Here is a 144,179-nt window from a genome sequence, read left to right on the forward strand (position 1 = left end):
TATTACTTGTTAATTATTTATATATAAGCTAAAAACGAATTTAGCTAATTTAGCTAAAAACAATCTCTGCCACTCATTTATTTCTTTGTGTAGGATTTTTCAGTCAGACCTTCATTTTGTTGTATTTATGGTTAAAGTTAATGGCGTGAGTTCACCAAACAGGCTGCATAATGAAGAATAATGAAGCTCTAATTTGTCCCACACCTAGCAGGCATAACAAAGCTAACAGCGAGGAAGCCGATTAGCCGCAGTCTGTTCACTCCCACAGAAAAAAAAGGTCTAATCAGGCATTGTAAGTGGAAACACCTGTGTGGGTGGCCGGTAGGTTTGAGGCACTTTAAGCTGAACACATTTATCAGCAGAGCAACCTGCACAAAACTGACATCATGAGATTAGTTTGTGTTGCTCTGTTGATGTTTAGTCAGAAAGCAGCAGACAGAGGAAAGGGTTTTTTCTCAGCGGGGTTCCTTTGAAAATATGAAACGTTTGGCTGATGCTGCTCTCCTCATTAGCGTTTTTCCCAAATAAAAAGTAAAAGGCTCAGCAACTTGAACGTGAAACTCAGTGAACCCTGCTCTGCTTAAAAGATTCTCTTAATTAACCAAGGATACATGAAAATCTACCAAATTCAAACAGGAGAACTCTGACGTCTCTGTTTGTTTTGAGATCAAAGTTAAATACAGTGAATCTCTGTCAGAACAAATGCAGACCGTTCCTCTCAGGTTAAAAATCCTCAGAATTCAAAGGATTGCCTCTAACGGGATCATTTTCTGTTTCTGTGATAAATCAGTGTGAGTTAGGAGCTCCTTTATGAAGCCTCTGTAGTGTTCTCTAAAATCTTCGGCTGGTTGATGGCTCAGGATCTGGACTATCACTGGGGCTCTCCAGCCTCCATCCCCAGGACTCTCTGGGTTTGACCGAGGGCTGTCCACATCACCTCTTAGTGGATTTTAGTGGCAGGGGCATAGTTCTGGATTTAATCCTAGTCCAACACAAGTGTACCATCACTCTATTTAACCATCTGTTTATCCATCCATCCATCCATCCATCCATCCATCCATCCATCCATCCATCCATCCATCCATCCATCCAACCTTACATCCAACAATCCACCCTAGCATTTCTCTATTTATCCATCCATCTATCCATAAATCCATCCATCCATCCATCCATCCTAACATTAATGGATCTATTTATCCATCCATCCATCCAATCTTACATTCAACATTCCACCCTAACGTTCCATCCATCCATCCATCCATCCATCCATCCATCCATCCATCCATCCATCCATCCATCCATCCATCCATCCATCCATCCATCTATCGATCCATCCATCAATCCATCAATCAAACCATCCATCCATCCATCCATCCATCCATCCATCTATCCATCCATCCATCAATCCATCAATCAAACCATCCATCCATCCAACCATTCATCCATCGAACCATCCATCCATCCATCAATCATCCATCCATCCATCCATCCATCCATCCATCCATCCATCCATCCATCGAACCATCCATCCATCCATCTATCTATCTATCTGTCTATCTATCTATCTATCTATCTATCTATCTATCTATCTATCTATCTATCTATCTATCTATCTATCTATCCATCCATACATCAACCATTCACCCATCGAACCATCCATCCACCCATCCATCCATCAATGAATCCATCCATCCTTTCATCCATCTTCCTATCAAAACTTTCATCCATCAATCCATCCTAACATTCCCTTTTTATTCCATCCATCCATCCATCCAGCCATCCATCCATCCATCCATCCATCCATCCATCCATCCATCCATCCATCCATCCATCCATCCATCCATCCAGCCATCCATCCATCCATCCATCAGTCTTTCATCAACCCATTTAATCACCCATCTATATATTTTTCAATCGATCTATCATTTCATCTGTCCATATATTCACCCAACTATTTTTCTTTGGTACCTCTGGTCAACCTTTTATCCATCCATCCATCAATTCACCCATCCTCTTATACATTTAATTATCCTTATTTTCATTCATCTTCAACCACATTTTTAACCATTCATATATCTATACATCCTTTTGTCGTCCCACTTTTTATCCATAGATCTGTCTATCCATGAATTCATCCATTTTCTCTCTAACCATTGATTTACCTATCCATCCATCCATCCATCCATCCAGCAGCCAATGATCTAACAGGATCTAACCACCACCATTTTCTGTTTTCTGTAAGTTGATTCTGTGTCTTCTTAAAAGACTCGTCTCATTTTGTTTGGTTCAGACTTTAGAGAGAAATATTTTCCTCCAGCTCAGTCTGCAGCATTCTGTATGCTCTTTGTTTCTCCACACACTGACACTCTCAGTTTGCAGCTCTGGTTTGAGTTTACGTTGGATTTATGATGTCCGAGGATAAATTACCACAACGTATCAACAGTAATGGACCAGATCTGAAAGAAGATTTAGACGCACTAACGTTTGTCCTCATACACAAGACGCCAGAGCCATGAGTGTTCAGTTAAACATCCCTGATCCCCACAGGTTTGTCCAGCTCATCTCCTGCTTGAAAAGAAACACACACGTCCCTCGGAGGTTTCCTCTCCTCTCCCTCGCTCTGTCGATATCAGGCGGGTTTCACTCTGCAGAGAACAAAGTGTGTGTTTTATTTTAGATCAAAGCTCCTGTGTGGGCATGGGGTCAGAGTGGGGTGCTCTGCAGAGGGAGGTATGAGGCGTGCGTTGAGCCGTGGTCATGGGAGTCTTGGTAAACATCGCGGCTGTAGGTGGAGGCTTCATGTCCGCGGTTGATTCATCCTCTGGAGCCCCTGCAGGCCGCTGAAGATGACAGCTGTGGGTTTTTCACATGCGAATCCTTTTTTTTTTTTCTGTGTGTTTTTAAGTCGGTGAATGTGGGATGCAACTTCACCATCAAAGTGTGCAAACTTCTGTCTCTTCAGTTTCAAACTTTGCTTTCATTCGGAAAGACTGGTGTGCAGTAGGAGCCCGGTAGGAGAGGATGTGTGTGCAGAGATATCACTGTGGGGGTGTGTGTGATCAACAATCAGCACAGGCATCTGGCACACAACACACACCGCCCTGATAGCACATGATTTCTTAATGTGTTTCCTCTCATTTCTGATCTTTTCACTGCAACTCATCATCCATAATCATCATTTTTCCTAATTTCCGTCTGTTTTTAACCCCTTTTAGCTTCCAAGGCTTTGATGCGAGGTTGCTCGCAGCATTTCTGTAATTTTTGAGCACATGAAGATAGCAGATGGTTGGCGGCCCAAAGAGCTCCCTGGTGCTTCAAACCTCTTAGTTATTATGCTGTTTGCTTTGCTGCTTGCCTCTTGCTGTTTGATCTCTCTGAAAGGAATATTTGGACATTGAGCAGACACACTGGGAAACTTACCAATGGTAATGGCAGAAGAGTCCAGGAAATCAGCGCCCCCCAAAAAGCAAAAGTCCTGATAAGGATATCACCCACACAGCTTCCTCCAGTCTTGAGGCTGGCTCATTAGTCAAGAAGACAGCTATTAACAACCATGTTAAAATGCTAATTGGACCAGCAGCAATAGACTTACAGTCTAGTTCCCGCAAATACGAAATAAATAAGTAAAAAAATAAATAAATACTTTGTTTATTATCATTATTATTATTATTATTATTATTATTATTATTATTATTATTATTATTATTATTATTATTATTAATAAATAATAATAATAATTGTAAACTGCAGTTCCTGGTGTGTCCACTTGAGGCTGGCTCTAGAAGTACCAGAACCCGCATACACACCCATTGAAAAAGTCGGTCTTTGCAGTGAAAATAAAAGTGTTTGCTGCCAGGTTCAAAGATTGATTTCTTTTCTGATTAGCTTATTTTTATAACACCACATGTTCTGAAAAGATAAAAAAAAGATCAGAAAAACAAAAACCAATGTTAACTTTGAAGATATTCAAATTACAAATCTTATGAAAGTAGATTTACAACCGACCTTACTGGCAGGCAAGCACAATGTAGAAGCTAGCAAGGATGCTAGTAGCTCGCTTCAACTCTACCTTTTTCTCTAAAAGTTAGGTCAAAGAAAAGTTTCCTGTGTCAGGTTTTCTGACATTGTGTCCTCTGACAAAAGGCTTCAAAGCTGTGCTTCAGAAACCAGCAGGTGGCGTCACTGAGGCTATGTCAATGTTTGTGTTACATGGAAAAAACAAGCATCAACCCTATTGCATAAAAAGAAAAATGCAGTTCCTTTACTGTCCACTAGAGGCTGGTTGCAAAATTTAGGGGACTGCCGTTATCATCCATGTTAATATGTTAATTGTTACAGCACATATAAACACTTGAATGTATGTTTACTGCCTAGGTCATGTGGGTGCCCCAAAAACAAACAAAGAAAAACAAAAAGTTTTTCAAGTGTTATTAGGAGCATGGCTAGTATAAACATATTACTGGTCATGTTAAAACTCTAATAGGTAAATATAGACTTTTACAGCCTGGTTAATGAAACTGCAGTTCCTGGGGTGTCCACTTGAGGCTGGCTCCAGAAGCATCAGAAACCACAAACACCCATTCAAAACAGGTGTTTTTCGCAGTGAAAATAAACAAGTTATCAGCCTGGTTCAAGAATGTATTTTTGTCTGAGTACCTTATTTTTAGTTAGTTTTTTGAAGTTTTGAAGTTCGACAAATCATGGCACCATTTGCTGCAAAGATCTGCATATATACAAATAGGTGGCAACACTGAGGCTATACAGTTCATTGTTAACACTTAGAAACAAACTCTAGTGTTAAAAAAATTAAGCCAGTTTAGAAGTTTCAAAGCAGTTCCTTAAGTGTCCACTAGAGGCCGGTTCCAAAAGCAGTGGAGAGCCCATTAGAGCCCATATCAAACATGTCAACAGCTTGGTAAGAAAATATCTTTGGTATCTTCAACTTTTTTCTCATAAAAAAAAATCTGAGGGTTGATTTCTAACTCACTAGTTTCTTTATGTGTAGACCAAAAGTATCCATAACCATGTGTTATGAGGGGCGTGGCTAGTCGGAACGACAGGTGTCATGTGTAGGTATTTACCTAACAGCACAGTCATGTTAACATTTTAATTACTACAGTAGATATAAAGACTTTGACAGCCTGGTTAATGAAACTGCAGTTCCTGGAGTATCCACTTGAGGCTGGGTCCAGAAGTCACCATAAACCACAAACACACAAATTCAAACAAGCCGAACTTTTGTATCCTTTGTTTTGCTAGTAGGTAAGGTAGGCTCCATTTATCTCTAAAGTTGGATGTTGGATCTGAGTTATAAACTAAAACAACTCTAGAAATTGTTTAGCTAGAAGCTAATGTTGTGGTTAGCATTGTTGTCCAGTTACAGTCGTTGACAACTCACTATTTAAAAGCTTGTGTGCGAAAACAATGGATAGAATTGTTATAAGACAGAGTTAAAAAAAAAACGTTACTCAAAGTGCTTTTTGTGCTATTGATGCAGGAAGAAGCCATCTTTGATTTTGTTTTAAGCCTTCATTCTGTGTATACAAATGGCTCTTCCATCTGTACACACAGGCAGCTTTGAGGGAAAGCGTGTGATGTTGGTTTAATAAGAAGCTCCTGAACCGCATGTCACTATTTGTCAGATTGTGATTCAACACCCGTCTACGGGAAGCCGCGTGTTCCTATAGCAGAAGTGTTTGTTTATTCATGTTAATGCAGAAACCATTTATCTCTTCTTTTCCCCTAAGCATGCCTTCATTTCCCAACACACACACATACACAAACACACACACACACTTACGCTGGAGGGAAGGGGATGGAGGCTAATTAAGTTGCTCACAGAAATGAGACCTAACCTCCGCCCCCCTTCGCTGGCTCAAGCAAACAGAAACAGCAACAAAATCCCGGCTGATGGATGTCAAGCCGTCTCTCCCTCAGGCTAATGCTTCATTACCGTCCGAGCCGTCTGTTGTGGGTGACGAGAGCTGTCAGAAGCCAGATCAACACACAGACTTCAGCTTTTTCCTCTCATGTTGAACCATTCTTTCATCTGACCGGCGCAGCTGTGAGGCTGAAATTAAAATCCTGATGAAAGAAGTGACCAATGATTTAGTTGTTAGCTTGAAGGGGTTGTTTTACGAACATTTATTCAGCATCTTAACAATATTGAGGCTTTCCATCACTCTGTGCCCTCTGATGGAACCTTTAGACGCCAGTGTTTGGGGGAAAAACAACAGATTTGCCCTTTGGATGATTGGACAAAACATGACAACACGTTGTCAGAGTCCAAAGTGGAAGACGATGTGACATGCCCTTCAGTACACTCATGAAAAGTGGACGACAGAGAAAAAAAATGCATGCCTGTAAATGAAGCCATTACTTTTAGAGCTCCCCCTGGTGGCTGGAAGAAGTCCACGCCGAAAAGCATCCTCCATTGAAACAGATGGAACATGCTTTGTACTACAAAATTAAAACAATAATCAAAATGCTTTTTTTTTTAAATTGCAGTTTTACGGTATCACACTGTTTTATGCAGAAGAGTTCGTTATCCGTAAAATTTTAGTTTACGTTAACTTTTAGATATTTTAACGATTTGTGATTGAAAGCCCTGTTTATGATTGTGGATTCCTACACAAGTACAAAGTTGGCAAAGAAATAGCTTATGTCGCTTTGTTCAAAGGGGGCACAAAAGCGACAAAAGTAGAATATTCCTCACAGTAGCTCCCCCTGGTGGCTGTAAGTACTATACGCCTGAAAGCCACTATTGAAACAGATGGAACATGCTTCATACTAGAAAATTAAAACAAAAAAAATAATTTTTAAGACAAAAACCTTTGCAGTTTTCTATTATTGGGTTAATTCATGCAGAAGAGTTTGTTATCCATAAAATTTAAGTTTACGTTTATTATTTGATGTTTTAACAAAGTTTGATTGACAGCCCTGTTTACAAATGTCTGTTCCTACATGAGTATGAATTTAGGAAAGAAAACTTGTGTTACTTTGTCCATAGAGGGCGCCAAAACAACATAAGTAGAACAGTCCTCACAGAAGCTCCCCCTGGTGGCTTGAAGTAGAACACGTCTCAAAGCATACTCCATTAAAACAAATAGGACAAACATGCTCATATTAAAATATATATATATATATGTATATATAAAAAAAATCAATTTTCTAAGACAAAAATCTTTAAAAAGCATCCTCCATTGAAACTTCTACAAAGTTGGCAAAGAAATAACTTGTGTCACTTTGTCCATAGAGGGCGCCAAAGTGACACAAGTAGAATGTTCCTCACAGTGGCTCCCCCTGGTGGCTGGAAGTTGTACACACCTGAAAGCATCCTCCATTGAAACAGATGGGACATGCGTCATACTAGAATATAAAAACAAAAATCAATTTGAAGGACAAAAAACATTTCAGTATTCATAATTGCGTTAATTCATGCATAAGGAGTTAATTTTTGGTAAAAATTTTTAGTTTATGTTGACTATTTAATGTTTTCACAGTGCTTGATTGATGGCCCTGTATACAAATGTGGGTTCCTGCACAAGTACTAAGTTGGCAAAGAAATAACCTGTGTCACTTTGTCCATAGGGGGCACCAAAATGACACAAATAGAACATTCCTTACAGAAGCTCCCCCTGGTGGCTGGAAGTAGAACACGCCTACAAGCATCCTCCATTGAAACAGATGGAACATGCTTTATATTAGAAAACAAAAATTAATAGTTAGGACAAAAAAACTTTGCAGTTTTCTGTTATTGCTTTATTTCTTGCAGAAGAGTTTTTTATCCTTAAAAATTAAGTTTAAGTTAATTATTTTATGTTTTAACGATTTTACTTTGTCCATAGGGGGCGCCAAAATGACTCTAGTAGAAAGTTCCTCACAGTGACAGAGCAGTGTGACCTGTTGAAACCTGAATAGCCCTAACAATTAGCGCTTACAAGCTAATTAAAAGTTTAACTCCCTGTTCTTGCATTTTCTTCGAACTTCTCTACCTCTCAGCCTGAAAAACCTGTGATCCCCGCACAGCTTTATCCGGCTCAGTTACATAATTCCTGCCTGAGAGAAACACATGTTTAACTTTAAACTCCATCTGAGCAGAGAGGAAAGTGAAAGTAAGAACAAAAGGTAGATTGGATGTCAGCGGCACCTCTGAGCCCAGCGGAGCAGTTACTCAGAGAGGGGATGAGCCAACATTATCAGGGATAAGCTGCTCTAACAGCCCACCTAGCCAGCCTCCTGTGCTCCAGCATTGTTCCAACACGCTCTGACTCACAAAAGGTAAAAAAGGAATACATTAAAACCTCGGTGCTGCGGTGCCTCCTTGCTCCCTGTGACTCAGAAAGCTGGACTACATTTAGACAGCAACATCCGTCGCCAACACAGTCTGACAAGAAGAGAAGGAGAGCGGCGAGCAGCTGCCTGACGGTGTTAGAGCAGAGATGCTGAAGCAGTGAGGGAAAAACTCGAGAGAAGTCGCATGAAAAACTGAAACCTTTTGAATCTGACATTTATAAAACATGAAACGTAAAGTTTGAGTTGATAGAAGTCCAGTATTTTAGGGAGCTTGGGAATCACTAGTCCTTTTGAAAGTGGTGGTTTCATCAGGTTATATAGCTGGTTACTAGTCTGTTGTGTGGTCATGTGACTTTTTCAAAAACCTTAAGAAAACACTTTGAGGTTTCTGGCCTGACAGCTGTCTTTAAAACAAGGATTGCGTCTGTTGAATGGGCAAAACAGCATTTACAGTCTGTTTAGCCTTTTTGCTTTTATGAATAGATCCAAAATCATCAGAATGTGCAAATTCTGGGAGAAGGGGATACAACTGTAATCATAGCACCCGTACAGTAATTCAACGAATCTCGAAGTGTTTGTGACCGCTATTCGTGCAACAACAACTCAATACAACACGGCCAAACTTCCACACAACAATGCTACGCCAGAACAAAGGCACAAAACACTGGCCCTCTACAAACACTACAACAGCGCAACATTAGCAAACTAAATTATCAGAATGGTGAAAAACTGCTACACTAGCATATTGCAACTTCACCACCATACAACAACAGAAACACAGTACAACTCGACAAAATTAAGAAATTACATCACTGCAACACTAGCACAAAAGCTCACTACAAGACTGGCAAACCAGAACATAACAATGCTATCTTGCTAACACACTATGATGCTAGTATAATACAATAATACTCGCTCAATAAAACACTAATTCGCCAGTACACAACAACACAACAACATACTACACAACAATAATGACACTCAACAAACTCTATGACGCTTTAGGGGTAAACAAATTACTGAAATGGTTTAAGCTATGAAAACTTTAAATTTGTCAGTAAGTTCAATTTACTTGAATGTCTGAGTTTTCAGTGTTGAAACTGATGATTTCTGGGTAGATTTAACTTTTGTTGCTGTTTAAGTAAGAACAACTTAAAATCATTAGTTTGTGACTGTGTTTTGTAACCGTGAGTGAGGAGGGGACGCAGTCGATATGAGACCCTGCTGAACTGCTAGACGTGCAGCAGTGGCACAGGTTTCCTGTGCTCCACATGACACGGACTGTTTGTCTGTGCGTCACAGCACGGACCAGCTGTCTGTGCTCTACATGGTGTGAATTGACAGTGTCCAAAATAAATAAATATATCTCTTTACATTTCCAAAATTGGCTTACATAGCATGCTAGTTCAGTCAAACATTTCATTTATTATATTGATCATTATGCACACTGCAAAGGTCAATAGGTACAAGATCCCGTGCCATGGAGCACAGACCGGGCTATGTGACAAAACAAACCCCGCAATAAAAACAGCGTGACCAGGAAAAATGTGGAATATGACATGAAGTTAAAGACAGTTTGACCCCACATTGATGTGTTAAAGCTAACCAAGAACCAGGGGTTTGCGATCATCGACATGTGGCCAGAAATCATCTCCAGATATTCATTCGTTCCTGATTTCAATGCCAGGAAACACAGAATGCAAAGCCTGAACGCCACGAAAGCCTCTGTATGATTCAGTGGGTTTAACCAAGTGAACTCATGAATTAACAATTTGTACTTTTGGTATTTAACATAGACTGTATTAGTAATAGACTTAAAGTCTTCTCGATGCTAGCTATGTACAGTTACGACAACAACTTTATACAACACAGCTACAATTGCTTGTGCTGTATTTCCCCTTATTAGGGAAACAGGGTTAGCCTCAGGTTAAGCTAGTTTACAAATCATGTCGAGCACAAGGTTTGGGATTACACAAAGACATAAATAGTTCTAAAAAAATATGATGAATGGAAATAAATTAAATAAAAATATTTAACCCAAAAATACAGCATAAATTTACGTTATCTGACACTAAATGGGAGCCATTAATCCAGCCTTCGTTGCCTGAATTGTTTCTGAAAATTGCAGCAATCCATCAGTTTCTGTTTGTCTTTCAGTAGCCTGTAAAAAATGGTTAAAAAAAAAAAAGGATTCTGATGAAGTTAAAGAGCAGTTTTTGGAAATCTGCGTGTTTGGAACATTGATTATTGAAAAGGCTAAAACCAGGATTTACTCAAGGCCAGCTGAGGTCAGTTTTGTTATTATAAATCATCTTCTGTCCGGACATGTGCACAGTGTGCCTCAATGTTCTCTGTGGCCACGTTCATGAATAGTTCTTGAAATATTAAGATAATTATGTACTTTTTGGGTTTTTTTCTGTGGAATATAAATTCAGCTGTCTCTGATGAGAAAGAGTCTGACATTTAAAGCCCAATCACAGCACAATCAAGGAGAGAGCTCCTCAGCTCACCTTTGACAATACTCTGCCTGCAAATTACCCAGAGTCCCACTTGTTCACTTTTAAATAAATTATCCCGTAAAGTGCTAAACAGAACAGTATGTGCTCGACATGTGAATACATGCGATGGAATTAATGAGACGTTCTGAGGCGGTGTGTTTGGACTTAATGTTTCCTCTGCAGAGCTTTTCTCTCCCTCCGTTAATTGCGTTGTTGGTCCCTGGGGTCTTATTTGGGTTTTGTGATGAGCTCCAAGAGTGTGTCCGACAGAGCTTTGTGTTCATGTGTGAAACATGAAGAAGAGATTAAATGTTCAGTATGCACCATGCATGTTGCCTGATAATCTGAATGTCAGAGTCTGTGCCACGTTACACATTTCTTTTTCATTATTTTTACTAAGGACTAATTTTGATGCTGTACATCTGCCCCACAGCATCTGTAGATTATTTAAAAGCTGTTTACTTGAAAAGGGAAGAAAGGTGATTTAAGGGGCTTTGAACGTGGCATGGTTGTTGGTCTGAGTATTTCAGAAACTGCTGATCTACTGGGATTTTAACCCACAACCATCTCTAGGGTTTACAGAGAATGGTCCCAAAAAGAGAAAATATCCAGTGAGCAGCAGTTCTGTGGGACAAAATGCCTTGTTGATGCCAGAGGTCAGAGGAGAATGGACAGACTGGTTGGAGCTGATAGAAAGGCAACAGTAACTCAAATAACCACTGGTTACAACCGAGGTCTGCAGAAGAGCATCTCTGAACACACAACACGTCCAACCTTGAGGCAGATGGGCTACAGCAGCAGAAGACCACACCGGGTGACCCTCCTGTCAGCTAAGAACAGGAAACTGAGGCTACAATTCACACAGCAACACCAAAACTGGACCATAGAAGATTGGAAAAACGTTGCCTGGTCTGATGAGTCTGGATTTCTGCTCCACATTCAGATGGTAGGGTCAGAATTTGGCCTCAACAACATGAAAGCATGGATCCATCCTGCCTTGTATCAACGGTTCAGGCTGCTGCTGCTGGTGTAATGGTGTGGGGGATATTTTCTTAGCTCACTTTGGGCCCCTTAGTACCAACTGAGCATGGTTTAAAAGAAAAAAAAAGAGAAAAAAAAAAGAAAAACAAGGGGGGACAAAAAAGAAAGAAAAGAAAGGAAAGAAAAGGGGAAAAAGAAAAAAAAGAAAAAGAAAAAAGAAAGAAAAAATTGAAAAAAGAAAAAAGAGAAAAGGAAAAAAAAGATAAAAAAGGAAAAAAGGGAAAAAAAGAAAAGGGAAAAAAAGAGAAAAAGAAAAAAAGAGAAAAAAGAGAAAAAGAAAAAGAAAAAAGAAAAATAAAAGTCCACAGCCTACCTGAGTATTGTTGCTGACCATGTCCATCCCTTTATGAGCACAGTGTACCCATCTTCTGATGGCTACTTCCAGCAGGATAACGCTCCATGTCATAAAGCTGGAATCATCTCAGACTGCTTTCTTCAACATGACAATGAGTTCCCTGTACTCAAATGTCCTCCACAGTCCCCAGATCTCAATCCAATAGAGCACCTTTGGGATGTGGTGGAACGGGAGATTCTCATCATGGATGTTCAGACGACAAATCTGCAGCAGCTGTGTGATGCTATCATGTCAATATGGACCAAACTCTCTGAGGAATGTTTCCAGGACCTTGTTGAATCTATGCCACCAAGGACTAAGGGGGTCCAACCCGGCACTAGCAAAAAAAGAAGTCAAGCTATAACTAGTTTAACCTACGCTGCAGTTATTCACTTTTTTGTGTGTGTATGTTGTTTCTGCTACTTCTGGAGCCAGCTCCTAGTGGACACTTGAGGAACTGCAGTTTTAAGCACTTTTGATCCAAATTTTAAAACTGGAGTTTGCTGCTTGGTCAACGTACAAGAAAATGTAGGAGAACAAATAAATCTATCGAGCTTTTAAATGAGTTACAGCCTTGATACGCCTCAGACTAGTCCGTGTTCATCAGCCCTTACCATATTTCTGAGAGTAGTTGAGTAATAATGTAGTGGATTTCCTCTGCAAAGCCGGACCTGTGAAAGAAAAGTCATTGGTGTCATGGATATTTTCATTATGGTTTAAATTTATGCAAAAATGTCAATAAGTTCATGCATCAGTTTGCATGAATTTTACATATCAATTAGAATATATTAGCTGGAGAAAAGAGCAGTTAATGCCTCTTTAAGGATTATGTAGAGAACAGTTTGCTTATTTTTCATTGTGTTATGATGATTTACTGTTTTTAGATTCATGCGTATGAAATGTATTTGATTTATAAGAGCACCTAAAGGGCTGTAAAGACGCTGGATGAGAGTAAGACATGACTCTGATTGCTTCAGTCGCAGCCGTATCAACACAAACCTCTCTGCATTTTGTTTTTGAGTTTCTGAGAAGCAATTTGTTTGTTCGTTTAGGCCGGAGAGCTGGACTGAGGTAATTTCAAACAACTGATTGCAGACTCAAATCTGCGCTCGGGGTCTTCTGGGAAACAGGACCCATTTAGGATCAGACTCTTAATTGACCCAACTGTCGCTGTGTGTTCCTGCTGATTGAGCGTGTGAGTGTGCGGATCATCTTAATATTCAGAATAATTTAAAGTCGGCGCATAACTGAATAAATCTGCATTGAAAGGGGAAAGACAGCAGAGACAGAGACATGAGCACCAGGAGTCGATTTGAATCCATTCAAACTTTATTCGTCACGTTCACAGTCCTTCGTTACAAAGCTTTGGGGCCCCTAGCTCTGATTGTCATGAGGCGTTTCCTCTGAGCCCCGCCCAAACCCTCTGCGTCAGTCACCCAAATAAAATAATAAAACGTCTCATTCATCTCAGTTCACAGAAAACAGAGGATCAGGATTGTGAGCAGATTGGGAAACACAGAGAGTTATAAATACGCCACTTTCGCCTCATGATGAATCTGTTTTGTTGCTTTAGCATCAAAATTTATTCAAAGGAGTCCAAAAAACTCACTCTTACTTTCTTTTAAATGAAAAAACGACATGAGAGGACGAGAGTTGTACAATCAAAGAGCACTTAAAAACTCACAGTCACAAATAAAACATTTATATAAGGAGTCAGAGGGGAGGTCAGAACATCATCTTCAGCTAACTCCCACATACGCTCGATTTATGTACCGCTTTCAGTCAATTAAATCAACCATAATGCAAAGAAATGCACAAATATAAGCAAGACCTTTTATGGCAGCTCTGGGAAAAATTAAAGCTCCTGTGATGAGTTTTTCAGCTAATCATGAAACCATCTGAAACTAACAGCGAGGCCTCTTTGTGGCCTACAGACCCTAACAAAAAATAACTGAATGAGTTTTTATATTGTTTTATAATCTGCAACCACTGTAGAAGGGGTAGGTGCTTTAAAGCAAAGCTGTTACGATTTTTTTTATGTGTCGGAAAACACAATTATGCTTTTGAAGGAGATCTTCAGCAGAAAAAAGGGGCTGATTTGTCCAAAGGGGGCGCCAAAGTCAATATCAACACAGGAGCTTTAAATCTGTTTTTGTTTTTCTTACATTTTTCTTTATTCTTTTACAGCAAAATTGTCCGGTTTCCCGAAACTTGAATCTTGAATTTCATATTCAAACTATATTTCACATTATGGTAAAATTCATATTTTTTTTAAATTCAGTATTGAACACTTTTGATGAAACAATGACAGACAAAAACATAAATTCAGTGTTATCTTTCAGCAGGTTAAAGCATCGCCAAAGCAGTGGCTTTTTTTCAAACTGTTAAAATGTGAAAACTCATTGAAGGATAAGGCCTTTGACGTCTCAACAACAAATCTGTCTATTTGGAAAAACAGATTCTGATAAAGAATAAAGCTTGTGCCATCAACGACCACTGATGTTAGAAATAAGCTTGAATAAAAATAAAAAAAACATGTCGTGAAAAGAGTCAAAGAACGAGTATCCATTTGTAGCTAACTGTAGTCCCCAAAAATGCGAATAGTTGTTCCGTCTTGGGAAAATTTGCTAAGAACTACAATTCCCAGCTGTTTCAGAAAGTCATTTAAAATTTTAAAGATATAAACTTCACAGTTAAGTTTTAAGACAATAATAAATGCTTTTATTCATGTAGGTCAGAAATTCTTGTCTTATGTAGTTGCAGCAAATCCTCCTGCCACTAGCTGGAGCTATAGCTCTGGTTAATAGCGACAGCCTGCAGCCAAAATGCTCTACTACCTGGATGTAAACAAGCACAGATGACACATTACATCTCGTAGAGTGGTTGGTTAAAGTTTTACGTTTTTTTTTTTTTAATAAATCTGTCTTTTAACCAGTCCGGTGGAAGTTGGTGCTAGCTCTGCTAACAGTAGCAACAATTTTGAAAGACTTTGATACTTTTTACCCTGAACTTTTTGATCCAGTGGTAAAATAAATTGTGTGTTGACTTTCTCCAAGTGTTTTCCTACCTTAACATGAGTTTCTTTGTTGAAATCTAAACATTTTTTGGGAATATCTGAAAATTTGTTTCTCCTTTGCAGCTGTTTTCAACAAAAAGTTCACAGAAGTTATCAAACTAAACATATTGTGAGTTTGGTCTTTTGTAGTTTGTTTTGTAAAAACCTCAAAAAAATGCTTTTTGGAAGATATTTCTCGCAATATATAGACACATTTAATTACCCTGCAAATAAATAAAAACTGTGAATCTTTAAAAGCTGATTTTTGGATTAAGTTCACATAAAACAGTACACCCTTGACTTGTTTTTGTTCCTTCTGCTCCTTCCTCCGATCAACGCTCAAGCAGCTTGTTTTTTTTTTTTTTATTATCACAGCCTAGAGGGTGACAGACTCCCAACCACAAAAGCTCTGAGCGGTCAAGCACCCAAGCGCCGCTGAATGAAAGATGAATTCAAAGCGACTACACTTGTTTCAATGTGCGGTTTTATCAGAAGTGGTTTTGTAGTTTTGCATTATGTAAAACATATATAAATTAATAATTTATACCGTCTCCTCATGGCTTGACCATCTGTGGTTTCCTGGACACATAAATGTCGTCTAACTCGACAGCAGAGAGGAGTTTTATATCTAGTGGTTTGTGAAAATAACAGTTGAAAATACAGTAATGGGACTCTTCAGGTCCCGATAATAAATAATACATAGTTTTCATAAATCTCACACACTGTACATCCTTTTGTTGTCATGCCAACTTAGTCGGCCATGAAAAATACAACATTCCTGGCCCACATACTCCACACACTCACACACACATTCACTCACACAAATGTCCTTCCTCCGCCTCCGCCTCACTTAGCAGTTCCCTGCTGATCACAGGAGGAATAAAATAACATAAATGACATTAAATATGAGCATTAAAAATGGATCACCGCTGAGATAAGTGACGGGTTTTCAGTTCGTAGACAGCCCGGCACGGCCCACCAGCCTCGCAGGTTTTTCAGCATCACTTCATACGCCGACGATTTCGCTTTGTTCACCTGCAATTCCAGGTCGGCGATGATTAGTCCTTGCATTCTTTATGAAAATGTACCGCCGTGTAACCCAAGAGGAGCCATAGGAGCGCCATGAGAGGAGAGAATTAAATATTCAAACACCAGGACCCACAAGTCTTTGTCCCTTCCAGCTGCTTTATGTTTTTGTTTGTGCCAATGTATGCGCTGTGGGGGGCTGCTGGTAGGTTATTACATACATGCCTTTCATATACAATGAAGGCCTGGGGATTGTATTGCGATACAGTCCAACATCCAGAAACCTCGCCGTCAAATGAAAGGTGTGATCTGAGCTGGTGGTCCAAGGGAGGGGAGATGTTAGTGCCACAGGGGGCCTGCAGGGATCAAAGGATGCAGAGGAAGCCAGAGAGGCTGAAGGGACACCGACTTTAGAAGTGTCTTTCCTTTCTTTAACCCCCTCCCGCCGTTTCATCAGGCTCGTCGAGTTAGAAAGAGAAGAAGAGTTGTTGATTGTGCAGTCGTATTAATGCTCGAAGGTGATCTCAATGTCAGTCTGGCCTCCTTGGAGGCTCTTTGGAAGCCTGACAGCTGATCCCCTCATGTCATTATGTCTCTCAAGGACTTTTAATGGCATATGTTAGGGAGCTAGAACGAAAGAGAGCTCGAGATACACAGAATGAAAGCAAGTAACGTGATACTTTACCAGTGTGATACACACAAAGCCCACTCTGTGCCTCACAATAGGCCCGATATCGCCACTTCCCTATTGAGTCCCTGTCGCGTATAACAGATTTGCTTCAAAGGACCACTCTCACCTAAAACCCTCTCCAATCCGTTTGCAGAGGAGTGCAATTGAGCCGAGTCCCAGTGTAGATTTCTCCAGCTCTTGTGTCTGCCAACTCTGATACTGTTTCACAGCGCAAAGAGGGGAGGGATTCAAGTTCAAGTCCCAAAATTACTAACCCCCCTTCCCTGACTCTCGCTCCTCATGTATTTTTGATCACAAACTGACTGGGAGGAACAGGGGAGGCATTGATTTCCAAAAGACACCCTTGTTCCCAACGCCCCCAACCAACCAAACAAACACCATCAACTCGAGGGTCAGGATGGGGGGACAATGCAGTCTACTGGGCACTCAGATTTGGTTCAAGTCTCTGTTTTTCAGTCTACGAGGCCTCCTTCAGTGAGGATTTGGGGCCTAAATTTGTGGTGGGATCCTGAGCCCCAGCAGGAGGCTTTGTAGTGGATGTGGTCCCTGTTCCTGATGCAGGACCTGGGGCTGCTGGGGGAGCTTGGTTGCGCTGCCCTTGAGGATGCCGCAGCAGGACTGTGCGTATAGGCTGTAGCGGGGAACGTGGCTGCTGTGGTGAACGGAACTGGTAGCTTCTACGATATCGCAGAAGTTGAGAGCGTAGGAGGACTCTTGTGTACTGGACCTCCGGCATGACTAGCTTGAGGCAGAGCTCCTGGGCCTGGGTTGAAAAACCACGGCTAAGATTCGCTGGAAGGTCGTAGCCCACAATGTCGACTTTCCCGCTCGGCTTCCAGGGGCGGAGGTCTTTGTTCTTGATCTGCGTGGCAGATCGTAAGAGGGGCATCCGCCCGCCAAAGCAGCTTCTCATTAGCCTCTCCTGGGCTTGACGAAGGAGTCGCACTTCCCTCGCCACACAGGCGGGACCAAGAGCAGACAGCTGGCGCCACAACGAGGCGTTGAAGTGGTCATAGAGACGTGCATCAATGGAGTTCCAGGAACGGATCTTTGCAGAAAGGCTCGGCGTCAGGCTTCGCTTTGAGCTGGTCGTCCTCATGTTGAGCTTCACGTACAAAATGTCGTCCAGATCCCAGGACAGGAGGTGTCGAAGGAGAACCAGAGACTCGTCAAAGTACTCGGCTATCATGACCAGGGAGAAAACTCGCTCAACCTCTGACAGGAAGGTTTGGGCGTACGCAACGTCTGTCGCTGGTCGATCTTTGTCTCCACCCAAGTCGAAGGTGACAGTGTTGCGTGCGTACATTGAGTCTTTCTCGTCTGGGCGATAGTAGCGCCAAGGCTCCTCTAAGAAAGCCTCCAGGGAGCCGTTGGGGACCCTCTTGAAGCTCTGACAGTATTGGTTGTAGTAGCTGAACAGAGACTCAAACATGGACCCGGGCTCTCTGAGGATTGTGATGTAGATGGTGTCGTTGGGCATCAGGCGCTGCAGCTCTGCCTTATTGAAGCGCATGTGGCTGGTGATGATGTTCGGTGGTATCGTGTGCGGGTGGACGAAGTGAGAGGTGAAGGAGTGCGGGTAGCAGAACTGGTGGCTGCACGCCTGCACGGGCAACGCCACCGTGACGTTGTTCCGTTCGGCGAAGCGGAAGAGCAGGTTCTGCATGGTGGAGCTGGCTGTTTTGTGGGTCTTGAGGAAGGCCACATTGGTGTGCTTCGGTTTCATACCCCAGAGAGGGAGGGAACGGAGGCCTGGACAGCTGAGGTGGAAGGCCTCTATGGTCCTGGGGAGAGAAAACAGACGCTCTGTTAACTTCTTAAAAAAGACCACTTCCTCTGACAGCTGATTGATAGACATGAAGGAGGCTGATGTTTGAGAAAGTATGAAAATGCATTTATGTGGCTCTAAAATGAGAAAGAACCTGATAATAACTGTCTGAAAAACTACTAGAGAAATACTCCATTCTTATTGGTCGAAACAGCAATCACCATATATTTGCCATTTAACCTCTGCCTGTTGACACTGTGGCAAAAACAGTCTTCAGAGTTTGGTATTAGCTTTGCTACAGCTGCTACTGGACCCCAACCATCTCTGATAGGGAAATTTGGTGTAACATCCTGTCCTGCAATCCAGACACCAAGAACAGAGAATCTCTAAGTTGTCCTGCTCACCCTGTTAAATTTTAATTTGCTTAATTAATTAATTTAAATAACAGTTTAATAGAATGTACTTAAAGCTCCTGTGAGAAGCATCTGTTTTGCCTTGATTTTGGTGCCTCGTGTGGACAAGGAGGTTACTTTTTGTGCTGATCTTTCTGTTTTTACACAAAAAATACCGTACGGATGTTTCTAAGAAGTCAAAGAAATAAGCCACTGTAGGTCTAAACAGAGGCTGACGCCTACCCCCTGGCTGCACTCACAACATGATAAACTACAAGTTTAGAGATAAAAATCGTTTTTTACTGATGAGCTCGTTTTGTTTTTTCAGGTCGTAAAGAGGCATTGGTGTTCATTTCATTCGATTTAAAGACGAGTTAAAAAAAATATCCCAGTAGCTTTAAAGAGCTATATCTTTTCCTTTTAAAATCTAGATATTAAGCTTTTGGGTTCATAGTGATTACTCCTGAATGCAATGGTTTCTGTGGTGGAGCTACATTTAGGCCTGTGTCAAAATATTTTCCTACAGTGTTTTATTTTTTAATTCTAATTTTTCAAGAAATTTTCAATGTGATTTTCAACCCTGTGATGCATCTTTATAAATTTCTGAGAAAGTAAATATGGGAAAAAAAACACAGAAAAAAAATAAATAAATAAAATTTTGAAAAAAAAAATTATATATATATATATATATATATATATATATATATATATATATATATATATATATATATATATATATACAGGATTTTTTTTTTCAAAATTTTATTTTCTCAACAATAACAAACATGCATCAGTGGAAAATCTCATTGAAAAAATATTTTAAAAATATTTTAAAAATAACAAAATGAAATAATGAAGAATTAAAAGAAAACCAAAATTAAGATTAATTCTCAAAAATGAAGAACTATAGACATCTAATTAATCTTAAAAAAAATTCTTCATACATATATATGACATAAAGACATTTTTTCATGAGAAAATTAAAAACACTAAAAAAAAAATCAGGACACATGCTTTTATTATTAATTATGTGTCATTGGGTAAAATAAATGTTTCATGTCAAACTCGAACCAAACAGTTTTCAAATTCAGTCTGTGTTTGTTTTAAAACTGTTCAGTCCATTGCCCATCTTTATTTTCATCTGTTTTTAAATACATCTTCCTTTTACTTTCGGTTTAATTGGATTTACAAAAATCTGAATGATTGATTCAACAATTAGCTCTAGCCCAACTTTCTGCTGTAACATCGGGTATGAATTCACTACAAACTTTGCTTTTCTAGTTTAACGATGACAGCTGCAGAGGTAACAGGAGAATAGAGTCCAGGTTGTACGAGTGGAGCCTCGTTAAGATGAATATTCATGATACTATTTCACCATAGTGAAGGAGGTTATAATAAAATCCCAGGAAACTTCCTTCCTACAGAGCGCGGATGCATTTATATTCACTGCTCTGCAGTGGTACATCGTGTAGCCTCACTGGAGAGGTCTGGGTATGAAGAAAATGGGTAAAAAGTGGAGTAGAAAGATGAGGAGAGTGATAACGACAGTAAAAGCAGGAACTGGAGAAAGTTTTATGAGAAAATGTTGAAAAGTGTTGGCCTGACGATGACTAGCCATGTCTTTATGTGATCCTGCTACTTCATAATTGGTCCCCTGAGTGACACAGCAATGCTTCAACTCTCACACACTTCGTATAGAGCATAGAAATTAGTAGCATATGGACTCGTGGAGAGATCATCTGTGCAGGTGTGTTTCCATCACTCACCAGCTTAAGTGGCCCCCATGGTGCAGCAGGAGACTGACGGTACTGATGGCAACGCAGATGAGGAAAATCTTCTTCTGCGACATCTCGCTCTGCTTCACTGGACCTGCGAGGAGAGGAGCAGATGAAGAGCGCATCAGAGAAATGAAGATGAAGGGGAAACACGAGGAAGGGTCACGAGGAGGGAAGATGAAAAGAAGCCGAAACGAGGAGCTGAAGGACGGGAGGAAAAAAGAGACAAAGAGGAAGAGGAGGATTTATCGGGTAAATAATAGAGGGAGCCATCAGTGAGACAGAAGGCGGTGAGGCTTGGCTTTTGTCGCTCTGTAATAATACAGTGAATGATACCTTCATTACCTTCCACAGCTGTAACACTCACATTAGCTCTCACACTAGTTTATATTCTCTTGGCTCAAACTGCGCACAGATGGCGCCGCACATAAGTCCCATCCCGGGGACGTTCCAATGTGAAAACCAACAGCACCTCAGAGTGAGAGCTCGCCGTCGTCACTTGACCCCGCGCGACCAAAACTCTTCGACAGCAATGGAACCTGGGAACAAATCCAACCGCCTCCCGATGGCATCTCACTTTCAGGACAATGGCAGACATCTCTACCCTTGATTACACCGTCCACACACATGCCAGGAGTCACGACGGGCGGCTCACGTTACTTAAAGCAGCATGTAGGCTCCTCGCCAGGTTCACGCTGGGCGGGCATGGATGCATCAGTTGTGAGCATGCTCGGCTCCAGCTGGGAGCGAGTGACTGCAGCTGTGATCCCGCCGCCCACTCTGACAGTCAGGATCATTAAATCATCTACTTCACAGAAAGACGATTTGAAATCTTCTTATTGCATCTGCAACATTTTGGCTCAACAAGTGATCAAATATGTAATTCCAGATCATTTTTTTCTCTTTAAAACAGCTATATTCACTTTTACACCTCACTTATTAACAGAAAATGAAAAAAAGCTTGCAAGAATGGTTTGAGAATGAAATATTACAAAAATAATGTCTCAAGACACAAAATGATCTGCTGTTTAGGGCCTGTTTCCACTAACAGTGTTGCTTTTTTGTTTGTTTTTTGTTTAGTTTTACTTCTTCAGCACTTTTAGCATTTTAAATGCTGAGCTGTTTTTAGGCTTTGCCATCTGTGCTAACAATGGAGGTGGTCCAAATTGAGGTCACTCTAACCATACTCAATTTACAAGGTACCATTTCCAGACCTACTGCTAATGCTAATGCTGATGCTAATGAAACGCACAGATGATTTTGAAACTCTCTTAGTTGTTACGACTAAAGCTGCAAGTCAACTCTTGTAAGTAAAAGTCAGAACCTGTGAAAAGCACTCAGACGTTGAGGCTGTATTGCTTGACAGTAAGATGCAGCTAGTGGACACAGGCCCTCACATAGCACGACCAGGGGTCTGCGACCTACAGCTCTTTGACTCCTTTGCAGTGGCTCCTTGTAGCTTAAAAAAATATATTTAAAATCTACAACAAGACAAATTTGAAAGAAAATACAGATTTCAATTTTGTGTGGATTCATTAATTTAACTGACAATGTGCTAGCTAAATACACATGCCTAATATGAGGCAAGAAATCAGCAAACACCAAAAAAATATGAGTTGAGCAACACAATCAACATATTTCATCCACTTCCAGTATTCTTGTTGTACAATTTTATATATTAAAAAGCTTCTTGTTAAGATAATTATTCAAAATATTTTAACAATGTTTAAAATCTTATACACTGTACTGTCTCTATTGTGAAGATAAAGTAGGTGAGATGAGAAAAAGTTGCTCATTTGAAAGTAAAGGTTGCAGATGCCCGAGGTTGACAAAACAAATAGAGAAATAAATGAATTTTAGTTTCTGATTAAAAAAAATAGAATTGAATGATCTGTGATTTTTTCATTGATGTTTTTTACACAAAAAGTCTTGTATTGTGGTCATGGGGGCAACTAGCTAAAAAAATACAGTCAGATGACACAGGCCCTTAAAATCATAAACTTGCATGAGAAAAGTCATTGTTTTCATTGCTTGGTAAAATAAGAGAAATTGTTCAGTGATTTAGTGAAAAAAAAAAGAATCTTGTTAGAAACAATCTTAACTCTAGGTTATGGGCATTGTTAGTGAAAAAAATGCTGCTAGTGGACATAGGCCCTTAAAGCTCATATATATGCATGGGATAAGCCAATATCCTAATTCCATTTTTTTTTTCAAAAAGTTGTTAAATCAAAATAGTGTATGGTACTAAATTGTATCAAATTACACATATAAGTAAAAAAAAAGAAAAATATATGACAAAATATTGCCAAGATGTTTTCTATGTACTTAATAATTCGTAATCTAATGCAACCAGTGGAAACAGGCCCTTGAAGTTCTATTTTGACATGAGTTGTAATGTTCATTTTTTTCCTGGTTAAAAAAAAAACCCAGTGGCTGAATAAAATGGTCTTTAGTCTTTAATTTAGTAAAATAAAAAAAAGCCTCGTGAGAAGCCGTCTAACATTCAAGTTGTGAGTACTGTTTATTGTAAGAGCTGTTAGTGGAAACAGGCCTTTAAATCTCACTTTGACCATGAATTGAGACATTGTTTTTTTTCCTGGTTTAAAAAAACCCAGTGACTGAATAAAAATGGTCTTTAGCCTTTAATTACTAATTTAGGAAAAGAAAAAAGCCTAGTGAGAAGCACTCTAAAATTCAGATTGTGAGTACTGTTTATTATAAGAGCTGTTAGTGTAAACAGGCCTTAAAAGCTCTCTTTGACCATGAGTTTATAAGTTTAGTATTTTTCCTGGTAAGGAAAAACTAGTGGCTGAAATAAAATAAAAAAGCCTAGTAAGAAGCACTCTAACATTGAGGTTGTGGGCAATGTTAATTAAAAGAGCTGTCAGTGGAAACGGGCCCTTAAAGCTCATAAACAGGCATAAGATCAGACTTTATTTTGATTGCTGATTAAAAAGACTGGTGGCTTTAATTAGCCTTGAGCACTAATTAATATAAAGATTTTTTTTCACAAATTCATTTGTTTCCTCATTACAGATCTAGATTGAGACATTACTACGGCGTATTTCTGTGCAATCCAAAAACAATGTAGCAGCAGGGGCTGTGATGCCTCAGTGGTTCAGCTCAGTAGGAATGTGCATAAGTCACATTGATGCGGACACACATGAAATCATAAACCCATTAACGTCCGCTCTTTAACCGACGCACAGATTGCTGTGGATACAGTCGGGTGGGTTTGATGCAAGTTCATTGTTTTTAGACTCACTACAGTGAGCCCGGATAATCTGGCACTTGCAGATTTTGATGTTGTTGCATGCTTTTTGGGGGAAGACTCAATTTGAGTTTTATTTTTCAAAGTTTTAAATCAACATTTATGTGTATTGAGAGATCACCAAGGGTCAACCTATTCAATGCAGAGGTTTGAACCAGGTCTTCACATGGAGTCTTTCTGCAGACAGGAAGTGTCCTCTTGAGCTCCAGCAAACAAAAGCTACATGCTTCTGGGTCAGGGCTCACAAATTCTCCCTGGTTCTCCATTAATTCACTTCATAAAAAAGGCAGAAAAATCAATTTGTTACGGTACATCGAGTGTCTGAAGCTGCTCACCCGACGAGACCTTGAACAACAGAGTTTGGCTCTGAGTGCAGAGTTGAGTTCTTCCATCAATGTGCTCTTTTATATACAGCACGCCAAAAATGTTTCCTGCCACAAAAGGAACATATCGGCTTTTAAAGAAAGTTCTTGAGGTTTCCGGAGAACTGAATCATGGGAAAATGTTCCCTTGAATTCTTAAACAAGTAAAGTGTGTTCCTCTGAAAACATGTCGCTCTGCTCTCTTTACATTCACAGTTTTGTCCAAGCACTGGTGAGGTTCGAGTGTTAGCTTCAGTGTGGATAATCCATCGCACTTAACACGACACCTTAATGTGCGTCTGCCGTGGTGTGTGTTTTATCTCTAACTCCAGTTTGTGCTCTTTGCTTACTTTTACCAACCTGACACATACAGGAGATCCATGTTTCCGCTGGGGGACATTTTCACCTCAAAGTGTTGTGGTCGAATTAAGCAGGAAGAGAAGCGGCGGTTTGATTTTATTGACAACAAATCTCCAAAGGTGTAGTTAAACTTGAGAAAAAAGATGGTGTGATCCGATAAGGGCTCATCTGAGGTCAACTAAAGGCCTGAAAGTCTTCCAGGAACAAGCGCCAGACCTAGAGCTTTAACGGCTTTTATTTTCTGACTGTGTCCACCGTTCTGTTCAGAAATGGAGAGGTCTTTCAGAGGAAACATATTCGAGAACTCGACCAAGTCTTGCTGACGTTGGATCGAGCTTCGAGTTACAGTGACCCGGACAACCAAAAAACTAAGTTCTGTTGTAAGAACTAATTAATTAATTGAGAAGCCCCTTGTTCTTCCACGTGCCGACGTGAAAAACCAAAGCCTGAAGTAGGGAGAGCACACCTTCTCTTTCATGTGCTCTAAAAAAGTCACAACAGAGCGAGCATCAGTGAAAATCAAGCAACAACCTCCATCAGAAAGAATCAAAGCCGATGTGGAGATGCTAAAAACTGCAGTTCTTTGAGATTCCACTAGAGGCTGGCTGCAGAAACACCAAAAACCACAAGAACACTGAGACAAAAAAGACAACTTAAAGGGCTGTAAGGAGTTTGAAAGTGATCTTGAAAAAGTCTCCCTTCTGGATATATGCCTGATTGTAATACACACTTTGAAATGAGATTATCAGTGCCAATACTTCATAGCTTCCTGACTAAGTCTAAGTCTCTATGACAACACCACGCCGGCTGATGGAGTTAAGTATTGATTTTGTAGCGATGGTGGACACTGGAGCCTAACTGTCAGACAGAAAAAGGACAGAAGAGCAGAAGAAAGATAAACAGGAGAGAGATAGAGCACGAGCTAAAGGCTAAAACAGGAGCTAATCTGTTTGTGCTAATGTTGATTCCAACCCACAGTCAGCTGTTATTCTGCAGTGGTCTGTTCAAACTTGAGAGTCTATCAATAAAATGAAGAGTGAGGTTACGTTAGCTCTGATTAGTAGATGACTGGCAGGACGTAACCAGGATTCACTAACGTTACACATTACAGACATGTCTTATAGCACCGGGCTGCCAGCTGAGCTAAATATAAACAACTACTAAACTACGGTACAAACGTATGTTTGCTTGTTGTCTAGGGGTGGGGGATAAGGGCAAATAAATATATCTCAATAATTTTTTCAAATATTCCGATAAAATGCTGTACAACTACTTTCCTACCAAGAGGATAACTATGGATGGACACAACATTTCAGAACAACAGTTTCTGGTCCTTTTTTTTCTGCTTCATACACCTCTGAAAAACATTGCCCAACAATATCCTATGGCAACTTAACAATGACAGTGTGTCCCCTTCCATTGTAGGTAAGGGAAACACTACCTTGTTTTTTTTTTTATTCAACAGACTAAATAGTCTAATGTTATTTATCTAATTTACATGATGAGATGCCGCAAAGTTCTGCCTCAATTTGTTCACAGACACACAAACGTGCGCGCATTCACACACATAGACAAGCTCACTCCGTAGAGCGGACAGAGAGCTGGAAAAACTACCACAAAAAAAGATCTCCCAGCGCCTTCTCTGAGAAGATGCATTCAGCAAATGCAGACTTTGAAGCACCTCTCCTTTGCCATCTATGCACCGTCCGTTTATTTTTTTCAAAACAGTAATACTCCATAATGTAAAATTGCACATCATTAAATATAACCCACCCCTATCGTTGTCACGTTCAGACCGTAACTGATTATAAATACCTTATTTTAGTTGTAGTTGTATCCAGTAAAAAGTTTTCCTGAACAAAAGAAAACCAGTTTTGATCCAATCTTCATTTCATTCCAAAACAAAGTGACGCCTTCACGACAGTGTGTGTGAGACGCTGGGACCAAAAGGATGCGAGGCAGGTAAATTAAAACAGATCCTCTTCATAGCATCTTTAAAACTCAAATTTACATTTCCCAGTCTTGTTTCAAAATCAGTTTGGGTGGGAATAGGGAAAGGATTTTTAAAAAACTGTTCAAAAATAAGTTAGACCCCAACCCTAACCCACTCATTTTGCTATTTGCTGATTGGTTGTGACCAGCTGAGTCGTGTTCCCTTGTCCAAGCTTGACTGAACTCATACTTTGCTTGAATTTTCCATCCACTCCGCATCTAAAAACATCTTCCCACTCCTCAAAAAACACTCACAAGAAGTAGAACAGCGTGAACTTTTCATTACTGCCCTAAGAAATGTCAACTTCTCCAGGCTGGTCAATTACATTCAGCTACAGCGGCCCCTTCAGCTGGAGGTGAGGCCTGATTTGCATCCGAAAATGTCACGGTAATACCTGTTTTGAATGAAATCATCCTGATACAAAGAGGAGAGGGATGCTGCCAGACGTATCAGAGATGCAGGAGCTGGAGCTTGTGGAGCTGGTTGGTCGACCTGAGTAAAAGTGTGTGTGCTTTCATGGCGGGGATGGAGGTGGATCATATGTCACAGAGAGTTAATAAGAAAGGGATTTAAGTGGCTTTCAGCAGACGGACCTGACCTCTCGTCTCATCTTCTGCTATCTTCTCCTCCCTCCTCTCTCCTCCTCTCCCTACCTCTGCACTAACACTCCGGCCTCTTTAATTATAACGGTCTGATTAGGTTTCTCTGACGATGGCTGCAGATATGAGGGCAGCGTGAAAGGAAACCAGATCCGCGTGTTAGCGGACGATGCTTCAGTAAAAAGAGACAGACAGGAGAAAGGGATACCTTATCTTATCTATTGATTCTCAGATTAAACGAGGGATGAGCCACAAGGAGGTGTTTGTTTTAAAGGATTTCAACACATGACGTAAAGGTAAAGAACCACCTGATGAGGCGGGTTTGGACTAATCCTCTAATGCAGGCTTCAGTGGATTATCCATTTTACGCCGCAGCCACTCGCCACAGATTTCAATTCGTGGTTTATTCATGAACGCCTCGGACTCAGAGGTGAAGGGAGGGGGAATTCAGCGGCTCCTGGATGTGTGCAGCATATTTTCTGGAACAATCTAAGACCCCAAAATTAGCAGTTTGATCAAAATCAGGAGACAGTAAATTATTCAAAGTTAGCGATAAAAACTTCACAAATTTTCCTTGAACTCTGAATTAACCTTTGAGCATCTCATGGGTTCAGTGACGTTAAGTTCTGCTTCAAATCATGCTATTTCAATCAAATCCCTGACGCACAGACAGACATTGTTTTGTCCCATGATGTTATTGAGTAAAACTGATTTGCGAGCTAACAGGTGTTTGACCCCATAAGTCCAGAAATGTGACAGTGAGACGACTGAAGTTTGGCAACAGTTTCCCTAAGAAGAAAAAGAAGAGGACGCAGTAGGGCTGAACGATTTTAAGAAAAGATTGAATTGCGATTTTTCTGGCAGATATTGTGATTTCAATTCGGTTCACGATTTTCTTCAAATCAAGCTTTGGGATATTCACGTGTAGGGCTGAATGATTTTAGGAAAAGATCTAATTTTTCTGGCAGATATTGCAATTCACGATTTTTTAATCATCAATAGTGATGATAAATAATCTGTTTTCATCAACTTCTACTCCTAAACAGAGGCTTTGTGTTGTTGACCTGCTTACCAGCACTTTTAACATATAGATTGTAAACAAATTCTTAAAACAGAATGTGTATAATACTTGACACAACAGATCCTGAGTCAGTCAGGAGCTCTGCAAAAAATTGCTGCTTTGGCGATCTCAAAATTGCATTGTCTAAAATTGCGATTTCGATCTGAAAACGATAAATTGTTCAGCCCTAGGACGCAGCATTGAATATATCTCTTAAGATGATTCCTAACGAGTGAGGTGACGTGTGTAGAAGCCCATAACGTAATAACTGACCCATAACGTAAGAAAAGTCCTGAACCTATAACGTAGTAACTTTTGACCAATAACTTATTACGTTATTGGCCAGTTTTTACGTTAAAAGCCTGATGCAAAAAAAACCATTGAAAATGTAATAACTGGTCTTTAAGAGCTGTTTGCTAAAGACAAGTTAGTGTGTTTTTTCAATGTAGAAAATAATTTGAATTCGATTTTTTTTGAATGCTTAAATGTAAGAAAGGGAAAAGTTATCCTCATTATTTTCGTGCTCAGGTTAAATATGTTCAGTTCTATTGTTCTATTCTTCAGTTTAGGATCTAAAGTTGTTGAGACCAGAACTCAATTTTGTTATTTATTGTTTGATTTTATCTTGAAGAACACAAGCCATAACAATTGTAGTAGATTTAAGGAACAACTGTTACAGAGTTTTAATAAAGATTGCATTTTTCATGACAAAAATGAGTACTTTTTTGAGGCACTAGCTGATTTGCTATACACCGTTATGGTCAGTTATTATGTGTTTTGCCTATGACATTGTCAAAAAGAGCAAATGGCTGGTTATTACGTTATCGGCTCAGTTATTACATTTTCAAAGGTTTTTTTTAGCATCAGGCCTATAATGTAAAAACCAGCCAATAACGTAATAAGTTATTGCGTTATTGGTTCAGGACTTTTATTACGTTATTTGTCAGTTATTACGTTATGGGCCTATTACTTTGTAAAAAGGCCAAATTTATTACGTTATGGGTCGTTATTACGTTGTACGTGGAGCCTGACCGATTAATTGGGCGGGCCGATTAATTGGGCGGGCCGATTAATCGGACGGGCCGATTAATCGGGCGGGCCGATTATAGCCTGTCACTAATTAATCAACATCGGCCAAAATGTAGCCAATTATAAAAAATTTTGCTCTGCAGAGATTCTGTCACTCCTGCTCCTTTGTGTTAATTAATATAAGGCTATTACACAGCGTCTCACTTCATTATGCCATGCAGGATCAATCTGGGCTTATAAATTCACAAGTTTTGATCTTCGTTGAAATAATTTTTGAAGATGTTTCACTGTATTTTGTTGTAATTGTATTTATTGCATGTTTTGAAAGCAGCTACATTGCTACTTAAAATCTAGTTTAGGCCAATGCGTTAAATGGAAGATTGAACTTTTAAATAGCTAGTAATAATTTGTGTTCATATACAGTATATATCCTGTGCATATCAATGAATTTACTTTATATCAGTTGGATATCGGCTTCTTTTTGCCCCCAGTATTGGTCGGGCTCTTGTTATAGGTCATTATTACGTTATGGGCTTCTACAGACTTGACTTTAATGTCTCAGCATATTGGCATTGAGCATGAAATTAAACCAAAAGTGGGTCTTTGGGTTAGACGTGTCATCACAGCCATTGTAATTACCCAGGAAAGCTCATCTTCTCTTCTTTCAGGAACTGTTTGCTTTTTTTTTTTTTTTGCTTGCCCAAATAGTAGAAGAGTTACGGTAATGGGAACAGCTTACACTAATTACTACCTGAAATTGACCGCTGTTGCGTATGGGTTCATTTGCAGTATTTTGATATACCAGCTATCACCCTAAAGCTTGTCTTTTCTTCTTAAACTCTTTAACCAAGAAAAAAGACAGGTAAAAGTTTTTGTGTGTTTTTTTTATGTTGTTGGGGCACTAAGATCATAAATTCAAAAAATCAGAAAAACTTATATCAAGCTGTAAAGACAACTTAATAATGTTTTAGTCAGTCCAACATATTTTCACTGAGATTATCCACGGTCCTCTGGAGTGTAAAAATATTATTAAATGATCGTTAAAGCTGTTCGAGAAGGATGCATCCAGCACAGGTTTACTTTTGGAGCCCAAACGCGGCTCAGTCTCTGCTGTCTTCATGATGTAAGTGGCAATAAACCAACCAGTTCCCATAATGTTACAAAACTTCTGCTAATACCTTCCAATTAACTCCAGTTTAATTCTTCCTGCTCAGGAATAATGGCTTTTTGTTCACACAGAGTTCCAGATTTGAGCGTGTTGGTGAGCACTGATGGGCTTTTTGTTAGTCTGCGTGTGGCTGCAGCCGTGTGCAAACACAATGTGACTTAAGATGGAAATGTGTGAGGGAGTTATTCTTAAATCCACCTTTAAATCTCCCTGCAGGCAATCTCAACATTATTTCCCCCGCACTTATTTTCCTTCTGTCTCCTCCAACCTTTGCCTCCATCTCTCCCAGCGGACTCTTTTCCTTTTTTTTATGCGGCTGCTGCTGCAGCAGTGTGAAAATGTGGTATCTTCAAAATGTCAGCCACTATGAATCAATAAAAAGAAAATAAAAGTTTTGAAGTAGTTTCGCCTCGCTGAAAAGTTTAGAGCTAGATTGAATCTCAGAGGCTGGGCAGAAATACAGGATTATGATTCAAAGACAGGCTACGCACACAAAACACGCTGAGAGGAAGATTTCAACTCACAAACTACGTGATACTGGCAGAAAACACCAGTCTCCTCAGGAACACACACTGACACTAGGGATGGGTACCTTTCACATTGGAAACGATACGGTGCTGAAACCCGGTACCTGGCAATCGGTATCAGTACTTAACGGTACCAATTATTGTTACTTTTTTGTGTTTAAGTGTTAAAAAATGTCAATTTGTTTAATAATACAATGAATTATTTTTCAATTCAACATATTTATCCTTTAATGTATAACTTTGTAATGCTGTGTTCATGTCCAGCTTGGAAAATCGCCTACTCTTCTACTCCCTCACAGTCACAAGGTTGCATTTAGGTACCTTAACATGGTACCTTTTAATTTCATATGAATTGGTACCTGGTACTTTTGACAGAATTCGGTCAGTACCTTTAAACGTACCTAACTCTGCACCAATTCCTACCTCACATGCAGACTAAAAGGAACAAAAATGGACTACAAAGTCCAGGAACCAAAATGTAGTCCTTATGTGTAGACTGAAAAAGGCACACCCAAATTTACCAACACACACACACACACACACACACACACTTTACCCCCTTAAAGATACACACTTGTAAAAAAAACAAATATGAAAAGTGCACACTTATACGTTTTACAGGCAAACCAAACATACAGAATAATAAAAATTTCAAAATTAGATTAGTACCAAAATTTATTTACATGACAAGAGTATCCAGAGATACCCCCAAGCCCAAACCAACAACCACAAAACACAACCTGAAATGCACCAGTTCCAGGAGCCACAAAACAAATGTGGTCCTTAAATGTACACTTAAACAGGGAGACCCAATTTTGGTTTTGTTTTTTGTTTTTGAAGTGTGACGATCCCAGAGGTGTCCAAACGTAAATATTTATTGTTTCCCAGAAAGCCACATATAACCAAATATTGATAACCCTTTCTGGGATCTTGACAGGAAAAAAATCCACATCCATAAATTTAAAAAGTTCCAGGAACCATAAAAATTTTGCAGTTCCCACAGTAACACTTAAACTTCATCACACAAATCCTCACACACATCTAAAGACAAACCATACATACACGCCTCGAGGTCCCAGGAAGAAAATTGAAAAAAAAAAAAAAGTCCCCATATGTGCACTTAAACAAACACAAGTTGAGTTTACCTTCAGGGGTTAAAAGAGAACTATGGAGATCTACCAAAAGCCGCTTCTGGACAAGACAGTTATAGCGCCAACTACAGGCCTGGCATGCTTACTACAGGGTTTTCAATCCCTCAGCGTTTCTGTGAGAATGCTGATTTTTTTTCGCTTTGTGTTTTAGGGTGAAACGTTGTCGTGTAAACTGGGCCTTAAACAAGCACACACACACACACACACACACACACACACACACACACACACACACACACACACACACACACACACACTAATACCACAAGGTCCCATGAAGAAAATAAAAACAATGTAGTTCCACATGAATGTTTATGTACTCACATGTTTGCTCTTCCCTCACACACCCAAAGACAAACCATACACACACACACACACACACACACACACACACACACACACACACACACACACACACACACACACACACACGGCCCCGGAAAAAAAAAAAAATAAATAATGCAGTCCCCATGAGAACAGTGAAACAAGTTTACCCATGGTTCAGTCAAACATTCACTCAGGGCTAAAATATACAATGATACCAACATATAATCTTTAACAAGCACACACACACGGATGTTTACAATTTCTCATCAAATACACTCTCTGATAACTCACACACACACACACACACACACACACACACACAGAGCTGACTCCAACATAAGGAGTATAAGAAAGAAGCCTCATGCTTGCTCCTCTAAGGAGAACAGCAGCTGTTACGCTACATGATCTTGTCATCTGCACTGATCTCAGATGATGACCTTTGACCTCCCCTGGGAGACCTTCATACCTCGAGTCATCTGTAACGTTTCAGTCAAACACACACACACCCACATGATAACTCTGGGATTTTGAGCCATGATATGTACAAAACAAAGGCTTACTGATTTATTTTCAGCTATAATCAAAACCAGCTAGCATACCAAGCTACGACATGTGTTAGCTTATGCACATATGTTGGCTCCCCCTGCCTTTCCGTCTCGCACAGACACTTACACACATGGACAAACACACATGGCCAGCTGTTCACGGCCCAGCCACCACAGAGATGACCTGGGGTTGGGTCGTCAGCAGCAGGATGACTGTTGCTAGAGGAGACCACGGCAACGCCTGATGACACATCTAACAATGTGGAACAACAATACACACACACACATGGATACACAATCAGCTTACAGACCTGAGGGCTACTTTAGATTAATACTGCAATGTGGAGAATTCTAATTCTAGAAATTTGCTAGCAAGCAAGTAATCCTTAGTTAAGATGCTATGGAAGCTAACATTAGCCTGGGTGTGTTCTGAATCTGAACTTCAACATCTGAACAGTCTATACAAGCCATTTATTGAAAAATTGACGGCATGTTAGCATTTAAAAGGTGAAGCATACGTCTTCAGAGCTTCCTCTCTTGGTTGGCCGCAGTATAGGGTAAAAGCCTGACTCTTCCATTGAAGCAGATGGAACATGGCCCAAACTTCAAAATTAAGATTCGCATCAAAAAATTGTTGCTGAAACACCAGTTCTAGTTTTAAAAGTCCCATATTAAACAAAATCACTTTATTAAGTCTTTTAGTGAAATTTGTGGGTCTTTGGCTTTCCTCCCAGCCCACAAAATGTGATATTTAATGACAAAACCTGTACTTAGCAGTGCTTGTGAAGTTTACCGGGTTTGCCGACGTCAGCGATTCCTTTTTTTGACCAATCAGGAGCAAGTCTGACCTGATTGGTCCACCAGAGCAGATACCCCCGAACCCCCTCCCTGCCCACTCCCCTCCCCAGGAGGAGAATGCCAAAGTTGAAGAGCCATCACTGCTCTGTTTTTGGCTGTAATCAGCCACATAGTTCCATGCACAAGCTTCCCATCTCAGAAGAAGACAGACTAAGTGTCTAGAGTTCATTTATCAAGGAAATGTTCCAGCTACACTCAGTAAAACTGTGCATGTGTGTGCTAGTCACTTCACGGCCGACTGCTTCTCCAACTTTGGACAGTCCAACAGAGGGCTAGCCAATAGACTGGTCCTGAATCCAGGCGCATTACCAACCATCCTCCAATAAACCTGGGACCCTGGAAATGTGAGTATTTTAAATGCTGTGTGCTGTGGAGCAGATGGAAGAGCTTTTCCTCAGTGTCCCCTGTCTCTGTGTTAGCTTCAGGATGCTAACTTTAGCTGCGGTAAGCCTGTTGTTTTAGCCTGTAATGTTATGGTAAACAAGCTTCACTGTTTTCTGAAAATTGAGCACTCAGAGCTTGTGGCCCCGCTCTCAGTGACGCGGAAGAGCGGGGCGGTATCAGCGGTGGCTCATTTACATATTAAGTCCACGCCCACTAAATCAGAGCGTTCTGAACAGAGGGGCTATGAGAGCCTGGAAACAATGCTGCTGTGCTTGATTTATTGGCTTTTTGGACCAAAACATGTTACTACCATTTCATGAAGACACCAATGATCCAGATTAAACTGCAGAAAAGGAGCAAAATATGGGACCTTTAAGGGTTAGTTCTTATGTTGTTCGATGCACACATGTTCGTTTCTCTGAAAATTGTAGTTTTTGATTAGCTATTTGATGGTAACAATGGCGGATGTCACATCACGGCCCCTGCGATTTGCTACTCCTGACACAGTTTTAAGGAAACGATTTATGGCTATTTGTTGGTCTGACATGCCAATGTAGCTATTTCTTCGATAGTGCTGCAGCTTTAAACACTTTGGCTTCCTTTTTGTGATGCTGTCACCTCATCCATCTTTTTGTCTTCACTTTGGGATAAAAATGATTTTCCATTCACCTTGATGACACATCAGAATTGCACAACCCATTACCTAAAAACTGGTACAAACAAGCTACATAAGAAGTCAAGTGTTAATGCATCTGAAGCAGAGATCAAGCATCCGTCCTGCTAACATGTCCTTGAGTTGGACGTTTAATCCCCTTTCACATCGAAGACTGCTGACCCCAACGTCCAGCTTCCTCTGGCACTTTCCTCTCTGCAGGGATCAATAGGCATCACCTCTGATTATTGCTATTAGCAAAGTGCAGGGACTCAGTCTTGGCTTTGTTTTAATGGGTAGGGTTTCAAGAGGTGACACTGAAAAAGAAGAGAACCAGTCGACCCTGGAGTCGAGGCTGCTCCGGTAACAGCTGCAGCCTGATTCAGAAATTTGTCATTGCTGTTAACATCTGCAGCTGCCAGTGATTTACAGCTCAGGGACAAAGGCTCTATTTTCCTAATGGATGGAGGATTTATTCACGGGTCTGACGGTGAAATGATAAGACTTTTATTTAAATTTAGAAAAACACAGTGCTCCTGTTTGAACCAGGAGGGCCACAACGGTTCAGGGTGAATAAGGAGCAGGGTTGAATTCTGAGAAATCCTTTAAAGCTCTTTGGGCCATTGAGGAAATCCATCCATTTTCCAGGAAGGCTGTTTGCTTACGTCTGAGGCCTTATCTCTAAAATCCTCAGAATCAATCCCAGATATAAGGCTTGAAATCATTTTTTGCAGTTGTAGCTGGACACCCACCTCCTCCGCTGCTCAATCCTTCCATTTTCTGGCATTTGGAACAGCCAAAGGGCAGATATATTTTTAAACCGAGGTTCGTTCTAGGTTAGTTTCTCAAATCAAGGTAATATTGGGAAGCTATTTCATCCTCAGCCTACAGGATAGAGGTTTGTGGTTGTCATGGCAGCATAAAACAGTAAGCCTTAGAAAGCTCTGGAAACCTATTTATGAAAAAAGCTTCTTACTCAAAGCTCTGAAGTCCTACATTAACACACTGTATGGTTTTTGTTTGATCTCTGATTTCTGATTGGTCCAGGCCTGGTGGGGCTTGATGAAGGATTGTGAAAAGCTGAATATTATAAGCACAAGCATTTAAATGTATGTTTATCACCCATGAACTCAATTAAAATATTGACTCAGCCTAACCTTTTGTAAGCTAAGCTATGTGCCCACACCTCTCAGCATTTTTGGTCTGATCATCCAAATTTATGCCTAACCTCTAAGTGTAATATCTTCAAAACAAATGAGTCACGCTCAGTGAAACAGCAAGCATATTTCATCCCGCTGCAAAAACGCTCATTTTAATTGTATACATGTATATATATATATATATATATATATATATATATACATACATTTCCAATTTTCAAAGCAGGATTTACTGTGTTTGTTTATGTGTTTACATTCGAACTAGAGAAGAGAAACTGAAACTCAAGTATCAATCCCAAATGATCCCCACGTTGGCATATATATATATATATATATATATATATATATATATATATATATATATATATAAATATAATTTATTAATTTATTTATTTTTATTTTTATTGTTATTTTAAAAGTCTGGCTGAATATTGATAACCCTGTATGGAAATTTTGGGAGGGGGATCGGGACAGGGGCTTGTTTTTTTTAGTCCCTGACTGTTCATCTATTTGTTGTTGTTTTTGTTTTTGTCACTACAGAAAAAATAAAAATAAAACAGACTTTGATAAAAATAAAAAACAAAAAAAAAAAAACAGTCATTTTAACCTGGGTATCATTGAGGCATCACAGCTTTCAAGGTCAGCCTCAAGTGGACACTAAATGAACTGCAGCTTTTTTTTCCTCACTCTTGATTTTGAGATCATCACTTGTGACTGGATTCTGCGGGATAATTCTGTTTAGTTAGGAATTATTTTGTGTGGTATGATTTAGGTACAGGATGCTGTAGCTACTATGCATCAAATTCACAAAAAAGCAGGTCAAGCGGGACAGGAAGTTGTACACAGAAACCATTGACTTCAAAAATAAAGCAAACCGTGTCCAAACCGGATCTTGTTTTAACTTGACCAAAGCAACAAACTGACGTAATGAACAGTGCCAGACCAGGAGGCAACAGGATGGAGAATTATGAATAGTTACGAGCAAATATCGAACAGGTCTTTTGCTTGGTATGATTAGCATGATTCGCGAAGGACAAATCTGCTTTGTAGCATAACTTTTTTGGGGGGTAGTTGAAAGCAGGGACGGGCAGGGTTTAGAACTCAGGTCCGTTTTCCCTCTCCAGTTGTGTCGTATTAAGATACAGAAACTTAACAGTGAGCAGATGTTGGTCATGGGCACAACAAGTCAATTTTATAAAAACAGAGATTGAGTGGGACAGGAAACCACCCTACAACACCCAGTGACTTTCAAAATAAAACAAACCATGTCCAAACTAGATCATAATTAGCTTGGTTACGACGAACTGACACAACAAGCGGAGCCAGACTAGGAGGCTACAGGTTCGGGCGCAGTCCTCAGCAATGAACCGAAAGCTTCGTCACCCCAAGAGGAAGGTCTGATGATGGCCACGCCAAGCAAGCAATGGCCTTCTCCCTTTGTCGAAGCCAATGTTGGCCAAACGTTTTTGCTTGAAATGCCCATCCCTACTTGCTGGGCAGACCTCGGGGGCAGTCACCCTGCAAGGGCCGGAAGTCTAGATCAACGATTACCAATAGTCGCTGGTCGATGTACATGAAAGAGATGCTGAACCACTTCCTCTTCAGCATCAATGCCCTGACTCATGACCTCACCTTACGACCTGTCTTGATCAATCACTTCCATGAGTCTCAAGTCCAACCCAGTCAAAGACAGTGTTGCATTACTTCAAGTCTTGTCTTTCGTATCGTAACCATGTCATTATGTTGAAAAAGACTGAGCCCAGATGTTGGGAGGAGTCAAACCTGGTGATCATGTCTCTTCTGTTTGTTTGGGATTGTTCCAACAAGAGCTGAATGATTGTGGTCGCACTACGTCTCTAGGGTTGTAAAATCTTGTCTTGTGGTATCATAATGTGCCGTGCAGCCTTCAAACAATCCAATCTGCTCAATCAGGACCTGTTCAGTGTGAACAATTGCTCCAGACTAGGTAGAGTGAAGATTTATTCTGCTCAACATCTTTTGTCCCTGAAGGAACACAAGTAATTTGTCGTCCAGCCACCGATGCTTTTACAGCCCGTTTCTTGGCGGTTGGCGGTTGGTTTATGGCGTCCAGAGTTTAATCCGACATACGCAGGAAAACTTTAGATTTGCAGAAGCCCTGAGACAATAACGCTACAGCCTCTGCCTCTTTCTCTTATCGCGCTCTCCCTCCCCACAGTCCCCCTCCAATGCTCATTACTTTAATCTGAACTGCACCTCCCTGACTTCCCCTCCTCCTCCACCTCTCCGCTGGGCTTTTCCTCACTCCATCTCTCTACCCTCTAACCCTTTATCTCAACAGTAAAGGCCGACAGAGCTCTCTGGCTTGTGTCCCTACGGTGCTTTTTAAGCATCTGCCCCACCCTGTTCCTGGACCTGTTAGAGAGGCAACCAAATGGAGTGTGTAGCTCTACTCGCACATGTATGTCCATGCGTGTGTGTGCAGCTGCTTTCCCTCCCATGCGTGTCTGTGGGTTTGTGCCTGGGAGTGTGTCTGGATCATTACTCGTCTGCAGGATAGACTCCCCGCGGACCCTCAGATACAGGCTTTATCTTCCCTCAAATGACCCCCCAGAGAGAGTGATGAGAGCGCGGCAGAGACGGGGAGAAAGTAGGGTGAGAGAAGGACTTGGTGAGTGAACAGGGGAAAGATTGAAGCAAGAGATTTGCCGTGGACAAATTGGGAACAAGATGTAGAGAGCAAAAACGGGAGTCTGATTGAGTGGCAGATCCGACATCGGGCCCTGTGCTTATTGATGAAAGCCTCTTACATCATTTGTTACCGGCAAGTGCCTTGAGCCAAATCAAGAGACAGAACAAGAGGGGAAGACCGAAAAGCATCAGTGAGACGATTTACCCTCCGGCGAAGTCAAATGAGGAGCGCGTCTTGATACTAACACTGAGACCTTTTTCTGTGATCATTTCTGAAACTAGTGGCTAAGACTGAAAGACAATGCCCTGAAGAAAGACGGCGCCGGAAACCTCTTTGTTGTCACGTCTTGTCCATGTCGGATGCAACTTTCTGTTTCTGACTTTCTTGAAAAAGTGCAATATTTACACCTGACACAAGCGATACCGTACCTGATGGTCTGACCTACTTTTACTTACCTCCCCACCTGATTCTTAACTCCACCGAACAGATTTAAAATGCACTGCAGACTCCTGAACCAAAGCCTTTTATACCCTGAGATTCCAGCAGAGCACCTTGACACAGCCCTGCCGTTGCATCGTGGAGGCACGAGGTGTAAACAACCAGAGATAGCTTAACGTACAAACAATGTGATTCAATTCTGCTAACATTTAATGTGACACCAGCTTTTTTTGGCCCTGTAGTTTTGTCCCAACTCAGACATGGGTTCCTTTAGAGCAAGGGTCTTCAACCTGTGGCTCTGGAGCCTCACACGGCTCTCTGACTCCTTTGCAGTGGCTCCTTGTAGCTTAAAAAAATATTATTAAAAAAAAGAATTTCTATTTTTCTTACAAAGGGTATTGATGATTAAAGACACTGACAATAAATAAAATCAAGGGTTAACATTTTGTTAAAATAAATATGCATCACCTCTTGCAAAAAAACTCTTTTTTTTGTATTTTTAATTTTTTATTTATTTTTTTATTTTTTTTTATTTTTTTTTTGGGGGGGGGGTAATTGTTGAATTTTTCAAGTTTTGACATTTTTTTGAATTTCTGCAAATTTTTGCAAAAAACTTCAATTCTATTTTTTACAGAAAAGATTTAATTTTTCCAATTTTTTGGGAGAAGGGTCAAGATCAAGAGATGCATCCCTGTTTTGCTAAAGCTAAACTAGACCCTCCACCATCCTTCATTGCTAGCACAACAAAGCACTGCTACTTAACTGCCATGCTAGCACTCTTTTAAGGTTGCACCTCAACATATAAACAACTGAGTTTTAGCTAAATGCTTATATAAGCTAGTAAAACATGCTAGTATGATTATGTTGACTAAACCTTGGAGGGTCTTTAGTTTCGACTTGGGTGTTAGCTTGTTAATTAGCATATAATAGTCAAAGTGAAGGCAAAACCAAGGGGAAATTTTTTAGCTAGCAAGTATGGTACAACATAAAGGCAAGCTAATAAAAGATAAAGGGATGAATTTTTAGGCTATCCTTTCATTTTTGTTGACATACTTAGATAAAAGACTTCAAAGTAGCACAGGAGGGAAATATGAAGATCAAGTAGATCTCAAAAAGAACGAAAACATAAAATGTAACGTCCTAGTTTGCGTTTCCACAACTTCTGCACTAACTTTAAATGAATTTCACTAAATGGCGTTCATTCTCTGCAAGAAAATCTTTTTTTATAGAAATACCTTTGAAACACAGGCACACCACATTCAAACACTGTGAGTACTCTCTGTTTTCTCTCTGCCTCGGCTAGAAATGAACATTGAAGAGCTTTCTAATTATTCCAGTAGGCAGCCTCACTTTGGAGCTCGTGCAGGCAGAACGCCTCGATCACCACTGAAAATGAAAAAGTAATTTGGTGCATAAGCACGCCATGTTTAGTTTGGGTGAGTTGTGAGTGTGTTTATTCATACAGTTGAGAACAGCAGGGGACTCGTGTGTGTATGTGTGTTATATTCTGGGTGAAACACTCCAAATATCACTCCCTCCCCTTTATTTATCTGCATTCATATTCTGCTCAGGGAACTCAATGTGCTTTTGCAACTCAGCTGTTCATTTACATAAGACGCAGGCTTCCTCTCTGCCAAATTAATTTGATGTTCTGAGGCAAAGCCCTAAAGCTCCTCGACCAGACGAGATCACAGCTTCCTGCCGGTCGACTGACCCGCCCTGTGGAGTTCACGTCAACCGAGCTGACTGTTTTGTTGTACCCACTTTGTTTTTGTGTTCGGCTTCAGTTGTGGGGTTTGTAAAAAGCCCCCTGTGCCGCTGCGCTGTACTTAAGCTCGACGCCAATTACCAGCGCGGAGCTGAGGGAGCTGAGCCATCCAGCAGGTTCATTTGGACCACATCCGATTTTGTGTTCCTGATTTTATTGGATGACAGTTTATTCCGCTGCAGTGTAGGTTTTTCTCTTCGTGCCGGAGATAAAAGAGAAGCTCCCTCTTTATCAGGATGACAAATGAGCAAGATTTATTAATCTAAACACGCAAGCTTCTCGCAGAGTTACAGTAGATTTTCAACAGCGCTCTCTTAACTTAGAGAGCTTTGATTCTGCAGACATCATAGCTGGAAAGTAAAAAGCTGTCGGCACCTTGCAATTAAGCAGAGACGCTGTCATGGATAGAGACAGAAGGAACATTAAAGGCTCCGCAGCTCTACTGTAGAATATGTAGAAGCTCGTTTCAAAGCTTGTCGGCTTTCATCAGCGAGTTAGAGAGTTTCCACGGAGGTGGACGGACAGACGCTGTTCTTATACAACAGACAGCCTCGGCATTAAAACCACCTGCTTGTTATTGTGTGGGCCCAGTGCCATTAAGAGCACTGTGTTGACACCTTTCTCTCAGAGTTACCATTTCAACTTAACAGTTTGAGTCTTGGTATCTCAGATGTTGGATTGGACCTCGAAGGCCAGCTTTCGCTATCTGCTGGTTAAGCTAACCTGATCGTGTGACTTAACTGGACGACTGTCCTTGTCCTGGTATACTAGGGCAAAAATCTATTCACAAAAGTTTCATTCCCAGCAACATACCCTCTTCATCTTTCATTCTTCTGTCTCTTAAGTATTGCTTGACATCGGGTTCAGGGTTCCTACAGCTCTAGGCAAGTTAAATTTAAGACTTTATAAGACTTTTTTTAATGACGTTGGAAACCAAATTTAAAAACAAGTCGACAACGAACCACAATTGAAACAACGAAACTAGGCAATTTTAACTCAATGTTTATTTTACATACAATATCACTTTTGACCTTTTTGAACCCCATTTTTACAACTTTATGCCTATTTTACCCCCATTCATCTCTTTTGGCCACTGTCACAACCATTTTTGGAATTTTGACATGGTTTTTGAAATTTAATTTCAAATTTAATTCTCCATTTTGCTGCCATAATCAATTTCCCTAAGCCACTTTTGAATTTTTTTTTTGCCAATTTTCCCTCATTTTTTTCTCTCTCCAGGCACCCTAGGTAGAACCAAGACATGCGTCTGCTTTAAAAGTTCCTGGTGCAACTACATCACCGTTTTGTTATTTCCGCTACTGTGATTACTCAATGTTGCCACGAGAGTAAATCAGGAAATTATTTAGAAAAATAGATAAATGTTACTTAATATTTTTTTTACTTCAAACTAACATTAATCTTACCAATGTGTTCAAACTTTTAAGACTTTTGAAATTTGGATTTACGACTTTTTAATGCCAATTCAGGCCTTATTTTTAGAGTTATGAATTCAATGCCTTTTAAGACTTTTCAAGGATCCGCGGGAACCCTGTGGTTTCTCTTATGGCTGGCAAGTGGCGCAACTCACTCTCTTCCTGTGATTATTTCAGCGAAGTCAGTCAGAACCACTGCCTACGTTTACATGCAGTCAGTGTCCAGGTTAAGGACAATACTCCGGTTTCAGAAACATTCGGAATAACCCAAATACAGGTGGTCCTTGAGTTATGAACAAGTTCTGTTCTTACGACATGACGTAACCTGAAATTCCGCGTAAGTCAGATTTTCTAAATACCCCCTAAATCTCTTAATTAAAATCCAAATACATGTATTATACTTCATATTCATGGGAAAACATATCCTGCTTTCCTTTGTGTGTCCATGATGCGAAAAAAGGTGAGGATACTGAGAAAATTACAGCCCACAAACACAGACAATTTACACCATGACACGACGCAGTGACATTTGTGCAAGTCTCCGTGCTTATGCTCGTTGTTATCATGTGCTTATATGTTGTGGTGTTTTTTTTTTCTCAATCTTAAACTACGCCCCCTGTTGGGAATACCCTGGAATTGACCTTTTTTCCCCTCTATTCTCCGAATGTTGTTTTTTCATATCTATTGCAAAGGGGGCGCTGGGTAGCTAGCGAGCTTCTAGGTTCATCTCATTTCAGTGTTTGTTTTCTTGTATGTCTTGAAAAGGATGTAAGTGAAAGAAAATTGCCCCTGGGGGATCATAAAGTATTCTGATCTCCAGCGTCTGATGACTCGAGAGAAAGTTTATACATGTCAAAAACTAGTATGTGTTGTAGGAGAGTGACGCAACTTTGAAACCTTCTCTACTTTCTTACGTATATATATTTATTGGCATTGTACAGTCAAAACAACGTAAGTCGAGGACCTCCTCTACATGGTATACCGATCAAAACAGCAACACACGGACAACATCATGATGCAATGCCCGTCATTTCCACTTCTTCTTCCTGTATCCATAGCAACAGCAGCCGCAGCAACAACAACAGCGACAGAACATGCCCAGAACAAGAATTAATGCTCCTTTGGATGGGGATATCCTGATTAGACATGCATCGATCGATCAGCTGGGCAATTGATTGATGCCGATTTCCTTCATTTTGGGGGGTCTGTGATCAGGGATCAGAGATCAGTGATCGGCCCATCCATACATGTGAAACTGATCTTATATACCTCAGGGAAGGTCTGACAGCCAGCCATTGTTGCTTTTTGCTCTGAGACCTAAAACTCAGGACACTTTATTGGTTGTTTAAGTTAAAACATAAAGATTTTATTGTTTCACAGGTATTGTTCAATGATTTTCAATAAAATAAGATTGGAACATTGAAGGCATATTCTGTCAGTTATAAAAAATAAAAAGTAAAAATTGGTATCGGCCCAAATCGGTATGGGCAGGTCAGGCTTTTTAAAGATCGGTGATCGGCCAGAAAATTGTGATCAGTGCACCCCTAATCTTTACAGCTGTATACATGACCAAATATTCAGGTTAGACACTATCCTACTTTTTTCAGATGTATTTCAATATAAAAAAAACATAATATTTTTGATACAATATACTAAAGCCAAAATAATACCACTGTTTTTCTGTAAAAGTGACACACGCCTTAACCGAACACATCCACAAAATCTGGTCGCCCACCCCTGTGGCTACTTCAAAACCCCAAAAATCCTAAACCATAATTAGCTATCCGTCTTGTCAGAGGCCAATCAGCATTTCATGCTGTTTTTTTCTGCATTTCAGAATAAGTACTTGGTACTACAGATGGAATTTGGTCGGTACCTTCAAAAGTACCTTCTTTGGTACCCATCCCTAGTTGGGTGTTGGATTTTCTTTGCACGTCAAATTCCTAAACTAGGGAAGCATGTTTATTTGTTGTTACTGTGAGAGAGTCACTATTCTGTTGTTGTTTTTTTAAGTAAGAAATACAAAGAATTGTGTCGTCTGCATATAATGTTATGTGCTATTCAAGTTAGCACAAAAGTTAGTGTGGACCACCAAGTCTTCCTATTGGCTGTTTATCCATCTTTAATCCTTCTATCAGTCCAAAAAAACGTCAAGATCCATGGTGAATGTATTGATCGTCAATTCCTCTCATGTGCAGATAAAGTAAATTTGAGTTGCATGAATTGGTGAATTATGAAGCTTGTGTTCTTCATTTTTAAATCAGAAATAGTTTCCCACCAACAGGGAAATGTTTACACTCACACTCAGTGGGAAACAGATTAAGACTTGGAGCTGCTTTCAGTTTCAAAGTAGTCTTTAATAATAACTCAGCTATTTTATTTTTGATGATGCTTGAAATTCATTTGCATCAGATACGCTTGTAAGCACGGCAGTAAAATGGGTCAAAACACTGAAGTACACGGGTAAACAGAGGAGTTATTACTCAGGGATACTTAAAATAAGGATGACAGATACGACCAACTGATAATGCGAGGCGACTTTAAAGGATAAGTTCATACAGTTGGTGCGTTCACACCTGGGATGACTGAGCAGCTGTTCTGGGCTCTTCACCGCTGTTTGTTTGGAGTTTTCTAAATGGATTTAACTCCTCCAGACAATCACACCAACCTCAGTGTTTTAAACCCCCATTACGCTTTTACAACCAGCCTGAGGAGAGACTATGTTTATTAAAACTCACTGAACAGCCACGAGGTGAATAAAACCAATAAGCCTGCAGCAGAAAGCAACAGCGCCAGACTATGAGGTTGATAATAAGTGAGGGAAACCGTGATCAGGTTGTGAAAACAGTTAAAAGGAGACTTCTATCGTAGAGGAACGACAGTCAATACATCTGGGTTACCATCACCCCTCACACCAAACCTTCACCCGTGTTGGTTTTTCACCCTCATCTACAAAAACAACAAGACTTAATGAGCCAATAAGCCCCAGAAAGCAGCAATAAGCAAGATCAATAACTGCTCGATCAAGCCAACACCGCTCTGATGGAGGAATTTCCTGAATGTAATTAGAAGCCTCTTAACAAGGCTGCTTCCTGGTTCAAACCCAATTATGATCGGGTCAAACAGGCTTAATTAGGGGCCTCGTTTGTTGATTGTCCCTGAAGCAAGCAAATCGCCCGTTTATCATACTGATAGAGACGCGGTCCCCAGTTAATTGTGTGAGTCTGAGGTGATGACGGGGAAATTAGGAGGTGGGATACTGTGGTCTGTTTCAAGATAGTTTAGGGAACTCCTATTCAGGTGGTTTACAAAGAACTGGGGGTTAATATTTACAAGAAACTGTGTTAGTTTACGACTTGAGCTTAGTGTGTTTGGTGTTGACTGCAGTGACACCTGTGGCTGGAACTGGTAGTGTTTTAAAGGGGATAAAGACATATCCCATTAGCACCACTGTGACTCTTGCCAAGGCATGCATTTGTTTTGGATTCCATGTATCATCTTTTTAATTGTACTTCTCATTGTTCGAGACAACTTTTCCCATGGTGCAAAGCGACAAGGTGATGTTTTAAGTTATTTAAGTAGTGTTATTGTTTAAAACTTGACAACAATCAAACTTTAAAAACTCAGTTTGTAGTTTACTTTAGTTTAGTGTCCAGAAATAAGGGTGAGTATTGACAAGAAAATCTCCATTCGATAGTACAATATATTGTCATATATCATGGTATTCCCTTCATAGTTAATTAAGGAAAAATTAGAGATAATGCTTATGTAAACTAAAATATTACTCTAAATTAAAGGAAAAAGGAAATAATTGATGTCTATGGCATACTGACCTGCTCAGTACAACAAAATCTCACATTATCAAATTAAGAAATTAAATATGTTAAACATACTTTGAGATGACATTTCATACAGGGTAACATACAGGGTAGTAGCTCTTCGGCGCCATCTACTGCAGTGGAAGTGCGGAAGCTGAATTAGACTTCCAACTCGGCTAAAATATGAATTTTTATTTTTGCAAAAATATTGGTGTTATATTGGAGTTCAGAGTATCACGATATATTTCTGTATCAATATTTTTTCACACCTCTGTGCAGTAGAGACTGTGAAGGATTCTGGGAGAATCTGAGAGGAGCTGGGCGACAAATAAATATATATATTTTTTTCTTTCAATAGTCTAATTACTTCTTCACTCTACCTCCCGACATATTTTACAATCCCTGAAAAAATACACAAGAATGGCAGCTGTCAATTATTGCTAAACATGACGCAAAACCTTGTTTTTAACCTCTTATAACTAATTAAAACAAAACTTTTCAGAAAAAAGAGAACTTGAATACAAGGCAGCCAAATAATATCTTCAAACCACCACAACAATCAGATGTGAGAAACATTTCTACGAGGTGAATCAGTTTTTTAAAGTTTGACCACAGCCCATCTGGAATGACTGGGGAGATGGATTTTTTGACCTATACTGCAGCCAGCCACCAGGGGGAGCAGTTTTTGTCAAGCAAGATGACGTCGATATTTTACAGTCTATGGTATCTACCAACTACATCCTCACCAAGCAGAATTGCTGGGGTTGTTGGAGATGCTAGAGTCTTTAGATGTTGCTTGTAGTCGTCATAGACGCTGTTGAAGAGAGAAGTAATGTTGCGGAAGAGACAAAAAGTGAGTAAAAAAACAAACACTGTACATATGGTTAGAACTACAAATGAACCCCCTCCTTCCTCAGAGCTTGGGACCAGCAAATTAATTTGCATGCAGACTTGCTTTGGAGACAACTGGGGGGGACTGCTGAGTGACTGAGGACTTGTCCACCTGTGGTTTGGAACCAGGGAGACTCAGAAACCACCTGATCGATGTGCACTTTCACGTCAGTCTCCAGGAAAAAATGTATGAGACTGAGACTATTTCAAGACCCCCCCTCCCCGCTGTGAACGTGACATAAAGGGCTGTTGTGCATATTTTGCTCACACCCATGTAGCTGTGGTTGCTCTTCAGGCTCATCTCTGGCACTCAGCGTAGCAGAAAGGTCAAAGGACAACTGCTGGACTGACAATAGACGCGCTTCATTCTGGTTTCAGCTCCAACTGTCACATCCGGACCACAGCAGATTGAAATCAGAGCGACGGATTCCAAATTCCAGATTTTCCACAGAGCGTCAGTGCGGCTTTGTGTCGGTCGATGCCTTCAGATGGCCCGGCTGCTGCAGACGGAGAGCTGGACTCTCAATTATTTACCAAAAATGGGACAATAAACATGCTGTTCTCACAAGTTCTCCTTATTCTAAAAATGTCAAAAGCAGATGGCACGCTGCCTGCGGCAGAACTTTGGTGTGGAGCAGAGACGGGCGAGAACCGAGCTTCAAGAAAAAAAAAACAGAGGAAAGACGGAGAGGATTTTTATTCTGGGGAGAGTAGGAAGACGGATGGTCGGGTTTTATATGTGAATCCATACAATGTGGGAAAGGTTAGCAAAGTGAGACGAAATGAAGTAAAAGAAAAGCCGAAAAGCCGTTGCTTGCATTTACAGAAATGGATTCTGCTGGATTTGTTGCTGCCTCACTGAAGACGACTCAGACGGCGATAGAAAAATCAAAGCTCTTCTCAGGGAAGAGGGAAAACAAAGAAAATGTGTTGACAGAAGGTTGTCAGAGGCAAGTGGCAGAAACATCAGATGGAGGAAAAAGGACAATACTTCAGTTTGAATAAATGAGGCAGCCCAAATGGTCCTCCCTGTTTAAAAGCAAAGCAGCACACTGGCAAATATTCAAACTGTCTGTTTTTCCTGGTTATTTCCCATTCAAATGAATTGACCACTCAGCTGTTACTCTGCATAGCATGCAGCAGCAAAGAGAGGTAGTTTTTATCTGTTCTCACACTAGGATGAACCGTAGCTATTCATAAATGAAGCCATATAGGAAGTTTTGAAAACTGCAGTTCCAAAATTGTCCACTTGAGGCTTGTTCCGAAAGCCCAACAGATCCCATCCACGTCAATGTTAAAAAGCCTGTTCCATTTTTTTTAAGCATGATACAATTTTTTTTTTTTGGGGGGGGGGGTTGAATTGTCCTGTTTCTGTAATCACAAACAGTGAAATATTTTGGCTAGGCTAAAAGCTAATTCCAGCTCTGCATCTTTCATTTTTGCTAAGTCAATGAAAAGTTAGCATGACTCATCATTTCCAAAATGTAGCCCAAATCTACGTTATATACTCTATGCTGTAGCACTAGCTGCAAATTAGCATGTTAAGCTAATAAGCTAGCTATCTTTGAGTAAGAAAAACTGGGTTGACTCTTCCTCTTTGAACTAGCAGTTAAACATTAGCTCAACTAGCATGTTTAGCGCAACAAAGCTTTCAACACTAATACTTCTAACTTCAAAAATTAAAAACTTTGACTTAGCTAACCATAAAACATTAGCTGCATTAGCCTGTTAATACAGTTATAGGTATGAGCAATCTACATCTAAAAGTGTGACATTGTTCATTTGAGCTAACAGATTAGCTACACATTGACTCGAAATATAAAGCTAACTTTTTGAGTTTTTTATCTTGAAATCCTGTGCCTTCAGAGTTTATATTTCGTACAGTGAGTTGTACACTGAAAAAGACCCCATTTATTAGGATCTTCCTGCATGCTAATGCTAACTTTTGCAGTATTAAGACAATAATTCAGACATACTGTAGTAGAAGAATTATTAGCCACAGCAGGTATTTCAGCAACTGTCTAACCACTGATTTCACACACAGCCCGAGCATCTCAACCAACATCCAGACACCTCTGCAGTCAGCTTGCCCAAACTGATACTGCTGTGTGTTACAGGAAAAGTTAAAGGAAGGAGAGAGTGTGTGTTTGTGTGTGTGTGATGAGGTGGAAGTATGTGCATGAGATTTGTGTGCTCAGTCTTTGTTTGGGTAAACCAGTGTGTTTGCCCGACAGCTTGCACACCTGTATTTACTGTGTGTCCAGTGCAATGCATGCTGTTTGTGTTTGTGCATGTGTGTGTGTGTGTATAAGGATGCACATTCTTGTTTAGGTATCTTTGTGAGGACTATGGTGTTAAAGAGCAAGAGAATGAGGACACTTTGAATCTTGAGGACATTTGATAGAAAAGGACATTATATATTTATGAGCTCATAATCCATGATTCAAAATGAGATTATCAGCGTTAAAATCTGTTGTTTCTAAACGCACTTTCCCAGTATTTGTCGTAGGGTCAGAATTCCTGGAAGTACATAAATCCATTTACAGCGCGAGGACTGAAAGTCCATTTGATGACATTATACTGGCCAGCAGTGAGAAGTAAGATCTGGCCTTGAATAAGTAGAAGAAGTGTTGAAAAGACTATTCCCTCTCCATTCTTCTGCTTTTAATACAAATGCACACCTTGGCAATCGTCATGTCTTAATGACAATAGATGATGGTGCTCATGGAAAACAGAGCCCAGAAAAACAATTCCATTTCTAGCGCCAAAGCAGAAAGTTACCTGAATCTAAGACTTGGTCTTTAGTCTGATTGAATACTTTTCTGCTACTTAAAGGGCGCATTAGCAAGTTCTTCTACTACTTCTGCTGTCACTATTTTCACCTCTAAGCTCTTCGTTTGATGACTTGATTTTTCTCAATGCTCAAATATAACTTTTCCACTGCCCATGGTGCCAGAAGATATTGATACAGATCAAATCTTCCATTTCACGCACAAGACAAAGTGACTCAGGGGCAAATGGAAGTAATAAATAATCTACCTTTCATTGTTGTAAAGAGCATCATTAGATCCTGTCTGATCCAGTTAGCATTAGGAATGGGTACAAGTACTTGTGTACTCGCCATTGACCCCATTATCATTCAAGTCTATTGACTTCTCCGGCCATGGCTTCAGCACACCAGGCCAGATTTCAGCAAAAACATGTTTTACGACAGCAACTCTCTGGGATCATATTATTAAAGCAAAAGCAAAAGCAAAACAGATGCAGAACCGTCTGAGAAGTGACGTCTGGAAGTATTTTGAAGAAAACTATGAAGCTAGTGTGCAATGCAAGACTTGTTCAATGCTAAGACACACAAAGAAGATTAGCCCACTAATAACCAAAATGCTAACTGGAGATATGCTCCCATTAATTTGGTGAAAGGTGAAGGCTTCAGAGAGCTGATGGCGGTTGTCGAACTAGAGTACAAGCCACCGCCTGGGAGAACAATATCTATAAAAGTGGGTAAAAAGGATATAAAGTCTTCAAATTGTTTACGGTTTAGCTGACAAATACAGTCAGACATCCTTATTCCCTTTATGCCATGCTCTTTAGCTTGTTAGCACGTGTCTGATTAGTGTAAAGTGGTTGAACAAAGTAGCTCAAAGTACAGAAATAAGCTCTTTCTGTGTAGGACTGGTCTTACTCTTGGACAGTTTCAGGGTAACCCGAGGAATGTCTGAAACCTGAGTGTCCTCATAAGTACATGAGTTGCCTCGGTGTGTGTGTACCTGTGCCGTGCTGTTCGGACACAGCCAGGCTCTCTGTAATGGCCTGATAACAGAGACCCTCCAGCCAAAAAAAGGATTAATTAAGAGGCCAGACTTGAACCGCCAGGGGTGGGCGCCCTCTGTTACACCCTTCCTGTCCAACACACACTCACAGGTTCAAACAAAGACACTGGTGTGAACAGATAAAGCTCGGCACGCGGCCTCAGAAACTCACAATAACAAACTTTACAGGGCACGTACCGACAAACACACGCGCCAGGTTGCCTGTGGGGTTTAAACTCCGTCTCTAACTAACACTGGCAGGGTTTGTACGACTCTGGAGAAAACACCTTTAGCATTTCACAGAGACTTTTACCGGCCTGCCTGGGCAGCTCCACACTCATTACGCTCCTCTGGTTTATTAGAGCAAACATATCAGGGAGAAGACAGTGTGTGGGGAAACGGTGGAAATAAAAGGAGATGAATCAAAAGGAAACAGAACAAAAATCTATTTCAAAGGCCTGACTCCACTGTGCTGGAGCGGCCCTTCATCATAGTCCTGGAAACAAATGATCCAGGTTTCTTAAAATAAGCTCCAGTGGATTCAGGCAGTAAAAACAAATCTTATCTTTGGTGAGAAATAAACTAAACAAAGCATTCAAGAAAACTTTAATCCCAAAGTTCAAACCGCTATAAATGTGTTGTAGAACAATCAGTGCATAAACTGTCAAAAACATTTCGTTCTAAAAACAGATCTTCATGAGATTTTTACAGGATTTTTACAAGATCCTCATGAAATCATTGAGAGGTCTTCAAGATATCTTACCAAGACTTTTATGATTTCTTCACAAGATCTTAGTAAGATGATAATTCTTAATCAAGATCTTCAAAAGATCTTTACAGAAAATTGATGACATCTTCAAGATATCTTAAGCAGATCTTAACATCTTCAAAAGATCCTCAAGAAATCTTCAAAAGGTCTTCAAGATATCTTAAGATCTTTACGATTTCTTCACAAGATCTTAGTAAAATCTTAATGCTTGATCAAGATCTTCACAAAACCTTTACAAAAACTTCACATTTTCACAATATCATAACAAGATCTCTACATCGTCACAATATTTTCAAGATGTTTCTTGAGATCTTCACAAGATTTTTCGTAATATGTTTACAAGATAATCACTTCATCTTCTTGAGATTTTCACAAAACTTCGAGATCTTGAGATATTTTAACCAGATCTTCAGGAGATCTTGACAAGATCTTTGCTATTTCTTCAAAAGATCTTTATGCTCAATCAAGATCTTCACAAAATCCTGACAAGATCTTTACAAACACCTCAAGATCTTAATGAGACCATTTATAGCTTAAGACTTTTTCAAGATTTTCACACTATCTTCCAGAACAACAACCATATCTTCACAAGGTTTAAAGATATTTCACAAGATTTTTGTAAGATCTCCACAAAATTTTACAAAGATCTTTACAAAATTTGAACAAATTCTGCAAGATGTCTTTCAGATATCTTACCAAATTGTTTGAGATCTTTATATCTGAAGACATTAATGATATCTTTACAAGATTTTCATAAAATTTACGTAATATCTTCACAAGATGATTTCAATGTCTATATTTTCACAAGATCTTCCAGAGATTTTCTCAAAATATTTGTGATTTCTTTACCAAGATCTTAACCACATCTTAACAAGTTTTTCAAGATTTTTCACATCTTCACAAGATAATCACTTTATCTTCTTGAGATTTTCACAAAACTTCGAGATCTTGAGATATCTTTACCAGATTTTCAGGAAATCTTGACAAAATCTTTACTATTTCTTCAAAAGATCTTTATGCTCAATCAAGATCTTCACAACATCCTGACAAGATCTTTAGAAACAACTCAAGAGGTCATCATATTTTAACAAAATCTTAATAAGATCATTTATAGCTCAAGACTGTTTAAAGATGTTTCACAAGATTCTTGTAAGAGCTCCTCAACATTTTATCATGATCTTTACAAAATCTTAAAATCTCTAAGAGGTCTTTCAGATATCTTAACAAGATGTTTGAGATCTTTATACCTGAAGATGTGCAAGATATCTTTTACAAGATTTTCAAAAGATTTACGCAATATCTTCACAAGATTGTTTCAATATCTTCATGATATTTTCACAAGATCTTCCAGAGATTTTCTCAAGATTTTTGTGATTTCTTAACAAGATCTTTACAACATCTTCACAAGATTATCAAGATATTTTATGAGATCTTTGTGACATCTTCAGAGGATATTTTGCGAAATCTTCAAAAAAAACAATCTCTGTCTTTTTGAGATTCTCACAAGACCTCAAGATCTTGGTAGTATTTTATCCAGATTTTTAGGAAATCTTAACAAGATCTTTATTCTCAATCAAGATCTTCACAAATATTTTAACAAGATCTTTGCAAACACCTTAAGAGGTCTTCATATCTTAATAAAATCTTAATGGAAGTATACATACCTTGAGATTTTCAAGAAATCATAACAAGACTTTTCTAGATTTTTACAATTTCTTCCAGAACTACAACCATATTTTTACAAGGTTTAAATTTCATGTCATAAGATTTTTGTAAGATCTCTACACTTTATCAAGATCTTGACAAAATCTTAACAAAAGAAGTCTTTTAGATATCATAACAAGATGCTTATGAGATCTTATGAGAGAAGATACCTATACAAGATTTTCACATGATTCTTTCAATATCTTCATGATATATTTACAAGGTCTTTCAGAGATTTTCTCAAGATCTTTGTGATTTCTTAACCAAGATCTCTACCACATCTTAACGAGATTTTCATAATATCTTCCCAAAATAACCACCATGTCTTTTTGAGAATCTCACAAAACTTCAAGATCTTTGTGATATCTTAACCAGATTTTTACAGTATCTTAACAAGATCTTAAAAATGTCTTCCTAACACTGTCTTCTATCTGTCCCATAAAACGTTTGAGGGGTGTTCATTTCCTGAATCTAGAGGTTTAAAGACACACATTCCTCTGAGCTGCACAGGCTCAAGGTGTCCAGTATTAATCCCCGTCCCGGTGTTTTGACGTTCACCTTGCAGGCTGTTTAATAAGCAGGAATATGATCCGGTGTAATAAAAAAAGAAGCCCAGTTTTAAGACCTTCCTCTGTTTACAAGCTTTCTCAGAGGAGACAGAAATAAACCCAGAACTTGTTTAAAAGTCTTTAGTGCAGAGTCAAACCTAAACCCATGCGCCTGAATGTGATAGTCCCCCTGAAGGATCTGGTTTCTTGATTATTTTGTGCGACAGATTCTATAGAAAAGGTATCGAATGGCTCTTGTTACAGTCCGTCCTCACTGACCGCTCTCCTCCTGTGTGCTATAAACCCTTGTGCGTCTCTCCTCAGACGGTTTGTGTTTCCACAGGGTTCATGGGAACACAGGCACAAGGAGGGCCACCCCTGCATGTAAATAAAACACCCACTTTGATGGCGTTGATAGGCAACCGACGCCTTCAACACGCCGCTTATCCAAGTTCAAGTTGGGACAGTGGTTCGAGGTAAGAAACATTCAGTCAGGGAGAGGTTAGGAAGCAAAACATGACATCTGGCATGTGCGCACGCCAATAATTCACTCTAATCCCATTTAAAGCAATAATCTCATTACAGGAACAGTTATGTAAAAACTTTAATCCGATTTTCGCAATCAGATTGAGTGGTATAATCATAAAATGACGGGCATGTATAAGTAATCAATGTTGTAACTACTTAAAGTAACTTCACTTTAAAAGCTTTCCTGGAGCTTTTCATAATACGGCATCATCCTCAGCACATGTCGTCTGCTCGGGTGGTTTTATGACGTTTCTGTTTTGACCCAGCTGTTGGCAGATCCTTCACTCATGCATTACACGACTGTATTAAATACTTGATTTTAATTGGTCGATCCTAAATAGTGACATCCTGTCATTTCTCCACAGCAGACTAACGCTAATCATCTTGATTTTTAAAATGCTCTTAATGAGCCAGAAGATAGCGAACGGTCCAAACCAGATTTCCAGGTCTTTGTGAGATTTGGTTAAATGATGATAAGGATCTCTTAACGGGCCTCAAACACTGAGGTCGGCTTATATAGAGCTGGCCAATCAGAGGGAAGTTGAGCAGGGGAGCCTTAAAGAGACAGCAGCTAAAGCCTTGTTTCCACTAAGCGGTACGGTACAGATCAGTACAGTTTGGTACTGGTTGGATCGGTAAAGCCTGATCCTGTTTGCGTTCTTTGTTGCACAGGAAGTAAAGAATCTTTTAACCAATCTACCGACTACAGTAACGTTCCAAAAAGTGGGACGGTTCATCCTGTTTTTGGAGGATCCATCCCGGGATTATTCAGTGAAATGCCACAAAATGTGTACCGTACCGAGACGAACCAAACCAGTCTGCTTGGTGGAAACATGGCTAAAGAGACAGCAGCTAAAGGCCCATCAGTTAAGTTTGGTACTGGATGGATTGGTAAAGCCTGATCCTGTTTGCGTTCTTTGTTGCACGGGAAGTAAAGATTCTTTCGACCAATCAATGCACTGCAGTTTTGTGCCAAAAAGTGGGATGGTACATCTCTATAACATGGGATCTATCCACAAAATGTGTACCGTACCGAGACGAACCGAACCGGTCTGCTTGGTGGAAACGCGGCTAAAGAGACAGCAGCTAAAGGCCCTGTTTCCACCAAGCGGTCCAGTACAGATCAGTACAGTTTGGTACTGGATGGATTGGTAAAGCCTGATCCAGTTTGCGTTCTTTGTCGCGTGGGAAGAAAAGAATCTTTCAACCAATCTACCGACTACAGTAACGTACCAAAAAGTGGGACGGTTCATCCTGTTTTTGGGGGATCCATCCCAGGATTATTCAGTGAAAATGCCACAAAATGTGTACCGTACCGAGACGAACCGAACCGGTCTGCTTGGTGGAAACATGGCTAAAGAGACAGCAGCTAAAGGCCCATCAGTTAAGTTTGGTACTGGATGGATTGGTAAGGCCTGATCCTGTTTGCGTTCTTTGTTGCACAGGAAGTAAAGATTCTTTCGACCAATCAATGCACTGCAGTTTTGTAGCAAAAAGTGGGGCGGTACATCTCTATAACATGGGATCTGTCCACAAAATGTGTACCGTACCAAGACAAACCAAACTGGTGGAAACAGGGCTCAAAACAAAGAATAAGGGTTTCTTAAAACACTAGAATTAGAATGATATTTTATTTTTTAGCTGTGAATCATGAAAAGCTCCTACAGGGGGCGCCAGAGAGACAGAATAAAGATTGAAAAAGCACAATCCCCTCTCTTTAACATCACTGCTTAGTATTTTCCTGGAAAAGGCATCAACCTATCAGCAATTTGACCCCTGAGGGTTAGCCATACCTTACAGACAGTACTCAGGGCATAAAGATCGTCTAGTCTAAACTTTGTTTCGGAGTTCAAAACCTCCAGTTAGACATCAGATATAGTCCAGATCTCTTCTTAATTAGGTTATTGATTGTGTTTCAGAAAATATCACACTTTGTTAAAAGCAATAGATTTTGACTTTGACTTTTTTTTCCTGATTTTTGCCTGTCAGGCTACATTAAACCTTCTTTTTAATGCATTTAATCAATATAAGACAGAGGAATATAAAGTTTTCATCTCAGTCAAGACGTGATTACAATAGTTATTTAAAGAACTGGCAGATGCCTTTAAAGGAAAATGAAAGATTGCGTAAAGTAATATTGTTTTGGTTCGATATTCAATCTTTTTGTTGTATTTGTTATTAAATATACTACGAGTCTGCCACATCATGTAATTTAAAGTGAATTAAATAAAGTCATCTTTTTTTATTAAAAAGCTCCAGAGTTTTGATGGTGTTATTAGTATTCAGAGAACATCTTTGTAAACACAGCGCCTGTTTTCGCTTTATTAAAACACCGCAGATCATAAAATCATGTTTAATTGAAACATCAGGGTCCAGCGCTAGATTCATGTCTGACCGGTGAGCCGACCACAATAACAACAACAACCGTCCGGCCATGCTCGGAGTATTAATAATAAATAATGCATTTTGTGCTCTGCCAAACATCAGGGACATCCAGATACAGGCCTTTGCTCCCGTAATCTTCCAGCCCAGACCGTTTTAATCCCGGGTCTGCTGGATTCTGTCTGTCCGACATCTACGAGTAGATGAAAACGTTCGCACCAAGGGCAGCTCCCTGGAGCCGGGCCCAGACCCCGACAAAACCCCACCCCCTCACCCCATTCCCTGTCCATCTGTCTTCATCTGGCACCAGCGGCCACAGACAGAACCGCAGCTGACACGCGAGCACAATAAAAGCCTTTCAGATTCCTGACGAGGGATAAAAGCCGCTTCGGACTTTGTTTTTCGACATTTGACATCGTTTTTGACGCACCTGAGAACGTCTGATTCTCAGGAGGATCCTTAACAAGCAACATCACAAGGGATGAGGGGTCACTTTGAGCTTTACGAACTCCTGATGTGCATACATCACCGCTTAACTCACCTCTAATCTGAGTTTATGCCCGTCTGTGTGCACGCACGAGCGCTCACACACATCTGAATCAATTTGGTCCCGAGCCACAAAGAGGCGAAAATGCACCTTTGCACAAATGCATCAAAGTGGCTGAAAGTTGGCCTGAGTTCAATGTTTGTTTGTGTGTGTTTGTGTGTGAATGTGTGTGAATGTGTGTGTGTACATGCCTCTGGAAGAGCAGCCTCTCACACTCCCAGCTTTAACCCAGCATGTGATCAAGTGCACGGTGTGTGTGAATGCATCTGTGTGTGTTTGTCGGGGTCAAACTATGCGGTTTGTTGGACATGGAGCCATAATCTCACTCTGGCTTGCTTCCACATCCAGCAAAATAAACTCACACACACACACACACACACACACACACTCTGAGAGTCGTCTTGCGGCGAGCTGAGATGTTAATTTTTAATCACGAGGGCTCTAATCACTCAGGATCGTGGTCCATCTTTAACAGGAGTCGTAACCTCCACTAACCCGCATCATGACGACGAGCGGCTGACGCTGGCGAGCTCATTCACAAACATGACATCAAGTAAAATACCAGCGCAGACATTAAGACCGCCTTCTTTACCCGTGTCCCTGTAGCTTCCTTTATTCGCTGCTTGTCATCCCTCGTCAGCGCAGGTAAGAATTTAATCTAAGCTGGCGCCGTGGGTTCAGAAAAGGTTAAACGACAGATCAAGGTGCGTTCTCTGATTCTGTCAGCTTTGGTAGAAATCATCCTGACATCCAAACAACACACTTCCACAAGAAGCAGGATGAAGCCATCATCGTGTACAATGTCAAAATTAATGACAGCAGCCTCCTGGCGAAAGTTATCCAACGGCGTTTTATAATTTATGGTCTTACTTCGTCTGTAGAGCAGAAACAGTTCAGTGAAATCCAGTGTTGTTTAATTATTTTGATAATCAAATAAGCATTCATGTCATTTATTGGACAGAAACACTGAAAATGTTCATTAAGTATGCTCACATCAGATTCTGTCTTTTCTACGGAAGCCCAAAGTGGGCAATAACTCTTTCATAGAAAACTTATATTAAAAATGTAGTCACACTTTCAACGCTGAGAATCATGTTTTTATTGGCTTCAGCCCTCAAACAACACATATGTCAGTGTTTCATACTGCGGTGCAGGATTAATGTATCTGTGTTTACAGCTAATGCTAAGCTAACGCTATATCTTTCAACACTCAGCTTTCCACCAAGGGACCATTATGGGTTCTTCTTTGTTTGCAATTCAAAGCTAACATTCTTCCATTCTTTTCTTGTTTTAACAGTTAGCATTCTTTGTTTTTGGTTTTAATGTAGCTAGCATGCTATGTCTTTAATTGTAATAGTTAGCATTGCTTGACAATTGATTTGAATGCAATAAGCAGTCGTTGTCATTTCAATTTTTAAGGCGTTTAGCATTGTTCTCTTGAATTTTTTCACGGTTAGCAATTTTTACTTTTTGGTTTTGATGCAGTTAGCATCCTATGTCTTTTGATTGTAATAGTTAGCATTCATTATCTTTTGATTTTTACACACCTAGCAATTTTTGTCATCAGATTTTAAAGCAGTTAGCGTTCTTGTCTGTTGCAATTCAATGCATTTAGCATACTTCTTTTTTTTTATTTATGACAGTTAGCATTCTGCTGGCTAATGCTGACTACTGCAGTTAGCATGCTTTGTCATTTGAGTTTAATGAAATTAGCTTTCTTTACTCTTAAGATTCTAATGCTATTAGCATTCTTTGTTATCAATTTTAAAGCAATCAGCAATCTTCATCTTTTGAATTTGATACAGTTAGCATTCGTTTATTTTTAATTGTAACAGCTAGCATTTTTTATTTTCTTTTTTTATATACAGCTAGCATTGTTAGGTTTTTTTTTTTTAACAAGTCTACTTTTAATGCCTTTCTTTAACTTTTCTTTGATTTTGGCGCCCCCTGGTGGAAAAAAATAGCTAGACATGCTAAGCTAAAGCACAACTCAATATTTACCATAGTATCTCGACATTTATTGGGTTGTTTTCTGTTATGCAGAAGTGTGCAGTGTTTATGTCCACCATGAGGCAATGGTATAAATAAATAAACGTTTATATTTTTAATGTTAGGAATAATGCTAACTTTGATAAAGAAGTAAGTATTCAGTACTTTGAAGAGTATCTGATCTCTTTGCTGATTGGACGACCTTGTAGCTTATGGTTGCTATAGTAAGTCACAACAGGGCATCACTTTGGATGTGGGTCTCGCTGCTCAGGCTCAAAAGAAGCGGTTTGTGCCTTACAGACACTACTCAGGGCTTAAAAGCCTGAACTGAACTTAAGATGTAGCCACACTTGCACTGTTTAATGTCTAAGCAGTGAGCTCATAATTTTTCCCCAGGGAGGCAAAATTCTCTTTCTCAACATCATATGGGCGTTACCTATGTTGACCTCCCAACCATAGCGCAGTCAGCCCGTCAGAAACATCTGCAAACAGCCCAACGGGGACCGAGAGAAACGGAGGAAGTCCTGTTACATACCAACATCTCTGAGTCATTTCACTTCCTTGGAAGCAGTAAACAGTACGGCCTTTTCTGGCTACCAGCCGGGAAAACGACCATCTTCAGGACCACTGTACAGCCAGCAGCGTCTGAGCTTTGTCTCACAGCCTCAGATTGTATAAATAAACTTTTCTCCCCGGAGTGCCGGCCTTTAAAGGGCGCCCTGCGTCCAAAAAAAGACTCTGGTGATGAGGTTTAACACGGGGATGCAGCGAGTCTTAGTCAGCACAACACACTTTATCATATTGACTTTTTCCAGAGGCTTTGTGTACGGACGTGTGTGTGTGTGTGTGAGCCTGTACGTAAGGATGTGTGTGTCACTGCTCGACCCTCCTCCTCCCCTCCTTCACCTCTATTGTTATTCCCCGAGATGCTGTTCTCCAAGCAGAGCACACATTCATCACTCGCTCCTCGTCCTTTCTTGTGGACATGCCAGTGGAAAAAAAACTTTGCAGGTCTGTGTTTGTTAATGACCTGCTGCAAAGGAAGGTTTGATAAGTCACCTCGCCTCCTCCTCATCTCCTAACCTACACGCCTAAGAGACACAGGAGGAGGAAAACAGACTTTTTTTAACGTGTATCTTCCGTCAAAAACAAATTCCCAGTCTCGATTATAAACTTCCTTCAAGTTTTATTTCCACTAAGTGACCTCAGTTATGAATCAGCATCTTTTGCTTTCCTTTCTTTGCTGTAAAAAGGACAATTCCTTCTTTACCTGATATGGGTTTTTTAACCCTTTCCCTCGCCTTACAGGAGCATAAACCCAAAAATCACTAATTCCTGTCAGAATAAAGCACCATGCAACCTTCCTCGTCTTACTCTTTTGAAATGACTCCAAGGACTTATTGTTTTCTCTTGGTGGGTTATTTAACCCTTTTTTCTGCCTTTCAGGAAACAGACACTCCAAAAACAAATAAAAACTAAAAATTTTGAAGACACATTTTGAGTCTTGAGTGTTCAAGTCAGAGTCAGCACCTTTTACATCCCTCACATTGCTTAAAACAGGATCTTTTCTGTGCAGCTTTCCGTGGGTGTTTCCCCCCTCATCTCTGCCTTCAAGGATGACATGCTCTGAAATTGTACTGGCAAGAGACAAAACAAAAAAATTACTACCCTGAAATTTGGAAGCCTAGAAATGCGACCTTTTTTTTTTGCATTTTTTCTTCTAAAAATGACTCAATGTGTGAGTCAGTTCTGGCTTCTTTTGTGTTTTGTTTCTTGCTAATAAGAGGACCATTCTTCTGTTGCCCTACGTGGGTTTTTCTACCCTTTTTCTTGCCTTCAGGCTCATTTGGATGACACTAAGTAATGCTGAGTTTTTAGTGATTATCTATCAATCTGTAGGGATTTCGTCTTCACAATTTAAGATTTTCTTCCTCCTTTCTTCTGGCTTAAGGTGTTTTTTCACTTGTGACTGTAACGTGGTGAAAACGTAAAACTACGACCGACAGGTTCTTGAAATTTAGGATCCCAATCGTATTACATTTTCTTCTTTTTTCCATTTATAAATAACTTTACAAGTCAAGTCAGCATCTTTCTTTTTTGGTATTCTTAAGAAAGAGGACCAGTTTTTCATTGCTTTCATGGGTTTTTACCCCCGTTTTTTGTCTTACAGGACTACAAATTTCAAGACTCTATTTTTTTAACATACCTGTTTTTAAAATACTTCTTTTGTTTGTAACTCAATGTATGAGTCAGCTAAGCTATTATTTAATTTTTCTATCCTTACTGGAAAGAGGATGATCCCTCTGTTTCTTTTCATGGGTTTTGCTGCTTTTTTCCACCTTACAGGATTTAAACCCTGTACTTTAAAAAGCAACAAACAGACATAAAAGAATATAAATAATACATTTTAGAGGCTGGATTTTTCCTTTTTTAAAAGACTCAGTGTATGAGTCAGTTGCTGCATCTGTCTCCTTTTTTATCCTCGCTCAAAAAGGGTCCATTCCTTTGATGCTTTTCATGGGTTTTCATCCCTTTTTTCTGCCTTGCAGGAGAGACACTGCATAGAAAGCGACAAAACTAGAAAAAAAAAGATTATGAGTGATGTGTTATGTTAATGTTATGAAAAAATGATAATAAGAATTGGGTTTTACTCCCAGTTTTTGTGCTTTCATTAAGCCTCCGTTAGCTGCACTTTTCTGTTAATTGTCTCATTAGTTAAAGAACCCATTTTGACGGATTTGGGATTATTATCCAAGGGGAAAAAAAAAAACCTCATTTGTCAACCTTGTTATTTAATCCGTCAGTTTATCTCACTGCTCTGCCTTCCTAGCTCCCCGATCCCATCATTCACTTAATGCTTATTGATTAATCTGCTCCAATACAAACCTGGATGATATACTGGCTAAATGCTTAATTGATCGTGAAACAGGATCAGATGGAAAAACTTCATCCAACTTACACCCAGCACCTAACTCAATCAGCTAATGGCGAGGAATCAAACCTGCGTCGTGGAAAATATTGAACAGGCGTGCAACAATTGGGGTTACTACTTGCAATCAAGCTCCAGATATAAATAGTTTGTCATTAATTGTTACCCCCCCCCCCCCTCTCTCTCTCTCTCCATCACACGAGGGGGTCCACGCTGGTAATCTCGCGAGGTTAATCTCCTGCGTGCTGTTTAATTAATTTGCCGGTGTGTCATAGGTGTCCGCGCACTCATAATCTGGCTGAACGGGAGAAATCAATCAGCCAGACTCAGCCTCGGGCGCTCAAGGAGACGATAAACATCCCCCCTCACACACACACACACACACACACACACACACACACACACACACACACACACACACACACATACAAGGCTTGTCACGGGACATAAACAACAACAAAAACCTCCTTAAGAGGTCTCACACCCTCCCAATGTGGGCCAGATTAGATTGGATTTTTGGGGTCGCGCTGGATGAAATCACTCCGCGGCGCATTAACACACTCATGTCTCCTGAGAGACTACATTTCCACGAAGACAAAGTGTCCCCACTTCATGATAAATCCTTCTTTTTCCCGTTACTAGCTCTCAGTGTATTATGTAGTCCCCCGGTTATCGCACCGAGGAAGACACCGGAGCGCAGAAACACAAATGAGGAGCTCCTCCGGTTCCACAGCGACCCCGTTATCTTTTTAAAACACGCATACACATTTACCGTAACTCTCCTGTGAGGATTAAACGCGCCACAAAGAAGAGGGATGCTGAAACAACACAATGGGAGCACGCCGTCACCCACCTTTGTCATCCCCGAGCTGTGATGTGATGAGGCGGTAGTGGCGTGATTTCACCCCGGGAAGGGCTCTGTGTCCCGGCCAGCCGGCTGCTTGTCCCCGCTCTCCCTCCTCTCCTCTCTCCTCTTCTCCTTTTCTTTTAAAGCCTCCGTTTGTCCTCCTCTCAGCCTCCCCGTGCTCCTCTTTTCGCTGAGCTTCTCATCCAGGTGTCGCGGTGGCGGTGAGGCGGGAGATCTGCTGTCTGTCTGTCATCAGAGGCTCCTCGCGACTCCTCGTGCAATAAAACCGGGAGACGGTTGCCCCCACCTCTCTCTCTCCCCCTCTCTCTCTGCTTCTCTCTCTCTCGCGCGCGCCAAGGACGCGTGCTGCTGCTGCTGAGGCTGGCCGTTAGCATGCGCGCGCACACGCAAACACACACGGTTCTAACGTTCAAACGAGCACTTTTTGGCGCCTGGACAGCACTTTAATGGACTCAAACTGACTGTTTCAGAAACAGAAAACGTTATCCACTCTTAAAGAAATTAATATGAGACATAAACAACTCCCTCGCTTTTTTTTTTTTTAGGTCAAAACTTTTAATATTTAAAGTTCGTTCACACAGTGATAGAGCTAGCTTACATATGGGGCGACAATTGTAATGTTGCACACCCTACAAATCTCTCCACGTTTAGCTCTGTATTATCACTTTTAGTGGAGATTTAGAGAAATAATTGCGAAATATATAGGTCGGATATTTTAAATAAATGTTGATTGTTTATATAGAAGTGTGTTGTATTCACTTGAAGAAAAAACAGGTTTTTCAGAGTAATTTATTCTTCGGTTTGTTTTTTGTGGTAGCCTAATCATTTTTGTTTTTCTGATTAATATTTTTTTTATTGGTTTGTATTTTGTTATAATTATTATATTAGTTTGTTTTTTGTTATAATTAGTTCTGTTTTTATGAGTAATTTTTTGTGGTAAGTTATTTTGTTTTTCTGACTAATATTTTTTTATTTGTTTGTTTTTTGTTTTAATTATTTCTGTTTTTATGAGTAACTTTTTTCTGTTTTCAGATTACTTTTTTCCTGTTTTTCGGAGTAATTTTTCCATGAAGTATCAAGATACTTAGAAATCCTGCGAGAACCTCAACCTCCTGTTTTTGGTGGTAATTTTTTCCTCCTGTTTTTTGGAGTAATTTTTTTTTTCCTGAAGTATCGAGCTACTTCAAAATCCCGTGAGAACCTCCAACCTGCAGACGACTTCAAGTATCTCGATATTTTAGTGCATTTAGTCCATGTCTAAATGTTATATAGATATTAGAGCTGAATGTCCAGATTTTAAATATTTAGCTACGTTTCTTAAAACTTGGTTAAGATGTCTAAATATTAAGTTGAAATTTCGAAATATTTAGCCAAGACTAAATGTGTCTCTAAGATTTCTAAACATTAAGCTAACATGTAATATTTAGCTAAGATTTCTAAATATTAAGCTTTGATATCTAAATACTCCACAATAATTTCTCAATATTTAGTCAAGATTTATAAATCTTAACAACCTCTTAATACCCAGCATCCACATATGCATTACACTTCTGACTCTCAGACCCATGAAATCACAACATTACACTTATTTCAGTGGAAATAAACAACATATCTAAGTGCAATAACACTACTAACAAACAACTAATAGAGACCTCACAACGAATAATCAAACTACACGTACAAAGACCAAGTTTAGCAAGGTGAATTAAAAATTGCAAACCAGACAAAAGCTTGGGTCTTAACAGGTTACACAAAGATTTTTAAATCTTGGGCATGATTTATAAATATTTAGCTAACGTTGAAATTCACACTCCCACCTGGTGGTAGTACCAAAAAAAGCTAACTAAATATTTAGAATCATATAACATAACATTCAACATTCTTAGAAAGTATTTGACGGATATTTCGCAAATATTGCTCTAAATCTGCATAAAAAGTGATGTTTTAGAGCTAAATGTGGAGAAATGTTATTTTTGGTGTGTAGAACTTTACAATCAGCCCTGTATTTACATGCTAATACTGCTGCTACTCACATTGCATTATTGTTAGCTACTTGTCTCCCTGTGAAAGAGTGAAAGAGTCATGCTAATAAAGATAATTTGAATTTCAACAGGCTACAGAGAACATAATGATATGTTAATTTACTTCACACAGGGAGATCTCACCTTCCTATTCTCACCTTTTTACCTATCAATGAACCTTCCTACTGTTCCTTTTCCCTGAGCTGTTAGAGTGTTCCTGTGTTATCTTACCAAAGTGATAAAAAGCTATATAAATCGTTGGCAGTGTTTGTCAGCTTGTGGAAAATAACATGTGTCCCTAACTGCCTGATTAGATAAATCACTGGCAAAACAGATGGAGGGAGCGTTAAAAGTTTGTGGATTTGAACCAGAGACGGAGCCAGGACTTCAGTTTTGAGTTGGCCTTAAATTACAAGTCATTGAAGTTGTTCAAACCTTTAACTTACTTTAAACTCTGAGGTCTTTTAGGATGTCAGGTCCACATAAGCTCAAGTCCTTTTTAAATCTATTAACCTGAGAAAGAAGGATGTAAACCCTACCTGCTGATCCTGCTCCTTCTGCTGCACGTGTTCTGGTGTTATTGAATAAAGTGATAGACAGCTGTATAAATAATTCAGTCCTTGTCAGCTTGTGAAACCAACATGTGTGTTTTTCAACAAGTTATAAAACAGAAATAGAATACCTGCACCACTACTATTTTTTTAAGAGGAAGAATTTTCCCTAGGGGGATTTAAACTCATGTTGTAATTTATAATATAAATAATATAAAAAAGATGAATAGGATACAGCATAGAGCAGTGCAATACTTGGCATCACCAAGTTCTTCTTCTTCTTCTTCTTCTTTATGGAATACAATATGTTTAAATTTTGATATGGTATAATTCAGATGGACATGTCACAAGACAACAGTACAGGATACGGTACAATAGGACACAATATATTACAAATCATGCAAATGTGGCCAACAATTTTTTATATTTTTACCAATTTCAGCTTTTTTTCAACTAGAAAAAGTGAAAAGCTAGACAAATACAATATTTCAAAACCTAACAACATTCAACCAAGTGAAAGTTTTATTTACTTATATATCTAAGTTATTTTTGGAGGCTTTTCATGTCTTAAATGAGACAAGAGAGAGCAGTGGATAGATGGGGTGTTAAAGTTATCCTCAAATGATTGAAGGCTGATTTATGCTTGACGTGTCCGGGGGGTCCACGCAGACAATAACTGAGACAATAGACTGTAAAAAAAACTACAAATCACAAAAATGTAATCTTGCTCAGCTTGAAGTGAGGTAACCACAAAAACTGCTCCCCCTGGTGGCTGGCTGCAGTATAGGTTAAAAAAAAAATCCATCTCCCCAGTCATTCCAGATGGGCTGTGGTCAAACTTTAAAAAATTAATACACCTCGTAGAAATGTTTCTCACATGTGATTGTTGTGGTGATTTGAAGATATCATTTGGCTGCCTTGTATCCAGGTCCTCTTTTTTCGGAAGAATTTTGTTTTCAGTAGTTATAAGAGGTTAAAAATGAGGATTTACATAACATTTAACAATGACTGACAGTTGCTGTTCTAGTGTATTTTTTTCTGGGATTGTAAAATACATCGGGAGGTAGAGTCAAGAAGTGATTAGACTCTCAAAAGAAAAAATATATATATTTTTGTCACATGGAATTTTGGCTTCAAAATCATACAACAGTAAATGGCAGAGCCACGTTGTCCACTCTATTATATAGTCTATGACTGAGACGTGTGGACAAGATGGCGGGATAACAGGATGTGGTTGAAGTGCAGAAATACAGGCATCTGTATGACCCTTCACTCAGAGATCACCATAATAACCAAGTAGTAAATAATTCATGGCGTAAAAATCTGGCCACTCTTGGCAGAGAAGAAGAATCAGTTAAAGGAACCTGGAAAAATCTGCAGGACAGATATGTCATGTTGTAAACAAAGACAAACTTAAACTTACATTTGTGATACACCGCCCCCTATAGTTTGGGCATAGACACCAACGGACGCAGCGTGGGTTGTTAAAAAGCATAAAAGCCTCACACGTTCTCACATTGCACGGAAAGCATAACACAGCCTTTTTACTGAGTTAGGGCCTGTGTCCACTCCTTGCCGTGCTTTTAACCAACACTTCTGCTTCTCTTTGTAGTGACTATTAAGTTTTTTTCAAACTCCTCTTTTTGCTTAAAAGTTGCTTTTATTCGACTGAATTCCATGAAGTTAAAATGATTATTAGAAATCCCAAACTTAGCATGAGTAGCAGCTCTAGAGCTGAAAAACGCGCCCTTAAAGTGTTTTAAGTTTGTTTCCTGTATCAGAAGCTCTGCCTGTTTTTGATTGCACTAGAAAAAACTTAAATCTTTTCAAGTGTTTTTGTCTTATTTTTAGTAGAAAATGCCTTTGTAGATTTTATATGAGCCACATTCACACGATTAGTCCAGAAAAATGTCTTATTTCAAGTTATTTAAAGACAAAAATGAGGTCGGGATTGCTCAGTTGCTTGTTTTAAGAAATTATTCTGGTTACAAAAAAGTTTTCTAGCAATTTTTTCTTGTTCCATTGGCAATCCAAGCAATACAGACCTCATTTTTGCCTGTAAATAACTTGAAACAAGACATTTTTCTGGATTTAGCAGCTTAATGTGGCTCATTTCAAGTGTAATAAGACAATTTTTACTTAGAATAAGGCAAAAACACTTGATAAGATTTCAGTTTTTCGCAGTATGGTTAGGGATGACACAGTTCATCCTGGTGATATAACAGAAGTTAGATAATTTTTTTAATTGAGGGCTCTGAAATATGTGACTGCACTGTTTTCTTACAGAATATGCTGTTAGTGGACACAGGCCCTTAGTTTGTACTCTGTTTGATTGAACACAGCTGCAGTTGTGAAACTTCTTTTTCCCCCTGTTAAGCATTATTTTTAATGATATGTGTGTGTGTGTGTGTGTGTTTCCTCCGTCTGTTTCTGCTCATTGTTGACTGTTACTGTGTTGATGGATGCTGACAGACACATCGCCTGAGTAATGATGGAGACCCTGGGGTGTAATGATTAAACGAGCTTCCTCGTATTGTGGCCGCCTCCATAGGGGTCATTATCCCAAAGAGAACTGTAGACTTTGATTAGGCGATGCGGTCTCTTCTTCCTATTGATCCTCTCCGTGATGAGCTGTGGAGTTTGTCCGTCGCTTGTTAAACACACTGCGGGCATTATAATGAATAGTTTTTCGACTTGTTTGCGGGTCAGCAATAATGCATGACGCCACATGTGCTGAATGGGCAGAAGTTGTTTAGTCAGCTGTTTTCTGATTGATCGCCGCCTTTTGTTTCGTCTCCGTCTTTGTGTTAATGTTTTTTGATTTAATTGGAAAATGCAGGGACGGATGTATCTGGAAATTGAGGAGTTTGTCTTCCTGTCAGAGGATCTTCATAAATCACGATCTTCACCTGAGACAGAGTATCTGACGATGCAAAAACTGTAACTCTACCTCCTTGTTCCTACTGAATTTGACTTCATTTTCTATAACTTTTAGTCAGATCTTGCCTTCCACTTCCTGAAATCTTGCCAATTAATGCTGAAATTGTGCAACAGAAAAACAAAGCTAGCATGTTTCCCCAGTGTTGCAAAGTTCCCGCCCTTTCTTCTGCAGCTTTCTTCCTACAGACTGTGGAAAAAGTGAAACCAGGACAAAGTAACACCGTGCATTTTAATAAAAACATGGCCCCTGCTCTCCTGTATAAAGGAGGGAGCAGCAGGGCGACAGGGTGGAGGGAGGGAGGAGGGGGAGGCCTCCTTCATCCTCCGCCACAGACGCTGTCCTCCGACACGCTTGGCTTCATCTTCCATTTGAGCTGTCAGGGTGCAATCAGCAGACATGGAGAGCGCTCGGCTGGGCTCTGACATTACTCTGACCTCTGCGGGGTCCCTCACACCGCTAACAGCCCCCACCCTCCACCACCCTTCCCCTCACCTCTCAGGAGCTGAATAATTCAGCGTCTTGAAGTTGTGGAAGTTGTCAGCGGTGATGCACAGGCAGGTTAACTCTGAATTTGCATGTGTGAGGCTGAGAAGCTGAGTGGAGACGTTGAATTTGTGGCCGTCGCTTCATTCAGACCAGCTCCAGCGAGGAAACATTTGACATGACCCCCTGTGTCCGGGTCACGTCCTGCCCTGAAGGGATCCTGATTTGCATAACTACCCATTCACTAAACATTAACCTGTTTATAACGAATCTGCCATAAAGGTTAATGTGAGAGGTGCTGCCATTAAGTGCAGGATTTTTTTTTAATAATGTAGAATAATCAAGCTATCAAACCCCAATAAATTGCTGCAACAGTATACTTAAACCCTCAACAACATTCAGTAATTAGTGCTGAAAATTCACTAAGAGCTGAGTCTGAGACCCTCTGACTCATTCTGCCCCTGAGCACAAAGAGGAGAAGGCTCAGGCCCCGTTTACACAACAACGTTTCATCTGAAAACACGACAACACTAAGGGACTGAAAACGCTGTAGTAAGCATGCCAGGCCTGCAGGTGGTGCTGTAACCATATTGTCTAGAAGCTGCTTTTGGGAGATCTTGGAGCGGAGTGTTACGTCACCGTTTCCACTGAAAACGCCGGCTTACTGTTTACACGGCAACGGTGTCGGCAGCGTTTCAGAAAAATCCAACTCTGGTGGCCGTTTCCAAAAGTTTGCGTTTTGGGTCAGCAACAAACGCAACAAACGTTTGCGTTTCACCCTAAAACCGTTGTCATGTAAACGGCCCCTCAAAGTAGAAAGGGACTCTGTGGATCGTATAGAGTTAGGTAATTCATTCACCATTTGGGAACAACAGAGGAGAAGAGTCTGGCTAGTGATTTGGAGCCGCGCTGGGCTGGGAGCACCAGGCGTCTTTCACAAGCAGAGAGTAGTGGACCAGAAGGAGTGTAGACCTGGATGAGGGACCCCAGGTAGGCAGGAGATGTTCTTGTTAATGTTTTGTAAGCCAGAAGAAGAGCTGCTACTGCAAGCTAATGAAGAGAGATTAACAGCTGGGTGACATTTGCTGTTTTGGGCTAGTTAAAGACCAGATGTGCTGCTGCATTCTGGGTAATCTTCAGAGGTTTAAATGGACACACAGGGAGACCTGCTAGGAGGGAGTTGCAGTAGTCGATGTGTGAAGTCACCAGGGCCTGTACCAGATGCTGTGTGACCTGTTGTGTCAGGTAAGGTCTGATCCTCCAGATGTTATAGAGGGCACATCCACAAGATCGTTTGAACATTTTTTAACCTGAAATCTCAGAAAACCAAACAAAAACTAACTTCCTGCAATGCATTCCAATGGATGTTGGATTCAAGTCTGTACTGAAACCCTCTATTTTGACTGTATATGTGCGTTCACAGCACGCAAAATGGTCAAAAACTTGTGTGAGGAAGTCCAGACACTTTTCACCTTCAGTGGTCACCACCTTGGCTGCACAGTGGAAGGAGCAGGAGTAGATCAAACAACAGGAAACACCTGTGAATGTTTGGTAAATGCAAGTTTTTGAATTGAGATAGGTTTTCAGGACCAAGACTCTATCTGCTAACCAGAGGACCTATGCGTTTTTTTGTCTTCAATGACTTAGCAAGGGGCTTGATACATATTCAAAAAATGACATCTTTGCCTTTCCACTGTTTGAGTTCAAAGCACAAAACTCGCCTCAGGTGAAGAAGAATGAAAGCTCTGGATGCTTTGGTTTTGAGAACATTACTATTGGAAAACCAATGTGTGTCAGCCGCCTACATGATGGGACTCACATACCGTGTGTGTTTTATTTTTGTTTTCCTGTCTTTATGGGAACCAAGCCACAACTTCCAGTCTCAAAATATGAGCCCTGTGCAAAAGTGCTCAAAGCTTCAGTTCTTCAGTAATCCACCTGAAGCTGGCGGCAGAAACTTCATCTTCAAATTAACCTGAATGTAGCTAGGTCAAGTTTAGAGCCCCGTTTCCACCAAGCAGTCTTGTCTGGATCAGTACAGTCTGATATGGGTTGGCTAGGTTAAGCTGGGTCCTCATTGTGTTTCTACAGCTAACGGTGCACTCACATGACAGGCGGCTTGTAAGCCAGATGCCGATAGCTGCGTTAGTTAAATAATAAAACGTGACACAGTAAACAAAGAGCAACCGTGGAAGACATCCAGCAATTTGTCTTCTTTGTGATTTCCATGTGGCTCTTAGTTACAAAGCACAATCAAGCTTGTTTCAGAGAAGTCTGTGTGCCACCAGGAGAAATACAGCAGCCGCTGTCGCACAGGAAGTGACGATACTGTCAACCAGTTAGCGGACTGCAGTGTTGTAGCTCCACCTTCTGGGTTGGATTGGTTTGTCTAGCACCCAAGGGTCCCAAAAAGTGGGACAGCTTGTCTCGGTTATTTTGGGATCTGTCCCGGGATTAGTGCATGGAAACTCCATGAAATGCATGCCGTGCCGAGACGAACCGCATGGTGGAAACAGGGCTTAACATTTCCAATATGGCCTCTGTTGACCATAGGCTTCAAATCTCTGAATCAGAAACAAATGGATGACATCACCAAACTGTTCTATTAAAGGGCAACTCTGTTTTTTTGACACCTGGACCTTATTTATAGGTGTGTGCATGCTCATATACTCACTCAGACAAACATGGTGCAGCTCGGAGTCCTTCAGAAGTTATTTAGATCCAGCTGATTTTAGCCGCACTTAGCGGGGGCCACGGCAAGGGAGCTTCAGCGCAGGACATAATCTCTGCAAAATCGCTCATTTCAGCTATATTTTTTCATCCATCGCCAGTGTTATCATAAAATCAGCTCGTCTACCGTCTTCAGACTACGACTTCGAGTTTGACGGTTGTCCTTACCGGTTTGAGCCTGAGTACACGGACGAGGAGCTCCATGAAAGAAGGATGCAGAGGGAGAGAGACGAAGAGCTGGCTCGAGAACAACAAACAGGAGCACGTCCACGAAGCTTGTTTACCAGGTCAGCTCTGGGTCAGTTGACCCACCTGAAGACGGTAGACTAGCTGACGATGGATGAAAAAAATATAGCCGAAATGAGCCATTTTGCAGAGATTATGTCCTGCGCTGAAGCTCCCTTGCCGTGGCCCCCGCTGAGTGCGGCTAAAATCAGCTGGATCTAAATAACTTCTGAAGGACTCCGAGCTGCACGATGTTTTTCTGAGTGAGTATATGAGCATGCACACACCTATAAATAAGGTCCAGGTGTAAAAGAAAACAGAGTTGCCCTTTAAGCACTAAACCAAAACTAGCACAACTCTTTTTACACTCCTACAACAAAAGATAGTGAAATTAATGGTTCGATGCCCCTTAGTGGTAACAGCTAGCAACAACAGACGCCTGGATATGTTGACTAGGGAAAAATTTGTTTCGGACTATAGCTGTTTGGTTTTAAGATTGGTGTAAAGTAATGTTTAAACAAAGAAAAATGAAGTCACAGGGCGTGTGTTAGTACGACTGGTTGTGAATCAGGGTCATTGTAGGAAGAAAAAGATTACTGCTCATGGATAAACAAAGACGGCGGTAATGATGATTGCTTCCCACAATTCAATTTCATAACGTGTGTAGATTATTGCAGCAAAGTCGATCTGCAGATTACAGCTGGTGCTATGGGAAACCACCACTAAGCTCTGTGTGGTGGTGCGTGTGTGTGTTTTCTTTACACCCCCATTGTATCATCTCTCTTGATGAGCAAGAGATAAGAGATGACCGCGATGTGGTCGTCAGAAATCTGGGTCAAACAAGTCTAAAATAAAAACCTCCTCCGTAGAAACTCCGCAGAATAAATTTGGGATGATAAGAATAGAGGGTGACACATTTTTCCTCCACCGTGCACACGCGCGGGTCCAGAAACAGAGCCGTCATTACGTCCAAACAACACAGAGAGGCCGATGTTTTACAGGAAAGAAAGCAGCGTGGCTGAACACAGCTCCTTCTGTTTCTGCCGGCTCATTGGCTTCGACCTTTGACCTCAGCGCTGGGTAATACGACCACAGGCTTTAAGAGGGCTGAGCCAGTGCGCGCCAGGCCTCAAAACACACAAGTTCAGCCTATTGTGTGTGTTTCTTTGAGAGAGAAAGTATGTGTGTGTGTGCGGTCTTTTTTCTCTCACACAGCCGCGGTTAATTTATTCGGTACATGGGAAACTGTCTCGAACCTTTGCCCTCGCGCTGATCCGCGGTGCTGAGCTCGCCGTTCAAAGGAGAGGAGGGGGACACCTGAGCTCGAGGGAGGAGGGGGGGGATTCATCAACACACACTTACACACTCACGCACACGCATAACGATTTACACACATTTCAGAGCTAGAAAGCAGAACGAAAACTAATTGCTTCACGCAGAAAACTGGAGGACAAAACAGCACTAGAAAGGAAAAGAAGCCAGACAGCAAAAGAAAGCTAACGCAGAGGAATGTGTGTGTGTGTATATGTGTGTGTGTGTGTGTGTGTGTGTGTGTGTGTGTGCTGACAGGAAGTGTTGACAGCCCCTTGTGGAACAGTAGAGGTTTTATCTGTACTAAATGAGGCACTATACCACCCCCCTCCTCCTCCTCCTCCTCCTCCCCGGCTCTCCAACATTAACACTGACCTGTTGTAGTTCCTCGTTAAAACTTTGATGAAGGTGAAGCAAACTTTACTTTAGAGCTGTGCTCCAAAGAACCAGTTTCTTCCACAAAAGAAAGGAACAACAACAATAAAAAAAGAAAGTCCAGGGCCTGTACGTACATTCAGTCATTAAACAAACGGGACAAACTGTTTGCACGACTGAAAGTAATCATCCAGATAGCTAATTACACCATGAAAGAGACGCAGGTGCAGATTACATCATAATCATGGAGAACCCTCTGGAAAACCCCATCAAACAAATTCAAACTGTGCTCGTCTACCACTCAGAAACAGCATAAACCTGACAAGTCGTGACGGTGTGACTGAGAGAAGTATCAGTGAGTCACTCAGGTAAACAAAGAGAAAGAGAAAGTTTGGATAGAGATCTTGAACAGACTAAGGGCGTACTCAGACCTGGACTGTTTGGTCCACTTTAAACAGACCAGGTTTCGTTTCCCACGCTGGTGCAGACTTTTTATGCAGGTGTGAAAAGACACAAAAGAACCCTGGTGCGGACCAAACAACTGGACCTAGACCCACTTTTTGAGGTGGTCTCGGTCCGCTTCCAAACGAACTCTGGTGCGGTTCGTGGTTCTCCGTGAATACAAACCAAGGTCCATCCGAACTAACTACAGGATACATGCGCCTTTTGGGCCTTTAAAGCCACCGTAACCTAACCGTCTTTGGTTCCTGATCCTCCGTCTTCTGTTTAGCCACGCTGTTGCTAGCATGTTGTGGGTCAGGACACGCAGAGCATAGCGCCTCCTTGCTGCGATCATTGGTCTTCCTGTTCCTAAATTGTAAACGGTGTTGTTAAGCTGCTTTGAAGGAGCTGCTCTTGAAACTGAAAATGATTTAGCAGCTCTAATAAGAGCACAAACACACGTTTACCTCCATTTCTGGGTCTGTACTCTGTGTGCCGCCCTTTGTCAGTGCTGTCCAATGAGAGCACTGATCCTCACACACCTGGATGTGTTTACAGAATATAGTCCACTTGCAAAAAGTACAATCTGAATACGAACCGCACCAAACGAAAAAAATAAAGTCCGCTTTTGGTCCAGCCCAAACAAGTGGACCAAAGAACTTTTCTAGTCTGAACACAGCCCAAATGTGTGTGGTGTTTTAGACCTCAGAGACACAGAAGACCTTAAAAATACAACCAGCAACACGAAAGCTTCTTCAAAGAACAAGCACCTCAGCAATGCCCCAGTAACTCCATGAATCACTCTACAAGCAGCTGTTTGACGAACGCCAATATTTCACCATCTTGTCTCCTAAATCTAAAGCCGTGTTTCCACCAAGCAGACCGGTTCGGTTTGTCTTGGTGCGGCGCACATTTTGCAGCGTTTCAACTGACTTATCCCAGGACAATCCCTTAAAAACCGAGACGAGCCGGCCTACTTTTTTGGGACCCTTCCGTACGGGTACCAGACAGAACCGATCCGCTCTCAGAAGGTGGAGCTACAACACTGCAGACCGTTGATTGGTCAAAAGAATCTTCACTTACCCCGACAGCAGCTGCATTTCTCCTGGTGGCACACAGACTTCTCTGAAACAAAGCTTGATTGTTCTTTGTATCAAAGAGCTACATGCTAATCACAGAGAGTACGAAATGCTGCATGTCTTCATCTGTGCTCTTTGTTTACTGTGTCACGTTTCGTTGGATTTATTAGCGGGGTAAACTGCTATGGCGTCACGCTATTGTTTAACAGCTGCGGCTTCAGAACCCTGTTCTACGAAGCAGGATTACTGCCTAGCGAGGTAGCTTTGAGGATAGGTTCCGGATTCCCTGTTCTACGACACGGGATCACTCCTCAGCGAGGCGAGTCTCCATGGCAACGTACGCTGAACGGCTAACCTGCTCCAGGGCAGGTTAGGTTCCAGAATGAACTCGCGGACTATTAAAACCCCGCCCACTGACAAATGAGCCCTCACGGAAAAATGGCTTGTGCGTTCTTAGAGGATCCCATGGACATCGGAGACCGACCCACTCTCTTTTTCAGATGATGAAAGGTACCGGTTTTCCAGGAAGGGGTTGGTAGTACATGACACTTTCTACAGGTAGTTAAAGGGAATGAAGAACTCTCATTGCTGTAATAAGATCTTCAGTGCCAACACTTCTGTTCCATGACAATATTTTATCGCCTGTATTAAAATTGTGACAGGAATTCATGTAGGGCTCATGTGGGCTACATGTCTCACAAAAAATATAAACACGATAGGAATGAACAAATGAATAAATTCACGTAAGAACTAAATTAGATATGTTGCATGTTACAGTAAAAGTGCATGGTGAACAGTGCTATTTCAGGATGAGAATGGCACAAAATATTTTATTTGCACTACACCACTACACTTACGCATTTAGACTGTCAGCAATTTTCTGCCAGCACTCCTTCCGTGCTTTAGCAGCGGCGACGGTGTTGCTTTTAACGTTAATTACATGTTTCAGCTCGTCATACTTCCTCACGATCACCTCCTGCTCCTCCTGAGTGAAGTATGCGCTCCTTCTCTCTCCGCCTGCTCTGACACTCCAGACTGCTCCATGTTCGCGATTGGTCAGATGCAGCGGGCTCCGCCTTATATCTGTGCACGCGCTCATTGCCTAGCTGGATCCACTTATGAGGTCGATAACCAGCGTTGTAAAACCGTGTAGCGAGATCGCCGGCTACCGTGCTCAGTTCAGCGAGGTAGCTCCAAGGCTATCTCGCTAGACTGAACTTGCTTCGTAGAACAGGGCCCAGGCATCCAGCTTACACGCCGCCCACCACAAGAGGGCACAATTTGCTGTGGAAACGCAAACGGGATCAGGCCTAACTGTACCAAAACCGTCCTAGACCGTACTGAACCGATCCGACTGCTTGGTGGAAACGTGGCTTAAAATTGCTGTATGGCTGCACATTGTCACCCTTCTAAAGGATTTCAAAAGACATACTTGAATACAGCACAGTGTGGATGGCCAGTGTGACTGAGCCCTGTTTCCACCAAGCAGTTCAGTTTGGTTCATGTTGGTACGACACAGTTTGTGGTGTTTCCTTTGACTAAAACATGAATTACCAACCTGTACCGTCCCTCTCTTAGGTATCCTTCTGTTGAGATGCCAGACGTACCGATCTGACCCCAAAAAGGTGGAGTTAAAAACACTGCAGTCTGTTGATTGGTCAAAGAATCGTCTCTCCCTGTGTAACACGGATGGTAAACAACACATAACCCTGCCATGTTTAAGTCTCCAGTTGAATTTGAGAGGATAATTTTCTATTTTTTGGAAAACAGCGTCATGAAACAGTGTGAAACTGCTGTCGAAATAAAAGTAACAAATTTTTCTTCTTTGTTGGATTTATTTGCAGGGTACACTGTAAGACCCATTAGAAAGGAAACTGATTTATCTAACTCATAATTTTTAAATGATGGCAGTGTAAAAAAAAAAGTTGTTTTACCTCCATTATATTAATCATGCCTTTTTTGTATTTTTTTTCATATAGTTCATTTTGCTTCTTTTTTTGCTGATGTGTTTTCTTTTCTGTTGTCATTTTGTTTTTTATGTTGTTGTCACCTACTGATCCGTGTATCATTTATTTTGTTGTTGATGTGTTCTCTCTTTTGCTGTTTTCTCTTTTTTTTTTGTTGCCCTCCGCTTTTCATTGGCAGGTCTCATTTTTTGTTTTTATTCTTTTTATGTATTTTACTTGTCTTTTTGTTATATATTTTTGTTTTTTGTTATCCTTTTTAATACTAGATGAGTAAAAAAATCCATATTTATATTTTTTCTATTTATTATGGGGTCCTCTTTAATTATTTATTGTCTATTTGTTGTTTTTATTGTTTTTTTATTCTCTTTTAACACATTTTTTAATTCTTATTCTTTTGAACACTTGCTTTTATTTTATTGTGTTCCAAGACTGTGCAGCAATTTGGTCAACTTTGGTTGTTTTTAAATTTACTATATAAATAAACTTGATTGATTGTTTGATGTTGTATTCTCTCTCTCTTTTTTTTTTTTTTTTGTTTGTTTTGTTTTGTTTTTTATTTTTTTTATTTTTTTTGCATTTTTTTGTTTTTTGTTTTTGTGTGTATTATTTCTTGTTTTTATGTTTTCTTTTTTTTTGTGTTCTGTGATCTTAAAGGCCACCGTAGAAATGTGTTAATCACATTAATATTCATATTCTACAACCTTTTTATAGACTATGTGCTACTGTCACTACCCACATAAGGAAGATGAGAGTTGAATTGTAGCGTACAGATCAACTCTTCTCTCTTTTTTGTGATTTTTGTCATTAACACATGATTTTACTGTGATTCACCTTCAGATCTTGTTTTGAAGTGTTTTGATGAAAGATACTGAGATGAAACTATAAAAAAGTCACTTGTTCCTCCTCAGGATCAAGGAGAACGTTGCAGTGGCGGGAAGTCGCCACCTGGCGGCGGTAACGAACATTTAGCGTCACTGTGACCTCACAAAGATGGCGGCGCCCGTTATCAGACACAGCTGGTTCGCTTCCGTTTGTCGGAAATTGGGGACTTCTCTCTTTAATTCAGTTTTCATCGCTCAGGCAGCGGCACACGGCGTCAGGATGGAGTCACAGAGACCGACGAAGGTCTGTCAGCGAGATTTACCTTTTTCATTTACACCTTTTACCGCTTTTACGTCACTATTTCACCTGCTACTCTTTCTATCAACACAGAAACGTGCATTTTTCCTCTGTTGTTGTGACGACTGTAGCTTCACCTCACAGATTACATCACTGACTCTGACACTAAAACATGACGCAGTTATAAAAAGCGTTAAACGCCACGCTGCTGTCAGTAATGAGACGTTAATTAATGATGTTAAGCTCCAGGTGTTGATGTGTCTGTTCTCTGCAGCTGGAGTTTGCTGTGCAGATGACATGTGAGAGCTGTGCAGAGAAAATCCGAGCAGCCCTGGAGGGTCGACCAGGTATGAAAACGATAAAAAGGTTACAGGAAGTCCTCTGAATGTTTTCATTATACACTGAATACTACAGTTAGCATGTGAAACTGCTCTGTTTTTAACGCTACTTGCTGTTAACACGTATCAAATGTGATAAAGTCACATGTCTGTCATGGGTCAGTCTGGCTTTTTCTTCCTTCAGACTGACCAGATTCTTTAAAGTGACCATGGGTTCCTTGAAAAGTGCAATATGTTATCATTATTAACACTGTTGTATGATAAAATTTGCTAATTGTGCTTCAATTAGTGGGTGTAACTTGAACGCCAACTCCATAACACAATAAAAGTACAGCCACAACAGAACTTAGAAGAGGTTAGTTATCCTAACGGGACCCATAAAATTCACAAAATAAGTAATTTATTTGCTTTTTTTTTAACTTCATCTATGATAAATATAGCTTTGCAGGGGTGTTACCTTGCTGTATCCTTCATAGTACTTGTATATTTCTTTATTTACCTGTGAAACCGTCTTATATTTAGCTTTATGGAACAGTCATGTCAAAACGTTAGCATTAGAGCTGTATTTATCATATATCATAGCTGAATGTACAAAAAAAAAGGAAACAACTATTTACTTAGTTCCTCAAGTTTTTTGTCTCTGTTAAGATACCTGTCATTTTTAAAGGACTGAACATTCAGCGCAAGCTAATTTCATCTGCAAAGGGAAGTAGATGACCATGATAAGGTCACTGTGCTCCAGCAAAACAAAGATACCGAGGAGCAACACCCGGTTTAGAAAAATGTAGCCTAAAAAGAGTTGCTAAAAGTTGCTTTTTGCTTGAGGTTGGCTGCAGAAACACCGGAAACCATACACACCAAGCCAAAAAAAGGCTCTACAGCATTAAAAAACACATTTACAGCCTGGTTCAAAAAAACGGCCTGGGTATAAAAAAATTAGTCACATGACTGATAGCACCCTATAGCTGTTGTAAAGAAAACTCAAAGCCTGCTACTTCCTTATTTTAAACAGTCTTTGATACAAACAGAAAAACAAAAAGAGCTTCAGCTGCGTCCATCTCGGCCATTCGTCGTTACAAGGTTGCTTCCTCTTTGGCTGAACTAAAACTCGTTTGATAAACTTGCAACTTCGCTTTTCAAAAAAACATTAACGTTAACATTTATCATCATAAATGAAATAAATTAAGGTTCAATCTTCCGTCTTGGAGCCTTTAATACAATTATTTAAAAAATATAAAGCAAATCTGTAACAAATAGAGAACAGAATAGAAATAGAAGTACTTAAACAGACATGCAGGAAATAAACAGATAAAGGGAAGTTATTGAGAAGAAGTCTTTCATTTTGAAAGTCAGGCATCACAGCTGAATTATGTGATTGTTGTTTCTGGTGTTGCTGTGTTTAACAGGAGTGCAGTCGGTCAGCATCGACATCAGTAAGGAGGAAGTGTTGGTGGAGTCCGCTCTGACCAGCGCCGAGGTTCAGGCTCTGATAGAGAGCACAGGACGCCGAGCGGTGCTGAAAGGCATCGGAGGATCAGAGCGAGGTGAGGAAGCAGAGGAGGGATGGAGGTCTGCGAAGGCTTCTTCACACATTTAGAGATAATCTCTCAAACACAGCTGGTCACGCCTGATTTTTGTCTACATAACTTATCCGACATGGACAGTAAAGTTGTGGTGTAAAAATAGCCGCTACAGTTAGCTTCTGTTTCCCTCCGATAACATGAAACACATGCTAAGAAATGCTGTGTGACCACAGACAGTCCACTCATTCTGATTTCTTTCGTTTCGTTTGTGTTTTTCTGACAGACCTGGGGTCGGCGGTGGCCATGCTAGCAGGTGCTGGAAACATTGTTGGTGTCGTGCGTTTCCTGCAGCTGTCTGAGGAGCGCTGCTTGATCGATGGGACCGTCGATGGGCTGGAGCCTGGACCCCACGGCCTCCACGTGCACACACTGGGGGACCTCACACAGGACTGCCTCAGGTAAAAGAGATTAAAAGTTAATTTATGCAAAACGTACTTGATTTATTTTTTTTTAAAGAGGGGGTATTCATGTGTTTAAAGAGGGGGTTTCATGTGTTTAAAGAGGGGGTATTCTAGTGTTTAAAGAGGCGGTATTCAGGTGTTTAAAGAGGGGGTTTCATGTGTTCAAAGAGAGGGTATTCTGGTGTTTAAAGAAGGGGTATTTTGGTGTTTAAAGAGGGGGTATTCTCATGTTTAAAGGGTGTTCTGGTGTTTAAAGAGGGGGTATTCTCATGTTTAAAGAAAGGGTATTCTGGTGTTAAAAGAGGGGGTATTCAGGTGTTTAAAAAGAGGGTATCTAGGTGTTTAAAGAGAGTTTATTCTGGTGTTTAAAGAGGGGGTATTCTGGTGTTTAAAGAGAGGGGTATTCTGGTGTTTAAAGAAGGGGTATTAAGGTGTTTGAAGAGGGGGTATTCAGGTGTTTAAAGAGGGGGTATTCTGGTTTTTTATAGAAGGGTATTCTGGTGTTTAAAGAGGGGGTATTCTGGTGTTTAAAGAGGGGGTATTCAGGTTTTTAAAGAGGGAGTATTCTGGTGTTTAAAGTGGGGGTATTCCGGTGTTTAAAGAGGGGGTATTCCGGTGTTTAAAGAGGGGGTTTTTTTGTGTTTAAAGAGGGGGTATTTTGGTTCCTCTATTTTAAACATGGATATCAAGTAGGAATGCTGGATGTTGATGATGATTCATATTTTGAAGAAATCCTTGAACTTGTCTGTAAACCAATCAAAATGCTGTGTCCTAAAAGTTGCTGAAATGATGTCATCACATAAGGATCTCCCTACTAGTTCATGACCTGTTTAAGGGGCAGGCCTCAAACACCAAGGTTTTTTTCATAGCTCCATCCCTGACAGGCTTCTGGCGGACTGACCAATCAGAGGGGAGGGGGAGCTTTAAAGCGACAGTAGCTTAAACAAAGTGTGTCAGACAGAGGCTAAAATAAAGGTTTTCTAAAACACCGGTGTGACAAAAATCAGAATCTGTTTCAGTTGTAACTAATTTTAAGCTTCTACAGGGGCACAGGAGGGACATATTATAGAAATAAACCTCATATACCCCCTCTTTAAAGTTTTATTCTACTTCTATTTTACTGATTAGATTTTCTTTCCTCACACTGAACAAACTGTTTTGAATCTCTTCTTTTACTCACAGTTGTGGAGATCACTATAACCCCTCTGGGAAACAACACGGCGGCCCCGGGGACTCTGAAAGGGTAGAGTCCAACCTCCTCTTTAAATCGCTACAAAATTAACTCGCTCAGAGATTTAGATACAGAAATATATCAAGGAGGTAATCACAGAGTAAAAAATGAATCCTTTGTCCGTAATTGAGACAAAATCTCTCCTGAGATCTAAACAAACTTCAACACGAGCCAAATGTAAGATGTGAAAACTGGCTGTGATTGCCAAACACGTCCCACAAGAGCTCTTCTCATCCTCTAGCTCAGTTTGTTAATTATTTGTGAGAGAAAAAGTGGTTTTATTCTCGTTTCAGGGTTATTCACTCGCTGTGTGGTTGTGTTTTGTCGCACAGCATGCAGGTGATCTGGGGAACATCGTAGCTGGACCAGACGGCAGAGCTTCGTTCAGACTGGAGGACGGTCAGCTGAAGGTAAGTCTGAGTCTGGGAAAAAAGAAACGTTGAAACCATAGACTGTATATAGAGTAATTAACATGACTCTGCCTTTAACCATCGCACGGTTTTGAAACCAGAATATCCCCGTTACAGGCAGCTAGAGTCTGTGCAAAGTGTTTTGGCCTCTTGTTTACACGAAACGGGTGTTTTATCCGACCTTTTTCACCGCGGTTTTTGTGGGTTTTTTGTGTGTTTTGGGTGAAACGCTGTCATGTTTAGAGGGCCTGAGTGGAACCCAGTGAAAAACAAACACTTTTATTTTCTTCTTTTCTTACCATGCCCCCCAAAAATTACACAAGCAGCTGTCAGTCATCATAAAAAGTAATCACAAAATCTATTTTATCTTCACATACAGACAAAAAAGTGTGTATATTTCTATACACAGTAAAAATATTAAATTTAATTGAAAAAAAATGGTGTTAATAAAAATTGTACATGTAAGGCCAATATTTTTTTTTAATTTTGAATAATTTGCAAATGTTCAAAAAAATAAACATTTGCAATGTTATAAATTTCTAAAACTTGCGTTATTCATAAAATTTCAATAAGTTGCGTTTTTTTTTTTCAAAAAATGTTAAATGCTAAAAAATTGCTAAATTCTTCCAAAAATAGAATTTTTAAAAATGTGTAAAAAAAATTGTTAAAGTTGTGAAATTTAAAAAAATTATCATAATGTAATAAATTCGCATAAAAAAATAAGAAAGTGTAAATTCAAACATTTGCTTCATTTTCAAAAATTTTTCTAAAAAAATTGAAACTTTTTTTTATGGAACTCTAGTGATTTGCAAAAATTTGCAGAAATTTAAAGATTTTTTTTTCTTTAGAAACAAATAGATAAATGAATAATTTAAAAAAATCTTTAAAAATTTTGGATTTCTTTTTTAATTTAAAAAAAAAAATGTCCAAAAAGTGAAATTGAAAGAATTTGCAAAAAGGTTTTTTTTTTTTTAAATGCAAAATATTAAGGCTTCAATGCAAGATGTGATGCTTATCTAGTAAACAAAATCATTTTATTTACTGTCAATGTCCTTTATCATCAATAATAAGTGAAACAAAAATTCTTTTTATTAAAAATAAAAAGGCAAAGAGCGACATGAAGCTCCAGAGCCGCAGGTTGCAGACCCCTGATCAAACCACCTGTTTAGAGATCCTTGTGTTGTGTTGTGTGACGCTGCAGGTGTGGGAGGTGATTGGTCGATCACTTGTGGTGGATGCTGGTGAAGACGACCTGGGTCGAGGCGGTCACCTGCTTTCCAGACAGACTGGAAACTCTGGGGAAAGGTGGGTCAAAGAGAGACGGTTATATGAGAGACGTTAGCGCTTGTTTTCAAGTCTTTTACATTGTTTACAGCTAAACAAAGAAACAAAAAAACGCTGCTTCAGCTCTGAATTCTTAACCGTGGGGGCAGATTTCCCCAAATAAAACTAATGTGTTGAAGTTTTCATCTCCCCTCTACAGACTGGCGTGTGGGATCATCGCCCGATCGGCGGGTCTCTTCCAGAACACCAAACAAATCTGCGCCTGCGACGGCGTCACGCTTTGGGAAGAGCGGGACCGTCCGATCGCTGGGAAAGGTCGAAGCAAGAACATCACAGAGACTCCGTCAGCAAACCTCTGAGCCTCTGACACCGAACCTAACTGGGGAACATCTTGAGGACATTCGTGGACCCTGAGGAACATTTCAGCCTAATTCTCCTGTAATGTTCTTTGTGATAAAATCAAAGTGCACTTAGCGTCCTCTGAGGACTTGGAAAGCACTAAAAGAGATTACAACAACCCCCTGACTTTTTAAAAAGTCACCACAGATTAACCTGCTGTCCATTTAAACAGTTATAAATCTGTGTCTCCAGCCGCCTCTGACACCGCCGCTTCATCGCCGTCTGAAACGATGTGCATTTACGTTTGGAGGGATCCACTTTGGCAGCGGCGGCTGAGATAAATGCACTTCAATTTGCTCTGAAAGTGTCTGATCAATTATGCAAGCTTCATGAAAAGTAGTAGCAAAGAGTCATATCAGTGATGCTTTCCTGCTGCTGTGATCACAGCAGTAACTGAGCTAGCTAGCTTTAGCTTCATTTAGCTCATTTTTTGTTCTGTTGTTGGAGGAAAATCAAAGAATAGAGTTTTTTTATGTCAAAAACAATGTTAGCTTTACAGAATATGTTAGTTTCATGGATAAGAATGCGTCAAAACAGTTAGCATTAGCTTGTTAAATGGCTGCAGAAATGTTAGCATAGATTGCTAAACATAACCCAAAAGATTTGATCTCTTCAAGTGAGATAATTTTCAGTTTAGACTCTGATAATTCCAGCTTCTGATCCTAAATTTCATCTTTTACTTAAATGTTTGACAACCGCTAAGCTAACGAGGTTACATTAACGACTGAAAACAGCACCAGTTTGTTCGTTTAAGCTCCATGAGGTGTCATTAGCGACTCAGGCAGAAGGAGAGTTGAATTCCTCTGAGTGAAAGGGCAAGAAGCTCCGTGAGAAACACACACTCAGCTGTTTTCTTTATTTGGACTGTGAGTGAGCGCTTCAAGCAGGAACCTGACCCTCGGTGAGGACATCACATTCTCTCCTCCTTAAATCGCACTTGATGATTGATTATGATCACTTACTGCTAGCACTTGTCATTTCTGTGAAGACATCGATACAACCGTTTGTGCACTTTACTGATCGTCTGAGTGTGTAGCAAGATTTGCATTGATTTTCAGCATCTCTTGTCCCGGCCATGCTCCGATAACCTTATTGGATTTCCTCCTCTGAATGTTGCTCCATGTCCCCTTCCGTTTGTGTGAACGCTGCCTGAATGTGGATGCTATCAATGTTTGATCGACAGTTTCTGATTAATAATCAAAAAGTGCCAGAGAAAGAGAAACTCCCTGAGTCAGAATCATCGGCTGTTATTGTTTTTGCCGACTCGAAATATGTCCTTTAATCTGCAATGAAAGGAAAGAGATTATTGTGGGGAAAATATGTCAAAGTCAGAGCTAGCATCTAGCATCTAGCAGGCAAACGTCCATGTGCTTGTGCTGGCTGAGTGTAAAATTTTGTAAACCATTAACAGCCTCAAAATCAGTTTATCTCCGTTGTCTAGATCAAGATGCTACGATGCTTGTCGAGATACTGTTTGTTGTCTGTGCTTGTTTACATCTGGGTAGTAGGGCTTTATGGAAGTAGCCATTAACTGGAGGCAGGGGGCAGCACTTCAACTCAGAAACAACAATGACTAGTATGTTCGTCAGTATAATTATTGAAATAATAAAAAAAATTGTTTCAGCATCAGGTGATTCTGATGTAAGAATAATCACATTTTGTTGTTTAGTTAATTAATTTTCACACATTCGTAGTTATGTTCAATTAAAGTATGCAGTTGTATGTTTTCTGTCTAAATTTCAAATGTAATAAAATTCTGTAAAAAGTCTGAATTTATGAGGAGAAAATAAATACTTAAAGCTCCTGTTGGGACTATCCACTTTGCATCAGTTTTGGCGCCCCCCTGTGGTCAAAATCTCTAAGTATTGTTTTTTCTACATTCTGTTGCTTTTTACAGCTTCACCTGGAACCTTCTCTGTTTCAATGAAAATAACTACTTATTTAGCCTAATAATACAATTCAAAGGGTCAGAAAAGTAGTTTTTTTTATCACCTGGAGGAAATTATTGACCTTTAAAGCTCCTGTGCGGGCTTTTCACCTCTTGTCATTTTTGTCATACCTGTGGGCAAAATGTCCCTCTGATCTCTCTAAGTACTCTTAGCATCATTTTAACCACAAAAAATATCATTTGAAGCAAATCTTTGCTGTGAAAAAATGAAACACTTGTTTTGTTTTCAAGAGTATGACGTCTAACACTTCACTCGACACCTACTCTACCGCAATTAGGGTAATTTTTTTCTCACTAATTTGACTAATAAGGAATTTAAAAACAGTCAGAGAGAAAATAATGCCCTTAAAGCTCCTGTGGGGACTGTCAAATCAGGTGCCCCCTCTAATCTTTGTCAAGAGCTCGTCTTATAAACAAACATATTTTCATTCCAAAACTTTTTTAACATATATTAAAGTCACTTTATGTTAATCTGTAACAGGAAGTTTCTTCACCTGACACCTACCTTGAAGCAGCATTATTAGGCTTGATGAACTACTATACTAACATAGCTAATCGTGTTGTTGGTGTATTTGATTGCTTTTGCCAGTCATAAAGAGTCGTCGGTTTTAATTACAGCTTATTTTAGGAAGATCTAAAAATTGTCACAGGAGCTTTAATTTTTTTGTTTTGTTTTGTTTTTAAACATCAGTGTGAAGCTGTAATGCTGAGATTAAGGGTTGTTTGTGATGGTTTCAAATGTTTATATTTTTTTAATTTTAAATTTTGATCTATCATTTCAGCATTTCTTTACTTGACACCTACCCCGCAGCTGCAGTTTCAGGCACCCCAAGCTACCACACAAAAATAGCTAATCATGTTGTGTAAGTGTTTGACTACTTTTTAGGTCATATAAAGCCATCAGTATTAACTACAGCTCATTTTTTTAAACAGCTAATTATTCTCACAGGAGCTTTAATTTTCTAGAAAAGCAATAAAATTGACTGCAAAGGGCCATTAAGCTGTAACTAGGGTTTGTTTGTGGTACCAATTTATTTTTTTCATTGATATTTTGAACCCTAGTGTCAGAAGACACAAAATTGGTTTTCAATGTTTTTGCTGTCATCACTTGATAAATAAGATTTATAGATTTTTTTTTTAAATTTAACTCAACTTTATTAATAAATCATCTTTCATACACAAAAGCAACCCAAAAGTGCTTCACAACAAGAAGGGAAACAGCAAAAAAAAATAAAAAATAAAAATAATAATAATAATAATAATAATAATAATAATAATAATAATAATAATAATAATAATAATAAACAAAAATGAAAAAAATAGAAATATTAAAAATGAGTTAAAATTTATAAAGTAATATAATACAGCTCTTTTTTTAACAGCTGATTATTCTCACAGGAGCTTTAATTTTCTAGAAAAGCAATAAAATTGACTGCAAAGATGCCAATTTATTTTTTTCATTGATATTTTGATCCATAGTGTCGAGGGAAACAAAATTGGTTTTTAATATTTTTGTAGTCATCGTTTGATTAATGAAATTTATTGATTTTTTTTTTCTAAATTCCTTTCAAATTTATTAAGATTCAACCGTTCATACACAAAAGCGCATCACAACAAGAAGGGAAACGGCAAAAAAATAAAATAATAATAATAATACTGATAATAAAATAATAATTATAATAATGAACATAAATGAAAAATAGAAATATTAAAAATGAGTTAAAATCAATAAAGTAATACAGCCCTTTTTTAACAGCTAATTATTCTCACAGGAGCTTTAATTTTCTAGAAAAGCAATGAAATTGACAGTAAAGATACCAATTTATTTTTTTCATTGATATTTTCATTCATAGTGCCGAGGGAAACAAAATAGTTTTTTAATGTTTTTGTAGTCATCGCTTGATAAAAAAAATTATTAAATTTTTTTTTTGTCTTAATTCCACTCAAATTTATTAAGAAACCACCTTACATACACAAAAGTGCTTCACATCAAGAAGGGAAACAGTAAAAAAAAAATTACTTAAAAAAAATAATAGTAAAAAAAGTGAAATAATTAAATTAAATAAAATTGAATAAAATAAAATAAAATAAAATAAAATAAAATAAAATAAAATTAAATTAAATTGAATTAAATTAAATTAAATTAAATACATTTAATTCAGTAAAATTTATTTGGACCAGAGAAACATTTTTTCTACTTTTTATTTAATTTTGTGGAATTTTATTAAACAAAAAGCGAAACAAAAAAATATAAAAACAAACGGAAATTTAGAGAGGATACTTAATAATTTAATATCTATATCTATTTATATATAGGTACACATACATATTTTTTGTTTTTTTTACATGTATTTTTGATTTATTCCTTAGTGAAACTCTACATTATCACAGTTGTCCTCTGGCTCTCTCCTCTGTGGTTTAACTACATGTGTTTTTCTTTGTGTCCCTGCTCATAGTCACCTCCTCTCGCTTTGTTTCCTCTCTGGAGCTGAACCTGCGGCTCTGAAGTGTCCTCAGCTCTTTGTGGCGGCTCTCATAAATTAAACCGGCTTCACCCTGGCTTTGTGTGTGTGTGCGGACTCTGAATCCTTTTTTTTTTTTTTTTTTTTTTTTGTGATCAGCATCCTCCAGCAGCGGCAGCAACAACAGCCCACCTCCCCTCTCCTCTCCCCTCCCCTCCCCTCCTCTCCCCCTTCCTCTCCCGCTCCCCCTCTGCAGCCTCAGTATGCCCGTCATGCAAACGGAAGCAGGCGCTACCATTTTGAAACACAGCACCGCCTAGGTAAGATGGTAGATCTTTTCATTTAACACATTTTTCCTGCACATTTCTCGCCCTGTGAGCCGCTCGGCAGGTCTCTGATTGAGATCTGCGTGACGCGGATGTGTTTTCGGCTCGTATGCAGCTGCAAACAAAGACTATTAGACCGTGTTGTCGCCCGGGAGCCTCTCGGTGTTACACTGTGTCCATTCCTGTGCGGAGAAATGTGATTGTCTGCTCTTCCTCTGTATCGATCTCCCACTGAGATCCAGTTGTGTTGTGACTTTATCCTCTGAGCTAATGCGTAAAAGTGGTGTTTTTATTCTGCTGGATGACTGGTTTTCGCGCTGTGTCTTGTTTTGTTTGGACTCTCCAACATGCATCCTCTCGCCATTCACAATTCCTCACCAGTCCCACTCATACAATTCATCTAAACCTCATTCAAACTACTTCTTTTCTTGATTTTAGCGATTTTTGTGTGTGTTTTTTTGTGCGCCGAGCTGAGAAATGTGTTGACTCAGCCTCATGCTGCGTCATCAGAAAACCAGCTTCCCCTCTGGACATGCCTTAAATGAACCCACTGTTCCTGCAGCAGCCATATGCAACAAGGGGGTACAGTCAGTCAGTCACACAAACCTGCGTCTCCTCTCACATTTTTGAAGAGGAGGAAGAGGTGTGGAGCAGTCAGCAGCAGCTGGAACCAGAAAATAGACACATGCCTGGTGTCATGTTCCACTTTGCCCTTTGATTTACAGCCGGCTGTAAAGGTTGCTCAAGAAGAGCGGTGAAGAAAGGTGTTGGCTGACCTGTTGAGACACACTTCTGTTTTTTTTGTGTTGTCGTCATGTGATTCAGGGAAGAAACGTGCTCAGAAACGAACACTTCCTCTGAAAAAGCTCCTTCCCCGCGTCTGTCTGCTGTGAATGACTCACTCCTGTAATCACAGCCGGGGCTTCAGAGAGAACAGCATCCTTTAAAGATCTCCTTCAAACCGTCTCGTCTCCATGTTGAAGGCTGTTGTTAGCAGATCGTCTGTATGTTAATCTAGATTTATCTGAGGTTGCGTGGCGTCTATGTTGTGATATTTGGCTTTAAATCGTTTTTTAAGCTCAAGGGAGGTCAGATAGTTCCTTACATTATCTCCAGATAACGCGGGGAAACGGAGCACGCCTTGTGCAGCCTCCCCTCCTCCGTCTCAGACGTTTGATAAAGAAACTAAATTGCTGGGTCAGCGTTCTGGCGGCGTACTGCAGTCCACTGTATCCACACAATTGCACTCAACTACTTCCTCCTCCTCTCAGAGTAACTACACAAGAGCCAAAGGCGTGGCGTTAGGTTTGCTGAGTAGTTATTAAACAAACCCTCACTTTTCTCTAACCACACTAAAGTACACCCTTCCTCTGTCCGTCCACAGCGCCATGGACAAGAGCAACACAGTAAAGCTCTTCGTGGGCAACCTGGCGTTGGACACCACGCAGGAGGAGCTCTCCGCCATCTTCGAGCCGTACGGTCAGGTGGTGAGCTGCAGCGTGCTGCGACAGTTCGCCTTCGTGCACCTGCAAGGGGAAGGCGCGGCCGAGCGGGCCATCCGGGAGCTCAACGGACGGGAGTTCAGGGGGAGGAATCTGGTGGTGGAGGAGTCGAGGGGTCGGCCGTTGCACTCCACGAAGGTGTTTGTGGGTAATCTGAGCGGGATGTGCACCACGGAGGACCTGCAGCAGCTGTTTCAGACGTTCGGGAAAGTCCTGGAGTGTGACAAAGTCAAAGGTGAGTGAAAATGCTGCTAGGTCGAGTAAGGGACTTTCAAATTTCTGATCCTGATATTGGCCTTTGACTCAAAAAGTAAGGCTGGGTAACAGGGACAAAAAGCCAACCCATGGGACATTGCCTGAAATTGCTGTGGGAACTACTTAGCGCCAAACCCCACACTTAAAATCCACAAACATCAGTTGCAGGTTTGATCAATATCAGACGATACCAAAGCCCAGGTAACAAAGTGAGTACCAGGACTTCAAAAGTAGGATTGGTGCATTTAGAGCTGGGCGGTACAACCGGTGTTTATGATATACTGTCAGCCAACTTCATGGTGGTGTGGGTTTTTCGCCCATTTGGCTGCAGCGTTAGCCCCATGCACAACTGCAAATACTCGTCCAGTTAACTAACTACACCATGAAAGAGACGCAGGTGCAGATTATGTCATAATTAAGTTGAACTTCCTGGAAAACCCTGTTAAACAAAGTCGAACTGAGCATGTCCACCACTCATAAACAGAGATAAACCTGGCAAGTGGTAACGGTGTGACTGGGAGAAGTTTAAGAAAATCTTTTTCAGCCGGAGAAAAGGAGATTTTATAACAAGAAACACAAACAGCTGTTATCAATGAGTCAATCAGGTAAACAAAGAGAAAGAGAAAGTTTGGCAATCTTGAACAGAGTAAATGTGTGTGATGTTTCCAAGCTCACAGTAGAAAACCTCAATAATAAAATCAATAACATGAAAGCTGCTTTGTGAAACAAGCACCACAGCAATGCCCCAGCACCTCCATGAATCACTTTTAAAGTGATACTCTGGGATGGAGCAAGTTGGGTCCTATCACAAGGTTCAGGGCAGAAATTACCCCTACAGCAGTGTTTTTGTGCAGCAGAAGCCCAGAGCGCTCGCACCAAATACCCCCTCCCTGCTCCTCTGCCGGTTTCCTCTGCACTCAGACGGGGCCATATTTTACTTGACCAAAAACACAAATAAACGGACTCCCACCGAAAAAATCTGATATGGGTCTGCATTCACGCTTTATTTAGAGAATTTTCAGCGCGTTACTTTCACACAAAAACACCGCTAAATAAGGCTCTAGTTCTCATCGTGTCTCTTCGTCCTGGCAGACTACCTGCATTTGTTTATATCTGGCACACCGTGCGCGGACTGATACACTAAGCGGCACTAAGCTCTGCAGTGGAGGTAGCGCCGTTTTACAACACGATGAGAACTAGAGCCTTATTTAGCGGTGTTTTTGTGTGAAAGTAACGCGCTGAAAATTCTCTAAATAAAGTGTGAATGCAGATCAATATCAGATTTTTTCGGTGGGAGTCCGTTTATTTGTGTTTTTGGTCGAGTAAAATATGGCCCCGTCTGAGTGCAGAGGAAACCAGCAGAGGAGCAGGGAGGGGGGGTTTGGTGCGAACGCTCTGGGCTTCTGCTGCACAAAAACACTGCTGTAGGGGTAATTTCTTGATGGTGAACTTCCGCATTTCACCGCACACATCTTGGAAGGACTCAAACGTATAAAAGCAAAAAGCGAATCAAACTTGTAAATCTGACAGCAGTGAGCCTCACCGGTTTGTCTCCCTTATCTCATCTGTTCACTGAAAAAATGTGTCATCTACTCTAGGGATGGGTACCAAATAAGACACTTTTAGAGGTACCGACCAAATTCTGTCAAAAGTACTGAAAACGGATTCATGTAAAATCAAAGGCACCATGTTTAGGTCCCTCAATGCATCCTTGTGACTGTGAGGGAGTGGTAGAGTAGGCGATTTTCCATGCTGGACATAAACACAGCATTGCAAGGTTATATATTGAAAAACAAATGTGTTAAATTGAAAAAAATGTGCTTTACTCTTAAACAAATTGATATTTTTTTAGCACAGAAACAAAGAAAAGTACTGAAAATTGGTATCGTTGAGTACCGGTACCAATTGCCAGGTACCCGGCATTGGTACAGTATCATTGCAAATGTGAGAGGTACCCATCCCTACTCATATTTTGTCTCAAACGATCACGCATTATGCAATGTCTGCCTTCATACAGCCAAACAGGCACTGTAATCCTGCCGTTAGCGCCATTAAAGCAAACGCTCTTTTGCGCCGTTAACCTGGCTCAGGCATTCCGCTAATCACCTTTTTTTCGCCGTTAGTATGAACAGTCTGACATGCAGACAGGCCCTCGTCGCACCACCTCTTACACAGTTACATGGCGGGGTCCCCTGTCAAAAAATGTTTCAGATGTTCATCCATCAACTGTCTTCATTGACACATTTGATTTTTGGTCCAGAGTATCTGCGCTGTACACGCCCCGTTACAGTTTTACACAGTTTGACGCGAGAACTCCACCTGTAGTTTCTGTAAGTAACAGAGATAAATCTCCATGATTCAATTCGATCCTATTGGTATTTATTTACTCTGCTCTCAGAGTTTCTCCCTGTGTTACAGGTTGGTACTGACGCTGTTTTTAGAGCAAACAATCATACCAGTGATAAAATTTAAATTCAACTGATGAAAACAGCGTTGGCTTCTCTGAGTTTTATTGCTCCTGAATGATGATTATTAGACGTGTTTGACGAGTCAGAGCTTTTGTCCAATAGTTGCTCTATAAATCCAGAGATATGAAGGATGAGTTCATTGCATTTACGGTGCTAACAGAGTGCGCACATTATGCTAACGTCAGCAGCTAAAAACAAGGTGAACTACCTTTCCTTTTTGAAGTCTGCAGAATAAAAGTAAGATCTCAGCGCTCGAGTCATTGTTGCTTCGCAAACTCACTCAGGCATGCTCGTCAAAATCAATATTCCTGATGGTTGAATAAAGAGGTTAGGTCTCAATAAAAACTGATCTGTTACGGTGTTGCTTTTAAGTTTTAAAATGATCAAATGGGCAGAGTTTTCAGTCAGAAACACAAGAAAAATCAAGTGATTTACAGTCGTAGAAATATGCTACACCAAATTACCAGAGGTCCCCATGCAGTATTCGTATACCTTCAAAATCTGGAAAAATACCCTGATATTTTTTTCCAAACCGCACAGCTCTAGGTGCATTCCTACTTTTCAAGTGTTTGAATAACAGGGTGTCAAAATATTTGGACTCTTTTGTATTTTTTTATAAAGAAAAACATGAAAAATGTGAAATCCTTGTCGCTCAGTTGGACGAGACACTTTCCATTTGGCACATTTCATTCATCTGGTAGAAGTAATAAGTTCCTGTGGCGATGCCACTGTGATGCTAATTGTTGTCCCTGTGCTCAATGACAGCCAGGCATTCCTCTTCCGCAGGTTACGCCTTTGTCCACATGGAGAACAAGGAGGATGCGCTCCAGGCCATCGAGGCCCTGCACGGCACCTCGTTCAAGGGCCGCCCCCTCTCAGTGGAGCTGTCCAAAGTCCAGCCCAGCAAACAAGCCCCAACAGGAAAGATCCCCTGTGTTAACTGTGGGAAACAGGGCCACTACGCCGGAGAGTGTCCCGTGGGGAAGCCGTCTCTGGAGCAGTACCAGAGTCAGGCGGCGGTCCTGGCAGCGGCGGCGGCTGCAGCAGCGGGTCTGCCTCTCCAGGTCCAACAGAGCGTGCACAATTCAGTCTACAACACCTCCACCTTCGACCCCACGTACGCTGCTCTGACGGGGATCACCACAGGCACGCGCACTGATGGGAACCCAGTGAACCCAGCTGTTTATGGAGCCCTCGCCAGCCAGGTGTACGGTGCCAATGTCGCCAATCAGCTTTACGGAAGCGTGGCCAATCAGGCAGCTCTAACGTCAGGGGCCACCCAGGTGTACAGCTCCATGACCCCCAACATCTACGGCCAGATGGCTGCGACGCCGGCGGCAGCTGCTGCAGCCGCGGCGGCTGCTGCTTACTCGACTCCGGTTTACACCCCCGCTGTGGCCAACCCGCAGGTCTACCTGGCTGCTGCGCCCGGATTAGAAATGCCAACAGCAGCCGCCGCCGTCAACCCAGCCTACACTGTATCTCCAGCCATCTACGGTGCCGCCACACCAGCCTACGCACACATAAGCGCCATGGGAGCAGCCGACCCTACGACAGCCATCTTCGAAGCCGCCAGGCAGGCACACTACTTCGCCCAGGGCCAGCAGGTTGTTGCAGAGCAGCAGTCGGTGGCTGCGGCAGCGGCAGCAGCAGCTGCGGCCAAGTCTGGGGAGAGGGATCGTAGTCCTCTGAGGAGGTCGGTTCCTCTGTTGCCAGACCCAGTGCTGAAGCCGTTCATGTACCAGAGAGCGAAGCCGCGACGACCCCTGCTCCCCACACCGGCCGGTCGGGCGGCTGAAGAGGCCGTGGAGGCAGCGGAGGACCCCATGGCCAGGTAGGAGGGGGGTTAGACCCTGAACCACCAGAACCTCAGCTGCTCAAGATTCCCTAACGCTTTCATTTCCTGCTACTGATTTGCTCACACCGCCCCCCTCCTGCTCTAACCGTCCTCTCCCCACCTCGCCCACCTCTGTCTCCCTCCTATCAGGTACTACGCAGAGTACTACCAGCAGCTGCAGCAGTATCCTCAGTTCCAGTACGCCTACCCGCCACCCGGCGCCATGACAGCCATCGCCGGCATGCCAGGAGTGCAAGCAGTCCCCGCTGTCCCGACGATGTCCGCTCAGCCTGTCGCCACGCTGGACGCCCTCAGGCCAGTGGTCCCCACCGCTGCGGCAGTGGCAGCCGCCATGGCTGCACCCAGGGTGTATGAGCCGCCGTTGCCGCCGCCCACGCGCAAGGAGGCCATCCTCCGCCGCCCCGAACTCTCCCTTCACACGCCTGAGCCCCCCTTCCGATAGTCGCACACAGCTCTCCTCTTTTGCCCTGAACCCCAACCCCACATCTCTTCTTCCACCCCAAACTTGATCACCTTACAGCAGCTGTGTGAGTGTGTGCGACGAGTGCGCGTGTGTGTGTGTGTGTGTGTGTGTGTGTAGGGTCTGAAACTGGGGGCTTCTCAGTTTATTAACCTGCTTTGTGAGGGTTGATCAGCTGACCTTGGTCCTGTTTCCGTGCACACAGTGCAGCCATGAAAGGGAAGCTCCTCGTCTGCTGAACGGGCATTCTTTGTGCGTTTTAGTTTTACTTTCTTATCGTGCCAGTCTCACACGTGTGCCAGTATTAGACTGACCTGTCAGTCATTTCATATGCCTTTATTTCTGCAACCCAGTTATGATTTTCTACGGCCAAAACCGACAAAAACAGTTGCTGGTTTTCGAACCTCTTAGCCATTCTCTTTCGGCCTAGATGATCAGATAGGGCAGCTAATTTCAAACCTTTTTTGCCTTATTTTGAAGAAATGTAGGCAGACGAGAAATGAGATTAACACATATTGTGTCCTGGCTGCATTGCTTTGTGTCAAACAGAACCAAGGTTGTTTTTTTTGTTTTTTTTTGAGGGGGTGTTTGTCTTTAACGTGAATGTCGTGTGTGTGGGTGAGTGTAAGAAAGAGACACGTGCGGGCTTCTGACCTTGCAGCGCACAAACGCAGCAGCTACGACTGCGCCTTGCTGAGAAAACAACCTAAAGCACACATTTTACGTACTGTATCGTATGTCTGGATCTCCCCCTGACCCCGTTCCCCCCCCTGTACTCTTAACGACAACACGGGAAGACACTGCTTCATCTCTCTTTCTAACTACAGCTGCCTACCTCTGACAGTTAATTTCAGTCTACTCGATTTCATTGACCAGTCATGAGTTTATTCATGCACCTTGTGAAGGAACAGGGTCCGCAGTTTGAGGAGGGTGGAGACGATTTTGTAGATATTCCGTATGAAGTCCTCCGCCATATTTAGAGGCCTTGTTTTAAAGTATTTTCTGTGTTTTGTTTGTTTTCGTGTTTTCTTAATGTAATGTGAGTCAAACTGGGCATAATGATGGTAATGAAACAAACCCATGTGTGACTACTGAACGAGTTGTTTACAGACGATCTTTACACTGCATCCTACGAGGAACCGCGATATGTGACAGGCTTAAACTATGTGCCTTTAAGCTTTGAGTGAAGTGCATTAAGAGGAGGGGTCTCCCATTTTTAAGTGCTTTTGACGTTTTTAATCATTTCAAAGGGTGGGCGGGTCGGGGAGGGTGGGGTCAGCCCGGCGGAGCTTAGCATCCACAGGGCTAAGAGCAGTAACGCTTTCCGGTGGACTTGCACACACGTTTGGATATTTTTCGTATCATAGTGTTTTTAAACAGCCACAAACTGAGCCTCACAGGTTCGAAGGTTACAAGCAGAAACGACAGTGATAGCACCAATGAAGTGAGAGATGGGGTAGTGTCTTCTTGTTGCCCAACTTTCCCACTTTTTTCCAAATACCGGTCTTGCTTCGGACTGTAGCTGCAAAATTATGCAAGTGAAGTTTTAATCCAGTTATTGGATCGAGTAGGTGGGTTACCTTGCAAGCACAGGTGCGATTATTAATGTCTTGACCCTGTCTTAAGAGATTAAGGGCCTGTGTCCATTAGCGCCCTTTTTCACTGGTAGCATCCACAATGTCAGTTTTATCGCACCTCTTACTAGCCATCACTTTGGCTAAGTTGCTAAAGTGTGGTTCAAATTGGTAGTGACAATTGAGTCTATTTCTTTTATTCAATGAAATTCTAAAAATAAATTCAAGCTAGCTCCGATAGGAATCATGCCGTAGTGTTAGCATAAACTCAAGACCTGAAACTGCACCTTGAAAAAACTTAATTTATATCAGATGGAGGAAGGACATTGTTGGGCGTGACCTTGTTTCAAAAGATAAACTTTTTTGGACAGATTAAGGGCCTGTGTCCATTAGTGTCTTTTTCACTGGTAGCACCAATAACCTCAGTTTTATAGCTCAACTTACGAGCTGTCTACTTGCTAGGTTACAAAAGTTGGCCCATTGAATTTCAGTTCCACTGAGCAGTGACGGTTAAAACTGTCTTGAAAAGCTTGTTCAATAAAATTTGAGCTAGCATTGACAGAAACTGTATCCTAGAGTTAGCACCAGCCTTAAAACCTGCAAATGTAACTTCAAAAACATGCTAAGCTAGTGTCACCTCTTTTTCTCAAATTTGTTTAGTTGTTGATAAATTACATTGAAAAGTGCAACTTTTTTTAAAGTTGAACTTATTTTGACAGATTAAGGGCCTGTGTCCATTGGTGTCTTTTTCACTGGTAGCATCAATAACCTCAGTTTCACAGTGCATCTTATTAGCTGTCTACTCGCTAGTTTACAAAAGTTGGCCCATTGAATTTAATTCCACTAAGCATTTACATTTAAAACTGTCTAAAATGCTTATTCAATAAAATTTAAGCTAGCATTGATAGGAACCATATCGTAGAGTTAGCACCAGCTCAAGACCTGCAGTTGTACCTTTTAAAATCAAGAAAAGCTAGTTTCACCTCTTTTTCCACAATTTTGATTGGTTCTTGATAAATTACATTGACAAGTGCAACTTTTTTTAAAGTTGACCTTTTTTTGAGAGATTAGGGCCTGTGTCTATTAGCGCCTTTTTTCACTGGTAGCACCAATGACCTCAGTTTTATGGCACATTTTCTAGCTGTCTACTTGCTAGGTTACAAAAGTAGGCCCATTGAATTTAATTCCACTAAGCAGTGATGGTTACAACTGTCTCAAAATGCTCATTCAATGAAATTTAAGCTAACATTGATAGAAACCATATTGTAGAGTTAGCACCAGCTCAAGACCTGAAATGTACATTTAAAAAACAAGCAAAGCTAGTTTCGCCTTATTTTCTCAATTTTGGTTGGTTGTCGATAAATTACCTTTTTTTGAGAGATTAAGGGCCTGTGTCCACAACCACTGTTTTAGTCCCTCCTAGCTTGTGGCGCTCATTACCTCAGTTTTATAGTACCTATTACTACCTGAATTTCGAATTAGTAATGACGGTTAAGTTTGTTTACACTTTTTTTGTATGAAATTTAAGCTAGCAGTGATAGAAACCACGTCATAGCAGCTTAAGACCTGAAGTTGTACCCCAAAACAAGCACAGTTTGTCTTTCTTGCAAAACAAGCTGAAAGCAGAAGTCCCGCCTCTTCTCAGTTTTGATTGGTCATTGATCAAGCAGTGCCACTACCTAGTGGGACTTTTTTTTTTCAACTGAAAGTGCAGCCATTCAACAACAAATGGCGCCAATGTATTCATTCTATATAAAAAAAAAAGGTGCTGCCAAAAAAATGCTGTTAGTGGACACAGGCCCTAACTCCACCCATTTGGTTCGACAATCATTTAAAACCGTCACTTGGAATCCTTTTGCATCTACTCTCTGACAGCAGTCCGATGCACACACAGTCATACCCTCTGAAATCACCTTACTGCCTCGCTGTTTCACCCTCCCCTCTCCCTGTGTGGTTTTTAGTGGTTAAGTGATTTTTGCATCTCACAGTGTAATCTTTCTGTGTTGTATATACAGACACATACCAGTTGCATCCTTAGTAGACTTCTGTGGTTTGCGAAATGTCTTGTTTGCCATGTTTAAGACCGTATTTTTTAGATGAGTATTTTAATTTGCCTTTTTTTAGGAAAAGACAAAAAAGAACGTAAAAATAAGCATGCTTTTTATTGAGAATATGTATTCTATAATCATTATTATAATAAAGAATGTTTGGCTGACTACTGTGGCAAAAAAAGCAAAGGGTTTGGACATTTCCCCTTCTTGTTTATGTTTCTCTGTTTCTCTTGTAAAATGACCACCAGACCCATTTGACTGGGGACCCAGGGGGAGACAGGTGTAGATGCTGGCCCAGCTTTGATCTCTTTGGTCAGGGTAAGTGCGGGTTGGTGCTCCTATCTCTCTCCAGCCTCTCAAACTGGACGCAAACCAAAATTAAGGGATGCGTTTTGTGCTTGACAAAATCAGTATTCTATTTGGGCATGAAACTTTGGGAATGGTCCTTTAAATTTCATACAGAGAGTGTGTTTTAAGCACTGTGAACACTGTTGAGAGCTGGGGAGAGGCACACAGATAGAATGGCCTGGGTGCATTTTGATCTGTGGAGCAGTCCTGTTCCTGGGGTTGATGGGTGTGCGTCTGGTCTGGTCTGGTCTGGTCTGGTCTGGTCTCTCCCTGCTGCACCAAATTCTCTCCCCTCCGTGTGTCTCTGTGTTCACTCTACTCTCAAAACCTGCATGTCTGATAATCTGTAACTTTGCCGCTCAAGAAAAAAAGAAAAAAAAAAAACTATCCCCCGCGACAGTCCAGCTCTGAACTAACTATCTCAACTGAATTAGGTCACCGTGCCACCTGGAACGGCCAGTGCGCAGCCGTGCGTGAGCTAACGGCGTGAGCCATGGGGAGGACTTTTAGCACGGCGCCACCGCAGCGGGAACTTGTCCCCTCTCTCTTCACCACCAAGGTAAATGAAAAAACGAAACCAAAACCAAAAGCACTGACCTCTCCTCTCCCCACCCTGCCGCACCTTCCTTTGACTGTGCCTTGACCAAACACTTCCCACCTCCTCTCCTCCGCCATCGCCACCTCCCCTCTCTTTCCGATCCGTAACTCCTCTGCTGCAATGGCAGTGCCATCGTTGAGGGTGGCGGGGCGGGCTGGGGAGGGTGGAGTGCTGTTAGGACCCTTTCCACAAGACTGAGTCCTGTCTCACATCAGCATTCAAGGCGATTGACTGTGTCCTCTGTCCCGCTGGCGTCTGAGCAAGTGAATAGAGGAAAGTGTGTGTGTGTGTGTGTGTGTGTTAAACTGAGAGCATGGGTGTCTGAACTGGTCTTGGGTGGTGATTTATTGATTGGTGAGGCTTGGCACATGCGGCCCAACCCTTCCCTCCCCTTGCCCGCTAGTCAACTCCTCTCCACCGCCGTACTCGCCGCCCTTACAACTCCCCCTTCCCCTTCCTTTCTCCCCTCCTTCTCAACCCCACCCTACTGTGCCCATGCGCCTCTACTTTCCGCCGTTCACCCACACACAGCGCTTCCTTCCGCCGCCACCGCCGTTGCCACTTTGGATCTGGGTTTGTGGCTCTGGCTCGGACTCAGCTACCCAGAACCACCCACCTGACCCCAACCTCCCCACCCTCCTTTGTTGCCAGAGCGGCGCCAATGGACAGTGCGACCAGAGTTAGTACTTGACACAGAGAGACTTCCAAGTTGGACGAATTGCTTTGCGAAAGGTCTTGAATGCTGGGTTTGTTCTGCATGGCTGCGGAAGAGATTTGAACTCCTGCTCCCAAAATCCTACACCTTGAGCTCCCAATCAGCCTCAAGCACTTTTCTTACCTTTGGGTCCCCCATTGCCAATCAGAAACATCCTATAAGATAGGCCTAGGTATGAGGCCAGTCTAACCTGTAGATTCTCATCAATCTCAGGGTTCCTATAGGACTTTTCTGGTACGGCAGCTCTCGTTCACTAAAACTGGGATCACCTGCACTGGCTGGATATGTGCTCTGAGTGAAATGTGTGTTTTTTTACCTGTTAAGATTGTCTTTGTGCTGAGATAGTGCTTAAACCTCGCACCACACCATGAGCCAGCGCTCAGGGGCTTCGAGAGAGTCAAACAAGTTGTCCCACATTTGCTCTGACAGCTGCGAGATGGAGTCGAGACAAAGAGGGGAGTGCCTTCTGGCAGCCTAACAAAGGAAAGGGAAGAAGGAGGACTGAGTAGTTAAATTGATAATAAGGTGAGTAGGTAGTGGAAGCGTCCTTTGTCTAAAGCCGCGCCCTAATCTGGCCTTCCTGATCTTGGAGGATCCCAAAAATGCTTTCTGCTCAGATTATTTAATGCCAAAAACAGCTTCCTTTGACTCTTGATGCTAATTCCCAGGGCAAACCTTCCTTATCTACTCAAAAGTTGAGTTTAAGATAAAATATTCCAAAGATAAAGAACAACATCATCTGCGTAAGAAGCAATACTGCAACATGCAGTCAGGGAAACCCTCGCCAACAAACACCACTTTCCCCTAATCAACGCAGCTCGTAATGACCATATCAAACACTTCCTGTCCTCCATCATCAGGGCGCATTGTGCTACAAATTTTATCCTCCAGTCCATGCCATCCTACCCCCCCAACCCACAATTCCTCACTAAAGGCTTTCAGTTGCTTGCAAGCCTGGGCTTCCTGTGCTTGGGTGAATGCAGCCATGCATCTCTAAACCCTCCTCTGCTCTGGATTCACAGTTAAAGTATTGTGACAGCCAAAACTTGCTGCAGCCTCTTCCTCACTCTCACTTCCTCACCCACTCTCCCCCCACACACACAAAACCCCCCCTTTGCCTTCTGTGGTTTGGACGCCTGATAATCCAGATGCTCTTTCCGCACACATCTCTTGGCCTTGGGTTGTTTTGATGGGATCCAACAGGGTCCATCTGGTCTCCTGCAGCAGGTATCAGCTGAGATTGGTTTGAGCACAACTTTTGAACCATATTGCCTTTTTTAAGTTTGCAAAATGAGATTCACTGTCTGATGTAACCGTGACTTTTTTTTTTTTAGCTTAAATGTGAAATGACCAACTTGATGACACTCTACTTTTGGTCAACATTTTTTTTTAACAGAGACTTTTGCAGTAGAGTCATACCTCAGCCATTACTTCATCAACAGGATGAACACTCACAAGATTCACATCACTGTTTTCATGCAGCGGCCATTTCTCTCCAGCATCACGCTCAAGGTGAGGAGCTTAAATGCTAATATAATACCTACAAATATGTTTGCAAGTTCTATCAATATTTGAATCTGACAAATTATTACCATTTGTTTCAAATATTTGTCACTTTGAAAATGATGGATACCAGAAATCCAGAGGGATCAATAAATGTGTAAGCATTTATTGATTTAAACACTCAAACCTACTTTTGTTAGGGAGATATTGGCAGAAACCTATAAAACATGATCAATTAACAGCTCTTTATTATTAGTCTTAGTATTTAAAACCCTATTGCAATGCTAACATCTCTATGCTAATATTTAATAATCATTAGCTGAAGTCAGATGTTGGAAAATGTAGCATTCAACCCATCCTAGCTAACATTGTACCAAACTGTCACATGTTATGATATGAATAACCAAATATTAGCTAAATTAGCTACATTTATTGCTAATTAGCATTGGGCTAAATGCTAATCTCAGCTTTTTGTTCACTTAGCTGAAAAAATCTAATGTAATATGAAATGTTTTTAGCGATAACATGCCTCAATTTTTCCTGCCTTTTTCATTACCTATACCCTTGTTTCTTTTATTTATTTATATATATTTTTTAGCTTGTAGCCATTATCAGATATAACAAAAAATTAGAGTAATTGTAAGTAATAAATCACTGCTCTTTGGTTAAACAGCATTTAATAACAGAAGTAACAGTAATACAGTGAGATTTTTGGCCACACTTAAAGCTAACATGTTTGATAGCCCATTAGCTAAATTCAGACCCCTGCTAATGTTAGCATTCAACCTTTTTTTTTTTTTGTTAATATAACTGCTGAGTAACTGTTATATAAAAGCTATTCCTAGGACTTAGTAAATGTTCACATCTGTTTCTCTGATGTAGCCGCAGGTAGCCTGTCTGATGAATTAGCATTTTGTGCTACCTTAAATTAGCCTTGACGATTAATTTCATTGTAAACAACCATTGCCTTTCAAGTTGTTTAAATCAAAAGAAAGGGACTGCCAAAGGATCAACATTTCAAGGTTTAAAAAAATGTTTGATAGCATTTAGCTAAAGCCTGACCTTAGTGAATATTAGCATTTAACTACTTCCTGACTCCTAAAAAACGTTACCAGGGATCCAGTGGGACATGTTGATTAGCTAAAGTCGGACCATGAAAAATGTTAGCATTTAAGCAAGGATTTTGCTAAATGCTAACATCAGTTGGCCTAAATTAGCTTTTAGCAAGCCAAGCTTATCTCATAAATTAGCAATATTATACTTGGATAAACGCCCTAATTTGTTGGATTATCGGTCGCTAAAGTGTTATTCTAGCTGTGTTAGCATTAAAAAGTGTCTCCCTCCAGATTATAAATATCCATTGTCTTCAATGTTGATGATTGATTGAGAACAGATGGTTTGATTTGTCAACAAATTGCAAACTTTGAACCAAGCAGTGTGAAATTAAAACAGCAGCTTTCCACCTTGTGCGTGATGTTAGAGGTAAATGGCTGTTGAAATGATTATGGCGAATGGAGTTCAAGCTGTAACCATACTGTTTTTTAAGGCGTTGTTAATTTTTATTATAATTATTATTTTTTTCAGTTAAAAAAAAGAAAAAAACTGGGAATCTTTCATGCGGTAGGTTGTGTTGGCAGAGTGTGAGCTGCTTTAAGTTTTCACATTATTTTGTTTGCCCCTTGTGAATGTCTTTCTTAAAAAGCATTTTAAGCACACATAGCTCCTCCATGTTTACAGTGATCAACCCATCCCACTCCCTGAACTCAGTAGCAGCACAGTAATGTAACTAATGGTAACTACAAATAGTGGCACACAGTAGCTAAGCTTCTCCAAGTAGGTTAATGGACCAAGCATAGTGTAGTTACATTGAAATGCCTGATTAATTATGATAGAAATCATTCTAGTTTCCAAAGATTCATCCTCAAGGGTGACAGAATAATGTGTCACCAGGAAAAGAAAGCAATCTGCTCATTTCAGGAAATTTGTTCCAGCACAAAGTCAAATGGGATGGGTGTTTGGGGATGTTAGTTGATGAATGTTAGCTGAAATTGTTGCATTATCATGTTTACTGTGAATGACAAATCCTTATATAAACATATTATACTGTACAGTTGTGTATGCATATACTATATATATATATGCCTTTTTAATAATATGTATTTCTTATAATGCAAGGAATTTTTCAGTCTGCATGCAAATCATAAATAAATTCATTTTTTTACATAAAAGAGCGTGAATCTCTTTTTTTTTCATTATTATTATTAAGAGTATTTTATGTAAAAGAATGATATCACCTAGTATGGGGCTGGAAAAACAGTTGAAAGTGACTTTACCTGCAGCATTTTAGCTGTACAGACAGTTTGAGGTGCAGTAAATCATGAGCTACTTTCCCTAGAGTGCCAGAGAGCTTTATTTATACCTTTCTTAAATGTTATCACCTTGTGAAATCATTCAAAATTAAGCTCTTAGTTTTCTTGTATTTGTGGACTGAAGCCACAGAAGTCTGCGTTTGCCATTGAGATTCACTAACAGCAACAGGTGCATGGCACAAGCCATAAAAACCTCGCAGGGACGAGGGGGCGTAAATGACATCTCTCTTCCCCACTCACAGGCCTGTTAACCCTGCCCCGCGGGAGACTACCCCGCCTTTCACGCCTTTTTAGGGTCAGAACCTGATACCCGAGCGGTCGGTTCTCATACTTATTGGGGTGCGGTCACGTGTGTCACTTTTGACCAGGAAAGGAGCACCGGCCGGCAGGGTCTTCTGGTAGTGGGAGCACCACCTCCGCACAGCACCTCGCACCAGTGGAGTCTGGTCTCTGCAGCCCCTAACTGTCTCTCCCCCCTGCAAGCGAGGTTCTTGCCATCACGACGTCGTCGTCGTCTCAATTATTGATTAAATTTTCTTACTATAAGCTGAGGGGGACCTGAGAAGTCCTGACAGAGGCGGCACCATGACAGCTGTCGAAACCATGACATACAGCAACTCCTACACTATCCACCATGAAGAGGCTTACATGACCCAGGAGGAGGACTGGGACAGGGACCTGCTGCTGGACCCCGCCTGGGAGAAGCAGCAGAGGAAGGTAGGTGTGGATGAGGAGGCTCAGCAGCTTGGGCACGCTTGTGCTGATGTGCGTAAAAGCGCACAGATTGAACCATGCACTCACGCTTGTAATAAGTGAATTTCTGACATGAAATTTAACATCACAGTCCTTCCCTCGTACTTTGGAGAATATAAATCAGCCATAGATGAAACTGGGCATCTGCTGTCCTCACACCTGGCACTTCAGTCCTGCTGGAAGCTGTGTGGGCAGATATTTTAGGCCGAGGAACTTTCTCAGTGTTGTCTTTCAGCTACCCCCGATTGCCTTGCGAAGACTGTCTAAATATAAAACCGCCCTCCTTAGTCTTTGGGACAGATTCTGAATCATAATGAATCATTGCGAGAGAAAAAAAAACGTACTTAACGTGCTGTTAATAATTTAAAATGAGTTTCACAACTTTTAAAAGAGCATTGATAGTTTCTTTTAAATTAAATTTATTCATTATGAATGAGTTTGAGGCTAAAATATCCCCTTTAGCCTTACTTTGTTAGCCCTATTAAGCTACCAGCTGGAGGACGAGCATGACAGGTGCGTTTAACGAGCTCTCGGAGCTTTGTCAACTGACACAAGCGACGCCTGCCGCCCGCAAAACCGGGATAAAAACAACAACCCTAAAGATGGAAATAGCTGTTTTTAATTCAAATAACCCAATGGCACACAAATCACCCTGTCATCTTCATATTTTCGCTATCGTTTGTTAGCTAGCTTCGATTTGTTAACTACGTCACACGGCGGCCATGTTTGACTCGCATAAACTTAACTGTCAGTTACCGTCTTCTAACGGTCAAATCCTCGAATTAAAGCTTTTACTAGCTTATAGGGAGAATATATCAAGTTGTTTAGTTTACTAAAAAGATTATGATTTAAAAAAAAATGTGGTGAAGTTATTGGTAACTGTACTTGTCGTTGATAGATCTTAAATAGTCCCCTCAGCCCCAGTTAGCTAGTTGCGTAGCTTCCTAGCTAGCTAGCTAACACTTTAGCAGCACTAGCAAAAATGAGAACACACTTAACATATATTTTTTTCCATATTATTGAGACATTTAATGCTTTTTCAGAAAGATTAGACTCTAAAATGCAGTATAATACAAAGCTATACGTAAATTGTGACTAAAATGATGTAAATTATTGACATTAATGTACTGCAACAGTGCGTAGATTCAAAAATATGAATGTTTAAGATAAATTCAATACCAGATTTCAATGAAAATGTTAAAATTTTCTTTATTTACTTTTACTACAATTTTAAAATTTTGTCCAAAGTCCATTTACAACACAAACAGTCCCTTTTAGACAGTGTTACGGTGTTACTCTCACAAATGTTAAAATTGTTTGTGGAGTATTTTGAGAAAGGGCTAGAAATTATAATTATTATTTGCTAATAGCAACACTTTAGCTATATATATGCCTCAAAAAGGCATTTGTTGAACTCCCAGACAAAGAAAAGAAGCAAAAATTATGCGGATGCTAGCTTTTTAAGTGTAAAAAGGCTCTTGGTTTAACTCTCTAATGTTGAAAGATTATCACTCAATTATTCTCTCAAATATTTGTGCCATTTTGCACTTAAAACTGAAGTATGAGTTTCTCACAGAGATTGCTTATCCTAAAACATTTTGTCAAAGTGCTGAGTAGCTTAACAGCAGCAAGTTCCTTTGAAGTTTGACGCATTACTTGGCATTTAATTTTCAAAATTGTTCTGTCATTGCAAAATGTCCCACTGCCTCCAGAGCCAGAGCACTGTGACAGGCTGAGAGACCTCAACAGATGGCAACAGAGAGGGAGATGGCGAGGCTGGTAGATATACACCCCGGGTTGGTTTCACAGACCTACAAATAAACATCAAACTATAAATACTTTCAACTTGCTCGGCTCAAACCTCCCTCCCTGCTTGCCCTCTTTTTCTCCTGCTCTCTTTCTGTCGTTTCCTCAGTATGGTTTAACACTTCCTTAAGTTACCATTTATCTAACATCTCACACTTTGCCTCTTTCTATTATGTTAGTTAATCCCTTTTTTCACATCGTCTACCAGCGATGATACATGTAAGACCTTGAAAAACCTCTCCCAGCCTTCTCTCTTTAATCGTCACCCCTCAACCTCCCAGGGGAGCAGGTCATCGTACCCCTTTGCTCTTCTTGGCATGTAAAATCTAGCTTAAGGAGCTGATATCAGTCCATAAATATAGCCAGTGCATCATTTTGCAATGAAATGAATATGAAAGGGAATCCTCTCCAGCACCAGCTGTCCTCTCCTCTATCCTTGAAATTTCAGTGGAAAAAGCTGCTCAACACTTGACTCACTACTAAAATGTTTGTCAACACACTGTGAGGCGGAATCTGATACCGGACATTAGAAATAGAGCTCGTCTTAACTGTACATCTTGACATTGGGTTTATATTTACCATGAGGCAGCTTTTGTTGATAGCTCAGTATTTGATTCAAAGTTGGCAAAAATAGTGTTGAGTAATATATCTAGCAAAGGACAGCATCGTTTTTTTCTTTCTGGTTCTCTTTTGCACCTGTGATCCCAGGAATAAGACAGTCTGATCCAAGAGACATAGTTTCTGTTTCCAGGAAGTCAGAGCTTACTTAAAGGTCTCTCTTTTACCTATTTTAACACATTATATCTCTGTTTTTGGACATTACAGTTGGTAGATGATGGCTTTTGGCAACGTTCATCTGTTAGCTTTGCCGTTCTCTCTGTTGATATCAGAAAATCTCGTCTCAGCAATACAACTGAAGTCATCTTCTGTAACACGTAGTTAAAACGTTCAGCTGCTAAGCAGCTAAGTAAAAGACTAGTCAGATAACCTATAAATACACATGACACAGGGTTATCAAGCGTTTTATCTGCTTAGCTAATCTGTTAGCCACATGTTCGACACTTAGCGGAAGCATTAATTTTTCAACCTGAGTATACGTTAATGGATTTACACCCTTAAAAAAAATTTATCTCACAAAAAGTTTTCAAAAGTCATTCTGTAGCAGTTAGGTTATGGTTTTACACCTCTCAGAAAAAAAACTCTTAAAAGTTTTAAAAAGTCATTAAGTTGAAGTGAGGTTAGGTTTTTACACTCTAAAAAAAATTAAATAATTTTTTTAAGTCTTTAAGTTGAAGTTAAGCTATGGTTTTACTCTTCTCAAAAAAATAAAAAAAACTGCATTAAATTTTTTTAAAAGTTATTAAATTGAAGATAGGCAACAATTTTACACTCTAAAACATGAAATAAATTTTTCAAAGTCATTACGTTGAAGTTACGCCATGGTTTTACCGTTTTAAGAAAAAATAAATAAACTAAATTAAAAAAATTGAAAAGTCATTCAATTAAAGATAGGTAACAATTGTACACTTCTTAACAAAAATTAAGTTTTTAAAGAGTGATTTCGTTGAAGTTAAGCTACGGTTTTACACTTCTAAAAAAAACCCATAAAACCCCATTAAAATTTCTCAAAAGTCATTTAGTTTAAGTTAAGTTTTGTAAAGCTGGAGCTTAAATTTCAACAAATACTCTCTTTAGTTCTTATATAAATTGTAAAATTTAATTATTAATATGAAATTGTTCTGTTTAAAACCACAGAGGATTCTGGCCATTGGGGGGGAAATGAAAAAGAAAAATATTATTGTTATTTTTGTTAATATTATTATGTTTAAGCCAGTATTCTGATTTTTTTTCGGAACAAAAATAATAATGATGATAATTTTGGACCTATTTTTTTCCATTTTAATTCTGTTCAGTAGTCCAGGTATCTAAATTCAATAATCTCATCAAAACAGGTGCCAAACGCATTAGTGTCGGAGTTGATTAATGACCCTTCATGTTTGCTCTATTTTTCAAACAGTTTACTTTCTAATTAAGATATTTAACATTTTCACTCATATTTCTCTACCTCCATCTTTTGGACATTAAACGAATAATCTGTCCTAAAGAGTGATGATTGTCAGCTCTGATAAAGACACATTAAGTAATGTGATATTATCCACTCAGCTTAATGTAATGTGTCTCAGCGTGGGTGAGCGGAGAGCTCAGGGTGCTGCATAATCAAATCTATTCCTGTCTAATTGCATTTTGGTGCTTTAATAAATCATACAGTAGTTCAGCAGGCAGATGAGGTCATCGATCTCACCTTAAACCCAGAGTTAGACCGGAAGCTCCAGTTTTTATGAAGCTTGTGTTCAGAAAAATCTGTTAGATTTATATAAATTTAAAGTGACAGTAACATCTTCCCATCCTTTCACTCTTTTTTTCAATCTATTCATGAAAAGACTGATCCACAATCCAGCTCATCAGAGCGGCTACATCCCCAATCCCAAGATGCACCTCGGAGGAAAATAAAGCAGGAGGCAGCAGCAGGGAGGGCTTCTTAGATTCCCTCCCATGATTCACTCTGTCAGTCATGTGATCCCGATGCAGTGACAGTTTCCCAGCTGAGCTGAGCTGAGCTGATCTCTGGACCTCTCAGCATATTTGTATTCAGCGGAGGAGTCGAGCACGTGGTGATGTTTGAGGATTTTTGGATTTTGAAATCTACTGCAAACAAAAAGAGATGTGAAGTTGTTTGCAAAAGGCACATGAAAACTTCCTCACACACCTCATTTTGCTCTCCGTAGACGAGAAATGCTCATCATTATCATGATGATGAAACCTTGCCACCTTTTCTCCCCTCTCTAAATTTTTGCACAACTTTATTAGCTCATTTCAGGGAATAATGTCGCCATTAATCGGGGCAGAACTTCTACATCTGTGTCTCAGGGAGAAGGTGTTTGAGGGTTAAACGTAAGCGGAGAGGTGAAAGAGCCTGCACTCAGATCGAATAGCAGTTGCTATTCCAGAAGCCGTGTCCATGTAGGGAGGCTTCTATAAACTGCTTTAGTGCCTGCGCAGGAGCCCTGGGAGGCCGTAGGAAGGGCTGAGGAGTGTGTGTGTGTGTGTGTACATAGTTGTGTGACATATTCTTACACTTTTAATAGCACAAAAGTGTGTTTCCTGTGAGTTAATGTGTGGATTGGAAGTGAGAGATGATATTCGATACGGCGCTGGGTGGAAGTAGGAGATAGTGATTGATGAGGCCTTCAGGGTGGCCATGTTGATGTGATCAGAGCAATCCTGAAGGTCTGTAAATTAAATAAAAGAAAGCTAGCTAAAGAAACGTGCAAAAGACGAAATATTTCCCAACAGGAACTCTTATTATTTCGAAAAAACGGAGCGTTGTGTTTATGAACCTGCCAAATTTGTCACCTCAAACTTGAATGTTTGTGAAGCTTAGCTCATAGCGTTGGGGCTGAATGCTGGCTGCATGGAGCGGGTATTTATAGGCAGGTGGTAGCAGAAGTTACAGTCGTCAGTTGGAAGTCTGCTGAGATGATGGGTCTCTTATAATAGGACTGAGGTCATGAAGATATCATTATGTTCTTCATAATGGCTTTAAAAGCTGCTGCAGCTGTGAAAAACTCAGCCAGAGCTGTTTCCTTTTCCCTTCAATACATTTCCTCACGTTGATCATCTTCCTGAGTGACGAGGACGACCCCAGTGGTCACGTCACCGACGCGGAGTCACGTCAGTTTCACAATCTTCGAATAACAAAATGAAATCAGAGTTGTTGAGATCATCTGACGCGAGCTTTAAATAACCTTTTTGTGGTCTTCAAACGGACGCAGAAGTTGGCTCACAAGGTCGAGGGTGACTTGCTCTTTTGGCTTCGGGGTACGCTTGGAAATGTTGCCGGGTTTCGTCTTACTTTAACATCAGTTTCACACACATTCCCTCATGATCAAAGCTCCGGTGAACGCAGAATTAGCTGACTCGAGGTGCGCGAGGACGGTTTTGCCTCTTATTTCAGGGAAAGAACTCACCTTCTGAAATTAGACACAGCCCTCCCTCCCCTTCCTCCTCCTCCTCCTCCTGATCCTGAACCCCAACTGGCTCTCTGTCTCAGCCAGCCGCACTCTCATAAATCCTCCACGACCACTTACACCAATTTATGTCTCTCATGTCAGTCTCCTCAGCCCAGAGCTCATTAAACGACAAAAGAGTCTGCATGCTGCCGACGCCGACCATGAACCCGTTCACTCACCTTTATTCGCCGTCATCGATCACTCAGTCAGTCAATTCATCAGTTGACTGGTGGAACAAGAAAAGGAGGCGATAGCGCTAATACACTGAACAATGAGAGACAAGGTGCTGAGTGAGTGCAGTGCAAGCAGAAAATCAGTTATTACATCACACCTCTATGACTATTTAAAGTCACAGGGACTTCACAAAACCACTTTTCCATGAAATAGGTGGAAAGAAAATGAGTGTTTGCTCCTGTCAGTCATTTTCTTCTGCAGTAGCTCAGAGATTATGACTTTTTCACCTGCTTTAACATCTGTTTGAAAGATTGTCAACCGTTTATTCTGAAGCCATCAAAATGTTTAGCTGTTTATTGCTTTACTCTTTGACTAAACAAATGAAATCTTGGGAATCAGCAAGAAAAACGAAGCAAAGGCAGAGTAACAAACAAAAAGCAAAAAAAAGAGTTGCAGTTCCTTGGGTTGCCACTAGAGCAGGGGTCTGCAACCTTTACTCTCCAGAGAGCCGTTTTGCCTCAGCTCACCTGGATGTTAGTCATTCAGGAGCCACAGAATCTTCTTTATCTTCACATTAAGACAAAAAAGTGTAAAATCAGGTAAAAAAAATATCTAAACAAGAAGCTGTTGTGTTAATAAAATTGTACACGTGATTTCTTAATTTTTTTTAATTGTTAATAAATTATCAAATTTAAAAAGAAACAAAACAGAAACTTGTAACATCATAGATTCTACATATTTGCAAAATTTATGAAATTTCAATAAGCTGGAGAGTTAAAAAAATCAAAATTTTTTGAAATAAAAAAATTTCAAAGTTTTGATATTTTAAAAAATAGCAGAAATGTCATAAATTTGCAAAAAACAGAGACCCTAATAATGCAATTTTAAAATTTTGCTAACTTTTCAAAAATTGCAAAAATTGGGGATTTATATTTATAAAAAAAAATTGCTCAATCTTTGAAAAAGGTAAAAAAATTCCTTATTTGCAAAAATCCCCCAAAATTAAACAAAAACTGCAAAAATCACAAAAATGTAAAGTTTTTTTAAGGGGTGATGAATTTTAAATACAAAATGTTATATTATGATTTCACTTAGTGTCTGTTGTTTTATCATTAATACCCTCTGTAAGGAAAAAAAATATATATATATAAAAAAAATAATTAGCCTGGCTCCAAAAAGGCAAGAAAAGGAAACCACAGTGGAGTACATATAAAGTTTTTTTTTGTTTTTTTTTGGTGACTTGTTTACAGCCTCGTGCAAAATCAGTTTTGGACTAAGAAGCATGTATCTTACCGTATTGATGCTAAGAGTTAGCATACCCAAGGGTGTGATTGGTTCGTTCATCAAGTTAGCACATCGTAGCAGTTTACCACAGGCTGAGTATAACCTTACATAAGACTTAGAGCAAAAAGCTGACCTAAACTTAAGCATGGTTTTTGTTACACCTGGTTGAAAATTTTACTGGGCCTACAAAAGAAAATATGAACAGAAACCAGAGATCACACAAAACTAAGCGATGGCAGCGCGACTTCTGTACGGGACAGTTGATGAAACAGTTGAGGAAGTCTTATTTGGAATATCTGGAGAAGAGACTTCTTTGTAGCTACAGAAACTAAAGCTAAGTGACTGTGCTGCTTTGTGATGACAGTTTAGGTTAAAGACCTTCATTTTTAAGGTAAAAGCTTGTGTTTGTTGTTGGAAGAAAATGATTATATTCTTCTACCTGGGATTTTTCTTTGGTTATTATCCAGATACTTTGATTGATTATGTATCTGTACTTAAATTTACATAAAAACATTGGTACATTGGTCGTAGCTAAGTTTAACCTAAGATACACAACTGACTAGCATTTCAATAGGATGACTGCCATATTGGGGCTTCATTGGTCTTTTTCAGATACCAATGGATGGCGTCATTTAGACTAGGTTCACACCATTATTCATGGAAATAACCAAGGACCCTGGACTATTTTGTTTGGTGGATAGAGCAGAAAACGAAAAGATTGGATGGTGACGTGGTGAATTAGCCACAGGCCACAAGGCCATACCGGCATCCCTGGACATTGTTTTTGGGGTACGAAAAAAATTAACCTTGTAAGGGCCTTTTGTTAACAAGCTAATTAAAACTAGCAAAAAAATGTTGCGTTGAACGACTCTACGGTAAATTGAAAGAAGTGCTAGCGCTAGTCACTGGATGCCAGCATGGGTAGCGTTGTATGTGTGATGTGTGACGGTGAACATGTTCTCAACATTACGTTCTTTTCAACATTAGCATGTTAGCGTTATCATTTGGGTATGATAGCTGCTAATTTTAGCATTCAGCTAAAAGCACTTGGAGAAATCTGTAGAGTTTGTTACTGATGATGAAAACTTGACAAACGTCTCTTGACCTCGAAGGCGAATGTAGCTTCATTGATGTGTGGGTTAGCATGGTAGCATTTCAGTCTAGAATCTGGCAGTTAGGTATCACAAAATATCATCATTTCTACTCACTGTACCTTTAAGATCTCCAGGAAATAGTCTCAGACCACCCCTCAAATGCCATTTCTGTCATTCTATCAATCCATCTATCTATCTATCTACCCCCAAAATTTGCCAAATGTATTGTTTATTCCTCTAAATCTAAACTGGTTTCCAGATTAGTCTCTGTTTTCTGCTCTCCAGCCTCTTTTGGTGGTTGTGTTGTTTGCACAAGCTCACACACACACACACACATACACACTGAGAGCTCATCATTAAGGTGTTGTGGCAGGTTTTGCTGACAGGCATCATCATTCTACTTGCACTGCAACCTGGAACCATGTGGCAGTGGAAAACAATGTAAGGCAGCATAATTGAGCAGAACAGGCCCAAATGTTTCCTCGCGCTGAGCCGAAGCAATTAATACGCCGCCGCAGACAGATGGTCATGTCGAGACGAGTGACTGACTGAACCAGGTTAGCCGTGCGTTGGCTCGTTTTGTTCGGCTGTGGGCAGAAAACAAAGCGCTTGGGTTGGAGATGATGTAGTGCAGGACTGACAGCGGTTGTGTTTATCTTGCGTGGTGGGATTGTGTGCCGTGAAACAAAATAAGGTGTCTTCACAGAGGTACTGAGACGCTGCAGGTGATGTGTAAACAGAATCCTAATCACATGTCCTGTTTGCACAAAACTCTCCTTCCGATCTCTCAAACATTAGCATCGTTCCCTCAGTGTTTCTGTTGACTCTGATCACCTGCTCCACCTGTTCCCTCACCAGCTGAAATCCCCTGAGCCCACACTTTATCTCTGGCATCTGGCACACATACACACACACACTCTGACTAGAAGAGGTGTCCTAGGCTTTTTATCCCCTCTACAGTGACATAAATCCATGGGGTTTGGACTCGGGCCGTGCCCTGGAGGCCGGTAGTGGCCCTGTTGTCAGCAGGGTCTGTGGGATATTAGCTGTAAATCCTTCATAGAGGAGAGGAGGAAAGAGAGGCTGTTAAATTGATGTGTGGGATTGATTCATTCACTTGAACTTTAGCTTTAACCAGTACTAACAAAGACAATCTAGCTAGCTCAGTCTCTGGGTCTTCATGTTGTGCTTCTGTGGACTTATATTTTTTAATTGTTTGGCCATTTTCTGTAAATAAAAGCCTTTGAAACAGGTCCAAGTCACCCGAGCCTCTGTTACTACACTTTTGCTGTTTAATGTAGCTTTGTTCACCTTTAGCGCTGTCTTTATCATCATTAGCGTTAGCCCCTTCGGATGCAATTGCCAAAATCTGCTCTTTCCTGTCTTAGCTGTTGGCAAACCATGTCAAACTTTGAAGTTTTGCACTGCACTTCTTCATGTTACTGTCCAGCAGACGTCAAGTTTGTTGTTTTTGTCATTTTGATAATGTTAGCATGCTAACTTTGCTTGAGTTCTGCTCATCGCTCTGTGTGCTAGATAGTCATGTGACCAAACAAAAATTTATAAATATAAAAAAATATTCACTGATTAATCAATTGAGTAGTCACTGCCCTTAAAGTTGATGATTAACCGTATAATCACCACCTCCAAATTTGTTGATTAATCGTATAATCACCACCTCCAAATTTGCCGATTAGTCGAATAATCACCACCTCCAAATTTGACGATTAATCAAATAATCACCAACCCCAAATTTGATGATTAATTGAATAATCACCACCCCCAAATTTGATGATTAATCAAATAATCACCACCCCTAAATTTGACGATTAATCAAATAATCACCAACCCCAAATTTGCCGATTAATCAAATAATCACCACCCCCAAATTTGATGATTAATCAGATAATCACCACCTCCAAATTTGACGATTAATCAATTAATCACCACTTCCAAATTTGACGATTAATCAAATATTCACCACCCCCAAATTTGACGATTAATCAAATAATCACCACCCCCAAATTTGACGATTAATCGAATATTCACCACCCCCAAATTTGACGATTAATCAAATAATCACCACCCCCAAATTTGCCGATTAATCGAATAATCACCACCCCCAAATTTGATTATTAATCAAATAATCACCAACCCCAAATTTGATGATTAATCAAATAATCACCACCCCTAAATTTGACGATTAATCAAATAATCACCACCCCCAAATTTGACGATTAATCAAATAATCACCACCCCCAAATTTGACGATTAATCAAATAATCACCACCCCCAAATTTGACGATTAAGTGAATATTCACCTTCTCCAAATTTGTTGATTAATCAAATAGTTACTACCCTTTCAGCTGGGTGCATGGCTATTTGTAAACAACGCCAGTTTTGCCAAAACTTTAATGCTTTTGTCTTCTACTTCTTCTTGTATTGTTTTTATAGGTGGTTAGCAAGCAGTGATGAGTCATTGTTTTTGAATATTTGAATACTAGTTGATGTACAATGAATCCAATAATTCTTTATGAAGAATTTTTGTGGGCTTATGTTGTGCTAGTTTCACCTAGCAAAGTTTGCACTTCATGTTAGTTTTGTTTTGTATTTTAAATAATTTTTTGACTTCGACTTTGTGACAAGTGTTAGTCTCTAGAATTTTACCTAGATTCTGAATCTTACACAAGTATGCTAGTTTTACTTTTTCTTGGTCCTTTCATTATCCCTTTAACTCTTTCTTACTTGAGCCTAGTATTACAAACTTTGTCAAAATAGTATAACATAAGTCTACAACCACTCTGCACGGAGGTCGAGGCACCCAGTTAATACTTCCTGGGTACCATGGATTAGCATAAATGTTAAAATGCCCATCCTGTTAGCAAACAGCTTCCAGAAGGCTAATGTTGTGATAGTTTTACGACATTAAAGCACCAAGATTAGTTCTAAAAAGAGTAGATAAAAAGTCACATAAAGTATGCGATTATTTTCATAATCGATTAATAATCGGTTAATATTCGATTAATCGGAAATCATGCCAAATTATAAAGCTTACAGGCATACAAAAGTTAGCATTATTACAGTTGGATTTGCATTATGATTAACTGTGTAGAGGCAGTTTAGCATGATTTTGTCATCTTATAGTCTCATCATGTCTATTTGTGGGTTGGTGGGTTACTCGAAGCACTCCTTTGTTTGTTGTTTGGACACTCTGGGGGGACTAGAGGTGAGTCCTTGGTTCAGGAGGGTTTGGGTTGACCTGTAAGAGGTGTGTGTTTGTGTGTGTGTGATGGGGTCAGCTCCCGGCTCTTACGTCATTGTCCCAAATCGTCCCAGTGGCACCCAAGTTCAGGGCTCCAGGTCTGTTAAAGAGAGGGGGGTATTTAAAGCCCACAAGGAGAGGGAAGAGGAGGGGTGGGGGTGGGGATGGGGGTGGGGGTGTCTCTTAAATGTCGGCTACACCTGTTGGGTGTTGTAACTCCTCTCTCCACTCGGTGCTGTCACTTCATCGGCTGTCGAAACCCGGTGCGATTGTTGTTTACAAGAGAAGTCTGACGCAAGAATGTGATGTCAGGCGAGAAAAACAAACGTGACGCAGGAAATCAAACCTCAGCACCTCGACGTCTCGTGGTTTCACTTTGATTTTTGAAAACAGAGTTTAACATTTCAAGGACTTCACATTTAGAGCAGAGGCTGTGCTGTAAACACTTTTATTTCTCATCATCGGCACATCCTCGGGGATAACACGTGTTGGTTAAAGTGTTGTTTGTTCTCTCGCTGCATGTGTTGAATCTGTCAGAAGTGTTAGAGCTGAGTTTGTCTCTGCGTTAGCTTGTCACAGCTCTGATGGAGAAGTGACTTGGTGTCAGCAGTTTCAGAGACGCTTCTTTTCTGACGTGAAGCGTTCTTGACGTCTGTTTCTGACACCTTCCTCTCAGCGGAGGCCTCTGATGCTTGGATGTTAGGTTTTTCAGTTTCAGATTTGCAGGTTTCAGTAAAAAGAGAGGAGCAGATCTCAGCTGAGGAGGTTTTTCACTCCATCAGCGCTGACAGACGAGCAAATGATGCTCTTTCTCTCCGCTCAGTCTGCTGACAGATGAAGCTGAGTTTCTTACAGCCTGGGAGCTTTTACTCTTCACTGCACTTTAAAAGCGTCTGATCACGATGAAAAACCCATCACGTGTCACTCCCTGTAAGTTATACTAAAAAAACATGATCAGCGCTGACTCTATGAATGAGTTATACGAGGAAAAGCAGCACACTTGTCACTTGTCATGTTCGAAGCTGCTCATATCTGACAGTTAGAAGAATATAATGACAAAAACAGGAAGGAAAACATGAGTAAACAGTCAAAAAAAAACAGTGTTATGTGTTAAAGATAGAAGAAAAATGTGGGAAAAGAAATTCAGGTTAACTTCTTTCTAATACCAACAAAAGATGATTGGAGACAAATAATTTTTTATTCTTTCATATTTGGAAAGAACTAAAAGAATTACTTTTATTTCACTTTTTATCGTGATTTTGATAGCAGATAAAAAAAGAGTCTCCCTAAATTTTGAGAAAATAATTCTCCAACTCTAATTTTGATCTAAGAACTTTTTGTTTTAGATTTGAAGAAATGTATTTTCAAGTAAATCTGAGTCTGATCTTTTGATTCTAGGTCTTATCTCTCAATTCTGGCTTTGATCTCTAAATCTTAGCTTTGTTCTCTGAATTCTGCCACTGATAGTGAAATATTTGCTTTTATCACAAAATTTTGACTTTAATCTCTAAACTCTGCCTTTGTTCTCTGAAATTTTTCTTTGATCTCTAGATTTTGGCTTTGCTTTCTGAATTCTGGCCTCAATCTTTAAATTTTAGGTTCAGTCCTAAAGGTTCAGAATAAGGTCCGGATTCTGGCTTTGATCTAGATTGTGGTATTAAATCTCAGTTTTTGTATTGGTCTCTAAATTTGACTCTTATCTCTTAAGTGTACCTTTAATCTCTAAATTTTGACTCTTATCTCTAAAGTCTGCCTTTGATCTCTAAATGTAAGCTGCAATCATAACATTTTTGCTCTTATCTCTAAAGTCTGCCTTTGATCGCTAAATTTAAGCTTTGATCTCTGAATTTTGACTCTTATCTCTAAAGTCTACCCCCAATCTCTAAATTTTTTAGTTTTACCTCTAGAGTCTGCCTTTGATCTCTAAATTCTTACTCTTATCTTCAAATTTTCCTATGATCTCTAAATTTTAGCTTTGATCTCTGAATTTTTACTCTTATCTCAAGAGTCTGTCTTCGATCTCTAAATGTAAGCTGCAATCATAAAATTTCTACTCTTATCTCTAAACGCTGCCTTTGATCTCTAAATTCTTACTCTTATCTCTAAATCTTCCTTTGATTTCTAAATTTAAGCTTTGATCTCCTAATTTTTACTCTTATCTCTAAAGTCTGTCTTTGATCTCTGAATTCTGGCTGTGATCCCTTGTTTTTGCTTTGTTCCCTTAATTGTAGCTTTTATCTCTTAATTCAGACTTTGATCTTTAGAGTCTAGCTTCCTACTTAGCATATGCCTTTGATATGATCTAAATTTTGAATTTTAAGTTAGATAACTTATTGTACTTCAAATTCTCCGATATTTATGAACTATTAAGTTGAAACTTATTGAGTTTCAAACCAGAAATCTGACTATAATTACAGAAGTTGGACGCTAGCTCTTAAATAATGTTTTAAAACAAGTCTTCAGCTGCCCTTATCCTCTGCTCTTGTTGCTTACAGCATGTTTATCTAAATTCTCTAATAAAAAGATTCTTGTGGTTTAAAAACATCCAATATCTTTGGAGGAAATGTCATAAAACCGTCAGGTCTTGTGGTTCGGTGTTTTTAATATCTCCTGACCCGTGGTGTGTTGACAGTTATGGCTCCTTTTATTGTGGTGGAGCGGTGCACATTTCCTGGCAGCGGTTCAGAGTCTAATCCTGGCTTTATTTTATTACTTTGTGGCTTCAGGTTCTGGAAAAAAGCGCTCACTTATATTATTTCATCTTGTCTTGGCCAGAACTGCCAAATTCTGCTGTATTCAGTCTGATATGTGTGTGTGTGTGTGTGTATGTGTGTGTGTGATGATAAGCGAGAGCTTGATGATAAAGTTGAGTGACTCAGTGACCTTTAGCACAAAGAGCTCTGTGATTTTATGTGTTTCTATTAATGTTGGAAGCAGTGGATGCACACGAGCTGGCTGTTACTTGTTAATGTGGCATGAGCCCGCGCGTGTGTATGTGTGTGTGTGTGTGTGTGTGTGTGTGTGTGTGTGTGTCAGAGTCTGGGACATGACTTCTGAACAGGTGTGTGTGTGACCGAGGTGGCTGTAGTGGACAGGTGGAGATGGAGTCAGCCATGTCAACCTTGCAGAGGGACTATTTTTACCCGGGCAGTGAGACATAAATACCTGAGTTAAATTAAGACAGGGCACATTGACGAGTAATTACATCCTTATTATTATTCTAACAATACAACAGGATCACATACACTGCCCCCTGTTATCTGCTATTACAGCAGTTATGGGACTATAGATTGATTAGGTTTTAGTGCTTAATAATAACTGCAGAATACAAATGAGCCTTAAAGAAAGGGGCTGGATTGATGCTGGTAGCGCCACCGTGAGGAATCATGAGGTAGTGAAGTAAGGTGAGGTAAGGAAATCCTGTTGAGAGTGCCGAGTTACTTTCTTCTGACAAGTATTTCCTCTAATTCTGATTCTCAAATACAGAGAAGTGACATTACAGTGAGAAGAGGAGGATAAAACCTCCATCAGGACATCTGATTTTAAACTAACAGGGTTTGAAAGAATGAGGTTATGGACCTAATTTTAAAAGATGCAATAAAAGGGACCTGTCTCTGTCCATTAGAGGAAGATACTCAGATACTCAGCTGTGATGATTCAGGCTTCATAAAGCAAACTAAGACTATACTTTTTATACTCAATCTGGCCCTATTATATTCATGATAAACCTTTTTTGTAACATACTGAAATTTGATTTTACAGTGTATTACTGTAAAATAGTGTTTAATGGAAAAAAGACAAAAAAAAAAGCTTAAAGAGCTAGAAATGCTGTAGGATGGAGGATAATTTGAAAACTTTCTGTTTCAAGTTGAAATTTAGGATAAAAAGATTTTGTTAGAGCTTGAAATGGCAATAAACAGAACATAAAGGCTTTTTATACTTTTAGTTACATGATTGTAGTTTTATGGGAGTTTCGCAGTTGTTGTATGGTCATGATCCCTTATTGTAAACACTGTAAAATGAAAATAAACATTTTTTTCACTACAAAAAACTGCAAACTAACCCCAAATTTCAGAGATAGTTCCCTGAGATGTCCTTAATAATAATAATAACAACAACAACAACAACAATAATGATAATAATAATAATAATGATGACCATGATAATATTAAAATAAATAAATAAATAAATAAATAAAAATAAAATAAAAAAAATAAGGAAAAAATAAATACATAAAAATTATAATAATACATAAAAATTAAAAGACAATATTTATCTAGCACACTATGACAGCCAGGCTACAAAGTTCTTTTCAAATAAGAGTGAAAAATAAAATAAAGGCAATGATTAAAAACTTGAAAAAATCTGTGAGGTGAGAGTAAAAGATCTACAAAGTGATAGAAAAAAATTAATGAGAATCAAAGAGAAAAAAAATATCTTTAAAAATGCCAACCCTAAAAACGGTCATTTTACAGTGGTAATATTTAACGGCAAAATAACGGTTTTAGAAACACACTCTTAATTTCTTCCCACAAAAAAATCCTGCTTAGCCCCTTAAAATTTTAGAAATATTTTCTAAATATTTCATCTGATAATGTGTATAAAAAATTTGACTTATGTAGTGCAATACTGTAAAACAGGGTTAGCATAACTGCTTTACAAACAAGAACGATTAAGGACAATGAAAGAGACATGTGAAAGACGACAGCTAAAAATTTCAAAACAGCAGGAAGGTAAGACTAGAAGATGTACAAAATGATAAAAAAAAAGATAATCTCCAGATAATAAAAGGTTATAATTCTAAAGTGGTCAAGCCTGCGCCAAAAAAAACGGTCATTTTACAGTAACGACTGTTTACGGTAAAAAAAAAAAAACGGTAACTGTTACAATCTCTTTTTTTTTCCAAAAACCTGTTATGATCAATTTCAGAGATACTTACTGAAAATTTGTTACATGATTAGGATAATAATAACCTTTATTTTTATTTCTTCAAAGTTTATTTTGAAAAAGAAATAAAAGAATCAAAGAAATCAAACCTCGGATTATTATCACACATGAAATGCACAAAATAACCGTTACCTTGCAGATTTGTGATGTCTCGATTTCTCATTCTTTGTTTCCACAGGTGTAAAAAACACACCTTGTGATATTAGGGCATACAGCTGAACAGAAGTATTGGAGGATTTTGGATGGATACGTGCAGGCCAGATCTGAAAGCAAGATTTCTTCCAGACAAACTCTCCAGCAGCTTATTTCCATAATTAGACCATCCGTCTCTGATTGAGGGTGCTAATTAGCCAAATCAGCTACTGGAGACTGGTGTAATTAAATCAAAGCCTCCTCCATGGCAAAGAACCGGACACCAGTGAGGGAAAAACTGCAGAGAGGTTAGGTGTAAATGAAGTTGGTCCTGCTGCTTTATTTGATTATCTTGTCCTCATTAGCTGAAGTGTAAAGTCTGAAGTTTTATTTCTGTGTCAAAGGCTGGTCTTAGACGGAGGAGCTGAGCACAGGACGACTCCCTCTGGGCTAATAAGAAGGTCACTGAAGTGTGTATTGTGTGAGGAATGTGTTGTACTGGCACCGCAGAGGGCTGGAGGTACTTACCTGTAATAATACAACGAGACAGCGAGACCACAGGAGGCCACTTTGTGCCTACGCACTGGCAGGAGTTATATCACAGGTTAGAAACAATGAAATCCCACAGAGACTCGTCCAACTGTAGCGCAGCAAAGCCTGGACAGAGAATCCACATCATTTCAGACTAATAAGGTTAAAGTTTCACCTCAAAGTCATTTTTCATTTTATACACCTGTGTTCACAGCTGTGGCACTTTAAAACTAGAAGAAGTCCAGCCCTAGTCATATAATTTTTTCAGGTTGTAATTGTGCATTATCACAAATTAGGGATTTATTGATTCAACTTTTTAAATCTTGATAATAATACTGACATGATCCAATACCAGGAATACTTCTAACGTTCTCTGTTCTTTAATATGAGGGTATATCGAAATTGATACCTGACAGTGCAACCCTAGTTGTAAACAGAGAAGGGCATAGAACTGAGTTAAACAGATAAGTCCTTCATTATCAGTATCGGATCTTACTGTTTGACTAAATTTGGGTCAGTGTATCCCTTTAAATAATTAATTTGCAGATTCTTTAGAATGAAAAGACGTAACTAAATAATCATCTGTTATCTCTGTGTGTATAAAATGCTAACACTCTGCTTTTTGGGTAAACATGTTTCCGCAGAAGTTTTGGTTTGTTGGCCGTTGAACTCTGAGGACAATAACACCCATAATTTCATCTTTTTTTTTTTTTAATTAATATTTTATTGGAGACACAATCAAATGAAATACAATGATATAAACTCAAAATGTACAATGTTCTCTTTTTTCTGTTTTTTTTTTTTTCCGTAACAAAACCCATTGTCTCTGCATTCAAAGAAAATTATAAAACATAAAAAAAAAAAATAAATAAATAAATAAATTAATTAATTTAAAAAAGTATTAATAAAAAAAGGCTAGCTAGGCCTGCAATTTCTTGCCAGTTTAACAAAATATTGTTGCTTTTATTTTTATATGCTCATTGTGTTGGTCATGGGGCTGTAGCGCCACTTATTGCTTAACTACCTGGATCTAAACAAGCAGGGACTACAGATGTCAAACATTAACCTGATGCTATCTCTGCTTACTTTAGCCTCACTGTGAACCAGTTTGACATAGTTTACGTTCAGACTCGGGCCTAAATTTGGCTGTGTTGAACGGAACGTGTTTTGGCTAGCTTGTTGGGGGTGTTGTTGTACTATCAGACTCATTGGTTAGCCCTAGCATAAATTTTTGTCTAGTCATGGTCTTATGTTGTAGCTACTTGGTTTGACCAAACTCAAAATTTTGGTTTAGACAAATCTTGTGTCGCAGCTAATTGGTTAGTTGAAATTTAACTAGCTTGTTTTATTAGCTTAGCTAGTTCGTTAGTGGAAATTTATATTTTTGTTTTGACGGTATCTTATGTTATTGCTCCTTTAAAACTGCTGAACAGCTCCACTGTATTTTGCACGTTTTGCTTACACGGCTAACTTTTTTTAAGCTAACATTTGTTTGGAAGTATGTTAGCTTAAATAAAGAAGTACCTAGCTGTGCTTTTCACATCTGGATCTTATGTACCTGTTCTCTTTGATGGCTGTAGCTCGTGGTTTCCCCCTGGTGGCCAGCGGCTGTAACTCCACTCAGCTCTGGTTGCATTAGCTCTTTGACGGACAGCCGAGCCCACAGACATTATTAAGCGCTCTGTGTGTGCGCCTGTTTGTGGGAAAGTGTGTGTATGTGTGTGTCAGCTGTATTGAGGGTCAGCAGCCATGATTCCCCTTGAGAGCGGCGGCGGTGCTGGTGGTGGTGGTGGTGTAGCAGGGGTGAGGTGGGGGGCTGGATTCAGTCATGACAGGCATTCAGCTGGACCAGCGTGACCTCATTTTACAGGAAGGACCTGTAAAAAGGCCGAGCTGAGCCGGGCCAGACCAACAGGTGGGGGGGCGGTGACTTCATGCTGGTGGACTCCCACCACAGGCATTAAAACAAACCCACAGGATGAGATAATAAAGCTTTAGAGGGAGGTAATAATAGCTTCCACGGCTCTGTCAGATAATTGTTTTATGATCCTGCGGCGCTGGGTTAAACACTTTAGATTTAATGAATCCGGCTCTTGTTTGTATATTTAGCTTTATTAGCTGATCCTTTATTTCTACCACAGCCTGTTTAGCTCACATCAGCCCTCTTTGATGTTGGCCAAGCTTCAGCCCTCTCATCTTCCCCACACTTTCTCCAGTTATTATTTAATGCACCTCATATTCTCCAATCCCTTCCTTACTCCCCCCTCGGTCTCCCCCCTCGGTCTCCCGCTCCGTCTTGGACTCTTACAGTTCACCTCAGGAATCCTGCCGTCTCAGCTGTTCGCTGGTGTCCCATAGCAACTCAATTTAGCCTCCCCCCACCCCCTCCTCTACCTAAATTAGCCCCCACCCCTCCTCTCCCCTCCTTAGACCCTCGCTCTCCTCCTTCTCCTCCTTCTCCCTGCTCCTTCTCACTCATCTTCCCAGCTCTCCCCTCTCTCCGCCTTGGCCCAGCGGCCCGTGTGCGCTGGATTAGGAGTCTGTCTAAATTTGGTCATGCATGGCAGAGGAGACGAGCACCTGCTGGGACCCCGGCTGGTTGGACAGGCGGCTTCTTCTCCTCTCCAGACCCGTACATCAAATTACACCGGGGCCTGGGCATTCCTGTCACTCCTCTCACTTCTCCTCTTCACTGCCTCCCTCTTTCTCTTTCTGCACCCCTCCCTTATTCCTCTCCTCTGTGGTCTTTGAACTCCCTTTCAATCAAACTGTGGTTTCACACAGTTCATTGACTTTTAGTTAGCCTAGTGAAACAAAATTACAGTTTTAACTTTATTTTGCTTGTTTTAAAAAGTTTTTAGATTCCAGGTGAGAGTAAGTAACGAATATTAATATTATTAACACTTAAAACAAGTGAATAGCTAAAAATAACTTCTTTAAAAAGTATTGTTCAGTGACGAAAAAAGGGAAAAATATCTAAAATTCATATTTTTATCAGAATTCTGACAAAAAAGAACATCCTGAAATCAGAGTTGGAATTCCTAAAGTAAAAAATAAAACTGAAAAAAATCCCCCTCCCCCCAAAAATAAATAAATGAATAAATATAAAAATAAATAAATAAAAAAATGAAAAAAATGACAATAAAATTGAACTTTTTTTTTTCTAGGATTACAGTAAGACTTCATTTTTTCAGAGTTTTGAAACAAGTTGTAACTCTGAGATTACAGCAAAAATTCTGAGACGGGCTTAAAAAAATTGAGATCAAAGGTGGAAAAACAAAAACAAAAAAATGAAATAAAAAAAATAACAACAACAACAACAACAGAAAGGGGGATAAGCAAGACTAAAATATAAGACTCATAGTATTGTAAAATTAAAAAAAACAGTTTTTTTTTTAATTAATTTACTTATTTGGTTTTGGTTTTTTTTAGATTTAGATTTTGTTTAGATTTTTTTTTTTTGATTTGTTTTTTTGTTTCGTTTTTCACATTTTGTTTTTTCAGGGTTTTAATTTTGATTTTTAATTTTGATTTTGATTCTGTTGCTGCTTTAATTTTGCGATGCTGGACATGGTCACAGTTCTATCATACATCGTTAAATTCTGAAAAAAAATCTCTGATGGAAAAAAAAAGACTTTGATATTGGTTTCTTTATGCTGTCAGATTTCTGAGAATCAAGTTGTTTTCTGAGAAAAGATAAAACTGAAATGAAATCCAAAATCTTGAGATGAAATCTACAAATTTCTAATCAGAAATTAGAAAAAGACTTGGATTAGAGTCAGAATACTGAAAATACTGAGAGTAAGATTAAAGTGAGATTTAAACATTACGTTTCATGTTATTGCTGGAATTCAGACAAAAAAAATTAAATTATGTTAAAAGCTGAAGCTCTGAAATTTTAAAGCAAGTGTTGAGCAATAAATCTGAGGATATTGTTATAAATCTGAGAAATAAAGAATTTAGAGAAATATCAGAAATCTGAGATTAAAGCCAGATTTCTGACTTTAAACACTGAATTCAGAAAAAAAAACAGATAGTGTCTGTAATCTCAATATTCTAAAAAAAAAAAAAAATCTCGGAACACTGATGTTAATATGCAAACTTTAGAAATAAGAAATAAATTAAAAAAAGACATTGTTTTTGAATTAGAAAAAGTGGAAATCTGGACCCAAAGCCAGATATCTGACTTTAATCTTGGTATCTTGAAAAACAATGTCAGAATTCTTTAAGTATTCTTGGAATTATCGTTAATCTACGAAGTCTGGAAAAGAGTCAGAATTCTTAAAAATAGCCATGTTTTGCAGATGATGTTCTTCTCTGCTTCCCAACGACTTGATCTAATGATGTTTTTTTTAAGTGTTGTTTGACGAGCATCCATCAGCAGATTATGATTCTATAATTTCTCAGATTGTCCACATTTATGAAAAACTTGGGAACAGTTGAGAAGCAAAAACAAAATGCTACTTCTGCTCATCTCACAGAATTTCATCAGTGATCCTGTAAAACAGAGAAGTTGGAACAAGGTCACGATCAGATTATCAGATAATCCTCAAATTCATGCAGAGACTGGTCGATTCCCTCTGCACTGAGCCTCTGGTCTCTGTCATGTTTCTGCTGCTCCCTCTCTGTCCCCGTCCACACGTGGATCTGCAGTCACACTCGAGCGCAGACGACAGACACAGACACGCCCACTCGCCGTACAGGAGCATGTACGTTTTGATTCCTGGCTCCTTTAATGCACTCGGCTGAAACGGTAATTTATGCTCTCACCTGCTGAGCACAAACCCTCTTTCTCTCACTCTGTCTTTCTCTCTCCACCCACGCCGTCATCTGTAGTTAGTTATTCAGCTCATGTACTTACTCTGCTTCTCCACCCACACACCCTCAGACCCTGACTGAGTTACGGCGCTGCAGCAGCAGCAGCAGCAGCAGCAGTCGCTCACTCTCACACATCCCGTGTTCACGTTTGAAGCTAAACAGCCTGAAAGCCTCTGAAAACACCGTCCACTGATTGATTGAGTGGCCTGATGGAGGCTTTGGGGGTCGTCCTCCATCTGCACTAGCCAACGCCATTAGGCAGTTTTCCAGAGAGACAGACCAAGAGCCAACACTCAGAGGCTGAGAGCCGTGTCCACCAGTGTGTGTTTTCTGCATGTTACACACACAGAGGCATCAGCTAATGATCGGTTCGCTTTCTGGAGTCAGAGATCAGCAATTGAAGAGACAATCTTCAAAAAAACAGGCGTAATTTTAGAAATAAGGTCATGTTCGTCTAAATTAGAGATCCTTCAAATGTTAAAAATGTGTCACTTTTATATAAATGAGATTATCGACGCCAAAATCTGGTGTTTCTGAATGCTAATTTCCAGGGTTTGGTGGGATTATCCCAAGAGAACACAAATCTATTTACGTCACGTAAAAGTCCATATGTCGATACTACGCTATCTGGCAAAGTTTAGCTATAAGAAGAATGAGGTGATGTTAGCGTTAGCCAAAGTAACATAGCTAATGTTACACGTTGCGAACACATCTTACGGCATCATGCTGTGTCGCGCTACATGTATTCTGTTACCATGCTACGCTAGAACTGAGTTTACAAAATTAGCTTGTTGTCGTGTTTTAAACAATGTTTTGCGTAACTATGAATAAATACATTAGTTTGTCACTTTGCATGCTGGGTAAAGTTGCATTAGGTAAAGAAAAGCACAGGACATTCTTGATTTACATTGTTTTGACTTTACGACGCCAATAAATATACGTACGTAAGAAAATAGAGATGGTTTAGAAGTTATGCTGCTCTGTTCGTACTGGTTTTTGATGCGGAGTGCATGTGAATGCACAGCTACGCAGTCATCAGTGCCATAGTGTAGATTGTTTTAACTGAAATGTCTATTTTAATTATCTGTACTGTTTTCCCATGAATATGAAGTAAAATATCTGTATTTGGATAGTTATTTAAAGAGTTAGGGATATTTAGGGTTAAAATACGACTTACACAGAATTTCGGGTTACCACCCATCGTAGAAACGGAACCCGTTCGTAACTCGAGGACCGCTTGTAGTGTTAAAAAGAAGATCTGCTCTCTGTTTTTTTTTTTTTTTTTTTTTTTAGCAAGAATCACATTTTTGTGACAGTGGGTGATAGTGCTCATGGGAAATGGAGTTTTTTTTTTCTGGAAAGCATTACCAACTCTGGCCACAAGTGTCACTGCAGTCAGCACCAAAGTTAGTTTGAGGAAAAGTTTGAGTTCAGATGTGAACAATTTGGTTTCTTTTATGATATTTGGGGCGCTGATTTGATTCAAGTTGCATTTTTTTATATTTCTGATTTTTTCTAATTGTTGTTTTGTTTTTTGTAACACAAGACCATGTAAAAAGAAAAGTTGACTGATGATATCTACTGACTCTATCAGAAAACATATTTTCCCGAAAATGCAGATCACATATGTGTCAGTTTTTAGGGTTTACTCTGGGGACTTGACACCAAGTCACCTGATAGTTGAAGAAAAACATTCGCCCCCTGCTGGAGAAGAGAGGTAACTTTTTTCTAACCCAGCTTATAAACAAAGACTGAAATGAAGGATTTAAATAAAAAAAAAAAACATACTTTCTAATTTCTTTCACTGTGTTTTGCAGTAAAAAGGCTATTTTTCTTAATGTTATAAAAAAACGTTGAAATAAGTCATTTTTTGCTGTACGAATGATTTTGTATGTGTTCGGTTGAGCCACTTTTGACGCTTCATCCATTATTTTTTTAGCCTTTTTCCAAATTTTGATTGATCTTTGTCTATTATGTTCAAAACACTGCACAAAAATGTCGACAATTTCAGTAACACAGAGTTTAAAAAAAGTTTTTTTACCGCCGTTACCCTCTGCTTCATTTTCCTTCTTATTAACTAATTCAGGATCGTACTTATGGGATCATTTCTTTCCTTTTTTCTTTTTAACTTCTGTATCCCTGTCTGTGGCGACCTCAAATAGGGAAAAAGCTGAATCACAGAAGAAGAGTTTCTCAAAGCGTTTGTTTTAAAAAAGTCGTCATCATGTTGTTGCTGTAAGAAGCTAAATGTCGTGTTTTTATTCTGACATCTTGAAAGGTGGGAAAAATGGTGACGAAAGAAATTTACAAATGAAAGATCAATGAATCCATTTCTTTTTGCTGAAAGACCGCAGAGTTATCTGTAGCCTTCACCCTGATATAAATGTGTGTGTGTGTGTGTGTGTGTGCTTTGCTGTCAGTAACAAGGTCATGAATTGAAGAGGACGGTTGAGGCTTGTTCAGCACTTTCTTCACCGTCCTCTGAAGGGAAACATCACGCAGCGTGTGCATATTCTCTTTCTCTGTGAGTTACATGATGGTCTGTAGCGTGTGTTGCAGGTCGCTGTCAGTGTGTGTGAGTGTCGTACAGTCGGACAGGTGACATTGTTTGACCCTCCTCTTCCTCTCTCTGTATCTTCCTCGCAGACCTTCACAGCTTGGTGTAACTCCCACTTGAGGAAGGCCGGGACACAGATCGAGAACATTGAAGAGGATTTCAGAAATGGCCTCAAACTCATGCTGCTGCTGGAGGTCATTTCAGGTGCTTCTTCACCACACACACACATGATGATAATGAATTTGCCATCTTTTGGGAAATTGGGAAAATATTTTGTAATCCTGGTCGTATTGTTATACTCATTTTATCATCAAGTTAAAAAAAGCAGCACTAAAGACCAGCGCCGGGTTGTGATTGACATGAAACCTGAACAAAAGAAGTAGAAAAAGATTCTCATCCTCATCTTTTGGCTGTTGTCATGAAAAATCTTGAATTTCCCTCCGGGGATTAATAAAGTATGACTTATCTTAATAAAGTATGACTTATCTTATCAGGAATCAACCAACACTTACTGACATAAACGAAGATTTTAACCTTGACCAACACAAGCGTCATCCTTAAGTCTCAGTTAGTAGTTGAATCTTGTTGCCAAGGTAACACATTTCTTGACAAAAACAATAAAAACAGACTTTAAAAGCAGGGAAGTGAAACACTAAGAGCTACAATAAAGCTGGAACAAACGCTTCAGTGTAAAGGAGAGTCTGATTTTCTATGGCCACCTGATGTAAAGTTGAGGAAAATTAAAAAAATATATTATCAAAATCAAGTATTCTATCAAGAATTATTCTTTTTTTTGTAAATTTTTTAATGTTCCATTTTGGATTTTTTTTTTTGCATTTTTTTAATATTCCAAAGTAGTTGTTTTTTTTATTTTTTGCAAATTTTTAAAATTTCAAAATTATTTATATATGCTTTTTCAAAAATTTCAATCCCATTTTTGACACTTTTCAAAAGTTTGAAATGTCTATTTTTTTTTTTTTTTACATTTTTTTTTTTTTTTTGGAATTTCATTTTTTTTCTTTTTCTAACTTTCCAAATTTTAAAAAAGGCTTAAATTTTTTTTCCAAATTTTAAAAAAGGTTTAAATTTTTTTTCCAAATTTTTAATTTTTCAATTTTTTTTTTCAAAATTTTTAAATTTATAAACATTTTAATTCAATAAATCCAAAAAATTTTAAAACTTGCACATTCCTGAAATTTCAATTTTATTTTAATTTTTCCGAATTTATCAAAAATGAAAACTCAGACATCACATAAACAATTTCATATATTAAAAAAAACTTGTTTTGACAATCATTCACTGGGTTTTAACTGTGAATTAAATTGTATTCCTTTTTTTGTCTTTATTGTGAAGATAAAGTAGATTTTGTTCCTGAATGATTTGATCCAGGTGATCTGAGGAAAAACTGCTCCTATCAAAGTTAGCATTTTAGCCTTGGAGCCAAGTTTGGACCGATCCTTTCCCACTGATACCCAATCCAGCGATGCCTCCCTAATACTCTTAATACACCTTTTTACACCCTACGTCATTAAAAAGATGTGTATAAGTTTTAGTACTATATGTGACATTTAGCTACGTTCATTCAGACGAGTGATCGTTCTGTAAACTCTGAAATAAAACTTTAAGCTCTTGTTTCGTGACCAGTCTAAACAGGAAACCCATCGTAGACTCATGATGTTTTTAGAGCAACCGGTGTTTTGGAGTAAAGAGTGACCGTGCTAACTGGCAACTCAGGAACAAGTCTTATATTAAAATGTAAAAATAAACCCTTCAGATTTGTCTTTACTGATAAACTTAGGGCTTTTTTGAGAGGTGCGCTAAGCTAGCAGTTGAAACACCATAACAATGTCTGATCAGTTTTGGCTCTATCAGGATTTTTTTAACCCCCAAGACTTTGATTTGGAAACATATTTCATGTTCACAGAAAACTAGAGAATGATAAAGACAACTACTACTTACAATTTAATGAATTTTCAGCACTAACTATTGAATGTTGCTGAAGGTTAAAGTATTTTGTTGCAGCAATTGATAAGGGATGGGAATCAAAAACCGGTTCCTGTTGAGAATCGATAAGAAATGTTTCAACTCAACTAGTGTGCTGCAGCTATCTTAGCTTAGCAGTTAGATAACGTTTCCCAAGAAAACTCTGATTCAGGATTTTCAGCTTGAAGTTTTGCTGAAAAACTGACTTCATAAAGAAATGTACATTACTCTCTCTCAGGAGATTCATATTCAGCACATTCCAAATGGTATAAATCACCTTATTTACCAAAATAACAAAATAGCACAAGCTTGATGCTAAAGTATATGGGAAACTGCATTGATATGCTAGCAGTTAGCATACATCAGTTTAACTTCAGCTTTAGAATACTGAGAATTTCAAATGTCAAAAGCGAACAGGCTAATGAAAGGCTCATGGCTGACTTCATAACTACGGAAAGGTTCCAAACAACTTAAACTATTGCTATAACCACTTTGAGACACTAGATGGCCTACTTGAATTATTAATATATTACAACACAGTACATCAACGTCACATTGTGTGAAATTTTTACCTGTTTCTGTTTAATTATGCCCAGAAATATCCAGACTCAGGGACCAATTACATTTTATTCACTTACAGTATAAACTCAACTAAATGTTGTTGACACAGAAAAACTGTAAAACCCTCGTTAAATTCAATTTAAAGGGTTAAAACAGCTGATTGTATGTAACATGTTTTATGATTAACTCAACATTTCAGAGACTTTATCGTGTGATTATTGTCTGTCTGAGCTGATCATCTTTCCCTCCGCTCTCCAGGTGAGAGGCTGCCCAAACCCGACAAAGGCAAGATGCGTTTCCACAAAATCGCCAACGTGAACAAAGCTCTGGACTTCATCTGCAGCAAGGGAGTCAAACTGGTGTCTATTGGTGCTGAGGGTGAGGCTCCTGCTTTCCTTCCTCTTCTCTTATCCTCCCTCTGCTGCTTTCTTTTCTCTTTTGTGTGCAAACCAAGGTCACGTATGATGAACACACCTGTTCCTGAGCGGCAGATGGTGTGTGCGGCTGAGGAAACGGCTGCTTTCACTTTCAATCCAGTCACTATTAGTGGTCAAAATCTGCATAACTGAAGCTCTGTTGCATTTAATCAGCATATTTAAACACTTTTTCCGCCTTCATGTATAATTCAAATGTTAGATAGCTCGTTTAAAACATTTATTCAGTCATTTCGGCTCTAAAGAAACCAGAGGAGCGGGGCTGAGACGTGGAAATGGTGAAAAGAGTCGACCATTTCATGCGAGCTGAAGTGATAAACGGAGGACATTCATTCAGACTCTCTGAGGTTAAACGCTCAGCGGGAATGAAAACAGCTCCGACTGGGAGTTCATGAAAAAGTTGCTGAAATCACAGATCTTCAAAAGCAGTTTGGGGAACGCTCGGCAACTTTAATTTTCATGGCTTTAATTGCAGCCAGAGCCTTCGAGAAGTGTGAAATTCAATCAGTGTCAATGGGAGAAGTTTCTCAGGCCGCGGCGTTTCCAGGCGCTGAACTTTTGACCTTAAACAGGCTGGATGTATAAGCTGTGTTTATATTCACATCGTGTGTGTGTGTGTTTGTGTGTGCTCTTACAGAAATCGTTGACGGCAATGTGAAGATGACTCTCGGTATGATCTGGACCATCATCCTGCGTTTCGCCATCCAGGACATCTCTGTGGAAGGTTCGTGTTTTGTGTCGATAAACGCAACCCTGATCACATCCTCTTCCATCTCCAGTTAACTCAACCATTAGCTTTATAAATGCTACGTTAAAAATAGCATATACAGGGTGTGTTGTTTGCAAGGATGTATGAGACGGGACCATTCTCATGAAAAATATTGATAATTTGAGTAAGCAGTAAGTTTAATTTGGCAGTATAACTCTAAATTTTGGAGTCCCCTGCTCTTCCACGTGCTTATGTGGAATGACAAAGCCTAACATGGGTAGATCAACATCCTTAAACAGCGCTCTATGACACCTGAGCACTTTTTGTTAAAAGTAGATCAACTTTTGGTACACACACACAACAAGAGCCCCTCTTTCTAAACGACCAATCAAAATCAAGGGGGCGGGACTTTGCTGAAGTGGAAGGGCAAAGCCTGGGGTGGGGAAAGCAGCACCCTTTGAGTACTTCACTCACAGGCTCAAAGTAATTTGTTATTTTATTAAACTTATGTTTATTTTATTAAACTCATAGTAAACAGTGTAACGTTTTCGGGGAACTTCCTGTTTTTCCACCGGTGCATGTGGAACGCCAAACCTCTGGCGGGGAGAGCACACCTCTTTCCTACCAAATTTCTCAATGGAGAAACATGAAACTGTTAACTAAAACACATTAAAAAGCCCACCTTACCTGTATTGACCCCGCACTTCTGATTAGCATTAGCAAAACATGCAGCAGCGAGTCATCTAAAATAAATAAGTTCCTGTTTTTATGAGATAGTTATGTCGTAAAAACAGGAGGATTTTTTTTTATTTAAAAATGTAAAAATTATAAGAAAAGTCATGGGTGGGCCTGGGATCCTTGGGCCCACCCATGACGCCGCCCCTGTGTTATAGTCTTATGTCAGCAGACTCAGATTTACTGACCCACATTTGATTCATGTTTAAAAGAACAGAATAAATCTCCTGTGATTAACTTCATCAAACCAACTTCTCTGAACTTTATCTGCACCTCGTGTCGTCAGCTTCTGATCAGCTGACGATAAATCCTGTTCACTGAGACAGAGACCTTGTTTACCCCGTCCGCCCTCACACATCTTCACCTTCAAGTCATCCTCTTAACTCCTCTTTTATTGCTCCTGGTGTATCACAGCTTGACTTCCTCTGACAAATAGTTCAGACTCCTCATCATCAGGATCTCTGTGATCCATTCAATCCACAATCAAGGATTAAAGATCCTGTCTTCCTTTTGGGTTCATTATTGAGTAATAAAGCCTGAATTAAAGAGTCTAATGTGTGTCTTTTCTTTTTTCAGAGACCTCTGCAAAGGAGGGTCTGCTGCTGTGGTGCCAGAGGAAGACTGCCCCCTACAGGAATGTCAACGTGCAGAACTTCCACATCAGGTGGGTCTACAACGCCAGACTGTGGCCTTGAAGGGAAACTGCACCTTTAATTTTCCTCCTCTTAAACCAGGGGTGTCCAAACACTTTCCAAAGAGGGCTACATTTGATTTTTATTCATTTCTTTTAGTGATTTCTGTAAAATAGCAGCCACTAGGTGGCGCCAGACATCTTTGTCCCATCATTACAGATTTGTGAATAAAAACTCACCTGTGCCTCAGGTGTCTCTTGATACAAGATGATGAGTGTTAAGTTTTCTGCACTGTTACGTGCTGTGAAAACAACAACGAACTCTGCTTTTAAACAAAAAGAAAATCTCCATTAGGGGGCGATATGGGGGAAATGTGTCAGGATGTTTTTGTGGCAGGATCAAGATCTGGAAACTTTTCATTTTCTGCATCGTTTCCTCTCTTTAATCTACCCGTTTTTCCTCTGTACTTCTTTTCTCACACTGTTTCCCTCCTTTTTTCCTCTTTCTCTTGCGGTGGCTCAGTTGGAAGGACGGCCTGGCTCTGTGCGCCCTCATCCACAGACACAGACCTGACCTCATTGACTACTCCAAACTGAGAAAGGTGCTCTGTCCTTCCTCCCATCTTCATTTCCTTTCATCCTTTTTTCTGCTTGACTAAAAAGTGTTTGAACATTTTGTATCTTATTGTCAAATGTAAGTTATGAAGTTAGTTTTAAGCTGGTAGCTCACATTTCCAACACAACAGTGTGTTTGTCATCCTGTTTATGTCTACATCCCTATTGATATTTCTCACCACACATTTTAATTTCTCCATTTATCAAAATAGAAAACACTGTGTTCTCTGCAGAGCTCTGTTTCTTTTCTCAGCGGTCAAAGAGGAAAGCTTCTCCTTCCAAAAAATGTTGACACTCAATCAAATCACAATGCAGGAAGGAAACAGAATAGATCCACACGCTGTTCCGCTGCCAAAGCCTGTACCTCTTCAAAACACTGATTTAAAACAGGGCACAGATCTTTTCTGTGCTTCATTCCTCTTTGTTTTTATGGTTTTAACCAAAGTGGACACATTAAATCTTAAAGTTAACGTTTGTGTCTGCAGGACGACCCCATTGGTAACCTGAACACCGCCTTCGAGGTGGCCGAGAAGTTCCTGGACATCCCCAAGATGCTTGATGCTGAAGGTGAGGCTGGAAAAGTGGATCATGACACAAAATAAAAAAAATGTCTGAAATGATTTACACAGGAAGTTCATCGTCATCGAACAATCCGGAATCGAACAACAATACGGAATCATCGAAATATCTGGAATCATCGAACAATACGGAATCATAGAACATTCTGCAAACACCAAACATTCCGGAATAATTGAACAATCCAAAATCACAGAACACTCTGGAATCTTGAAAATTCTGTAAATACCAAACATTCCGGAATCATTGAACATTCTGTAATAACCGAAAAATTCCGGAATCATCGAACATTCCGGAATTATTGAACATTCCAGAATCCTCAAACATTCTGTAATCACCAAACATTCCGGAATCATCGAACATTCTGTAATAACCGAAAATTCCGGAATCATCGAACATTCCGGAATTATTGAACATTCCAGAATCCTCAAACATTCTGTAATCACCGAAAATTCTGGGTTCATTGAACATTCAGTTATTATTGAACAATCCGGAATCATCGAACATCGTGCAATCACCAAACGTTCCGGAATTATCGAACAATCCGGAAACATCAGACATTCTGGAATCATAAAGCATTCTGGAATCATCGTACAATCCGGAATAATCGAAATATATGGAATCATTGAACAATCCGGAATCATAGAACATTCTGTAAACACCAAACATTCTGGAATTATTGAACAAACCGGAATCATCGAACATTCCAGAATCATCAAACATTCTGGAATCATGAACAATCTGGAATCATCAAGCAATCCGGAATCATAGAACATTCTGTAAACACCAAACATTCTGGAATTATTGAACAAACCGGAATCATCGAACATTCAGGATTCATCAAACATTCTGTAATCACTAAACATTCTGAAATCATCAAACATTCTGTAATCACTAAACATTCCGGAATCATCAAACATTCTCGAATTACGAACATTCTGGAATCATCAAACATTCCGGAATCACCGAACTCCCAGAATCATCGAACAATCTGGAATCATCGAAAATCCTGTAATCATAGAACAATCTGTAATAACCGAACATGCTGGTATTATTGAACATTCCATTTCCCTTTCTTTTGTAAGAACTGTTGTTTGATTTAGCAGCTACTGGTTTAACAAGTTACGCCTGGAGCGGCTCTGAAAACTGGTGCAAAAAAATTAGCAAGATCAGAAACAAGTGATCTGACTTATTATAAAATCAGTGTGGAAGAATAAACCAGAAGACCATAAATAACTTGGTGAGAATTTAAGTTTTGAAGCTGTTTGTTTCTTCTCCACCCTCAGATATCGTGAACACACCCAAACCCGATGAGAAGGCTATCATGACCTACGTGTCCTGCTTCTACCACGCCTTCGCTGGAGCTGAACAGGTCTTCTTTTTAAATCTAGCTGCTTCGTGTTTTAAAAAATGTTTCCAACAGGATTAATTCATTATTTTATTAAATTATTATTTGTTGTTTCTGCCTCCGTCTCTTTCTTCCAGGCTGAGACCGCTGCCAACCGTATCTGCAAGGTTCTGGCTGTCAACCAGGAGAATGAGAAGCTGATGGAGGAGTACGAGAAGCTGGCCAGCGAGGTGAGAAACCGCTGCAGCCGAATCCTCCCACTCCCCGTCTGTCCAACCTCCTCCTCCTCCTCCTCCTCCTCCTCCTCCTCCTCCTCTGCAGAAAACACTTTCATGTTGCAGCAGTTTAAAGACTCTGCTTCTCTCTGTAAACTGTCTGATCCTCCTGCTGCTGACTCTCTGTGACACGGCCATGAAGCCGCTGCAGGCGAAGGATCAGGGATGTGGAAACTTTCAGAGAGCAGCTCAGAACAAAACAGTCACATCCCAGAGAATTCATGAAAAAAAAACAGATTTTTATTGTTATCCAACCTTCAGCACACTCAAAATGAAATAGTGTGACTTCAAGCAGAATCATGAGAAGTTAACATCTTTTTAAACACTCTGTTTATAAACTGGAGTCATATTTGTAGTTTAGATTAATCCAGATGTCTTCACCTCGTCTTCTGTAGCTGCTGGAGTGGATCCGCCGCACCATCCCCTGGCTGGAGAACCGCGTGGCCGAGCAGACCATGCGCGCCATGCAGCAGAAGCTGGAGGACTTCCGCGACTACCGCCGCATCCACAAGCCGCCCCGCGTCCAGGAGAAGTGCCAGCTGGAGATCAACTTCAACACCCTGCAGACCAAGCTGAGGCTGAGCAACAGGCCCGCCTTCATGCCCTCCGAGGGCAAGATGGTGTCGGTGAGCAGCGCGGTCGCTCCTTCGCTGACTGTTACTGACTCTGGAGCGAGTTTAGAGTGACTCTGAATCTTCTCTGTGCTCCAGGATATCGCCAACGCCTGGAAGGGTCTGGAGCAGGTGGAGAAGGGTTACGAGGAGTGGCTGCTCACTGAGATCCGCCGCCTGGAGAGACTCGACCATCTGGCCGAGAAGTTCAAGCAGAAGTGTGCCATGCACGAGTCCTGGACCTCAGGTGGGACGGACCACTCCAGATTTAGTTTTTCAAGAAAATAGTTTGAGCTTATGCTCTCATTTTGATCAGAAAGCTTGGGGGCGGGGCTAATGACATCAGGGAACTGATGCCGCAACTGAGAATCAGTCCTATGACAAGCTTTAAAAGGACTTTAGCCTCAGTACTTTGTTGAAAAACACAGACTCAACTTTATTTTGACTTGTTTAAGTTTAAATACATGATTAAAATTTTGTATAAAAATAAAGGATCACAAAAAATTGATTTGCAGAATATCAGTTTTTTGCTGATTTTCTTTTGTTTTTGGAGACTCTCCAGGAAGTTATAACTCACCCATCTTGTTTTTCAAATCTTGAGTTTACACCTGAAGCCCAAAGTTTAAGTAAAATCCGACTGATTTGCAGTTGTAGCTAATTTTGCTGAAAAATATCCGCTATCTTTTCAGGCTTTAGAAGCCGTTTGCACAACAACAGTTTTAGGTTGAAACACAAAGGTATTGTTGTGTTTCGGCCTCTCTTTCACACAGAAATGGCGTTTTGATCGACCTGAACCAGAAGCTTTTGGAAACGACCTCCAGAGTGGAATATTTCTGAAACGCCATGGACACCGTTGTTGTGTAAACAGCAAGCCAGAGTTTTTAGTGGCAACACTGACATCGCGGTCCTACTATTTTGGCTGGAATTCAGTATGTCGTAGTCAGTATGCAAAAACTTGCAAAATCTGCAGTGTGCCAAAAAATCCCGGATGTCCTACTGATCCAGGAAATTTTCTCATATGCAACAGACCAGTCTACCTGGCATACTGTTTCCCACAATGCACAGCGCTAACGCTGTTTGTCTATGCAAGTGGCAGGTTTTAATAAATTGCTGCCATCTACTGGAATAAGTCGGCATTACAACTACAATACAACAACACTAACGTGAGATGGAAGTGAAATGATAAAAAAGAAACACCCGTAAATCTAATCACTTCTTGTCGTAAAAAAGGTGTTTACTTCTTCAAATTCATTAGTCCATATAAACCACTAATTGACTTTTTAAACCATACGTGGATTATATAGAAGTGAGTTTTACATCAGCTGTAAAAATAAAAATCCCTTTCAGATTTATTTTCCGTAAACGATATAACTTCTGGTGTAAGATTAGAAATCAAGTATGATGATTCTGTTTGATATGATTAACAAAACAACTAAAAGGCCGAGATCTGCCCATGGATTGGTTTTCACATTAATGATAAAGGCAAAACTACAAAAAAAACATCATCCGTAGCTCTGCTTCTGAAACCGGAAATTAAAAAAATTTACTACATACTACATTCACATGTAGCTCGTAGTAGGCTGTTTGGAAAACAGACGTACATTTTTTTGTCCCGTCTTTTGAAGTGTTAAGGTGTAAACAGCACCTCTTTCTAACTGAGAATAGTGACATCTAGTGGTCAACTGAAGCAACTGCGACCTCTTAAGCGCTGCTTTGTGAGTTAATGGTCTCATGAGAGTCATGCTACGTCATGCTATCTCTGTTAGCACTCGTCTTTGTTTTCACATTTGTGTAACGCTCAGAAATCCGACAGACTGATCCGACACTTGTCTTGTCTTTGTTTCAGGTAAGGAGGACCTGCTGTCCCAGAAAGACTACGAGTCCGCCTCTCTGATGGAGATCAGGGCCCTGATGAGGAAGCACGAGGCGTTCGAGAGCGACCTCGCCGCTCACCAGGACAGAGTAGAGCAGATTGCCGCCATCGCCCAGGAGCTCAAGTAAGACGCCGGGAAAGATGTTTTTTTTAAAGGTGCAGTTCAGTGTTTTAACCCTGCGAGTGATCCTGACGATCACAGTTTTGTTTAGAGCAAATGAGGATGTGAGTAAGACGACGAACAAAAGACGCATCAGACGAACGGGGAACGTTTTAATGAGCGAGATGAAAGAGATGAAAGGAGGGTTCATGAAAGAGCAGAAAACCTCTGATCTGACTTTTTCCTTACTCCTCACCGCTCCTCAGGCCTTTTTTTAACATTTCAGATGATCTCTTTGATGCTTTATGCGGTTTAATAAGAGCCCCGTGAAGCTGAATGTGAATGTGAGGCTCACAGAGTTTGTCATCGATGACTTCCACAGGGAAACGTTGTCGAATGACAAATCAGAAATATGTGGCTTAGTCGTCCAGCTAAGTTTAAAAATGTGCTCTCATGCTGTATTGATTTTTTCCTCCTGTCTTCAGTGAGCTGGACTACCACGATGCTGCCTCCGTCAACTCCCGCTGCCAGGGCATCTGCGACCAGTGGGACAACCTGGGAACCCTGACCCAGAAGAGGAGGGACGCTCTGGAGGTGAAAACAAACATGCTTCACAGAGCAGGACGCCATCACTTTCTGTAAAGGAGATGTACTAAATGTGTGTGTGTTAATGTGTGTGTGTGTAGCGAGTTGAGAAGCTGTGGGAGACCATCGACCAGCTGTACCTGGAGTTTGCCAAGAGGGCGGCGCCCTTCAACAACTGGATGGATGGAGCCATGGAGGACCTGCAGGACATGTTCATTGTCCACAGCATTGAGGAGATCCAGGTACAGACGCAGTTACACATTAAAGATGTTTAGTATCTCTAAATCAGGTTTTGATGATTTAAAGAGGGGGTATCCTGGTATTTAAAGAGGGGGTATTCTGCTTCCCCTTGAATTAAACATGGACATAAAGTAACAACGCTGGATGTTTGTGCTAAACTTGTGCAGATTATCAAACCTCAAAACTCAAAATTCTATAAATAGCCACTTCCAAGCAGGCCTCCTGAGGGCTGGCCAACCAGAGAGATGGGGGTTTGTGGAGCAGGGAGCCTTAAAGAGACAGCAGCTGAAACACCAGGGTAAAAAATAAAAAATAGAGGTATTTTTTTGGCTGTTAATCATGTAAAGATAGCACAAAAATACCAGAGGAACAGGATAAAGACTTAAAAAAAAAAAAAAAAAAAAAAACACTACCTCTCTTTAATTTCAGACCATTAAAAAAAATCTTTTCTCGACCTGAAAAATATCAGCAAAGATTGAAGACTAACAAAATGTTCCATTTTCAACAAAAGGAAACATTCAGACATAACTTAAAGATCTTTTAACTGGTTTAAGGAAATTTGGAGGCGTGGGCCTCAAACACCAAGGTCAATGAAATGGAAAGGGGAGCCTTAAAAAGTCAGCAGCTAAAAGATTTGCTGAAAGAAGATAAAATTGGGATTTTTTTTTAAGCTGTCAATTTTGAAAAGTTACTACAGGGGCATCATAAGGCCAATATTAACTGTAATTTAAGAAAATTAACCCCCTCTTTAATTTAATTTTTTCCCCAAAAAATACAAGTAAAGATTGAGGAGCCCTTGATTTTTTTGGATTAATTAATTAATTTGTTTTTTTTTATTTCTATGTTTTGCTATAATTTAGCTTTAAAATTTTACAGTTCTATATATCCTCGTGGGAATTATTGTAACTGTTTACAGGAAAAAAATAAAATTAAAATTTGATCCAACAATAAAAAATGCAGATCCCTGAAACATGTGTTTAACTCATTGTTTAGCTTTTAATTGTTTAGTTTAAAAAAAAGAAAAAAAAAACCTTATACCCCCTCTTTAACTTTTATAGACAACAAAAAAGTCCTTAAATCATCACCTGAAAATTAAAAGTAAATTTTAGTTTCTAACAATTTCAAAAGAAAAGACTTTTGGTACCCAAAATAAAAAAATACAGAAGAGAAAAGTTATCCAGAATCTTCCTCCACCCTGCTTTAAAACTGATTTAAAGTAAAAATCTAACTTCCTGTTTTTTTTTCCCCTCAGAGTCTGATCACAGCTCACGACCAGTTCAAGGCCACTCTGCCCGAAGCCGACAAGGAGCGCATGGCCACCATGGGCATCCACAACGAGATCCTGAAGATCGCTCAGACCTACGGCATCAAGCTGTCCGGAATCAACCCGTACACCAACCTCTCCCCTCAGGACATCACCACCAAGTGGGACACCGTGAGTCAGACCCAGCCTCACGCTTCACCTCCTTAAAACAGTTTAAAGGTCTGTTTAAAAACAGACGCTCAGGTGATTTCTGTCTCCTCCCACAGGTGAAGCACCTCGTTCCCCTCAGAGACCAAATGCTCCAGGAGGAGGTGGCCAGGCAGCAGGCCAACGAGAGGCTGAGGCGCCAGTTCGCCGCCCAGGCCAACATCATCGGACCCTGGATTCAAACCAAGATGGAGGTACAGACGTAGAGGATGAAATCATGTTTACTGAAGTGCTGCTTCATGGAGGCTTTTCTTTGACGTGTCTCCTCCTTCGGTGCTCCCGCAGGAAATCGGCCACGTCTCCGTGGACATCTCCGGCTCCCTGGAGGAACAGATGAACAGCCTGAAGCAGTACGAGCAGAACATCATCAACTACAAATCCAACATCGACAAGCTGGAGGGCGACCACCAGCTGAGCCAGGAGTCCCTCATCTTCGACAACAAGCACACCAACTACACCATGGAGGTAGAGCCCGCCGCCGCCGCCGCCACCTCCGCTTCTCTTTCTGTGTCTTCCTCGTGTCTGAGTGTGTTTCCTCTCCGTCTGTTCCCCACAGCATGTGCGCGTGGGCTGGGAGCAGCTGCTCACCACCATCGCCAGAACCATCAACGAGGTGGAGAACCAGATCCTGACCCGCGACGCCAAGGGTATCAGCCAGGAGCAGCTCAACGAGTTCAGAGCCTCCTTCAACCACTTCGACAGGGTGAGGCGTTCACTGACCCCAGAAACAAACCCAGTCCCCTTTTCTTCAAACACGATGTGATGATTTTCAGAGCCTCACGCTCTCAAACTTGTTTCCTCTGCAGAAGAGAAACGGCATGATGGACCCCGACGACTTCCGTGCCTGCCTCATCTCCATGGGTTACGATCTGGTGAGTAGACTTGTTTATTTTTTTAATAAAATGTTTAATCTGGTGTTAAACTAATAATCCTGTTTCTTCCTAAAGGGTGAAGTGGAGTTTGCTCGCATCATGACCCTGGTGGATCCCAACAACACAGGCGTGGTGACCTTCCAGGCCTTCATCGACTTCATGACTCGTGAGACCGCCGAGACCGACACCGCAGAGCAGGTCATGGCCTCCTTCAAGATTCTGGCCTCAGACAAGGTGAGATGGCTGGGGTTAGAGTTAGAGCTGGGGTTCAGATTAGGATTAGGAAGGTTTGAGATGCAGTTTGGAGGAAGTCCCACAAGGGGGCGCCAATGCACTGACACATCTTTTTTTCACAGCAGTAAACTCAGTTTTTTTATTTTGAATGAATTT

General features: G+C 40.1%; 4 protein-coding genes and 1 long non-coding RNA gene across 6 annotated transcripts in view; 4 read left to right on the forward strand and 1 right to left on the reverse strand.

Annotated features, from left to right (window-relative positions):
* Positions 1–14,623: 14,623 nt before the first annotated feature.
* gal3st3 (galactose-3-O-sulfotransferase 3) lies at positions 14,624–63,726 on the reverse strand. Its single transcript, XM_074662202.1, has 3 exons — positions 63,402–63,726; positions 20,867–20,969; positions 14,624–18,724 (listed from the first exon to the last, which is right to left on the reverse strand). The coding sequence occupies exons 2-3, from the start codon at positions 20,947–20,949 to the stop codon at positions 17,398–17,400; spliced, it is 1,410 nt and encodes a 469-aa protein (XP_074518303.1). The 5' UTR covers positions 20,950–20,969; positions 63,402–63,726; the 3' UTR covers positions 14,624–17,397.
* A 14,780-nt stretch (positions 63,727–78,506) lies between these two features.
* ccs (copper chaperone for superoxide dismutase) lies at positions 78,507–86,004 on the forward strand. The gene is made up of 8 exons (XM_074662296.1): positions 78,507–78,665; positions 78,934–79,006; positions 80,404–80,541; positions 80,804–80,978; positions 82,164–82,224; positions 82,545–82,622; positions 83,824–83,927; positions 84,106–86,004. The coding sequence occupies exons 1-8, from the start codon at positions 78,531–78,533 to the stop codon at positions 84,263–84,265; spliced, it is 924 nt and encodes a 307-aa protein (XP_074518397.1). The 5' UTR covers positions 78,507–78,530; the 3' UTR covers positions 84,266–86,004.
* A 2,898-nt stretch (positions 86,005–88,902) lies between these two features.
* On the forward strand, positions 88,903–96,985 carry rbm14b (RNA binding motif protein 14b). Of its 2 annotated transcripts, none has more exons than XM_074699121.1 (4): positions 88,903–89,035; positions 90,426–90,778; positions 94,053–95,100; positions 95,254–96,985. In XM_074699121.1, the coding sequence occupies exons 2-4, from the start codon at positions 90,430–90,432 to the stop codon at positions 95,564–95,566; spliced, it is 1,710 nt and encodes a 569-aa protein (XP_074555222.1). In that variant the 5' UTR covers positions 88,903–89,035; positions 90,426–90,429; the 3' UTR covers positions 95,567–96,985. The 2 variants fall into 2 exon arrangements, with proteins under 2 accessions (XP_074555222.1, XP_074555223.1); XM_074699122.1 differs by lacking the exon at positions 88,903–89,035 and adding an exon at positions 90,127–90,334.
* Positions 96,986–96,997: 12 nt separating this feature from the next.
* On the forward strand, positions 96,998–104,178 carry LOC141811173 (uncharacterized). Its single transcript, XR_012600154.1, has 2 exons — positions 96,998–99,527; positions 99,992–104,178. It is a non-coding gene; the product is annotated as an uncharacterized LOC141811173 (long non-coding RNA).
* An 898-nt stretch (positions 104,179–105,076) lies between these two features.
* actn3b (actinin alpha 3b) overlaps positions 105,077–144,179 on the forward strand; it is a 41,432-nt gene continuing 2,329 nt past the window's right edge. Inside the window, exons 1-20 of the mRNA XM_074699394.1 lie at positions 105,077–105,459; positions 130,260–130,374; positions 132,973–133,092; positions 133,786–133,872; positions 135,169–135,256; positions 135,747–135,825; positions 136,324–136,405; positions 137,701–137,786; positions 137,900–137,992; positions 138,433–138,663; positions 138,748–138,895; positions 140,495–140,645; positions 141,107–141,215; positions 141,308–141,448; positions 142,699–142,881; positions 142,977–143,111; positions 143,203–143,382; positions 143,474–143,620; positions 143,724–143,789; positions 143,865–144,023. Coding sequence (XP_074555495.1) covers positions 105,328–105,459; positions 130,260–130,374; positions 132,973–133,092; positions 133,786–133,872; positions 135,169–135,256; positions 135,747–135,825; positions 136,324–136,405; positions 137,701–137,786; positions 137,900–137,992; positions 138,433–138,663; positions 138,748–138,895; positions 140,495–140,645; positions 141,107–141,215; positions 141,308–141,448; positions 142,699–142,881; positions 142,977–143,111; positions 143,203–143,382; positions 143,474–143,620; positions 143,724–143,789; positions 143,865–144,023 — 2,532 coding nt within the window. The 5' untranslated portion in view covers positions 105,077–105,327. The remainder of the gene's footprint in view (positions 105,460–130,259; positions 130,375–132,972; positions 133,093–133,785; positions 133,873–135,168; positions 135,257–135,746; positions 135,826–136,323; positions 136,406–137,700; positions 137,787–137,899; positions 137,993–138,432; positions 138,664–138,747; positions 138,896–140,494; positions 140,646–141,106; positions 141,216–141,307; positions 141,449–142,698; positions 142,882–142,976; positions 143,112–143,202; positions 143,383–143,473; positions 143,621–143,723; positions 143,790–143,864; positions 144,024–144,179) is intronic.

Source organism: Halichoeres trimaculatus, unplaced genomic scaffold (genome assembly GCF_033239565.1).
Source record: "Halichoeres trimaculatus isolate MK-OKI-2021-1 unplaced genomic scaffold, fHalTri1.1 fHalTri1_scaffold_22, whole genome shotgun sequence".
Taxonomy (NCBI): domain Eukaryota; kingdom Metazoa; phylum Chordata; class Actinopteri; order Labriformes; family Labridae; genus Halichoeres; species Halichoeres trimaculatus.

Bases quoted from the DNA above. Each gene is read 5' to 3' on its own strand.
- ccs (XM_074662296.1), top strand. From the start codon at position 78,531: ATGGCGGCGCCCGTTATCAGACACAGCTGGTTCGCTTCCGTTTGTCGG. The intron at 78,666-78,933 runs GTCTGTCAGCGA...TGTTCTCTGCAG, and splicing joins AGTCACAGAGACCGACGAAG to CTGGAGTTTGCTGTGCAGAT. The intron at 80,979-82,163 runs GTAAAAGAGATT...TTTTACTCACAG, and splicing joins CTCACACAGGACTGCCTCAG to TTGTGGAGATCACTATAACC.
- rbm14b (XM_074699121.1), top strand. From the start codon at position 90,430: ATGGACAAGAGCAACACAGTAAAGCTCTTCGTGGGCAACCTGGCGTTG. The intron at 90,779-94,052 runs GTGAGTGAAAAT...CCTCTTCCGCAG, and splicing joins GGAGTGTGACAAAGTCAAAG to GTTACGCCTTTGTCCACATG. The intron at 95,101-95,253 runs GTAGGAGGGGGG...CCCTCCTATCAG, and splicing joins GCGGAGGACCCCATGGCCAG to GTACTACGCAGAGTACTACC.
- gal3st3 (XM_074662202.1), bottom strand. From the start codon at position 20,949: ATGTCGCAGAAGAAGATTTTCCTCATCTGCGTTGCCATCAGTACCGTC. The intron at 18,725-20,866 runs GTGAGTGATGGA...TTCTCTCCCCAG, and splicing joins CATGGGGGCCACTTAAGCTG to GACCATAGAGGCCTTCCACC.